The sequence below is a fragment of the Lutzomyia longipalpis genome, chromosome 2 (genome assembly GCF_024334085.1).
Source record: "Lutzomyia longipalpis isolate SR_M1_2022 chromosome 2, ASM2433408v1".
NCBI classification, from domain to species: domain Eukaryota; kingdom Metazoa; phylum Arthropoda; class Insecta; order Diptera; family Psychodidae; genus Lutzomyia; species Lutzomyia longipalpis.
The window spans coordinates 40,099,659-40,243,837 of NC_074708.1; the positions used below are offsets into that span (position 1 = coordinate 40,099,659).

A 144,179-nucleotide genomic window follows, 5' to 3' on the forward strand; every position below is an offset into this window, starting at 1 on the left:
CTTAAAAAGTTGTAAAAGTCTTCTTTTAACTGAATTTATTCAACATTTATGAAATTAAGAATTTTTTGTGCTTTATTTATGCTCTCAAAGTTAGAAAAGAAAATATACCCAATAGAGTTAAATCAAAAGGTTTTGCTTGAGAGATTTTATATTTACAAATTCTTATTCGCTTTCTTGGTTATTTGAATATTCTTATTTATTAGAAAGTTAAGTTAAAGAAATATTAAATCTTGCTTCAAATAAGCAAATCAATAATTTAGGGTAAATAGGGGTAATTTCTATGTGATACTGCATAATAAAATGTTGAAAAAAGCTCTTGTTTTTCTTATGAGTTTTCCTCCAAGAGAAAATAAAATTTTTAGATTTGCTTTCTATGTAGTTTTTCCTATCTTAATACATAAGCAAATTTGCCTTGCTGTAAGATTCCTTCTCTCTTCATTGATTCATCCATATTTTAAGGCTTTACTTCAGACCCAAAGTTATTACAACGAAGAGAAGTTATTATATTCGAAGGAAAATTAAGGGGTCACCCAAGAAAATCCCCAGAGATAAGGAAATGTGAAAAACAATAAAATAAATCAAGTTCTGTGTCTATATGCTTGTGCAGAAACAACCCTTAGTGTGGGAAAAAAAATAAAAAATTTTGCTATTAAAATCTGTTATTTATTGTTGGTTTCTTTAAGAAAAAAATAAACCATCAAATATTTCACTCTCACAGTCCATTTTTTATGCTAGACGCGCGGTATTTTCCTTTTTATTTTCACTTTTGGATTACTTGCATGGCATCCGAGATATGCGAAGAAAATGGAAAATAACACTTGTCACGTAAATAATCCTCAAGAGAAAATAGCAAAGTTTAAAGAATTTTTCAACCAGACACTGTGGTAGGGTATATTCATCAATATAATGCATATTTTCTGTCTCTCAATTTTCATATATTAAAATGTCAGAAAGAATGATAAAAGAATATGGGGCGGGAATGTTTTGTGGAATAAATTATACTTTTAAAGGGACTTGTGGTACGTGAATATCGTCAATATACATATGAAATAAAATTGGAAATTCACAGAGATATGCGGGAGAAAGGATTCTCGCTGTGTGCAAGGGATGATGGGGAGTTATAGTAGGGTATGAGGGGAGGGATATAAGCACCACCATAAAGATGGGATATTGAACATGAAATAAACATCTCGAATACTGTGAGTCAGGTGCAGAAGTTAATCATTCGCGATATTGGCTCGTGTGCGGGAATCCCGACAATCACAATAGCATCACATACATATAGTTAGTTGTGTGGTGCTGCTTCTTCAGGACAGAAATGGGCAAAAGTGTAAAAAGATCCAGGAGAATCAATAAGTTTGTGATGCTCGTGGGTGCTTATGGAACATCCTATGAATTTTTCAAAGGGTATTATAACTTAGTTTCTCTCACCTTCCATGCCATTCGGCAGTGCTTTCGGCCGCAGCGACCACCCATTTATGTGGGGGTATAGGAGGGGGGGTGGTTTGGAATATCTTACCTCGACCTCCTCCTTGAAAATCCAGCATGGAGAGACTAAGAATGAAAGCAAGTTAGAATGAATCCATGTACAACGAAGCTATCAAGTGGATTCGTAGAGTTATAATATATGTGATATGGTTTTGCTCTGCGCGAGATGGTCCTGTACCCTTTCTACGTGATTCCCATCACTAAAGACTTACCCATTGCTGGAGCAAGCCACCATCTATACCTTTTACACTCTCTCACCCCGAGACATGATGACTATGAGAGGATAAACTCGCACACGGGGCAAACTAAAGGTGGGATAGAGGAGAAAAAAAGTGGCTATACTGTAAGTATAAAATTGAAATACACTTCTCTGTCTCTTCTTGGGGTCTCCTTTTTCACCCCCTATACACACCCCCATCCCATCCCATCACCAAGAGGCCTTGTATATAGGCTCTCTCTGCTTACAGCGTGGAATTAGGGGATCAGTTGCGGGAAATTGGGGAATATTTAGTTGATTGAAATTGGGTTTTCCAATGGCTGTGTATTTGGCTCTTTAATGGAATTCTCAATATATTTTTTCGTTGAATTTTTAATGAACCTCACATTGAGTTTTGTATTTAAATTAAAATATTTTTCATTAATTCGTTTTTAAAATGTAATTTAATAAAATTAATTAAATTTCCACCTCGTTTATTGCGATTATGTAGGAAGTTAAATGCTCTGGGCAGATGGTAGAAGATTTTCTCCCTGATTTTCTCGTGATTTCTATTTTTTCGTAAGAATTTAAATAAGCTTTCTCTGATTAATTAGTTGACAGTGTGCAGGATCAGGGGAGTAGCTATAATTTTTTTAAGATGTTTTTTTTTTAATAAATATTTCATATTTTTTTTATTCAAAAAACATTAGAAAATATGTTAAAATGGATTAAAAATAACAACTTAGATGTTAATTAGTGTTAATGAAGATTGAGAAAAATTGATTGACATAAATGACCGTTGCATTTGAATTAACAACTTTTGACAATTAATTTGCGTGAAATTTTATACGTTTGACCGAAAATCCGATCTATCCGATCTATCCATTCATTGTCCACGGTCGTCCCTTTACTTGTTTACGTTTGACGTTGTTTTTCTAACGTGTGACATCGTATTTCTAACGTTTGACGTTTTTTTTTCTTAAATCGAGATTTTTAACATTTTCAATTCGTTTTTTTATAAAATTATTTAATATCATTTATAGCTTTTAACTACCTAAAACTTTAAGGGTGCTTAAACAACTAAATTCTCCTCTCTAGCCATGCCACTGTGCAGGAAAATTAAAGTCAAACAAATAAAATGAGAAATGGAAAATTTATTTGATTTTTTCTCTTTTCTTCATTTGTATAAAAATCGATTCCCGGGGCTTCCTTGAGCATCGTCAATCCGTCAAAGGCATAACCCTTGGGTTTTTTTTCTGTAGGGTTCTTTTCCGCCCGCATTGTTGCTGATTCTGAAATCTCAACTAATAGTAGAATATTTTTCTTTTCCTCGTACTTTAAGGGGCGCGCACACCATATAGCACATAGCAGGTGAAATGGGACAAGTGTTTTGGACGACTTCACAATTCTTTTTATGTCTGCACGTAATACGAGAGACGTTCATCTTTGCTTCTTTCATACCCACCCACATATTGACGAGATATATCATAAATACGAGAGTTGCCCATCTCTTCGCACCATCTATCCAGTGCGACAGGGGGGTGATCTTTCACGGCAAGGACGACAAGTGGATGGGAGATACTTCACGAGGACATTTATTTTATTGCATCATATGGCTGAGAAAGTTCCAAGAGGTGAACAATATCTGAAGATGAAAAAAGGGACATCATTTGAGGTAGTGAATACTAATTCCGAATGATGACCACACTAACGCCACTGGGGATGGACACATCTCTGAGATTGTCCTTCAGGAATCCTTAATTGCGTGAGTGTGTGTGGCAAATGGTCGGGATGTATAGAATGTATCCCTATTCCTTGGCAAGGAGAGATCGAAATTCATACAAGATGAAAATGCTTTCTGGCGTTTTAAGGAAATTTTCACACACTTTGGATTAGATTGATTTACAACCACAACTTACTTCAAAGCACCCATACCTTACAAAACCCCCTTTGGGTGCATCCTCGATGGAATTTCCAATTCATGGTAATGTTTCTCAATATTGGGATTGAATGTCTGCATTTGTATCTCACTCACTCTCCTCTCTATGGCTCACAGATGATTCTTGTTGATTTAGAAATGTCATTGACAAAAGCAAAATGCCCAACCCATGGGTTCCAGAGACTGTTGAGGTGAGGAATCTGCCCGCAATTATTGCAAGAACGCAACATCCTGTCCTGCAAAGCAAAAGGATGAGACGATGTGTTCTTGGAATACATTCAAAATAGGTATGTATACAATAGAATACCAAATTGCCTCTTTCAAGGTGGTAATTTAAATCACCATTGGGATGAGCACCTTCGTGTTTATATACACTTGCATGTCTTCATTAAAATGCATGAGCCAAAAGGAGGATTTTATATTCAGGAAAACACCTCTTCGTCTTGTCTGATGCCATAGCACAAAAAGGGGACACAACTCTTGAGAGATACAATTTTAATTATAAATTTATTTACCAAACAACTTAACCTTAACCCACATACTTTCATTTTACATGTTATTTAATACATTTTGGAAGTATCTACCCTTGAAGATTTTGATTACACTATGCTCGAAGAGAGAGCGAGGAGCGAACTCTTTATACAAAATTTTCATTAAGTTTTCTTGCAAATTTAGCTTTTTGTTGGGCAAAAATTTGAAGGAAGAAAATCAACCTTATTCATCGACATGAAATAATCCTTATTTGGCACATCTTGGTTAACTTTAAGTATTTGTTTTATTTTTCCTCCTCCCTCAAGAGTTTACGAGTTAATTTAAATTTGTTAACCACTCTTTCATTATAAGTTGATGCTATGAAAAAAAAAGAAATAGACAAAAATGCCACGGAAATTGAAAGCTCTGAGTTAAATAAACAAAAACGTGGTAAAATGTAATTAATCCTGCAACTTCCGGATCATTTCGTGAAGATTTTATCATAAGGAATTACCCATGAATTGTTGTAAAGTTCAAAGTGATTCAATATGAATCATAAAACCATCACAATTTAGTTTAGTGAAAGCTATAAAATAAATTTGCCACCACATTGAGGCATACATAGTTACAACTATGTATAGGGGAGCTTTGGAAATTCTACATATTTCATTATTCGTTCCGGGACAGCTTTCATGTACAATTCATAAATTGAATAGAAAATAAAAAAGTCACATTTATCATGATTCATAAAAATTGTTTTTACCACATATAAATCAATAATCCTCTTTGGAAACTTAATCGTAGGGATTTAGTGGTTGAATAACAATAATTCTCCATAATTTAAATTGAAACTTTTACGATTAATTTTTGTTGATGCTTTCATTATAGACACGTATTACATATCGAGCTTTTTTGGAAGTTTATTTGAAATAAGAGGATTTAGTAGATGAAGGAATTATGTTTGTCTATATATAGTTAAAGGATTTTCTCAGGGAAGTTGTTAGAAATTTAGTTAAGAAGATCTTTTAAGAAAATATTTTTTTCCTCAATTTTAAGGACAATATAAAAGAATAAAATTAAGAGGATCAAATTAGTAGTTAAAATTTATGATTATTCATACATACTATGTAGGGGAGGGCGGGGCTAATAAAGTCACTTAAGGGTTTGGAAAAAGCTTAAAATATCATATTTCCTAATTAGATAGAACAAAATGGTCTGAGAAAGAGTTGTAGGGCAGTAAATTTCCTAAAGAAATGAGCTTTACATATCGCTTTATCTATTTGGGAAATATGATATTTTGAGCTTTTTCTAAACCCTTAAGTGACTTTTTTAACCCCGCTCTCCCCTACATATATAGTTCACTAAATTTATTAATTAATGGGTGTTGCATTCGAAAAAGCTAGATTTGAAAATTTTTGAATATGTTGACGTTTTCCTTTTCAAACGTTTGACGTTTCTTTTTCTAACTTTTGATTTATTCTCTCTTTTGACATTTTCTATAATTTTGAAATCTTTTTTGAAATCTTTAATGAGCAACGGTCAGCCTAGAATTTTTTTTCTCTTCTAAAGAATAGCAAGAACTTTTTGAACTGCTAGGGATGTTTAAACGCTCAAACACCCTCCTTGGCTACACCACTGATCTCTGTACCTATATAAGATTATTAATTATGTAGGAAAAGCGATCAAAGAAGAATTAAGAATTATCAAGAAATCTGTCTGATTTCTTTTCATCCAATCAATATTAAATGAAAACTATATTATGTATGCTCAAAGCGTAATAGACGTTAAATCTCTTTGCAGGAAATAAATTAAAAATCCATACTTTGAATTAATTGAATGTAATTGATCTCTTTCTGTAGCTACTCAATGATAATTCTAAAATAGTCAAGGAGAATTTGCATTTTAGAACATTTAGGTGAGAGAGCGCACTATACAGATTATCCTTGTTAATTAAATTTATTTTCATTTGAAGTTTAGTGTTTTTTCTCTCTACTGAATGAAAGCTTAATGGAATGAAAGATTAATGAATAGTTGTCGCGCAGCAATCTTCCTTTAGCTCACCTACACGGTTTTTCTTTTAATTGAACCACATCACTCAAATAGTTTTTCTCCATTGAATTTTTCATCTGATTTCTCATGCAAAAGTTGAATGAGGGTTGTGCTTAAAAAATTAAATAAAAAAAGAAAGAAAAGAAGAGGAGAAGAGATGAAAAACGGAGCAGCATAAAAATGTGGACGTTCTTCTGAATGAAATGACATGAAAATTGTAGAAAGAACTTGGAAACAGGGATATGTAAGTTGAGAGAGCGAGAAGAGACTAATTTAATTTTCGTTTCATATATAAGGTTATGATGGTGCTTCTGTTTGTGAATCTGACTATGATGGGGAAATGATTTAGAAGAAAAAGACTTGGAGGAAAAATTTTCAGATTGCATAGTACAAAGGGAAAAGCTCACAAAAGCATTAAGAGTTCATCTTGTGTGATAATTGATTGTATGTGTGCAAGTATAGTTGGAAAATTTTGTGTGAACTTAATAGTGGAATAAATTGATTGCATTTGAATGAGATACGATGTGTAATTGAGTTGTAAACAAACTAAGAGGAGAGGCATTGAATTGAAAATTCAATGAGTATAAAATCCTTTATTTTAGACGTGCTATGCTATACAATAAATACACTGAATTTATTCCTCAGACAAATCCGCATGGAAATTGATTTTAAACGAAATTACTGGCTGCATCTCATGCTAAATCTACTTTAAGGCTAAAATATAGTGAGACAGCAATCGATGAACGGAGAAGCAAAAAAAAAAGAAATTGAACTCTGTACTGCAAAATATGGTTTGCGAAGGCAAAAAAAGGGGCAGAGTTTATAGCATTAAATTTTCTTGAGAAGCAATCTTGGCTATGGCATTGCATTTCTTACTCTGGAGTATGTCCAAATATTTATTGTGTCTATTCACCTTTTTCCGCTATAGCAAATGCCATTATTTTTCTCTCACCACAGAGGTAATGTCACTGACATAAACACAGTAAACTTTATGTTCACAAGTATCAACTTTGAACTCAATTTTTATCATTTTCCACTGCAAAAAGAAAACATCCTCACACACAAGACAAGGAGAGAATTCTTTCAGCAGGAGTAAATAAAATTTATTAACTGGACCTCCTCTTGAAGGGACTTTTTTTTCTTGGCGCTATTTCTTGCAAAAAATATGGGATAGTTACAAAGAGTTTTTTAATATAGCTGCACGGAAGACCAGCAAAAGGGAGTAATTGAAATGAGAATTTGCTTTTAATAAAAACTATCGCTCTTATTACTTTTTGATGCAATTTTTCATTCAAGTTTCAAGATGAATTTTCATTTTTTTTTTACAGATGGAAAAATTGATCGATTGAAAATGGATTCACAATATACAGCGACGTTGTGATTAATTTTTCTAAAGCTTAAAGCTAGAATTATTATTAATATTTAAAAAAAAATCACGTAGTAATTTCTTTTTATTTCCCCCCAATAAAATCACGTAGTAATATAATAAAATTCTGACAAAAAATCAAAACATTTTAATTCTTTAATTTTAAAAGCTTTAAAAATAGATTTATTTCCATTAATCCAAAAAAAATTGAAAAATTATTTATCAGATTGTAAGTTTTATGATGGATTTTTATTTCATATTATAGCTGTGTGAGAATGGGCGAGGAAGATAACATATGAATGAACTAGTAGGGGCGATTTTATGTACCTACTAAAAATCGGTCTATTGTACCCTGTCACGATAGCATGTATGTATAAAAATATATACATGAGGTAAAAAAATAATGTATACATACCTTTGCAATATATATATATATATATATATTTGTAGTGTGGTACAGGTAACTCGTTGTACATGTTTGTTCAGTTGCATTTGGGAAAATAAACCCACAACATATTGCACGCTATAGGAACATCGACCACTCTCTCGCTCTCTACACACAAAATAAATTAATGCTCAACAAGAGTTGGATTTAGAGAGAGCAATTATCCTTAAATTTTTCTTTCTATCGTGCAAGTTAAATATTTGAGTTTCTATTTGATTATTTTACATTCTTAGATAGCACCTTCCAGACCATTTATTATCCCACCCATGTGTGTGCAAACTTCAGTGCAATTTTCAGACATCCTTCTTCACCACTTCCCGCAACCATTTGGTGTGAGAAAAAAAATTGCACACGATAAGGAGCTGCTATGTGGGAGGGAAAAGAAAGAAAAGTCATTATTAATTTTTCTATCATTAGTCTTATTTTTATTCTCTTTCTTCATTTTTTTTTGTCTTTGACTTTCCTTACACAATATATCCAATTTTCTCAACTCTTTACAATTTTTTTTCCTACTGGGGTATCTTTTTTCCAATTTGATCTCAAAGGAAAAAAAAGAATGGAAGGATGTTTCCTTATTAACAATGTTCTACGCACGATAAAATTAAAGGGGGGATTTTATCGTCTAAATTTAGAGACAAAATTCATATAAGGAATATGCCCTTCCTACTATGTACATTATCTATGTATAGTTTTTCATTTTTTTCCTTCAATTTTATCCATTACTCGTAGGTACAAATTACTAAATACAATATTATTTTATCGCTAATAAAAGTTTTCTTTTTTTCTCTTGTTTTCACCTTCTCTTTGCCACTATTTTTTCATCAATTTGTATTAGTTTTGGTTGGTTCACAAATGCCCTTCATAATTCATTGTTTCTTCTATCAGTGTGTGTGTCTTTATTTTAAAAGAAAAAATATATTTTAAGAAAATTAATAGTTCTGTGGGTAGATTCTCAGGTGGAAAGCAATTTTTCCTAAACGATTTTCTTACAAGTTTTTTTTCTCAATTTTCTACAAAATGTAGAACAATCATTCAGGAAAAATGGTAATTTCACACCAGAATCCAGTAACAGATTTAATTTTATTCAACATAAATCTGTTATAAAAATGTCTCATTTTATGAAAAAAAAATTGTTATTTAAAGCTCTTCGCCGTATAAATAAATTTTCAAATTTTTATAGAAGAAAAAAAAAACGATGAAAAGTTCATCAATTCACCCCACTGCACGGTATTTTCAATATTGAGCATTTTTTTTATAAAGAAAATTTATACATTAAAAATCATTCCACATTTCAGTCTGTTTCGATGAAATATCACAAAAAATACAACATCAGCAATAAAAATAAATTTCTTACAGAGTATTAAAAATTTAAATGCATTTAGAAACCATTTGGAAGTGATATTTTACTTGTTACATAAATGAGCTTTTAGTTTGTTTTTTTTAATGAATTGCTATAGAGCTTTTCTTTTGAAAGAATTTTCTTAGAACTAAGACTCACCTCCTTTTTAGATCGCATTTTAACTTACATAGAATTTATAGAATATATTTAGTAAGGGAAATTAATTAATTTATAGAGAATTTTCATTAAATAAGTTTATCTAACTATCTTGAGCAAATATTTCTTAATATTTACATGCGATTATTCGCATTTTTATTGCCTTTTGAGAATTTAAATTAAAAAATTACCCTGTTGCTCAAATATTTATATAGCTAATTCCTTATAAGAATAATACCTATATTTTTGAATTTTTATTAAAAGTTTTTCACCAATTTTCCTTTAAATGATGTTTTAACGATAGATATAAAAACAATATATTTTTTCATGTTTTATTTTTGGGAAACTTTTGAAAGGATTTAATAAGAGTTTAATTGTCCATTTAAATAAAACATTCCTTTATTTGCATAACAGAGAATTAAAAACAAATTTTTTTTGTTTATTTTGTTTAAAAAATAAATAATTTTCTTTTCGTATTCAAATAGAAAAATTTCCATGGTAAATATTCCTTGGGGATGTGTATAAAAATTCTTTATTTGGTTATTTTTGCATGAGTTTTTTGTGTGTGTGTGAAAAATATACATACATAGCAAAAAGTACCCGGCGTCTCCATCTGGTGAAATAAATGAAGAGAGAGATTAGAGATAATATATGATGTCAAAGTTTCCATCGGTCGTTGTGAGTAAATTACACATATATAGCATGTTTTTATGCTTTAAAATTATTGAAAGTTTTCCACGCAGCACCATCCATTCTATTTATAGGAAATTAATGCTATTTAATGTTGCGGGGGAGTTAAGTAGTATAAAGTAGGTATACCCTTCCGTGGAGCGATCTAAAAAGGTGTGATGATGGAAACCTAAAATTTCTTGAGGTGAATCCCTCATATATAAATATTCTCAAGGGGGCGTGGGTGTTTGAGGGTTGTGTGTGTGTGTGTGCCTTCCGGTATTTGGGTGAGATTTGTGGGTGTTTGCGGTAGCTCTAGAGTGCAAGGGGTGTTTATCTGGCGAATCTTTGGATATTTTAGGCGAATCTTCGCGAATCTTGACGAATCTTAGCGAATCATCCGAATCATGGCGAATAATCCGAATCTTCACGAATATTGTCGAATATTGGAAAATATTTACAAATATTTGCGAATTTTGATCAACATTCTTCATAATTAGTTAATGTCGGAATAACTGACTACCTCAGACCGCGTCCAAACTTCGTATAAGTTATGTTTTAGGTGTTTTAGTCACTTCACATTACAAAAAATTTGGAGTGACATTTTTGTTCCAACCGGCTTACCGGTGGTGGCTTAAACTTTACCTTATAGCTCGAGAACGGTAACAGATAGACACTTCGAGTCTGAAGTTTTCTATAGAAATGTGGCTGAAAAATTTCATTTTTTCGCATTTTCAAAATCCAAAATGGCCGCCGTTCGCCATTTTGGAATACTGTCAACCACTTCCCTTATAGCTAGAGGTCTGAAATTTTAGTATGTTGTAGGGCTCAGTGGGACGTTTTCATCGATAATTTACACTTGACAATCGGTCAAGCCGTTTAGCAAATATGGCGGTCTAAAGCAAAAAGTGTTTTTTCGATATAACTCGAGAACGGCTTGACCGATTTTGACCAACTCAAGGCCAAATTAAAGGTTTCAAGAAGCCTTACAACTGTCTAGAACATTTGAAGTTCCAATAATGGCCGCAAGAGACGCAAAAATCAAAAACAAAAATTGCCTAAATTTAAGGGGCAATTTCTATAATCTATGTCGCCGTTTAGAAGATTTCGCCATTTAAAAAATTCTTGGTATGTATTCTAAAAGTTCTGAAGGCCATATCTCGAGTGCTCCTTGACCAATTTTGCTCAAATTGGACACTTTAAGGTTTTGAAATACTATGTGACTATGTAAAACATCAGAAACCTCAAGCTATAAAAAAGCTACAGCTACAATTTCAACAAAATCAAAATAAGACAAGTAAAACAAGAGATAAAATTTTGAAAAAAATCTAATAACAAAATTTTGAAAACGGCAGAATAGAGTTTTTTTTATCTAAATGGTTCAATAAACTAAAATTTTAAATCAACAGTTGTATGAGAAGGTTGATAGCAGTTAAGTAAAGTGTATTATGATCCTTTTGGTTTTTTAAAGTATTAAAAAACAATTTACACGTATTTTGCTATAGAAGATGAATAAACGATATATTTTTTTATATTATTCTAACATATAAATTGAAAACTTCAAATTGTATATCTCTGTCTTACTAATTATAAGACAAATATTGACTAACAAAAGGGCTAGACGGCCCACAGGCCATTATAGCTTTCCTTCACCGCAAATATGTGATGTATAAAACGTGCTTTTAAGTACAGTTTTGCCCCGAAGTTAGAGAATCGAATTTTCCGACGAATTGAGAACCTTTTACTACAAAAAAAAAGTTGTTCTAAATTTTAAACCAAGTTCAAAAGATTCAAACAAACACGTTTAGGCACGTCTATAATACGCGAAATACTTAAAAGCTATAGTTTTTTGCTTAAAAAGTGTTATTTGTGCACCAAAAATATAGGCGAATCTACCGAATCTTAGCGAATCAACCGAATATTGGCGAATCAAGCGAATCTTGGCTAATAATCCGAATCTTTGTGAATAATCCGAATCTTTCGCGAATCATCCGAATCTTTGGCGAATAATCCGAAGATCCGAAGATTTTCATTCAGATAAACACCCCTTGCTAGAGTGCCACAGCGTCATCCTCGGGGAGATCTCCCGTGGAGTTGCAGTATGAAAAAACATTGAATGACGTGGGAAATTTATTTGATGTGGAAGTTGTACCATTTCCTTGTGTTCGTCACATCCCTTCCTGACTCATGTCTTCGTAGCCTTCATCAGGGCTATCTGCTAGTGGGAAGTGTTTCAATTTCTCCTCACCGCCCTCATCCTGTGCCTCGGCACATTCAGCCGCCTCCTCGTCTGCCACCTCCTCGGCAATGGTTGCGGGTGCTGTGGACTCGGGTACATCGGCGGGTGGAATTGTTTGGGCCGAAGCGGAGCGCTTTTCCGTCATATCTTTCACCTTTATTTGGTAGGCCGGTAAGCACGGCGGCCATGGCTGTGGGGTGCTGTACCATGCGTTGTACGACACAATGGGGCTACATATGGTTGTGTCGTTCTTAAAGGGTTCAGGTGGGGAGGGAAAATGATGGGGGTCGTTTGGCTTGTATGTTACTAATTGCGCCCCACACGGGTACCCATCCACCGTGCACCTCAAGTTCGGTGGCGGCGTGTACATGTCGAAGGGTCGGTGGTCCGGCGGTTGTTTGAGGAATTCAGCCTCCTGGGAGTACCGTAGGGGCGTATAGGTGTGCATTTTGACACGCGACGGATGCGGCATCGTACCAAAGCGACTCAGCTCTGTAACTTGAATTATCTTCTCGGGGGCCACCATTGTGACTTTCGGGCACTCACCGTGGGCACTGAAGAGATTGATTGGATTGAGATGGACATCACTGTCGTAGTACATATCGCGACTGATGTTCCGTGGTATACAAGTGATGCGTGGCGCTGTGACTCGTGCATCATTGCACATTTGACCCTTACTCTCGGCATCATTAATTAAATCGGGATTCGGATCGGCACCACCACTGCAGACACGTCCTGTATTGCCACCACCCGCTTGGGGGGAATCCACCCTTCGCATGAAATTTTCATCGGTGATTAGGAGTGCTGTTGAGTTCTTGATGGTACCATTGGGTGGTACACCGCCATTAACTCCGTGCTTATTTATTGTGCTCGGGTCGGATGGCGATGAAATATCGTGGCTGGTGTGTGATGTCTTGAGCACATGATTAGCCGTGGGTGAGGTTTCCAAACTCACCTCATTAATACGACGATCATTAGGTACCTTGGAGCGTCTAACGTATCTACAGATAATGATACATCCGATGATGAATAAAATCCCCCCAACTCCCCCGCCCACGCTGTACATCATGTACAAGTGCTCATCCGTGAGTGTGACGGCATCTTCAACCACTTGCTTCTCCTTCACAATGACACGTATTGTGTAGTTGGCTTGCGAACGACCAGCCGCATTTTCAGCTAAACAAGCAAATGTACCATTATTCTCGGCATTTGCATTGTAGATGAATAAATCACTGCGCTTTTCCTCAATTCCCTCGTCGATATAGTAGTAGAGATGCAAATTGTTTGTAACCATTGATTCATTTTGGAGAATCTGCCCCTGAAACCACCATGACACTGTAGATTCCGGAATTGAAGTTATTTTGCAGTATAGCGACACATTTCGCCCCTCGGCTATCTCCAAGTACAGCGTTGTGGGTGTTATGTGGGGTAGGCATGCCAACTCATCCGTTGACACGCTCTTTATCGTAACACCCGTGAGACGAGCCGGGGATGCGCACACTGGATCCTCAATTTGGGGCACATTTGTGCTCATGAGCCACGAGTGGATGTCGATGAGATGGCAGTCGCACCGCCACTGATTGCCATGCAAATCAATACCATGGAGTGATGTGGGGAGGATGTTGTCACCCACAATTGTATGCATACGGTTCCCATCGAGACGCAACCACTCCAAGTTGTCCATCCCAATGAAGGCCTCATTCTCCACCGTCTCAATCTGGCAGTGGCTCAGCTCTAGCGTCGTTAGGTACGAAAGGTGCCTAAATGCAGCTGCTTTCAGCTCCCGGATTGGATTACGACTCAGCGAAAGGCGCATGAGTGATGAGTAATCCTGAAATGTATCCGTTGGTATGCTCGTGAGCATATTCTCACTCAAATCTAGCTCAACTAAATTTGTGAGACCCTTAAATGCGCGACTGTGCACCTTCATTATGTGATTCCGACTTAGGTAGATTTTTTGCAAATTTATCAACTCCAACCTGAGGAAACGCTCCGAGGGGAGATTTGTAAGGCTATTCCCCGAGAAGTTGAGCACCTGTGTCCCCGGATCCATGCGATCCGGTAAATTTAGGAGATTCCTTCCGCCACATTCCACCGTTTGCTTGCCACCCTTCCATTTGCATATGCACACCTCCGATGGGCACGATGACATTATTCGGCGGATGAAGTAGCATTGGAATAAGATAAACACCAAAATCCACTTCATTTCTTCCTGGGAATATTGGGTGTGTGTACCCCTTTGCGCACACCCCACCCGCTCTAAATTTCTTCCGTACCCTTCTCGGTGAGTGTTCAAGTGGAAAATTTTCGCCCCTCAATCAAATATGCAAATTTACAAATCTCCCGTCCATGTTCCAATTCACTCCATCCATTTTATCCCTCAATTATTGAAATGTTATGTGCAAATTCGCTCCTCTTCATTTTCATCCCACGCTCCTGCTACTCCTAATGCCAATACGCCACGACTCATGGAACCTACAGAGACACAGAGAGAGAAAAAAACAGACAAGAAAACCCAATGTTAGATACATTTATATATGAAACAATCGTGATGAATATAATTAAAAAAATATATTACTCTCAAAATCTTCGGTAACATAAAACATATTTATCAATGTCTCAGGCAACACAATAACCCTGCAATCACTGCAAGACTAATTCTATGTGATTACGTTTGGAAGGGAACCACTCTCTCTGCTGCTGCTGCTACTGCCGCACTTGCGCTACCCCCAAATGGAAAAGCCAAACACGAAGAAATAAATGTGACCTCTGAGGAGCTTTGTGTTTTGCAGGAAAATGAAAAATTACGGGATTTTCGTGGAAAATATAATACATGTTGGGTAATTATTATGAATTGTCTTCTAATATATTTGTGTCACATCCAACCTCTACTTACTTGCCCAAGTCATCATCGCATTTTAGCCACTCCCGCCCCAAAAGCTCCCCCAGCAGCCAGATACATACATATACACAACACAGACACTCCTCCTCATCCCGGGAGTAGTGTCATAAAATGGAATTTGTCGCTCCTTCGCTCTATATGAATCGATGAACTGTGTAAGAGAATTACCCTCTTGACACAGCAGATAAGACGATTTCAAGATACTTCGGGATAAAAAGCAGTTAGCGTGTTCTCAAAAAGAAATATACTTGAGAAATCTGCTGTGCAGCACTGCTATATAGCACGGATAATCGTGTCTAAAAATATCATAAAACCATCTCAAAGAGGGATGAAGGATCTTACTTTTTTTTTATGTGAAAATATTTGCAAATAGAAAAATATTGCAAAAAATGCTCAAAAACGGGGATGTCAAAGGAGCTTTAGCTGAATAGAAAATGTAAAGATGTAATATCTATATGTTTACATGGAAATCGTGTAGGTATACATAGTTAATTATTAATTCTATAATGTACTGAGAAATTTGTCTTTATATACCCACTATAAATTCAATTAAAACTAATTTCGTATTGCATTACTCATTTGAATTCTTAATCTGTCCCTCAGATACATATATAGTAGGTATATATAATTTTACAACTAGGATATTGGTTAATATTTGTTTCTAATTTAAATTAAAAGAGCTTTCATTTTTTATTTAAAATTATATAAATTAGTTAATTTCATTATGATGGAGACGCCTGGTAGTCGTGTTAAATAAATTCTCTTTCAATTTCATAGATAGCAGTGGAGGCGCCGGGTTAAATCAAGCTTTTCTTTAAATATAAGTAACAGTGGGGGTGCCAGGTTTAATATTATGGGTGAAATACATTAACCATGCTGACTTGGGATTCCTTAAGAAAAACTTAAGTTTTCTTAAGAAAGTTTTTTAAAGCGAAATTTAAGATTTCTTCAATCAAATTCTTAAGTTTTCCCTAAGAAAATTAAAAAATCTTGAATTTTTCTTAAAGAAATCTTAAAAAAAAACTTGAAGAGTCTTAAGAAAACTTTAGGAATTTTAGAAAAACTAAAGTTTTTATTAAGGAATCTTAAGTCTGTCTGACTAGTGAATTTCACCCTATGTCTCTATTTATTTTATGTAAAAATACCGATTTTATTTAAAAAAAAAAAGAAAGATCGTTTCAAACTATTAAAGGATATTAAAGACTCGAAGAAACTGTAAGTTTTTTCCCAGAAAATACCGGGAAATTTTCATTTTCCTACTTGAAATTAAAGTTTATGAATTTTAGAGGAAATTAATAGAGAAACTCCGGGAAAATTACTGAAAGAAATACGAAGACTATCTTTTAATGAATTTATCAGTGGAAAATAATCAATTTCAGGGACTGTTTCTTCTTCTATTGTGCGTAGCCTCTCTTAAAAAAATCCAGTAGGTATTCTTTAAAGAAGTTTTCCACAAGTTAGAGCATACAAGAAGCTTAGATTATTTCCACGCTCCTCTACATAGTTTAACGATGGATTTATGTGGAAAAACTAAAACCAATATTGCCCCATTAAGTGTTCATTTTAATACCTCTATCGAATGTTTTCTTTGGCACATAACCATTTTGAGAAATCAGATCAAATGGTTATAATTTATAAGTTTATTTGTCATTTGGCCATTGAAACACACAGCAAGGAAATAAACATAAATCATTGTGAATATATAAATCATGTGCATACCCAAAAGCTAAGCATAAAAGCTTCACAATCGATAAATATGAAATCTCTGGGAGTAAAATTTATTTCTATTTTCCAGTTTACGCTTGTTGATGGAAATGTCTTGGGTCCAAATTAAAATTGATAGGCCCCTCTTCAACAGAAATCCTGATGGGTATATAGGTAAGGTACCCAAATATAACCTGATTTCCCGTGAATTTTCTCTATTCTCGGAAAATGGGAGGGTTTTTTCTTCTCCCTGGGTTCTTTACATGTGGATTAGATGCGGAGGAAGAAATCAAATGCAAACTAGGGCTAAAAATTCACAGGAGGTGAGCGAATTTCATGTTGATTGTTTGAAGATGTCGGGATTGAGGAAATCTGGGGTTTCCGGAAATATTTTCCTATATAGCTTTTGGGCATGTGAAGCACCCCCAACTCCCGCAGTGATGGTTACATTTTTTATCCCATATTTTCTAAGCCTCCACCCCATCAGTATAGCTCTACATATATGGTCTACCACTCAATGTGTACATGGGGTTGACATGAGAGAGAGTGATATTGCAAATATTTACCCTTCCAAAGCCCCTCACATCGAGGGACAGCTAGATTGGGGAAAAATATATCACCACGCACATTGAGGGATCGGGTGGGGGCTGTTTTTTGTTCTTCACTTAACTTCCTCCCTCTGTATTGAACTATTTTAATCACTTTTTGCTCAACTTTGCCAAAATCGTTTGGGCTCCATAGAAGCAATTTGGGTAATTTGCTGAACTTTTTTTTTTTACAACAGGCAACATTTTTGCAAAATTGCAATAAAATTCAATTTGAATGGCGGGCTCAATCTACAAATTTATATTTAAATTGGTAGATAGATCGCGGTATAAAGTTCGGTGGGTACACTGCAACAGCTCGCGTTGAAAGCTAATTTTAAAATTTCATTACAAGCGAACATCAAAGTGGAATTCAGAAATACATCTAAATTGACTCGCAGGCACCACAACAAAAAATACTACCGCGCTAATAAAGCGTGTGGGAGTTTTTTTTATCATGTAAAAAATGTTTAATAAACCCTTTATCGGAACTTCATTCACTCGTTAATGCGATAATTGGCAATTTACCATTTTACCCAATAAATATTTTCGATAATTCAATATTTTGTGGCATATTGAAATTATAAATTAATGCATGATAATCACGGAAAATCATACAACAAATCCATTCTATATCTCTTTTTGACATAGATAAACAAGTTGTTTCTATATGTAATTTTATGCTGGTGCAATTAAAATACATCAGAACTGTTCCATAATACAGTCATACCCCGCATAATCAAGTCGAGGTTATACTCTTCTTACGCATTAAAATTAATGGGTGAGAAGAGTATAACCTCGACTTGATTATGCGGGGTATGACTGTAATATAGTTAATTTAATGTTACATTTATATTTCGTTATTAAAAAGTCCGCACATTGTAGTCTGTTTTTGCACGGCAACAGAGCTAAATATGTAGGTAGTTTATGCTCATCAAAAATTTAGAACAATTATATTATATGTAAATTGTAATTAAATTAACTTTTAGTTTGTATGTTTAAATTGGTGACTTTTGTTGGGAATTTTTAAATATTCCTTTTGAATAAAAAATTAAAATTAAAATTAAATAAATGTTTCTTTTTTATGTTATGCATGTATATAACTTCTGAAAAAATCGAAAAATCATCATTTCTGAAGAAGCTTTTTATAAAGTACATACAATTATGTGAATTTTTGCAACAAATATACTTAATTATTCACAGAAAAAATGTCAAATTTCCTCGAAATTGCAAGAAAAACTAACTTTTTCATGCTCAAATATTTTGTAAGTAAAAGGAAAATGGCTCAAATTTTAATTTCCACTGAGAATGTAACCCTTTGGGCATTTTCCTGCAAAAAATATTCCCATTTTTCCCAATAGCCAAAAAATGATTAAAAATTACTCAATATTTAGAGACTTGTGCCACGTATTTTCCTTTTCCGATTTCCTCTTCACGCGGAAAATGGCATTTTTCTGCACTAATTCCTTATTCAATCTGCACCAACATATCAAAGTCAAAAATGAACTTCTTAGAAAATAATTAAATAATCATGGAAAATGCATCAGAACATCAAACAAGGTTGAAAAGGAAAATGTTTCTTAAGCTTTTGTCGGAACTTGGATTTTCTTCGCATGGAAGAAGCATAAGATGTCTGCTTTGAAGAGGTTTTCTATGGGCTCTACACATCTGTGTGACGTGACTGAGCTATTTTCTCGTCTGCTCCCTCCCCTCTTTTTATTGCCTCCGCGCTATACAAAATACGGAAAACACACAGTAAATAAGTCTTCAAACTCTGGAAAATACATGAGTTGCAATATGTTTTAGACGACAGAATGTCTCGTACCTAAAGTAGCTACCTAGAGAGAGCTCTACCTTTCAGTCATAGAGCGAAGCTATGTTTGAATTATTTATTTGAATTAGATCCTGATAGGTGGATTTACTAATGAAACACCCTTAATATTTCTCTTCGATTATATATAGCACCCGTTGCGCTATTTTTGCTCACCCTCTGCACGTGGAAATCTGCCAATCCCCCTCCTGACAATTTGTCGGGAATTCTCAGTTGCTAAAATTCTCCGAGATAAATACTTAATTTATCCTCAAATTCCCAGTACCTTTGTGTCAAGTGTCTTGTTTCAATAATGCAAAATTATCAAAAGTTGATGGATTTGTGAGGAGTAGGTAGGTAGGTAACATGGGTAAAATGTGTGTGCAATGGACAAGCTGAAATTTATCACCCGCTGATCTCTATTGCATTTTGAATAACCTCTGGCCATACCGCCAGTATATTCATAGGGATTACGGGGCCGTGGCTTTAAAGCCCTAAACCACCGCAGTTTTCTGGATCAGGGGGGGCAGCTGAAGCTGGTGGTGGTGTGTCAATATTTATGAAAGTTCCCCGTGTATAAAAGTTTCTCGTGCAACTGATGGGGTTTTGCGGGGGTGGGTGGGTTTTTGCTACACGGCGGTGTGTGGAAAACCCATTGATTAATTTGTGAGTTTCAAAGTGTATACCAATGTGCTTCGCATGCCTAATAAGGTAGGTACCCATAGGGTAGTCTGTATCGGAAACTCTCAAAATAAACCATCCCCTGTTGCAACGATAAATTGTTTTCTAGTTTATACAACAATGTAATAATTTTCGACAGTTTTCAGGGTGAAACTTGATGCATTATCCTGCCGTGTGGTGCTGCGAAGGAGCTGCTAAAGGGGCGCGTGGGGGTGTAGGGTACCCCAAAATGGAGTGAGGGTGTGTGTATGACTGTGTCAAGGGGTCCTTGGAATGGATAGTTTGGTGAACGTGTATCCGCATTAATGTTAATTGAAGAAACCCAATTTTGTCAAATAATATCACTGGTTATAACAATATTAATTATGAAAACCTCAAGATTACATGTAAGTACATAACTACGGTGGCACTAATAAAAGCTCGGATCCTAATGGAACTTGAGAGTATGTTGTATTTCATATGCTCCGCTATATTTGCCAACACAGAGGATGACTCGTATTGAGAGCAATGGGGTGCTGGTGGAAAGGATGGGGTTTGTGTGGGTTCAGGAGGAGCCTCTGTGTGTGTATATATTACACTACCTATATATGTATATAAAATTGAGGAAATTCATGCATGCAGGACATCGTTAGAAATATTAGGGTGATTTCCGCTTTTATTTCATTTCAACACATTTCCCAAACCCTCTATAAAGTTTCCTCCTAAGGCAAATTGAAAAGCCCATTGTCAGCTAGTTTCAAATTAAATCACACATCCGCATACACTTTCCCACATCACATTCCTCCATCTATATGGCTCCTTCTGCAAATGATTTTTCCTACAATCACGCACAATGTATCCCCCAAAGGCAAAAAGTACTTCCTATATCAACAAACATTCAGTCAAAATTACAAATTTCCTGCCCCCAAAATCGCACACACAAAGGCGGAAAAACCTTTCTATATTTGCCCACCTCCTACAGCCACCCCCGCTTACTTAAAGATGCAAGGGTAAAGGTGGCAGGGGGCAAGGAAATTCAGCAAATTCACCTTCAATGAATATTTAATGCTGACTTTTTGAATGAAGAAGAAAAAATAAATATACAATTTACGTATTGTCGAAAATCTCATTGCCTGTATTAATTTTTGGTATTCCCTTCATAAGGAAATCTTCTCTCCGGAAAATGGCACGGGGTGAATAATCCAAAAAACAAATATATATTTGGTGAGAGGAACCAGTAAGGTGATGTTTAAATATGTAAAACATGTGAGAGGAAAAGCGTGAATGAGAACCAAAATAACGTTTTTATTGCAAAGGAAGGAAATGGGGGAAAATTGAAGGGAAGAAGATGCATAATTTGGATGTTTAATGAATTGCGCGGGATAGCAAACTCTGAATCACTATACGGAGCATAACACCCCCACACACAGCTTTTACATTCATGCCGATAAACCTCCGTGAACCCCCACACACTGAAGGATCCTCCGGGAAGGAATTTTATTAATCAAAATATTGTTTCGGTACGAAAATCATGGGAAAAGTTGAAAATTTCAAGTTGTGGTACCTTTTTTTTAATTATAGGTGAAAGTCAATCATAACGCGTCCAGTTATAAGAGTTGGTGTCCCACAACGTGTAGAAGTTTGTTTATGCGTTGAAATACTATTTGTGAGCAATATTAGTAGGCAAAGTTTATTTTTTTTGTGAAAATCAGCAATTTGATGCATAAAAATGGTCATATCTCTAGTTCTATAACACCTACAGAAATTTCGTGATTAGTTTTGGAAAGGTCTTGAAATAAGCTATAATTTGACATATATCTCAATGATTTTCAAGGTCACCTCTAGAACACAAAGTGGCGGATTTTTGTTTCACAAAAAGAGTTTTTCGCAATTTTCGTCATGAAGGAATGGTTCTAGAGGTTTCTGATGTTCTAGAAAGTTGCAGATAATTGCAAAACCTTTAATTTGATACCAAATTGAGCAAAATCGGACAGACCGTTCAAGAGATATGACTCTTAGAACTTTTCAAATTCAAGAATTTTTCAAATAGTCATATCTTCTAAACGGCGACATAGATTTTCTTCATTTTCGGACTGGTGACAGATATTGAGTCAGGCTACAACATATCAAAATTTAAAGGAAATCTATAACAGATGTTCAGAGATATAGCCCCTTAAAGTTAGGCAATTTTTGTTTTTGATTTTAGCGCTTCTTGCGGCAATTTTTGAAACTTGAAATGTTCTAGATAGTTGTAGGGCTTCTTGAAACCTTTCATTTGATACCAAGATCGTCAAAATCGGTCAAGCCGTTCTCAAGTTATATCGAAAAAACACTTTTTGCTTTAGGTCGCCATATTTGCTAAACGGCTTGACCGATTTCCAAGTATGAGTTATCGATGAAAACGTCTCACTGAGCACTACAACATACTAAAATTTCAGACCTCTAGCTATAAGGGAACTGATTGACGGTGTTTCAAAATGGCGAACGGCGGCCATTTTGAATTCTGAAAATGCAAAAAAATGAAATTTTACACCCACATTTCTATAGAAAACTTCAAACCGGAAGTCTCTATCTGTTACCGTTCTGGAGATATAAGGCAAAGTTTGGACCACCGGCCGGAAGGCCGGCCGGCAGGCCGGCCGGATCGAAAATTTTCCACCACCATTTTCGTAATGTGGGATGTCTAAAACGTGCTCATACCAAGTTTGAGCCCGATCTGAGGTGGTCGGTTTTTCCGACGATTACAATACTTGGTGTTGGCCACGAAGTGGAACACCAACTAAATGGGGCAAAAATAGCTAAACAAGAGATTGGGAAAAACTCAAAATTTCATATTTCCCAAGGAAAATAGCACTACAGGAAATTTTCCGCCAAATAATTCTTTCTTTTGATCCTCTATAAATTTTCTAACTCGGTAAGAAATGCTAATATTTTGAGCTTTTCCCAAACCCTCGAGCAACGTTTTAGCCCTATTCTCCCCTAATATCCAAAAATAGACTTTTTGATATAAAATAATAATTTTCCCTTTAATGTACTTTTCTTGTTATTAACTTGACAAAGAAGGGATTTAATAATTAGATAAGATTTCATGGAACAGAAATTTAATAATTTATTTGTGAAAATCTAATTGCTATGCCCAATTTTTCTCTTTTGCTCCTTTTCTCTCTCTCGTAAGAAAGTCTTCTTTATGTAATTATTTTCATTTCATCACCTCCTTTAAAATTGTTCCTCTTTATTGTTTGGTTTATATATTTTTGTCCTTCTTGTGCTGTTAAGAGTTTTGTTTGCTTTCCTAGCCCAAGTCTTCAGCAACTTAAACGAAGTTTTTTTTTCAACACAAGAAAGGATGCGAATGTTTGTGTTTACATTGCACATGCACATGTTTACAAAATATTTGCATAATTCGTAAAGAAATTCCTGCATGAAGTTGACGAAGGCATTTAAATTTTTCATGACGGAAGCATTGCATTGTACCGCGGAGTAAATGCAACAAGATGCAATTTAGTTGGAGAAATAACAAAAGATTCCATGAAATTTTCCTGAGAAAAAATTTCTTTGATTTCATAGAATTTTAATAATAAATTAGATATGGAAATTATTATTTCTCCGGGTGGTTGTGTCTCTTCTGAGAGGCTGTGATGAGAGCTTTGTAAGCTCTGAAGAACAGGAAGGAAACTTTCAAGAGAACTTCAAGAGGTATTTTTTTTTCTTTTCTCACAATACATTGATGGCATAAATTCTTCGCGTGAAAGCTCGAAAATCCACACGAATAATAATTTTTCCGCATCTGAATTGTACTGCGGACGTGTTGTGTAATTCCATAACAAATGTAATGTTCTCAGACCATCTAAAAAGTATCAATACACGAGAAAACATTAAGAATTCCTCGGTGAAATACGAGTTACGTTCCGGAAGGTGCTATTACATTTGTTGCTAACATATCTCCTTATACACAAGTTCCTCTTCATGTTGCCTCCCTCCCTTCCGCATCCACCAAGACATTACACATTGCACACAAGCAATAAGCAATAAGTGAAATTATATTGATTTCTGACTAAGGAGATTTTGATAAATAAGTTATCAAAGTTTAATTTGATTCTTTAAATGCATTATTATATAAGTTTAGTGAAGTAGTATACAATTTATTGAAGTTTCCAAGTAGTTTAATTTGAAATTTAAGGTATCCTCCTGGTTCTCCCACACTTGCTCTCTATTTCTTGGAACCCTGTTAATTTGAGGATTTACTTAAGAGTAAACTGTTGGCAAATGCTTTAGAGAGTAGGACAACTTCTGACAAAACACTCGAGGAATGCTTTCACGAAAAGCAGCTTTCAATGACTTTATTCAAATATCTCAAAGAAATACATGACGTATGTAACAGAGAATGCGAGAATGTTTATTCTGAGTTACCCAAAGCTACAATGAAGAATCATTCTTCACGTTAAACTAATTAGATGTTGGTTTAACTTTTTTTCTTTCAATTTTTTTTAAGTTAGGGATGTCTCAATTAGCTTTTTAAGCTGTTTTACTGAAAAAAAAATGCCAGGGAGTAGTTTGTTGTTTTCCTAACGTTTGATGCTCCTTTTCTAACGTTTAACGTTTATTTTATGACATTCTCTGAAACGTTTTAAGTTTGTTTTAACGTTGAACATTTCTCTTATAATGGGTGAAATTTACTAATCAGACAGATTTAAGTTTTCTTAATATTGTTTACTATCCGGCGCTACAGCTGGTCTCAAGCCATGGCCTGATCTAGGATCCTCCTCCATTTTAAGATTCTTCAGGTTTTCTTAATGTTTCAAGTTTTCATAAGATTTCTTAAATCTCCTTAAGAAAAAAAAACTTAAGATCATCTAAGAAAAATTTAAGATTTTTAGATTTTTTGTTCGCCTTCGGGTATCAAAATTCGTAAAAATCTTTAAAAATATGAATGTTTCTTGATTTACTTAAAAAGCCTGAGGTTTCCCTTATGAAAACTTAAGAATCTTAAATTTTTCTTGCGATACCTTAAGTTTTTTCTTTAGGAATCTTAAGAAATCTTATAGAAACTTGAGACATTCTCGAGAAAACTTAAAGAATCTTAAGTCTTTCTTAAGAAATCTTAAGTCTATCTGACTAGTGAATTTCGCCCAATGTTTGGAATCTCTTTTATAACGTTTGACGTTTATTTCTTCGGATATTGCAGAGCAAACTAGGAAAAATATATTATTAATAATATATTCGTAATAATTAAAGAAGATTCCGAATATTCGTTCATTCATATTTCACAGAGAGAATAATTTTGCAATATTGCGAATATGTAATACAAAAGCATAAATTCCTGCCTGACATTTTCCCCCTTCTATTACAAAAAAAAAACATTATATTAATATCTCTATCTATACAGGAGAACAATTTATTACGTCAATAGAAATAAAACTTCAATATTGAATTTAGCCGAAAAAAAAGTACAATATTTGAAAACATAAAATGGGATAAATGTGGATTTACAGGATAACATAAGAAGAGTAGGTACCTATACTGTGTCTCCTTATAACTCTAAATCCCCTTTTTTTGCAACGATATAGAACACAAAATACAACAATGGCATAGAATGAACATAAAAAATATGCCAAAATGATTGGAAATGGATTGCGGAAACAAATTATGATGCCGTAAGCAAGAAATTGGTACGTTTTCCATACAAATGACTTCCCCCTTCAATATTGGCGCCATGAAAGAGACACCACGGTGTGGGTGGGGTTAATAAATGTACACATACATATCTACGAGAGAAGGGGAAATTATGGAAAGTGAAAAAACATAAAATTCTTTAATTTTTTGGGTGGTGGAGAAGGAAGAAGACAAAAAAAAGTGCCGAATGTAATAAAAAGACATAAAAACACCCCGAGAAGGATCAATATTTGTTTAAAGCAAAATTTCTTTATACACAAAAAAAATTTTTTTTTTAACACATGCCACAGTCATCCTATAAAATGTTACTTCTGGCTGTTCCACACTCCACATTCACCCCCCGATTGGTATTGAGATTAATACCATTGGAATTAAGTCGTAAAATGTGTTTTACAGCATCAGGAAAAAAAATGCCATGCAAAAATTCAGCATCATCGAATTGGACATTTCCCTTCGTGTCCTCAGCCCCCTTACGCCCTCCCCCTCAGCTCGGCCCATCAACCTATATAGCCGATGGGGAAATTTAATTTAATTTTGCATCAGCAAGATTAAACAATATTCATTTTGGAATTGCTCTACGAGTACCAATACGATTGTAAATCATTTTGAAAATATCATGTTGGATAAATTTACCTTGTTTACACACACTGAAAGCACGTTTGCTATCTGGGTGCAAATGAGCTATTTCGCAATTTTATATACATTTACAAAAAACGTCATCATGTGTAAAATCGGAAAATCGGAAAATTCCTAGAGAAAAATCTCTAGTGTGTGCCACTATAAACTTTCATAGAGATATCATTTGATAAAAAAAAAACGAAAATTTAACGTTCCAAGGTTCACGTAACTGCCAATATAGGGGCCATTAGCACGACTTTCACTATGCACATCTTTGCCCTCTCCCCATTGAGAAGCTATATTTTGGGGTTTTTATCTTGAATCCCAAAGAAGACATGTAATATCCATTTAAACTCTTTAGATATTGATTTTCTTTACTACAGTGCTAAAGTCTTACAGGACATTTACCCAACATGCCCTGCCAATATCTCCTCGCACATATTTGTCGTGACAACATTCATATATATGTAGCTCCTTACCCATCTATGCCAAATGCCAATTCAAATAACAAATGTTTATATTTCCGCAACATAAATATACAGTGCGCGCATTTTCTATCAAGAAACTGATTGACTTTTCAATACTAAAACTTCCCCTTTCTCCATGTAGTTTAATATTGACATTATGTATGTATGTATGTTTAATGCTTCTAGCTGTATTTGAATGTGCATCATATTATTTAGCATACACACAGGATTTATCTCCTAAACCTGATCCGTATATACAGGATGATGGACTATATAGGCGAAAAAGCTTATTCGTTCATTGAAAACATTTACGAACATTGCATATCGATTCATATCTTTATTGCTTTCCTCACTAAACTTTGCTTTGAGAACATTTTGTCTGCTTATAGCATATTGCAGTTCATTTCATACACATCCTATAATTCCCAATTTCCGCAGCAATATCATTCCATTAGTACACATTATCATGAGCCAAATGGGTATATATTGGAGGCTGTGTTGGCTATTATCGCACACAAAGAACTCTAACCGAAAATCTTTGATAAATCATAAAACAAAATAAAATAACCCATAGATAGCTTTTAGCTTTAGAGAGCATAAACCTTCCGTATATACATAGTAACAATAGTGGCTCATGTAAGAGTTATGAACGCTAAAGCTCGCGATCGTGGGGTATTGATTGCAATCAGAGGGAAATATTTTCATTCACTGACCAAAGCACAAACCTTGACAAAAGCTCACCGTTGTGTTGGATAGTTGAACATATATAGCTATTTTATATAGCATGGAAAATGGTGGAAAAAAGAGGCAATTTAAGGATTACTCTGTGCTTTTGGAAACATTTTAAACGGTCACAACATCGGGACAATGGGATCAAAATACAAAAGTGTAGGTGTCAGACACGAGGGAGAAAAAAGCGCATTAAATAAACCACAAGTGGAGGCGCAATTGCCGTGTTTCGAATAGCTTGGTGAAAAAGCAGCGCGGGTGGCGAGGGGATGGGTGGTGTGGGTAAAAAATGCCCACCCATTTGAATAGCAAGTGGAAAATTGCGTCCGTCACCACTGCAATTACATGCCCCTTCATGTTGTGAGGTCTATTTGCATGAGCATTAAGCATATGGTATGAAGGGGGTGGAAAAAAAGGGTACCCACCGTGTACCCTTCGTCTCCTTCGTACTCCAAACACGGGTTGGGGAGATCTTTAGTTAAATCAACTGGAAATAATGGTGAATGTCGGGATTCTGCAATGTTTTTTTGCCCCAATAGCTGCTGCCACAATTAACATAATAATTGTGAAGGAACACAGCATTTATTATGGAAAGCACTTCATTTGACTTTACCGACTTTACACTCAATTTCCTACAGTGAAAAAGACTTTTTGGTGTGTATACAACGAACGGTTATTATAAATTTCTCCAACATTTAGCAATATATACAATTTTGCATGTGCATTAGTGGAGGAATTCAGTGCTCTGGCGAAAATTCCCATAAGAGAGAAAATTTTCATTTTACTTTAAAGCAATTAAGTGAGAGAAAAATTACTCTTCTAACAGACAAAAAAAACTAAACGAGAAACTTTAAATTACTCTGAACTAAATAAATTCTTACTTAGGATGATAAATCAAAGGAGAAAATGAAAGTTTCCCAAAGTAAGATATTCATCATGAAATTCTTGGAAGAAGATATTCTCGCGCAGCTCTATGAATGAAGGATATAGTGGAGATTTTTCTATATAATACACCATTAGTCTGGGAAAAAAAGATATTGCGCTTCAACAAAAAAAAAAAAAAAAACATTTGAACGTTTTAGTAGGTAACACAGGGAAGAACTTTAATCAAAATATTATTTTCTTTCTTTTTTTTTATTATATTTCTTGAAAGGAGAAGAATAAGTAAATGTTAGCGTGTCAAAATATGTTAAATAATACGTCCGGTTATAGGCATATTTACGATTATAGGTTACGGTTATGTTATCTATTATTGGATAATTATGATTTACGGTTGTTTCTTAATGGATGCATAATAAACGCTTGGTTTTAGGTGCAGCAACTATGTGTGGCTTATGGTCACGTACACATGGTCAATAGCATAAAGTTTGAGGGGCACGAAAATAAACGTTTTAATCAAATATTTAGTGAATCGAATTTCCTTTTTTATTCCTTTCAGTTAGTTGAAGGAACTGGATAAAGAATTATTAAATAATGTAATAGAAACTTTGATTTTAATTACTGATCTAAATGGGTTTTAAGTCGAGTAAGCCCTACACTGGTTATTCAATTTGAGTTGATTTTGTCAGTTTAGTCTTCGGTATCCCAATAAGAAAATCTTTTCGCATTTTTTTTAGAGAAGTTTAATTTCTTCAAATTCATTGAAAGAAAATTCGTGAAAACATTTTCTTTTTAAATGAAAATTAAGGTTGAAATATTCTCTAATATTCTGATGATTTGCCAAGGAAATTCGAATAAAAGTTTCAGCCTAAAAATGTTTTAAGCATAAAAATACTTAATTCAAAACGACAAATAATATCAATCCTAAAAAGTAGTAAATTGAACCCAAAAAGACTAAATTCAAAACAAAAAGTCCTAAAGACGTTTTTGGATTCTTTTTCGGTTTTGCGTTGTTTGGTTTTAAGCAAAAAATGTATTCAAATATTCAGATCATCAGAAATATTCTGATGATTCGCTTGAAAAACCAAATTATTGGCTAATAAACACCTTTTGACTCCAAAGGTTATATAAATATTTCCCTTACTAATTATCCCCATATTATATAGGTTTATCAAAAATAGAGATAAATGCCAATTAAATGGATAAAATGTTGAAATGTTAATGAATAATAACTTTCAACTTGAAAATAAATGTCAATTAAATAAATTTCGTGGAAAATGACTAAATTAGCCCCTGCTCTTGTATCCCCACATATATGCAAATATGAAACCCTATTAAGTATCAAATGATGACGGTGAATTTAGAGAACGACAAAATGACAAAATGAAAATTCCTTTTTGTATATACGCGACTGTGGAGTATACAAGCGAGCATACCTCCCCCTGGGGGAGTTCAATATTTGTGAACCACTCTGGAAGAATTCCTCGCTTTATTCCACTCAAATATTCATATTTTATTGCTTATCGTGTGATTTCCTTCAATTTGGCGGTTACGGAACCACCGTTGGAGTGTATGTGTGCAGTTGGTACAAATCTTTCCGGTATGACAATCCTCCTGCCACCAATTCAATCTCGGTGGAAAATAATCTGATATTTCTCGCATGAGGGGGATGAAATGTTTGAGGTATTATATAAAATTAAGGAGCAGGTGTCTATTTTAGAGGAATATGATTTTAGTTGTGTGTTCAATTTCAATTTGACGCAATGCTATCCCTCTTTTTTTCCTCCGCCATACCCTCAAACTCACACACGTGACACCACTTTGATGTGATGCCTCTTATCCTTGTGCCTTCCATCGAGGTATCTCTCTCCTGGGGAAAACCATTTTTTTTGCCAACTCGCAAAGGGGCTTTTGAGGTGGGGTGTAGCCCCCAAAAAAAAGGGATAAACGGTGCTGGGAGAAAACCCATGAAGAAGAAAGTGTGTGCTGTGTGTGTGTGCGGTGAGGAAAAATGGGAAAAATGCGTAACCGAAGAGGGAAAAATATATGAATCTATTTGACAAGAGTGTAAGATTTATCACGGTGAAAAAGTGTATTGACGCAAGTTTTATGCCATCATTCATAGACCAGCACGAAGAAATAATTTTCACTTGTGACAGAGAGTAAAGTGTGTGTGAGGCTGACAATGGACTCATTTATAAATTACCCTAAAAAAAATTTCCTTGTGGTACGCACACGCACAATTTTTGCTATGCGACATCCAATACGCTATATGGGTGATGTCTGTGCGGGGGTGTCAACAAAATTATTATTCTTTAGCCCCCAAATGGTACAATTTTCGACTTTTCCCATCATCTTCTATGTCCCCATATACACGTTTTCTGTTAACGAGTAGCGGGGAGAAGACAAGAAAATGTTCTTCGGCATTCTCGAGGGGTTGCGGGGGGCAGGGGTAGGGGTGGTGTACACCACACACACAAAAGTTGAAGCACATCCCACAAATTTCACCACAATAAATATACACTTTATTGTAATGTGTCTGATATTACTATTAAAGAGCGAGACTTTGCCTTCTCATATAAAAGAGTAAATGGCTCGGGGAAAAGTTTCTTTGCAATGCGTGGTACAATTTACGAATACGGAAGTTCGACTAGTAGACGCCATCACGAGACCATTTCTTATAATATAAATTATGTAGAAAATACTAGAGACTTCATAATACACTTTCATTAAAGTGCTCGAACAGGGGGGTGGCCAAAGGGCAACCCCACCAGGATTCCAATGGGGGGATGAGAAGAGAATTGAGATAAATTCCCATGCCGAGGGTGGAGTGTATTTCATGTTCTCCTGATTCTTCTTTTTTTACTATGCCGCACATTCTCTCCTACCCTATATATGTATGTACATATATACGTATTATATAAAGCTCCAGCATCTGGCTCCCATTGTATAGCACAGAGCTCTATCGATCCAAACACGATGCAGACTCTAAAATCATCAATTAGGTGAAAATAGCGGTGTGTATGTGAGGAAAACCTCACAAAATTTCATCAGGAAAAGTGTCCATTTTGGGGGTTTAACTCGTGTGCACTTAACACTACTCCAAAACCACCATTTCCCAAAACACTTGCACCCTTTAAAATCCATGTTTTTGCAAATTAATGGATGCAAACTACATATAATTAAGAGCATGTAAATAAACACGATGCAAAGTACTCCAACAGTTCATTTTTAATTTGAGAGTTTAGGGTGTTCTTTTGGATTTTATTAAAACCTCCATAATTATTTGAAGTGCGTTTTATGTTAATGACTCGATACCTTACTGAAGTAGTTGTATGTTTTTTTTTTTTAACAGAAATATATCCTCTTCAAATCTGGAGCTTTAGTCTTGAGTTTTGTTGAAAAATCGTTAAAAAAGATAAAAAGTTTAAAAAGGAAGCAGAAATCTATATATTCAAGGGAATGCTTTTAGAAAAGAAAATTGTTCATAATCTTCGGGCACGTCGAAATAGATTTTTGAAGTGAAAGTTTATGACGACTGAGACAACAAAACAGCGTTTTATAATTTGTGTAAATAATCACGTTTAACATTTCTTTTCTAGCGTTGCCCCGTTGTTTTTTTTAACGTATATTGAGTCATCATAAGGTAAAAGCTGAGTTAACATTAGTTAAAAATTGAGTCCTCATAGGCAAAGACTAAGTCTACATTTGACAAAAGCTGAGTCTTAATACGAAAAATGCGTCACAAATAGTCTTTTTTGGAGTCACAATAGGGTAAATTTGCGTCAACATTATTTTCAATCTTCTAACGTTTGATATTTCTTTTCTATAGAGAGATTTAACTGAATCATAGGCAGATCGAAGCAGTGATGAAAGATATCCAATTAAAACTTTTACTAATTGCTTTCTCTTTTGAATAATATTTTATCATATTAAAAGAAATTTTACTAATCTTAAGAATTTTAAAAGTTTTTCAGTTTTTTTTTCAAATCAAAAGCATTATAAAGCTTATGCAAATCAAAAAGTTTAATGTTGTCTAAATGAAAATTAGTTTTTGAATTTTCTTCATTTTCCTTTTACCAAATTCTATTTCAACTTTGATATGGGATAAGTTGTGTGTTGTTTTATTGTGTTTTTGTAAAATATTTTTCTCAAGTTCTTGGTGTGTTGGAACAAAGTGATTTCCATATGGAAAATTTGTCGAATATTTGAATATTCCATACATTAACAATAAGTTGTAGCATGAGAATTTATGCTTTAGTTTGAGAAAATTCTCTGGATTGAGTTTCAGTTAAACAAATATAACTCGAGGCAAACTTATATGTTTTAGCTTTTACGAAAACCAAGAGGATATCCTACAGCTATGTATGATGTAGGAGATGAAAATAGTTGTGTCGTTTCTTAATTTTTATGCATCTTTCTTGGGGTAGGAAAATTTTGTTGAAAATTCTTCGTGAAGAAAGTTTGATGGAAAATTGTTGCGGTCTTATTCAGCGTACGAGTGAATTTTAAATATCTTTTAGCAACTTTTCAAACATAGACGGAATACTTTTCCTGTATTTGCGCCGGGTAAATATCACATAGTTAAGCTGAACATTTTATTGCAAATTTTGTTGTTAAGGCGATTCTTTAAGCGCTTCTCCGCAGGTTTTCATGGGTAAAATGTATTACAGAGTCAACGACTTGAAAGTTTTGTGCATAGCAAGGAGTTTTCACGTTTATATGTATTTCTTCATGAGAATTTATACTATGTACGTGTCTTTCCATTTTCTCATCGTTGAGAGATATGTAGCTTATACGTACAAGTTTTCATCGACAGACTTTGGCACAGAAAATTATCATTTAAGTTTTCTTTAAAAAAAAAAAAAGCTTTCGTTTTATTTTAAGAAGAAACGAAAACGAAAAATATGGTAATTATGTGAAACCTCTAATCAGATTTCAAAAATTCCTTTTTGTACATATATCTTTTTTCTTTAAAGCATCACGCTTCAAAAAGAAAAACCTCTGGGAAAATTTATTTCCTCAATATTTCACGGTGTTTTCTCTTACTCTGTTTGATTGCTTTTGCCGCCTCTTTTATTTTCCTCCCTCTTTTTGATAAATTTATCGTCTTTGCTAGGAAGCATGTGAAAAGTACCATCTTGCCCCAATCTTGCCTTCAATGTCTACCACCGTGATACTGCAAATTTTAATAAAGAAAACATTTTTACACCTTTAATTTAGCATTTTACGATGTCTCCTCCTAGTTGGGAGTGGGCTCGGGTAATGACTTAAAGTTTAATTACATTCTGAATTACTTTAACTCACAAACACACTCAAATGGGCTCCAATAAAAATTTGAAGAGCTCACAGTGGGAATTTTTTTTTTCAGCGTGCGTCATTGGGACCGGAAGACGCCTCTAAATGGGATGTGGCCCAAAGCCTCATCACATAATCCTTCTTTCACATAAATTACCCCCAAAAATGCACAGACGGAGAAACCAGATAGGGGTTGTATGTTATTAAAACTGTTGGATTCCATCCCGACGTGCTGCTTTTTTTTTTCATCATATCCCCCAAATCGGATATTAGCGACGTGTTATTTGAAATATATATACCCCCGAAAAAGCTAGGCATGAGTTGAAAATGCAATTCAGTTGGAAATTTCATTTTTTTTTGCTCTAGCACCATCCTGACAGTTGCTCAGTATGAAAAAAAAATGTTCATACACCTGACTCCCGAAAAAATCTGCTTCATAGCATAACAGAAAAATTAACTAACGTGGCTTGCATTCACTTCTGTGCTATGTACATATGTATATACTATGTGCAAGGTACCAAAAGGAGAGGAAATGAAAAATTGGACAACGGTATTCTCACGGGGAGACAATTACGTAATAAACCACACCTTGGGACAATTCTCTTGTTCTTATTTTCACTGCTGGTGCTTTTTATTCTTTGTTTTTTTTTCTCCTTCCTTCGCCCCCTTGTGTGGTTGTAGGGGAATTATGAGGGAGTTATGTTGGTAAGCACTATCGTCATTTGCAAAATTTAAATTGCATTTTTATTATCAAAATATTATGCTTCTAGTTTTTCTTCCTTTGGGGGTGATTTCTCTCAAAAAGTTTCCCTGTGAGCTTAAAGCTCTATAGGTTATATGTATGTATGTATGGAGAATACAGGCTGGATTAACATGGCAGAGATTTATTTCTTTAGTAAATTGCTCTGTCTTGTGATTGCTATTGCGTAAGGAGACAGCATTAAGGAAAAATTGTTGGCTGTGTGCCAGTAAATAATATCACTATAAGATTAAATTAAATAACTTGAAAATTTATTATGATTTTTCTTTAAAAAATATACGAAAGAAAACTTCAAGAAATGTCTTCTTATTGTAAATTTTCAGACTACAGAATTTTTGGCAGGATTCAAAAATTACATTTTAGTCAACGAAAGAAAATTCTCTGAATTTGTTGATAAAGCAATAAAAGTTTGATTTATTTTTTTTTTGGGAAAAATTTTCAAGGAAAAATCTCTATTCTTCACTGAATTCGAGTGAATTGAAAGGATTCAAAGCCATATTTGCAACATGTCTAATGTGTGAAGGCACTTGCCAGAAAGAATAAAGTTCTTGTTCTAGAAAAGCCATTGAAAAAGCTGTCTTACTTTTCATGCAACCTTTTCTTGCGGATGGAGAAACTTATAAAAAATGTTAATGCGGTGCTGAGTTTTTTTTTCTCCACCCCAACTATACATAATTTCAAATCCCACCCAAACACTTAACCTAGAAAAAATCTCCCAAAAAAATCCAACTACTCCCAGGATTCTTAGTGGAGTGTATAAGTTGTCAAAAAGTGTACATATATAGGGAAAATACGGTAGGAGATAGCAGCAGCAGCAGCTATATGGAGCGAGTAGTGGGTGGAGGGTACTACAGAAAAAGGCGGAAGATGACGAGGAAGCTCTCAGAGAAAATCTTGTAAATGAAAATAGTGTGTGGAAATAAAATGGATAATTTATTCAATATACTACGAGAATTAGGTTGAGACGCTATCGCACCAAAAAGACAGTTTAGTTTGTGAAAAGTACATTTTCTTTTATGTGTTCTCCCCTTCCTGCTGGCATTTTCCCCATATGGTTTGTTATTACCTTTCCTGAGGAATTCCCGCATTTTCTCCCATAAATGGTAAGAAATGCAAAAAGCTCCATTTCTTTCACATTCACCACTCTCTCCTTAGCTGATAATGTTATTTTAACTTTTCAAATATTTCCGTTTTCAATGCCCCCCACATACATACAATCGTTCACTGTGTTTTCCACATTTTCCACGAACAAATTGAGAAAGCAAACAGTCAGCTCTTTTTTTTCTCTTTCTCCACCCCCAACTTCCCTGCTATGCACAAGTTTGGGCACAACGGGCACAACTCTTGGTGAGAAAATCCCATTAGGTGTATGTTTGGTGGAAATTCGCAATCATAGGGTTTAGTTTATGGAAACATATATAGTAGGTATGTAGTAGGTACTAAATTATGGGGCGATTTCTTTTCCTCTCTGCCAATATATGTATTTCACTTAGCGCACAGTAATCGACTTTATATGTAATTTTCGTTCTCATATGATGTGAGGAGTAACCCCCATTGAATGGCATGCAATTAAAAGTATAGCTCAACCACATTCTATTTACTCTCATACTTAAAACAATATGTGGTGGTGTACTTAACAATGTGCAAGCACCATTTTCCACATTTAAGCATGAAAGAGTGGCGAAATATGTGGGGAAAAAGGAATTGGTGAAAACAATGAATGAAAATGGCAAATTCAGCTCTAGCTTTAGCGGAAAATCTGTCCATTTTCCTTCCCAAAACACCACACGATACATCTTCAATTATTAAATGCTTGACTCTTGAGCTGTGAGATAGAGAGAGAAAGAGTGGGATAAGGGTGTGAAAATTTCATGAAAATACTGCAAAGTTTCCCTCCCTCACCCAGGGGGTGATGAGGGGATGGAGACAAATAAACCCCCACATATATACGTGAAAACATTCAATAATTTCCTGGTGTGGAGGTAAATGTGAACTCCACACGCTATTTAATAAATCATTTAGCAGTGAAACTTTTATGAGGTGAAAAGGACTCCTCAATTACGCTAATCGAAAAAGGAAACGGGAATTTCCTCGACACGATTTGTCACAAGATCTCTATTGAGTCTCGCGCAATCGATATTGGCAAAGAATTGCAAATGAGTTTTGGCTTTGGTATCTTCCCCTAACATTCCGCCCTCGTATCCATCGTTAAAGAATAAGCATTTTATCCCTGCTCCTGATGAACTAATCTCACATGCAAGCACAGGAAGACAAGCACAATTGAACAAGGGGTGTTTATCTGTCGAATATTTTGATTTTTTTTGAGGAATCGTTTCAATATTTGCAAATGGTCTGAATTTTTCCTTCAGATAGATTTGTTAACCGAATTAGGTTTAAATCTAATAACCTTTTAGATTTCAATTTAGAATATTTTAATCTTGAATTAAGCATTTTTTTTACAAAGCTTTTTCTCAACAAACTAAATCTCTCTTTAGGACTAAAATCAAAAACTTTGTTTCGGATTAAATAGACTATTTTCAGGCTTGAGTTTAGTACTTTTTATGCTTAAATTTAGTACATTTCTGACTAAAAATAAATATTTCTTCTTTTTGTTCCTTAATCTGTATCTTTTATGACTTAAAAAGGTAAAATAATGTATTTTAATTTTCTTTTTCGAATAATCCGAATATTTCCCAAGAATCGAATATTTTTCATTCAGCTAAACACCCCTTGAATTTGAACAATTTAATAAATCTAACTTAATTCAGTTGCAAACGAAACATATAACAAAGAAAATTGTATATAAACTTCAATTGCAAGCATCGAGACAAATTCATTAAGTGTGTATACACAAGTTATACATGCAACATTGTTATAGCTAATTTTCCATGTACTATCCATTTAATCTCTTTCATTCCTTCCATTGTAAAATGCTCGTGCAATACTTCTGCAGCCCCGGAAGCATATTAATTTGCGAGAAAATGCGCAAATTTTTTTTTTTTTTTTTTTTTTTTTTTTATCTCCACTGTTTGCACTTCTGTGTTAAACACATTTGAACTTTTTGTGTCTTTTCCTCTCAAACCACAAATTATAATGATAATTTGGAATTTAAGAGGGGCGCGCCATGTGGGATCCACTGAGCCCACAACACTTTGAGTCATCTATTGTTCACTATAAAGATCACATGGCCACTTCTTCTTAAGTCTTCTTTCACTTTTGTCTCTCTGCAAAATATCTCTCTTCACTGACTGATTTGGGTGCAAGTTTAGTCTTTCTTTGTACTTTTCACTATATGTTCTAATTGCTTCTTTCACTGAGGGCACTTCTAAATCACGTCTCAAAAGTTCGTTTGGAACGTAGTAGGGGGCATTCACAATTTGTCTCAGCGTTTTGCTTTGGAACCTCTCGAGGATATCAACACTAGAGGAGCACGCCGATCCCCAGAGCTGGCAGCCATAACTCCATATTGGCACTATCACAGTTTTGTAGAGCAAATTGTTTTAAAATTTAAAAGAAAAAATATTTATTTCATTTCTTTACATATTTTACAGATTTTTTTTTATAAAAAAAAAAGAAAAAGAAGATATCAAATACCGTTATATTATGTATAATAGGTAGATGGTATATATTTGATTGTAGGTTTTGGTTTCTGAATGAAATATGAACATTGAGAAGAAAACAACTAAACATTAATCTTTTCATAGAGTGAGAGTATATAATATTGAATCATTTGATGTCTTTGTTCCAAAGAAAGCATTGTTCTTTCACTGGTGGAGGATTCAAACATCAAAACACCCCTGAAGTATATCATTTTGCCTGTCAATCATCCCTTTGAATCAAAATCCCGGAAAATGTTGCTCTTAAGAGGAGTTCTTATAGCCAACATTTTCCAGGTACATCGCTCTGCCAAACATTAAACCGTCCCCCACCTTGTAGGTATTAAAGGGACCATTGAAAATTAAGTAGATTCAATTCAGGATCCCTCTACCACCGACATGATGATTATGCCAATTTAATTTGGTAGAAAACAAAAGTCGGAAAGTATATAAAATGGTTTGTTTGCCATGAGAAAAAGGAGAAAACTAAAAATGAGTTCACCTGGAAGAGTTTTAGGAATTAAATGAGAGAAGTTCCTCTCACTGTGAAATACGTGATCTTCTCCAACTATTGCGTAATTGTATCAGCTTTGTAAATTTGCAAACCTAGCGATAGAAAAGTTTCAACTCTAAATTGAGAGACTTCCTCCGTTCCGTTGAATGCTATGTACAGTGAGAGTTTTCCATGCTACATATAGTTTCAAATATTTGATGAATATCTCACATAAAGTCTTAATCACAGAAAATACGCTTGAATTGTACTTTTCGCATTAGTTTATTGATAATCCTCTTTAGTAGAAGCACTACTGTGTGTATAGAGCTCATTGGTGGTGGAGCAAATGCTGAAGAACTGTGGTGGAGTAATTAAATCAATACATCCACTGAGGTCATCAAACTTCGCCTCTAACGACTTGACATCTGACAATCAAGCTTGTGGTTACTTTAAAAACTTAGCTTGTGTGTAATTAATTTTGAGAAGTGAAAGAGGTGCTGAAGTACCCTTTGATATGGGTTTAGGCGAAGTCATCAACTATTGACGATAAGGTAGAAAATAGATTTATTTTTCAAAATAGAAAATGTTTAGAAAATTCTTTAGAAAAGAGACTGAGATCAATCAGGCAAAAGCTTACGGAAAAGCTCGTCGAAATGCTTTTGCTGCACTGAATATAATATAGTTGGTATACATAGTTTATTTGAGAGAAAGTTGTGAAGCAGAAAGTTAAGTAAAACACTGTCCTATTCAGGATTTCGCCTCATACCAGGTGTTGCAATAGAAATAATTTTACTCAAACTTGACCACCCATTTCCTCACATTTCAAACTAATAATACAAACTTTAATTTAACATTTAATTTTGAAATTAAATTAATTACTCCAACTATTGTTATATATCTATAATCTTTCACACGGCTTTGTATTTCATAATTAAATCCTGAAGTGTTTTATAAATTAATTAATTTGAGGAATATTGGAATGTCTAAATAATTATATTTTGCAAAACAATTGTTTAGGAATGATGTTGTTGTGAATTATGTCCAATGCATCCATTGCATTAAATACATAATGTAGTAGGATTATTGGTGAATAGATTAATAGGATCATTGTCGTGATAATTTTATCTATCGTGTTGTCAGATGGGCATTGAGGAGGAAAAGTCAAATTAAATGACAGTGTAATTAGTAGAAAGTAATTGACACAATTTACATACACAGAAAATAAAAGTTCGTAGCATTGTTCGTCAAATTTCGTGAAAGGTTCGTAACTCCAATGCTTTTACATAGGAAAATTCACCTCCAGGTTCGTATAATGGGGTCTCACTCCCAGGGAGGTTAACCCCATTTTACGAACCTGGAGGTTAATTTTCCCATGTAAAAGCATTGGAGTTACGAACTTTTCAAGAAATTTGACGAACAATGCTACGAACTTTTATTTTCTGTGTACCTATACCTTCCCATTAATTAAATAAATGAGTAAGATAATAATATTCTTTATTTGAATGATAAAAAAAGGAGTTTATTCCATGCCGTATGGAAAAATCTCTCATTCGGGAGAAGACGCGATTATTTTTGTAAACGATTAAATAAAGAATAAGAATTATTCAAAATAACTTTGCATTTTTTTTCCACTTGGAATAACTAGGAAAAACTAGAAAAAATTTTCTTAAAAATTAAGCACTATGACGTCGCTGTTTTATATTTTTAATTATAAACTTATGAAAAATCATGCAAATGTTTTGTCAGTTATTTTTGAAAAGCTATTTTTAAGCTGTGTATCAAATAAGAATAAAAATTATTCAATTAATTCAGTACAATCGAGATAACTCTATGTAGTATAAGATAGTATATAGATTAGAATAGGATATCTATCTATATCCTAATAGAAAGGATTCGAATAATGGCTAATTATATATTCAAGAATAGAAATTGTTCTAAATACAAAAGATGCCTCTCACAATAAGCTGGTAATCGAGTGGGTACCAGGGAAACTTTGACTTTGTACTGTGCCCCTCTATACCCTATTTGAATTAATAATTAATTAAATTCCGTTCACACCTTTGATTGGGATTTTTGTAATTAAATTTGTTGCTTTAATATAATTGAGTAAAATTTGGTTTTCCTTTAAAGAACAAAATGATCTAACATTCTAATTTTAAATATCATTAAGATTTCATTTAAATATTTTAATATATTTCAATTATTTTACAATGTCTGAAAAAATATTTTGCAATTATTTTGCAAATGTTTCTACTAAAACTCATCTCTAGAATTTTTTTGTAACATTACATACCAAATTTATTTGTGGGAAAAACCAAATTCCAGCACAAAAGAATTAAACAAAAAATATTTCTACAAATTCCACTATTAAATATTTATTTCTGATATTCAATAAATTCGATTGAAATGTGACCCAAACGGCTGCAACTAACAAAATATTTCCCACATAAACTATAGGGATAGTTATGTACAAATAGGACTGATTGCGAATTCGCAATCTATAACAAAACAAAATTTAAAAAAATATATATATAAGCTAATTGTTTATTTGAACGTTGAAATTCGTGTGAATAAAATGGGAATGGTGGTGCTTTATATATTTTTCAACACAATTTTAAATGTTGTGAAAGCTTTTACATGCTTTTGTGGTGTAAAATATTTATTTTCTCATGGAAAAGTGCTGTAAATCTGCAAAATAAGTTCTCTTAATGCCACCCCAAGATTGTCTCAGCGTCTTATAATTGCTATTTTTGCGCATTTTGCTGTCCTTGGGGGCTAGAGAAAACCCATAATATAAGCAAAAGTGCTTCAGCAGATTTCCTTATGAGACAATTTTTTTCCTCTCGTCGTCTTTAAAATCTCTCTCCCTCTCTCTCTCTTTGGCGGCGCTTTGGGATCGGATATTTGAATCTCAAATTTCTCCCTCCACCCCGAGAGAACCCCCTTTCGCTGAAGCACTAGAAAGTTTATGATTGTAGAAACTCCTTGAAAAACCTCTCGGGGTTTGGTAAGCAAGGAATTTCTGGCTTGTATTGATTTTATACTTTTATCATGTTACAACACTCATACCACTTAAACACCGCGTGGATCACATATTTATTTATGCTCCCTCCTTACCCATTGTATCAAGGTCTTTCGGGGAAGGGAGGCGACGGGATGGGGGAGGGTTGGGGGTAGCTTGATGGAAAGAAATCACTAAATTATTCAATTGATTGATGACGTTTCACTGGAAATTCCTTCAAAGCACCAACCAAGGAGGATCTCGTGCCAATAAAATTAAAGCTCACCAGAGATATATACGGTGAGCTGACGGATTTTCCATGGGATGAGGGAGCTTTTTTCCCGCCCCTTTCCGGGTGGCCTGCGTATATATTTTTTTCCATCCCTGAGAGAGTGGTTCTTGCAAAAAGGATGAACAGGAGTGGGACAACAATAAGAACAACAAAAAAGTTCCTGATACTTTTGTTTTGGTAAACACTACGAAATCATTTATATTGAAAACTTTTCTTTGATGACCAATAGAAATGCAATAATCTTGAATTCGGGATAAGTTTTTTTTTGTTCTTCTTTGGAAGTTTCGGGGACTAGGCGCCTCCACTGCTGGTCCAGTGTTTTTTTTTATTGCGGCACCGTATGATTACTATATACAGAGAAATGTTCCGAGAGGGTTTTCCGGGGGTATTGTTGTACGTACATATATATGAAATCCCATAGGTACCCAGGGCTTTCCGTAGCAGCTTTGGGGATGATGGGAAACAAAAGCAGAGAAAAAGTAAGGCACCCACACACACATTATTCCCGAAGGTGCAATACTTTTCGCAGAGCTTTAAAAGCCAAATTGAAAAGAACTTCCCTCATTGCGGGATGGGTGGAATGGGTAAATATTGCTGGGGATGCTTAATCGCTTTGTTTGGTGCCGCAGAGGAGGGAAAAAGGATTGAAAAATTACTTTCCCATCAACTTTCTCCACCTCTCAATTGTTTGGGATTTATGCCGTGGATTGCGGGGGTTTGACGGGGTTTTCTCATGGTATATACATCCGACAATGGAAGCTCCCCCCCCCCCCCTACGTAGACGAGAGTGCGGATGGGTGCGGGAAATGTGATGAGGATTGCAAATGAAAATCCGACAGCAAAAGAATGTGTTAATTGAAAATTCTTTAGCATTTATTCTTACATATTTTTTATCCAGGCGCGTCGGCTTTTTGGGTGGGTGCTAAGTACCACTCCTCGTTAAACTTGAGGTATCATTAATCCAAATTTGATTTGCATAATCGTTATTTGGAATTAAAGTATAAGCTTTTGTCACAGTTTCACTCAATTATCCTCCTATGTGCACCACTCTTCTTCCACGACTTATCACGGAGACTGTTTACCCCCACGGGGAGGCGCGCAAGTACAAGGGGTGGGATAACAATTTATATATTTTGCTGCTAACACTGAGACCCCTTAGCTTACACGGATACAGTGCTGAGGCGCCGCTTTATGGCACTCACATAATTTAATAAACGACCGAATATGAAAAACTCTATTAACTTTAGTACTTTTGCACTTTGTGGGTGGTTCTTTGCTGCTCTGGAGCAATCTCCAAATTACCTCCCCCGCAAATTGAGTCAATTCCGTGCAGTTGTGCACAATGTTGTATATTTATGTGGCAGTCCGCTTTTCTCTTTTTTATTTCAGCAGCAGCGGGTTAATCCTCCACTCAGAGTTATTTTTTTGGGCACAGAATCACAAATTGGCACAAATTGGAACGGAAAGTAAAACGGAAAACATCAAATAAGTGAAAAAAGAGTTCTTGTGGCGTTGTCTCGCGCTGCGAAAATTTCCACACATTGAGACGCAGAGAGATGCTTTGGAACTAGTCGGGTGAGCTGAGATTCGGTCCGAAGGGAGCTCTTGCGGTCTCTATAGTTGTTTTTTTTTTCTATGCGGGGGGGGGATGCTTTCGAGTGCGCCGGTCCGATAGAGACGCCAATTTTCTCATTGACGGGAAAATTCGCAAACACACATCCTTCCGACCCTTCTCCTTCTTCTCCGTGTATATACATATATAGAGTATGATACGTAGCACACAGCATCCCCTGCGGCGGTAGGGCGAGGGAGTTTTCCCCAAAAATTTTTGCCACTCACTGAGATGTAGGGGGAGGACAGCTCATGCGATATTACCATAATATTGGGGTTTCGTACCCAACAACACACTCCACAGTGCCAATTTTCCAACGGTGCCTTCGTTCTTTTACCATGGCACCATCCACTTCTTCTCCAAGGTGTCACCTCATGAATTCCCACATACACACACCACCATCCCTGCCTCAAACTCACCAGCCCACCCACCAACCCCATACTCCCCCATCCGAAATTCCAAACCAGGATCTCGTCTGAGTACCTCCTTGAAATATATCCACCCACAGTGTCACCGAGAGAACATCGCCCCGAAAATGCTGCCGATATGGGGAAGCATAGTGTCAGTGGCCATACATAACATGCGTTCATAAATAAAATTGATGTATTAATTCAAGGGGGACACAAGGACTTAATTACGCCTTTAATGAAGTCATTCGGATCATTTAAGAATTTTTCCCTCTAATTTATGAGCATTTTTCCCATATTTTCTATCTCTCCATCCGCTATGTTTCATGCTAGCACCCCCCAACATACCATTTCATACCCCCTTCATCCGTGGGAAAAACAAATTACCGTTTTCATCATTTCCTCTACGTGGAAAATTGTGTAAACTCTCGTGACTTTTTGATAACTTTGTCACGCCATTTGAGAGGACCAAGGTGTGTAAAATATACCATTATTTTCACAAACACTCTGCATTTTCTATGACTTTGCTTTATTTATTCTCACTTTTTTTTTCGTCCTCGCACAGAGGGAGGAATTTTTCATTTGTTGGACTAGGCGGATGTTTTTATAGGAACGACCAGATATTATTTGCAGATCTCATTTTGCCTCTTCTTACACTTGTTTTACCATTGAGGGTTTGTACGTAGGTTACGTTATATATAGCCATAGAAGACAATACACAATTGTTTTATATATATGGATAATGTTTATAAACATTATACAAGTAAATATATAACATTCAATGCGTACATACGCATACGTACGCACGTTATGTTGTTTGAATCATTCTATGGGACTCCGCATAGGTATTTACAACGATTCTTACTACGCATCGGAATTATATGGAGCGTGGGAAGTTTTTGGTAATCTACAGAATTGTGATACAGTAGGAAATTCCTTGGGATTCTTTCAAGGTTATCTGTATTTAAAGATATTTTTTTTATTAATTTAAAACATTCCTACACACGAGCCTAAAAACATAGAATAATAAGGAAGCTAGGATAGAAATTCCTTATGGAAGTATCAGCCAATGAATCAAAAATTGTTGGCTCTTTTGTACGTTTTAAAGAGAAAAGAGATTCCTTAATATCAGGCAGGGGCGTAGTCAGAAAAGAGTCTTATGCGAAATACATAGAGTAAGTCCCCAGAATGGGTCCGAAATTAGTTTTTAATGGTCACGTTATTTTGGAAACTCGGGTGAACAAAATCGATCAAAAACTGTTTTTTTTTGTGTTAAATCTTAATTCCGAGTATCAGCAATCGTGGCGCTAGTTGTCAAAAATGTGAACAAAGTGATGTGTCACGTGGTACGGTGACGTCACTGAGTACACAGCAAAATGGTATTTTAGCTCGATAGAGTTTCCAAAATAATATAGGAGATCGTCAAAGATTCAAAATAAGTGTGGTCATTTCCCGGAAAAGCACTGGGAAACATTCGAATTTTTCCAAAGAATGTGCAAGTGTATCATCCACTATGTTTATTAATTTCTCAGAGCAATTGTAAAATATTGTAAGAGGTCTCAGATGAAAGCTAGGTGGATGATACATCTACACCTTTTTGGGAAAATTCGTATGTTTCCCAGGGCTTTTCTGGGAAATGATAGTGCTTATTTTGAATTTTTGACCTTTTCAACATTAATTTAAAAACTAATGGTACCATTCTGGGGACTTACTCTATATATCTTGCATAAGATTCTTTGAGGTGTTTTCTATTGCAATAAAATTATCAGATTTTGCCAAATTATGAAATTCTAATGATTTCTACATAACGTTTTTTAACGTCTGACTTCATTTTTTTTAACGTTTAACAATTTTTTCTGTCTTTTGACGTTTCTTTTCTATATTTGTCCTTTTTTCAAACGTTGAATTTTTTTATTATCTGAATGTGAATTTGAATATGAAAATATTTTATTAACTTAAAAAAGAAAAGCTTTAATTTCTTTTAGGGGATTTTTAGACACTTAAACGTCCACCTGATTACTCTCCTAATATCTGTAGAACATTTTGATTTTTTGCGTGAATTTTCCTAATATTTTCATTTAAACACCCCTTGCTTTCCATTTACTTTACATATTTTATTGTATCATTTTATGCATCTAACGTTTTATAAACTAAAAGTCATATCGTACGTTTTTATTGTATCTGAAGTGACTTCTTAATCTCATAAAGGGGATATTTCGTACATTTTATGGCATTACTTGAAATTGCTATAATTTCACACCATTTTTATTACATAATATATAAAAATGGAATTTTGTAATAAAATTTAATTTTGAAATCTTTAAAGCTTTTCTATTCTTCTTCCAACAAATCAATATTTTGCAGCAATTAATAAAGCTCATAAGTATGCGGAGTGTGAGTGGGGGTGAATGTAATAAAATAAACAATTAATTAATCAAAAGTCCTTCACAATTCTTTCACTATACTGTATAATTTTCACATTTTCATGAAAATTAATCGCTTTTGGCGCATTAATTTCGATATCGTCATTGAAATTGAATTGATTTGCATAAGTTGTTTGATTTTAAAAGCTCCCTCACAAAAGCTTCTCTGTGTATGACATTAAAATTACCCCTTAACAAGGTAATTAATCACACACTGACCCAAAAATGTGATGAAAAAGCATTTTCTAAAATGAATTGCGAGTGCTTTTGCGCGCAAGGGAGGAAAAGCTTCGAGGCACGGGTGGGGGTCTGACATGCTCTGGATTTGATATACTGTCCCATCCTCAATCTCGCAGGATCTCTCACATGATATACATGAATATACATACCTACATTATATGTATGTAATGTACTACATGTCTGTGAGACATCAAAAGATTTTTTTAATAGATTCCCCTTGAGGAGGATTCTTTTCTGTGAGTATTTCGGCATATGAAATACCACAACTATTCACAGAAATATAACATGAAAGCTAACTTGGTGGCATACACACACATATGTACAGTACAGCCCAGGTTGCACCATGAAAATATGTAAATAAACTTCCATATGTGGGTATTTTATTGATGTGGTCAAATTGGCTTTCACCGCAGATAAAATATGATTTTCAAAAGCGCCCAACTATCTCTCTTTCTCCCTCATAATTACATACCTACATGACTTTTAGTGGAAAGCAATTAACTTGGATGAAAGACTCGCAAATATTTTCCAGCATAGTTCGTGTGTTATCCCTATGTATACAATTCATGTTTGTTTTACTGTGGAAGTATATATTCTGCATGTGATGGCAAATCAACTTTACACATTATATGTATTTTTATACACAAGAGATTGTTCTAAAATTCTTATATGAGCTTTTAGTATTTTCTATATCTATGAGCTTGAGAAAATCTATATATAGTTATAGCGATTGTGAATCTATAATTTTCATTAAGCAATTAATTAAAACTAAAGTTTCCTCTTCTGCATTCAAATAATTCATTAAAATCAATATGAAGTGACTTTTAATTAAGTTTTCTTCCAAACATTCGTTGTTTATTCAGTAGAGAGAGAGATAGTATTCCCAATTAAATTTTAAGACATTTTGGAGAAATTTAATTGCGTTTATTACGAGTGTATGACTGGTGTATTTTTAAAGGAGGTAACGTCGTATTTTTTCCTTCTCAGTTCAAATAGGATTTTCCAAAGTTTTCCGTTCTCTTCACAGGATTCACCAATAAAAAAATAGTAGAGAAACATTGAAAATTGTGATTTGAACAACTTTTATCGTTAGCTGTATAGAATTCTAATGATATTAGAAGAAACTTTGGGGAAATTTCGTTATTAAGAGGTTTGAAGAAGCTTAAAAATTATGTTTTTTTTTCTTCAAAATTGAGCTTTAGGATATTTTTAATGCAAACATCTCGATATATAAAATAATTCAATAAATATGAAAATTGAGGAGATAAAAAAATTATAAAGAAATCATTAATTTTATTGATGATAAAAATTAATATATAAAAAATTAAGGTCTTAATAAATTCAAGACAAGTTTTATTATTTAAATTTCACAATTTACTCTAAAATGTCCCATAGAAGTCCCATAGAACAAATTGTTAAAATATCCCGGAGGATGTTTCCTACAGAATATGATCTATTTTAAGCCACGAATATGTAAGAGTTTGAAAAGTGAGTTCATTATCCTAAAATAGAATAGCAGAAATTTGAAAAGGGTAACCCACACCAAACTTAATTAAAACAAAATTTATCTAATCAGATAGATATTTAATTTTATAATGAAATAATAAGGGATGGGATGATTTTTATAATACTTTAAATGTATTTGCTTATTCCTTTGTTAAAAAAAAATGAGGAATGTTTTTTGAATGAATTAAATGATTGGAATGATAGGAATTCAAAAAAATCTAATTTTGAAATAGTTTTCGAAATAAACGGGACGCAAAAAAATCTTTGTAAAGAATTAATTAATTAGCTTTCAGAGCCATATTTTACTCAGTTCTTGACTAGATTGACTTTACCTGAAAAACATGAAAATTGCCATAAAGAAAACATTGATACCAAGAAACATAATTAATTAATGAAAATTCTAAAGTATCGATTCGAAATATTCTAAAATGACGTATAAATCCTAGAACAGCTCTTGAGCTTCAAACTTCATTAACAAACCTTTAAATCTTGCGATTTCTCTTTAAATTATGTACACAATAAGTTAGTGTTCATTTGAAATATATTTGGTTTAAGTTTCCCACAATTTTGGGGCGGTAAATGCGACAACCATTTTGAAATTCTCACATAGAGCTCAATATAATATCTTCATTTATTATTTAGGAGGAGTTATCTAACAATGCCTACCACTGATATTATATATGGAAAATATATCTGATGCACGGGATGTATATAAATTTCTGACGATGCAATTTCCACACGAATTTCCCTCAAATTTTCCAAATCAGCGGAATTCTTGTTCAGTGAACGATAAAATTTATATTGCAAGTTTATATATCCTCCGATGTTCTTGTTTTTTTTTGTTCAATGAAATTGGTCAAAATCTAAATAGATCTCTTGGGAAATTTATCTTACAAAGTTAAAAAGAAAATATAAACAAGATACATTGGTAGACTAAGGAATATCTATGGGTTATTTATCACTTTGCTCTAGGAATGAGATGAAGCAGATAATTTATGTAATTGCACAACCTTTAAAATTCAAGTAAAATAAATCCCATGAAATCACCCCATATTTCTCCAACTAGAGGTTTACAGGGTTTTGCCGATATTATAAGTTTTTAGCTTGTTGTAAATTAATGAAAATTTTCCCAATAAAAGTTTATTTAGAGGCAAAACCCAAAAACTTATACGCACCAAAATGAGACCCCGATCGATTTTCCATCCTCTAATCAAATAAATTTTAATCAATTAAAATTTATTTTGCCGCCTCATGTTGATGAAAATTGTAAGCTCACAGTTGGGCTTTTTGTACATACGAAACTTTACGGTCGCCTCCACACCGCTCTGATTGATTCTCCTACACCACTCCGCAGAGCTTTGCCCCCACAGCAGCCGAAAGGCTTCGTCCTTTTTTTTGTGCGCACATGCTGAAGGAATAATTAATACTATATTATCCTAGGAGGGGGTGTATTTTAAGGATATTTGTAATGTAAAAGAGTTTTTTTTGTTACGCTGCATCAAATTCATTCTCGTGCGAGTAAATCCTTGTTGTTGATGCGACCGATAAAGTGTAATGAGATAATTTTTAATGCAATCACCGAGGGGTTAAATACAGCGTGAAAATGCTGGTAGAATAGCGGCGTGGAGCAAAAAAAAAAATAAGGAGATTACTCACCATACAGAGCCCCTCCATACAAAAGCTGCAATGTCCCATGTAATATTAATAATTCATATTTTTCATGTTGATACTGTATATACTTTTCGCAATACATAACGAAGAAGCACTTTTGCTTTGATTTGCTGTATATGTTTATCACACATTCGTGTATCCTCATTGGGTAAATATTTACCCACGAAATATTCCCTCTCTTCTGCGAGGGTGGAGGTTGAACAAAAAAAATTGATTTCCTCCTAAGATCGATATGATCTACGCCACTTCTTCGTACATATAGGGGTTGGAGCTTTGCTGTTGTATATATATGGGAAAGTTTTCATGAGCATGATGCGACTTTAGGGGTGGAGAGAGAGCATTGAATAAACATCCATCAAGAGGTATTTGAGAGCACTATCGTGGAGTTTCATCTCACTCTCGCCAGAATCCACCTAAGAATTTTTGTCATTTACATCTCCCTCGAGCACAAGTGCCACACACTGTGGTGGGTGGGAGTGAAGTGTCCTCGATGTCACTGTGTGAACGACTCGATGTGGGGGTGGGAAATGAGTGACAGAAATTTCCCAGAAAGCGCAAGCGCCATATCAGCGCCGCGGTGGCCTTCTGTGCCAAATCCCAGCATTTGCACAGAGGGCCCCAGGTATCAATAATTACTTTTAACGCCTCCTCGTGTAAAGCTCGTGTGGCAGGAAAAAGGATTTATGTACTGCTGAAATGCGAAAAGTGCAATAAATTTGGCTGCCATTCAGGATAATGGGTAATTGATAAATGGACATTGTATCTGTATGTATGCCCTATAAACACATGATTATGGTGGATGGGTAATAAATGACTCTTTCACGCCCTCCGTGCTCTTCGTTATTTTTTTGTACACTGTACTTACCCCCTTGTTTGCCATTGTTTCGCAAAGGGGGTGCACAGATGGGTGCCGAGAGGGAGGTGAGGTTGGTAAAAAGGGGTGATTGGTATTTCAACCGCTACCCCATCCTTTTGCCTTCATACCCTCATCTGTACACATCCACCCAACCACCACCCCCTCTAAAAAACCATGGGGTGGATGGTTCTCTCTCGGATTTTTTTTCTCCTGCCATTCAACATAGCCCTCCTGAGTGTTCGTTTAATATGATAATTTCCCCTGATTTCTTTTAGCAAAGCGAAATGGGGCGGAGGGTGTGCCTTTTGTGTGCAAACATCACCAACCCCTCGCAATTGGTTTTAAACAAACACGTAATATTATTAAATGTGTCAGATGGGGGATATCTCATGGGACCACAATGGCGCCTCTGATGAAATCTCAACAGCATCTATAATAAATTTATTTCGTGATGAGTTAAATTTTGTAAAATGGGGATTTCATTTCGCGCGCGCAATGTCATTTTACATCATCAACCAAACTCAGTGGGGTTAATGCTGAAATGCAAAGCATCAACCTCTGTGAGGGAACTTTCGGTACCGCACGTTATAGTTGATGTATTTAAATGAAGGTTCATACAACACTTGACTACTAATGAATTGACCTACTTGGTACATCTCCACAGATTTCGGCACTTTATGGTCACTTCTCGTAACTTGGAGTGTGTGGAGTGGTAGGTACTACACTATATATCCCCCGGCATATGTATATAAATTTTCCCTCACTCGACCCCTTAACCAATCATCCTCCTTTTGTGGGTTCAATTGGTGATCAAAAAGCCCCGCATCGCACACATGGGCATGCCAAGTGGAATTTGGGGCTCATTGTAAATTAAAACCACCTTTCTACGGCAACACCAACACCCAAAGATTCATTCCATTGTGAGATAATTAATCCTCCAAGATTAGAATAGATATTAATTGCCACCTAAATAGGGTCACTGTGTATAATAATGGTCTCAATTGACCAAACATCTCCAGGCATCTTTTGCCGCTTTGTGTACACACATTTTAGCATTCAATCCATTTAGCTGGGCCTTCACATTCAATGACTCCATAAGCTCAAGCTCAAAACCCTACTAAAGGATGTAGTACATTGTGGTTGGAAGCTCTGATACACGGATGAGGTATTTTCTCGTAGAAAGGACTCCCTCAATCGTTTATTTATTGGCTGCTTTATCGACAAAAGAGCTTGGATTTCGTCCTTAAATATATTCCGAATGCGTACTCCTTAATTCGTCGGGAAGCTTTTAAAAGCACACTGTTATAAAAGCACGAGATGCCATAAATATATATTCCGTTAGAAGAATTTAAAAAAAAAAGAATAATTGAATTTATTCGAGTTGAGACTGAAAAAATTTAACTGAAAGTTTAAAAATTATTAGGATTATTTTTACATGATAAACATTAATTATTTTCTTTCATCTTGCCCACAGTTTTGGGGTTTTCTCGAATAATATTTCGGATTGCTTTGAATTTCTGCGCGAGTAAATTATTAAACCGATTAACCCTTTCGCGTCCACGTGAAACATTGAAACACGCGCTCTTTTTATCGCGATATTTGTTCTCTGGATGCTTTCAGAGGATTTTTCTCAGTCAGAACGTCTTCTTTTGCCCCTTTTGTATGAATTTTATGTAAATGCGAAAAGGTTAAATCGGCAAAACAGTGAGAAAAAAATTTGCCGGTAATTCGGGTAATTCGGTTAATTCATTCATTGTCTCTGTAACTAATTATTGAATCGAACAATTAATCGATCAAGAGCAAGTTTTGTTGACCAAGATCGATCAATCATTCAAAAAAGTATAACCGTTTAACAGATTAAGCAATTCTGTTTGACTAAAATCAATAAATTCATCGAATGGTTAAACGTTTTGGTTTATCAAAAAATTCTGTTTCACTAAAACCGATTAATTAATTAAATTATTAACCGATTAAGCAATACTGTTTTACAAAAATCTAGTAATTAATTGATTAATCGTTTAACCGATCAAACAATTTTGGAAAAGATCCACAAATTATTCGAAGTAATTAATCAAATTGCTGAGTAATTGACAAAAGACGATTCTCAACCATTAATCGAATTAACCATTAACCAGTCAATACAAGCCAGGGGGATGCCCAACCCCGAGAAATCAGTACTTTTAGTGAGGCAGCAGGTTCTTCCGATCAAAATAAGGGATCAGTTTGCACAATTCCACTTGCAATCGAAAGTACATTTAATTAGCTTTCGATTGATCCCTATCTCACTATCGAAATAACATTATTAATATAAAAAAAGTTAAAGTGTTTCTCGGGAATCGGTCGAGATTGAGCGAGATTCGAGAATTCCTCATACATTTTGTTCAACAAAAAGTGACTTTTCTTCACTGAAAATGAGGTTAAACCATCCCCTTGATACAAGCCCTAAATATTTTAGTAAAAAAAAAGAAAACTAAATAACCACAGATTAGGCAAAGAGGTGCTAATTTTTTAAAACCTTTTTTTCTGAAAATTATCGTATGAGAAAGCAATGACAAAAATACAAAACATCGGAAAGAGTTCGAAATATTCTAATCGTTTTAATGATTTTCTATTTTTTTTTTATTTCAGTTACTTTTTTTTAAACCCCCTTTGTGATTTTAAAAATAAAACTAATAAAATATTTAAAATTTTGAAATAAATTGCTAAATTAAAAAATAGAAACAATTATTTGGTGTTTGCATTGAATGATAAATAGCCACATTTTGCTGGTAGATAAATATATTAGAATTGATTGGAATAAATATCTCTAATATTTCCATGAAATATGTACCTACATTATTTTAAAATGAATGCAAGATTAATGAGAATGAATCAGTCATTCGTATAGTATTGGGGTGAATTTACAATTTATTTTGGCATTAGATTGGTATTGAGGGGGGGGGGGGATTGCATCAAAAGATTAATTAATATATTGTCACATACTGCCTAATTCAGCTTAATACCCCACCATAATAAAATCAACCCATAACCTTGCATAATGAATACACTAATTAAATTTAAAGCAGGTGTAATTACCATCATTTGGTAATGTGTGTGTACAACCATTCCACCGTATACCCAATTTAAATGCATCATTGCACTTTTCGGAATTCGGCGGGGAATGCATTTAAATAATTTTGAACATTCTCTAAAATAATAATTAACTAACCATCTAATTGTCCCGATTTACCAACATTTTCTGTTCTAACTGTTACTATTTTATTTGACAGTTTGAATTTGTTTCATTTTCCCCCTTTGGAAATATTTTATTTCTATTATTGCATCGCTAATTGGTGAAATTATTATTCCAAAGCAATAATTCTGTTTGCAGGTGTCATAAATGCCTTAACGCTTTATTGAACATAAAATATATCGTCTAATTAATTTTGTAAATATGCTACATGCTATATCAAAGTAATTATCACCTGATTACAACAAACAGCCGTTATAGAGAATTACATTTAATATGGGAAAAGTGCTGATGGCTGGACCCAACATTTCCGCAATCAACATTTTACTTTTAGCCCCATGTTCATTAATCCAATAAAAATCCTATTGCGGCGAAATTAGTTGTGAAATATGAGAGAGAAAATGAGACATTATCCACAACATTATCCATTTTAATGGAATAATCTCCTTTCAATTTGAATTGTTGTTTATTAAATTCATGCAAAACTTCTCAATGAAAATAAAAATCAATTGAATGAGAATAAAAAATTCTTATTTATTAATTTTATGGGGATTTATAATATTTCTTTTTTGCTTTATTGTTTAAAGTTTCTTAATCTTATGAATTATTTTGTAAAAAATTAGAATAGATTAAAGAAAGGAATAAAATGTTATTTTGCTCTTTTTCAAAAATGAAAATTTTACAATTCCAAAATAAAAGCATATTTTAAACGGAATCTTTTAATAGAAATTCATTTTATTCAATAAAATCCCATCATGATACTATACGTCTTGTCTTGAAGATATTAAATAACTGCAATCGGTATGATTTATTTATTGTGCTAACTTATAAATAAAACACATTGTAGAATTTATTGCATATAGTGGCTGAAAAAGCAAAAATAGCAATAATGTTGTTCATGGTGAGTTCCTCCTATTTGCGGAATATATGGGTGAATTGATGAGAACAAGAAGAGGCAAGTAGCAGTGAAATATGTCACAGATACAACCCCCGAAGAAATATTATGTAGATTTCTGTGGGACTGCATAATTTTGTCTTTCTTTTTTTTTCTTTCTCTCTCTCTCTTTTAGGACATTGTATTTTCAGCAAAACAACTCGTTCACGATGATTTAGTTTATTGTGGGTATTTTAGCTCACAAAGGAAAAAAAGGGATATGTAGCACAAAATGTTCTCAATGTTTCCACCGATGTTATTCAAATCATGCTGAGGAAATTTAAGAACCCACCATTCACGTGAAACGGAAAAGATTTAAATTTTGTGACTTCATAAATGCACAATAAATTTATGTTATTTATTTACCCCACTGCTATAGCCTTATTATTTCAGCACACACGGGGGGATGGCAAATCATTTTGCTGTTTTGTTCTTTCGTCAGAAGCCACCATGCGAAATTTAGGAGAAAAAAACTCCCAAGACTTAATATGCATATTGTACCGTCAAATATGTTTCATGGAAAATTCCATAAATGAAGGTTATTTAATGCTTAGCAAATAAAATATATGATTTCTTGTTCTTTTGCTCGATATGTTGTAAATGATTGGTAGAGTATTGTACATAGTAATCTTCCACTATGTACAAAGACTACTATTTTACGAGATATAAAAAGATTTCCTTTGAATCCTTGACTGTCCTTGAATTCGAAATTTTCCTTAAAAATTTAATTTTTGAAAGGTTTTCTTTTCAATAAAAAATCATCGTTTTTAGTTTTGTAGTTTTAATGTTTTTTTTTTTTTTTTTTTGAAAACACAGGATGTGATTCGTAGACCTTAGGGAGGGGTGGGAGTAATAATAAAAAAAAAACAGGATGTGATGTAGGAGAATTTTTCACATGAAATTTCAAAAGCTTCCTTCACCCTTCATCAGGTACTTAAAGGAAGTTTAAAATAAAAATATTTTTCCTTATGAATTGAACGCAATGATTAAGAGCAAAAATAAATAATTTAAAATTTCTTTCACTGGTCTTTTTAACAATTTTGCAAAAGGTCTTTAACACCATTAAACAATTGAAGCAAATACCCAAATATAATTAACAATAAGCTCTAAGCATGTGGCAAATGCTTTCAACCTCTTAACATTTTATCTTTAACAAGCACACAAGTTTTCAGTGAAGTTAATTGAACATTAAATATTCATAAGTCTTGTATAGTAGGTATTTTGTTGTTTATATGATGGTTTTAGTCATGCAGTATATGAATCACTGACCACCATTCTCCCATCTAAAACTGTTTTAATTGAAATACTAAACTGAATTGCTGGTATTTGAATTTATTCCGCATACTCTGTGACAAGCTATTGCTGTATGTATTCGCTTTCTTTTGTCCAGAGCACACAAAATATATCAGGTTGGTCTCTACATATATTGTAAATACTCGGGGTGCACAATTTGAATTGATTTTCCACGCGGGGGTAGTCCTATTTATGGATACAAAATCATCATTTTCCATTTGAGGTTGGTGGACCATATAGAGAGAGCACTAAACTATTACACAATCTAATTATAGAATAATTGTATGACCTCTCATCATTGTATGAAAGTGGTTGATTTCGCTTTAGACCCAATGTTCAACATGCTATGCCCATCATCATGCTCCATCGTTAGTTAAATAGCAGTCAATGGGTGGTGGGAGGGCGTAATCGCGAAATTTTACTCTCCAACTAATATGTACCTCCCATTCATTTACAAGCTAATACACACATCGTGTGATTTGAATATGATTAATATGCTATTTGTTACATTTTGTCTAAACTACAGCATTACAGGATCATAGATAGCAATACATATTGCACGATGTAGGTACTTATATGTACGGTACTTAACTCTGTATATATTTAGAGCATCATTCTGGCAATTTTGCTCTATTAGAGAGCCTTCAAAAGTCAAATGGGACATACATAAATACGAACATAAAACTAATGTTTAACTTATTATCATTTAATATTGTATTATGTACATTCTTTGCACTCTATGTCAATCAAATGCCGCATATAAATAGAAAATACATATAATGATTATCCCCATATCAAATATTTCCGGGAAGCTTCCCTAATTTAAATGCAATATTATATGTACTCAATGTCATAATTTACTGTCATGGATTCACTTTAAAATTTCATACATTTCCCACCTAATCATTAAAAATGGTATAAGCGGAATTTTATAAATAATTTATTTGAATATTGCTGCCCTTGGAAAATATATTTGTAAATTCATGAAGCAGCTATTTTTGTGCCATTAAAACACATAATTATTTCTATGTCTAACAAGTGACCTCATTGTAATGTCCAATCAATTTAAATGTTACGGTTGCAAAATTTAAATATTCTCCAAAACGCCTTCAACGGCGTTTCCGCCGTTGATGAGCAGTGCCATGATCTCCCGGACTCCCCAGCCACAGTCTGGAGTTAGTCTCCCCCGTGATGTACAGTGTGTTGGTCGCGTGTGTTGTTGTGTGTCTTTATTTTCAGAAAAAATATAAAAGTGTCTAAGGAGCCTGAAGGACGAAGGATCCTCCCAAGGAACATCAGCAGGCAGCACAGCAGCATCATCGCAACAAAATTAAAGGCAAGTTGCCCCATAAAGTCCACTTTAACAAATTGGCGCCCAACTTTGGCTCTACGCCACGCGGATTTTTCTCATGTCTAAAAATTAAAATTTTCCTTTAAAAATTAAATCTATTAAAGTTAATTAGTGTTCAGTTTAAAGTTCAATATAAAATCCGCTAAATTTATTTTTCTCGAATTTTTTCTAATTAATAAAAGTGATTTTTTGCAATTTTTTTCAAGCCCACACGTGGTGTTTGAAAATTTCGGGAAAATTTCAGTGATTTTCTTTGATGCATTTTCTCTTAAAAATAAATTTATTCAATTTTTTTTTCACTTTAAATTAAATTCATTCGCGATTTTCTTTTCTTTTTATGAGATTTTCAAGATTTTTTTTTTTTTTTTCGTAATTTTTTTTTTATCTTTGAGTGGCGAGTGGGCGGTTTGCCTTTGGTTTTTGTGAGGAAAATATTTTTTTTGAGCGGCACTAGCGACCACTGTCTTATTTTTTCTATTTCCCCTTTCCTTGTAGTAAAATTTTTGTGAAAAATGGAGGGTTGGATGGTGCAAGTTTTGACACCAGATGAATTGGATTGGGAGTTCACTGCGAGGGGCTTCGACTGTGCAAATTGGACAGTTGATAAATGTCGCGAATTTTTAATTACATTATTGCAAGAAGGTAGATTGCCTGAACCTATTGAGGGTAATCTTGGTGAAGTTTGTGATCAAGCGACTAAATTGTGTAAAGAAATCAGTGATGATATAAAGAATAATGCTTTGACTCGGGGCTCATATAATAATTATTTGGCCAAATTAAAACATATTGAGAATAAAGTCACATTTACATCTGATGCAAGAGACCCGAAACGCATTAGTGCAAATAGAGTGTTAAAAGAGTTACTTGCTGCAAAAAACGCTTTAAAACAAAATTTCACACATGAAAAATCCCCAAATTTATTCGCTGCCCAATCCAATGGTGCTCAAATACCACCAAATGAAAGTGATGCGACTTTTTCTATGGCCACCAATTCGACGGTGGAGGTGCATGATAAGGGTACATCAAAACCCACATATACAAGCGCATCAACTGCTGCGAATGTTGAGCCAATTTTTTGTTTCTCAAATAATAATCTCAATGTTAATCCTCATTTGGAGGTACAGGGTAACCATTCCCCAAGCAATCAAATGAATTATGCCGATGCATTAAAGAGATACGATGGAATTATTCAAGATTTGGCAAACATGATGAATTTGTTAAGTACAAAATTAGATAATTTTCAACAACGCAGTGCTCAAAATTCGTTTGTGGAACACCCTGTAGCATCTTCGAAAGCAAATCCCGTTGGTCCCAGAAGAAATCTTTCTTTTGAACCCCCTTTGTTGAGACAGGACCCTATGCCCCCTTGTCAGTCCACTCCGAATTCTTCTATTGGAGGTCGTCGATTGAAACCTCTGCATGTTAAGGATTGGAATCTGAGCTTTTCAGGAGATAGAAGAGGAAAAAAGGCACGGATTTTCCTCAAGGAAGTTCAAAGGATGGCAATGATTCAAGGAATTTCGCTGGAAGAAGTACAATGGAGCATGAGATTTATGCTAAGTGGTGGAGCATTGACGTGGTACGATTCATATTCACATGTGTTGCTGAACTGCACTTGGGAACAATTCAGTGTACGGTTTTTAAATGCCTTCTATGATAGTGAATCAGACTTTTCTGTGCGCAAAAGAATTGAGGAGAGAAAACAGGGGCAGAATGAGAATGTGGAGGTGTTTGTGGCGGCAATGTTGAGTTTATTTGAGGAGTTAGAAGGTGATTTATCAGAAGTGGAAAAAGTGAGATTAATTCGCCGAAATTTGCACTCGAGCTTGAGAAATGCACTTTTACTTGTGGAAATTCACAGTGTGGAAGAGCTTTGTGAAAAACTAAAGCTGGTGGAACGCAACCGATCGTACGCGTATACAGAACGACGTGAAGTGAATGCGATTTCTGCTAGTGCTCGCAGTGGTAACGGTGGTGCAATACCAAAACGTTCCTCGAATAATCGTCGAAATTCAGCCGCAAGTAATTCAACGAATGCCAGTTCTTCACGTGATTCTGCCAATGTGAGTGATTCTAGTGATACAAATGTGCAAGGATCTTCGCGAGGTGATGAAGGTGAAAATACCAGTGGAGTGTGCATATTTTGTAAAAAGTCTGGGCATAAAATCCGTGCATGTATGTTTCGACCACGTGTATGTTGCTTTAAGTGCTGTAAACCGGGAGTGATAACCCGTACGTGCCCCAACTGTAGTGCTTCGGGAAACGAACAGTCGACTCATTGAATGCTACATCCGAAGTCGAAAACAATTTAATAGAACTAAATGAAGCTTTTGAAAGCTCCCCTCACGAAAATAATGTGAATGATAATGTGAGTGTGGTGAATGATTTAATTGATATTACGTTTGAAAGTGATGAAATTGAATGTGAAGAAGTTAGTGTCCCTAATGAAGTTATATCTGTGGATCAAATATTGTGTGGTGAAGAAAATGTGGATGAAATTATTGAAGTTCCGGTGTTTCAAAAGTTTGAAGGTGATCCTAGACCGCATTTAAAGGTGAAAATATTTAATATTGAGATCATTGGACTTATGGATAGCGGTGCTAGTTGCACAGTGTTGGGAGAAGGTTCCGAGAAACTACTGGCAGATTTAGGATTAATCCCTAGAACATCTACAGGAGTGATTACAGTCGCCGATGGAAATTGCCAAAGGAGTGTTGGGTCAGTAGATATTCCCATTACATACAACGAAATTACTCAATTAATCACCGTTCTTGTTGTTCCTGGAATTCGAAATTTATTAACACTAGGAATGAATTTTTGGGATAAATTTGGATTTACGCCAGCCTTGATAAATTCCTTACAGGTGGAAAGCTCTCTTACGTCATTTATACCATTGTGTGCGGAAGATAGGGCGAAATTAGATGAGGTCATCAATACATTTCTCGTCACTACGCCGGAGTTCTTCGGATGTACGCAGGTGTTACAACATAAGATTGACACAGGAGATTCTGCACCAGTGCGGCGTAATGCAAGACCGGTCCCGTACCATTTAATGCCACTGGTGGATAAGGAAATTGAGAGGCTGGTGAATAGAAAAGTTCTTCGGGAATGTCCAGAAAGTCCATGGCTTAATCCTGTACAAGTTGTGGTGAAAAAGTCCGGTGCAGTGCGTTTATGTTTGGATGGACGTTGGCTCAATAAAGTGACTGTTCGTGATTCATATCCTATACCACATATTGAAGGAATAATCAACCGTTTGGAAACATTTAAGTATTTGAGTTCGATTGATCTCAGTGACGCCTTTCTACAAATACCATTGGAGGAGAATTCGCAATTAAAAACAGCGTTTGCAATTCCGGGGAGGAAGATGTATTGTTATATGCGGATGCCCTTCGGATTAATGAATTCACCTATGACGATGGCGCGTCTTATGAATATAGTGATTGGTACGGATCTTGAACCCAAGGTATTTTGTTTCTTAGACGACATAATTGTGGCAACGATGGATTTTGAATCACATTTGGAAGTTTTGCAGGAAGTTTCGGAACGTCTTCGTAAGGCCAACTTAACTATCAACGTGGAGAAATCTCAATTTTGTGCGGATCGATTGGAATATCTTGGATACACCTTAAGTCCGGAAGGTATTGGCACCAATGATTTTAAGGTCTCGGCGATCATCAATCTTCCAGTTCCACGTACCGTCACCCAATTAAGACAAATTTTGGGAATGATTGGATGGTTCCGACGATTTTTGCCTTCATATGCGACGTTTTCTAAACCCTTAACGGATCTTTTAAAAGGAAAAGGAAAAACTGGAGGAATAATATGGACTCCAGAGGCGGATGAAGCATTTGGTAAGCTAAAGGAATTGCTAACTACAGCCCCAATTTTAAAACTCCCCGATTATTCGAAACCCTTTATTGTTAGGTCGGATGCGAGTGATGTAGGTGCTGGAGGTATGTTGATTCAAGAAGAGGATGGTCAAGAGAAGGTAATCTGTTATGTTTCTAAGAAATTTACTGACGCTGAACAGGGTTATCATACGACTGAGAAAGAAGCTTACGGTTGTCTTATTTGCTTACGCAGGTTCGCTCCCTTCCTTTTGTATAAGAAGTTTCGGTTGGAAACAGATCACTCGTCGTTGGTATATATTTTGAAACAAAAGGAGGCAAAGGGTCGTATTGGAAGATGGATCATGGAATTTCAACAGTATGATTTTGAGATTGCCCACCGACCTGGTCGAGAATTGGTAGTGCCGGATGCCCTGTCTAGAAATGTGGCTTCAATAGCGGCGATGGAAGACAAATGGTACGATGAGACGAAGCAAGGCGTTGAAAAGGAGCCTGATAAGTTTCCTGAATTCAAGATAGAAGACGGCAATTTATTCAAACACTGTAGAGTTGTTAGTCCATTAAAGACAACGAGCTTCAAGTGGAAATGTTGCGTTCGTCGTTCTGAGGTGAAGGATCTTATTCAGAAATATCACGATTCTCCAAATGCAGCTCATCTTGGATTTGCTAAAACTTACAGACGCATAAGCGGTAGGTTTTATTGGCCGTCCATGAGAACTGATGTGAGGAATTATCTTAAGAAATGTGAAGTGTGCAAAGCAGTAAAATCTCCAAATATCACGCTAACTCCGCCAATGGGATCTCATGTGAGTGCTTCACGACCATGGGAGCATATCGCTATGGATTTTGTGGGCCCATTAACCAAGAGTTCTCAGGGATATCGTCAACTGTTGGTCATCATAGACAGGTGCACTAAATTTGTTCTTCTGTATCCACTAAGAAATGCTACAACTACCACAGTAATTAAAGTTTTGTCCACGTACGTATTTCCGATTTTTGGCATCCCACGAGTGGTTTTTAGCGACAACGTAGAGCATACATCGAAAAGAAGCATTCAGATTGGCCCAAATATTTGTCGGAAATAGGTATGGCTATGAGGTCCTCTATCCATGAGTCTGCTCAGTATACCCCTTATTTCTTAAATTTTGGTCAAGAGATGATTGTTAATAGTGAGGAATATGCGATCGAAGATGCTAATAATCCACCCTCCATTGATGAAAGACTGAAGGCTTTGAAATTAGCAAGGGACGATGCTAAAAATAGATTAAGAATAAGTCATGATAATTCGCGAAAGAGATATAATTTGAGAGCACGTCCTAATAAATTTAATGTCGGGGATGTTGTCTATCGGAGATCATTTGCTCTGTCAGATGCTTCCAAAGGGATACAAGCTAAATTTTGTCCATGGATAAAGTGTAAAATTATTGCTTGCAAAGGTCAAACTTATGAATTAGAGGATGTTCAAACTAAAAGAAAAGGCACTTTCCATGGTAAAGATATTAAGCCTGGTTAATATATCAATTTCTTTTTCTCTATTTTTCTTGAGTACAGGCAAAATATTTTTTTTTAACTGTTTTTTTTTTCTTTTTGGGAATATGGGTGTATATAATCTCATTATTTCATAATCCTCTATAAAGTTGATAAATTTATATATTAAAAAAATATTTTTGCAATTAAAATCATTATGCTGAGATTCGCAACCTAATTTTTTGATATTTAAGAAGCCGAATTCTTTTGCTATAAAATTAAAAAGTTGAATGATCAAGTTTGTATAGTCTTTTACGATTTCTTAAGGGGTAACTTCAAAGGACAGAATCAATAGATTTTCTTTGTAAGTAAATAAAAAATCCTTTCAATGTTGGGAATACAACCGTATGTTGTTCCATTATTGAGGATCATACTCCACATACACTCGAGATGAGACTTTCTAGTCGAGTGATTAACTTTAACTGTCCATGAGATCTTTTTGTAGAAGACTAGTAAGAAATTTCTGAATCTCGTCCTCTCAATTGGCCAACCTTTGTGCAATTTGCAAGTTGGTCAGTCTTACTTGGAGAGAGAATGAATTTCAATATGTGTCGTCTATCTTTTTCTATGGCAGTTGAACATAAAGAAATCGTAGATCATGAGACAATTTGCAATTTTTGAAAAATTATTATATGTTCTGATGAATCGAGCTTGAAGCTTTGGACTTTGTGATCACAATAACTCGTCAGATTTTAAAGGGCTTGCTTTATCGACTGCGACACCGATGAGTCGCCATTGTTGCGTTATTGGGAAGCGTCGTAAATCGTCGATGGGGTTTCTCTTTGCCCTTCTGGCTTTCTCTTTACCCATAAGAATTGTAAAACTATTGTAAATGGCGTTTCCATTGCGTACCAATTCCGCGGTGTAAATTTTTGGGTTGACGATGTACAACAGGTTTGGCGAGGGTTTTTGAGAGCAAGGAAGAAAGTCGGACTGTAAGATTCTGCTGAACATGATTAATTTATATTTTAGTCTCATTAATTTGATTTACTAGTAAAAATTTAACTTTATGTTCCGTATAAATAATTAAAATAATAATATTAAATAGACACATATCCAAGTAAGATTTTCTTTCATAGTTTTGGTTTTGGTTTTTCTTAAGTTAGTAGTATAGAGGACGGGTAAGAGATTTTTCTTTTTCTTTTTATTGTTTTTTCTTTTTCTTTGTCGGCTTGGTGGAGTATGTTACGGTTGCAAAATTTAAATATTCTCCAAAACGCCTTCAACGGCGTTTCCGCCGTTGATGAGCAGTGCCATGATCTCCCGGACTCCCCAGCCACAGTCTGGAGTTAGTCTCCCCCGTGATGTACAGTGTGTTGGTCGCGTGTGTTGTTGTGTGTCTTTATTTTCAGAAAAAATATAAAAGTGTCTAAGGAGCCTGAAGGACGAAGGATCCTCCCAAGGAACATCAGCAGGCAGCACAGCAGCATCATCGCAACAAAATTAAAGGCAAGTTGCCCCATAAAGTCCACTTTAACATAAATGCCCGCTAAATAATTCATAAAAATTCAGCTAAAATAAGAGGCAGGAAGAGAAAAAATTGTCCATTTTATGCGTTTATTTTTTATTTTAACCATGGATTAGTTTGTGAGTGAATTTAATTTGCTTTTAGAGGTTGTTTGTTAATTCTTCTACTTATATTCTCGTTTTTATTAAATGGTTCTAAAGAATATATTTGACAATTGATTTACCTTGTATTCTAGCCCTAACAATGCCTTGGAGATTGTAAAATTAATTTTTAAATAAAGAATATTCGAAATTGTTGCTCTTGCAGATAAAGAAATTTAAATAAATAACAAACGTTAAATATCGTAGCCTATATTCCTTTAAAATCACAACGTATTCCAAGAAAACATTCATTAACAACAACCCCTTATTTGTCCCCTCTCTTAACACCCTTTAACAAGTTCCATGCTCAAGGAAATATCATTACAATGAAATATCCTTCAAGAAATTATAGCTATATACCTATATAGCATACATAGCACACGACAAATTTAATTGATTTATCCTGATGATGATTTTGCTTGATTGCGAGGACGTGTATATGAGAGAGGAAAAAAAATTATAAAAAGAAAGATTCTTTCAAAATTCAATAAAATTCACATTTACAATTCAAAGTATAAAAGCTCACAGTTCAGCGATGCTTTCATCGCGAGCATTGCGGGGGTGGAGCATTGGTGTATGGTGGGATTGCAGGAGCACAAAAAAAATAGCAAATATTTTCAGCATTGGCAGAGCAAATAATATGATTGTTGGTAAATTTTTATTCGTATTTGCAGAGCTCTCACCCTCAACGTGCGTATATCTTTTAATGTAATTTGCATAAAATCCATTTCCCCGCGGGAGCTGCGCGCGGAGTCAACCTCAGGACTTATCATGAGGCATCATTATGCATAATCCAAGTATCAAAATCTTTAGCATTGCTTGATATTGAATGAGTAACACAATAGGAGGATTCACAGTGTGTGGGATGAATATACTCTTGGAGATTTAAGGGGTGGAGCGGAGTGGGTGGGTATGCGAGCATTTTTCCTCGTAGCATTACAAATTCAGCATTTCTTATGCATTTTTAACTCTCAATGATAAAAGCCTCTTTTATGTACACATACACACAAATAACTTTGGGGAGTATAAATCTCATGAAACGGAAAACCATTTTCCTCAAAATGGTTTTCACTTATTCGGCTCTCCTCTTGTGTACGCGGCTGTGCCCATTCTTTGAATTATGTGGGGCGCTGGGGCGGGGTATACAGACAGAGAGAAGCTCAAGTGGATGGTGTATCCTAGGACCGGTGTCCTTCAGGGTTCATTAAACATAGAGCAGCAAGCCAAGTTGAACTCATTCACCATCATCCGTTAAATCTAAAGTGAAAAGCACAGAATGGGCAAGATACAATATAGTATGTATATAACTTTGCCCAGGAATATCTCGCTCGCCTTTTCGGAGAAGGAAGAGAGAGCGACGATATAGAGAGAATAAAGGGATCAACATACAAAAAAAAACTACCCTCATCCCCTGTACGCTGTGTATATCCTTCTGAGAACATCGGGAAGCTATGTAGGGAGAAGTGCAAGTGAAAGATTTCATCATGCAAAAAAATTGCACGAGATGAAAACTTTCAGCACCAGTTTGTTACTCCATCTTCACCACCACCCCAGTGGCATTTGCACCCTCTTTGGTAGCATGAATTAAGTAAGAAATCATCGACAAAATTTATTCGACATTTCTCAAATAATGGTTCACTCTGGTTCGCTTTTGCTATGCACTTCTCTCCCCAAAAGTTGTGCATCTTCGCCGAGTTGGTGCACTTATTTCACTCCTTTGGGCATTTTTCGGGTTCCATAGGGGTGAATGTCTATCATAAATTTTTGGGGGGTGAAAAGTTGCTGAAAGTAGAGCATCGTGCAATTAGGGGGTTGTTCCCAAAGTTACTTCCCCGTGAGAGAGAGAGAGAGAGAGTTACTTCTGAAGGACAAAGATTTTTTTCCTTCTTCGTAATTATGGCAATTTCCGTAAACTTTTCAATGCCATTTAATTACAAATTAGCGCAATGATTTAAAGAAAATTCATTGAAGAATAATTTTGATATTTTGTTCTAAAAATTAAAGGAATTATCTATTTTCAGACAAAGTAAAATATTGGTCTAATTATTCGCTAAGAAAGAGTCAAATGCGCAATATATGGGATATAGAACAAAGTCGTAAGTAAAATTCGTTTTTAGATTTTTGTAGAGTATTAGGGCGATTACATTGATGAAATTTAAGTCATTGATGAACAGATAGGACAAATTAATTAGCGCAAAAGCAATTCGTCAATTTCTCCAGAGCTTTCAATGCTTCTGGACGTCTTCTTCAATGAATGGAATTTTTATTAAAACTTTTTTATTATTTTTTTTTCATTTTCTTATGAAAATTAATATAATAAAACTTAAGACATAAATTTGGTAGGGGACATAATCCGTGTATTATGCATAAAAAGCTTCATTTTTCTTTCCATTTTTTTAGCCTTGTAATTAGTTGATTCTTTGGACAGATCATATCGAATTCTCCTCAATGATAAACTATTAAATTTCATTATACGAATTCGTCTTCTAAAAACTCTTTAAAAAAATTTGCAGCAATGCCTCAACGGCATGGAATGCATTGAAGTGTTGCAGTGTTGGTGGGATAAAATAATCATCTTAAGTTTGTGCAAAGTCTTTGTGGTTTTAATACATTTTAAATTAAAGAAGAAACTTTTCATCAACACTCCATCATCTTACACACATCACTTTGACGTATGAAGAGGAAAAACTTGTGAGGGAGAGAGCTTTGAGAGCATCAGCCAACAATTAATCCAATATCAAAAAGTTGCATCTTTCATAATACCTTTATATGTCAAAATGAGAGCATTTATAAAACATGAGCTCATTTCTTCCGTCTTTCATTAATTGAAGTTTAATAATTCATATCATCAAGGATGAATCTTCTATCGCTCTTAAGTAGGTACATTTGGGGAGCTTATAGGCGTTGTACACCCACCCCCTTTGGCATCATCACCTCCGGGAAAATTTTCTTGTTGAAAAAAAGAAGAAGAAATACTCCTCACCTTGACTAAACATTACGCAGGTGAATTGAAAAAGAAAGGGAGAGAGCAAAAAATTTCAAGGAATCTCTGTGAGTCCGAAAAGCTATTTCAACGAGACAGACGAATGGTGTTGGTTGATGGAGAAAAAAAAAGTTGTCCAATTTCCAGGTGTTCCAGTGAAAATTTCACCAGCAGCCACACAGTGTGGGTAAAAACAGATGCTCATTAATTGGAAAAGTTGAGACTTCCCGGGTGAAAACCACTCGAAAGTCTGGGAGGACGATGGTGGAAAAAAAGTGGTGTGAAAGAGGCTGTTTTTCCGGCCATGAAAGCTCACCCCTTTTTTCCAACTATTAATTCACACGGTCGAGCTGGGAGTGGGGGGGGGGATATAAAGCATAATTAATCATCGCACATACATTAATTTATTTTATCAATATGGCCACAACGAGTCAGCGAAGATTTAAGGAAGTAATTATGAGTCAAGTATTTGATGAAATAAATGGTGTAAGTTTTAAAGTTTAATTGGGATCTACTTAAACTTAGATTTAATTTTATACCCATAGCCAAAATCCCCAAACCCCAAAATCATTTGACTTTGTATGCCCTTCGTTGACTCCTCAATCCTTTGTCTTCCTTTTGGTCTCTCTTTTACACTCTCTGGGTGCTATAATACGAATAATTAATGGAAAGGTTATGGGGTCAGATATAGGAGGAGTGTGTATTGTAAAATGGGCGGGGTGTGTGAGTGTGGAAAAGGTTTTTGGGGGAATTGATGAGGGATGTGTACTGTAATTGGGTTACACCACTGTAATCATTCTTATTGAGGTCGATGTGGCAATGATACTTGTGAGGTGGTCATAATTTGAATTGATATTGTTGCAAAATTCTGAGACACAATGCTCCATCGTTCTCGTTATGTTTTCGGGGATATGTATGGTCGTATTTCAATAAATAACTCCACCACTACCCCTCAATTCAGGCTGTGGGGGGAGGAAGGAAGGTTTAGTTGCATGAATTTTCACCGGTAAACCATACCTCTTAATCACATGATAAAACAAAGAGATCATTTTATCGTGATTGGATTGTGCTTTAGATGTCTTCTCTGGGTAAATAATATCCTACTACTGGACGGACAGAATCATTGGCTGCTCACAAGCAACATCAAACAATAAGCTCAAATGTATGGATAAATGAAAATTCACATTGCCTAAGGCTTTAAGGTTTGAAAATAAAAATTCTTTGATGAATTAATGCAACTCTGGCTATAAAAATTACAAGAATATTAAAAATTCTTTATATTAAAGGAATTTTACTATAAAAAAGAAAAATTAAATTTTCATTTCTATTTTTTCAATCTTGTAGATATTCTTGTAAAAAAGACACAAAATAATACAATTTCCACTAGGTTATACTGGGGTAAAATTAGAAACGCATGTAAAAATGGGAAAATGTATTGAGGAGTAAAGTTCTTGGAATTGAACTCTTACTCTGAGGAAACGTGTCTCAAAAATTATTTGATTAAAGTTGACACCACCCAAAAATATGCAATAAACAGAAAAGCAATAACTTTCATGAAAATGTGGGAATAAATCAAGGAGAAAGTTGTATAGAAAATTTAATTTTCAAAGGAACTGCTGAGAATAGAAAATTGCGATGACTATTTTCGGTTTTCCTGGAAAATTCTATTCAATTATTGGTGGAATACGCAGAATATTTCAATTCAGTATATTTTTTCTTATTGTCTAGCTAAAAATAGAAAATTTTCTGTTGAACATAAAATCAACAGCCTGATTCCATTTCGATTAACCCAAAAACAACAAAATTCACCCCCAATGACGGTAGGGAAAATTAAGTTTTTTAACCCCTTATTGCAAATAACTATTTTTTATATACCTACATAGGTAGGTAAACCGTTTTAGCTTACCACCCGTTGTTGAAAAGACTTTATGACCCCTTAAATGCTTTTTTTTCTTTAAAAACTCCTTACCTTAAGTGTTGTGCAAGGTATATAGTACCTATAGTTTGAGTCTTTCCATTAATATATTATGCGAGACTCGTTCGATGAGAGCTGGTATAATGAGGTATTTTGATTTACGTGAGTGTGAATACATCCGTAGAAGAGGTGTGAGAAGGGACATGGGTGGTGTTATTAAAATAATAATTATAATATGAAGCTGTGCAAGTCAAATTCGTCGCGTACTCTTTAGTGCTTCAAGAGAGAATTTCGCTAGCACTACAAGTGACAAAATGACGATGGGTAAAAGCACGAAATTCTAATTACTATCGACGGGCACTTGAGGCATAAAATTCGAAAAGCATTGCATTCACAATTCTCTAATGTCTACAGGGAGTGGGTGGGTGGGTGGAAAAACTCACCCTGAATTTATCAATTATATCATTGGGTTGGACAGGTCTAAAGAGTGGATAAGTGGCTTTTCTGCAAAATTCAACCCATTAAAAGCTTTTCACGAGCAACGTACTTGCTGAGCTTGCTATTCATTCAGTCACAAGTGTACAAGTAAATGGTGAGCTTTTGGGGATGGTGAGGCGTTCAGGGCATCGAGCGGGGGATGTGATTTGAGTTGGAAGAATGTTCTGAATTTAGGGATTATATGTACCAACAGGTTGTGTGTGGTGGTGAAAGAGGGGATAAGGAGTGACCCAAATTTTTCCACGTGTATACATAATATAATAAATCGCTTTCTAATCTCGTCCACTCATCAAATAGCAATCAAGGTGGTTTTGTAGCCCGCGCGTTGCTGAGAATTGAAATTTTGCAAATGACAACTACAACTATATCCATCCACACATGAGCTTTTGATACAAACCCTCTAACCCCCGTGCTTTGGTGAATATGCTTGGCTGTGAAAGGCTAAGCTGGAAGCTCTGAAATCTGAATATTTAGAGATTTGTCTGAAATTTCCCCAAAATCACGTGTCAAATTTGAGATGTGCTGAGAAATTCATTAGCGATGGTTGTGAGGTGAAATTCATGTTGTTTGCAGCATCATTTTCATGGAATGCTCTCTCCACTTCCTTGGAGGAGGATGTGCAGTGCACACACATATAGGAAAATCATCTGTGCAAGATGATAAACTAAGCACTAAGCCATGATAAACTATTTATGAGTTTCCCTTCTGCACTCCAGGTCAACATGGTTCATGAGTAAATAATAATTTAAATTTATGTTATTTATGTAAGCTTTCGCATATATGTTATATCCATTACATTTATGCATTTCTTAATTTGTATGTAATAAACTTTTGCACTTTATAAAGATTTTAATGTCAAGGCAAAGTATTCGTAACATCTCTTTTGCATAATGAAATGGACATCTAACTTTATTTTTTATGCAAAGATTTATTAGAAAATATATTGATAAAGAAGTATATTTGATAAAAAAAAAGATTTTCCTAATTTTTCATCAAGAAAAAATGATTTTCAAACACCCCAAATTGGAAAATTCTTCAGTAAATGTTGTGGTGTGAAATTCCAGAATGGAAAATGCGGTGGATTCAAGTGAAAATGATACATCGTCCCCCCCAAATTAGAGGTGAATGTCGGATTATCACCTCAAAGACAATACAAAGCCACACTCAGTGGTGAAATATAATCTTCCGTCTGACCACTTTTCCACCTCTAAACATCAACAATGATCCAATGACTCGGTAAATGGGAAATTCACACCACTCATGAACTCTATTACGTTGAATTAGGAGCACCAATTAGTCGCATCTCCGCACCGTCTCTCTATAAAGTACCTTCCCATGTACCCCAAGAGTCTTCGTGAAATATATCTTCCGTCGCATGCGAAAGTAATCAATTAATGGAGACTCTCTCTCACTCTCTCTGGGTCAATTTCACAGATTTTCAACGAAAGAACATTGGAAGAGATTCAATTTATTTCTTATTCCCATTTTTATACACCTTTTGTACACCGAAGACGCCGCGAGAAACACAAGAAAGTGAATCATTTTACACGCATCGCTAATCACCTTCGCGACTATACATCAATTTTCTTCATCAACTAAAAGATTACCCCACCGTGGCGAATTCTTTTCGGGTCCCATCTTCACCAGGCAATTCTTCATTACTCATGGCACTCCCTGCGACAAGCCCAAAGTACCTCGAAAAAAAAAAGTCTTTCCAGAAAAAGAAAACAAAGTCAAAATCACCGGATACAGAGCTCAGTTTTTGGGTCAATTGCAGATAACGCACCTCCCGGTAATTCACCCAAAAAAAAAAACAAGAAGATAGTTCACCAGAAAGGAAATTTTTCCAATTAAATCGCAAAATAATACACAAAAGTGAATGCCAAGCCCCTCAGAAGAGAGCGAAAAAAAAACATCGCAGACAATGAGCATTGAACTAAATCGCCATTTGAATCAATTTTCAGCGTAATTTGCTTGATGAATTGCACGCCATGGAACTTTAATTGATCAGAAAAAATCACAAGCAATAGACAATGCAGCTTAGAAAGCGAGGTAAATCTTGAGACGTTTGTAGGCGTGTAGCGAATCTTCCTTTGACAATTTTCTTTGTACAATACGCCCCGCAATGAGAGAATTGTCTCTTTAAACTTTTGTATGATGCAAAAGTCATGCAGCAGTAAGCACAAGAGGGGCATTTAACTACCATTTAACTATGGGCCGTAATTGGAGGTAAAGTTCGTTAGAATTCTATGAAAAATAATAATTCTAAATAAGTTTAAGGTCTGAATGAAAGGATTAATATTTTATTATTCCAAAATTGCCTATTACTAAATTATATTTAAGTAGTACGCTCGCAAAAGTTTCTTAGTATGTATGTCATTGAGCGCATAAAAATTGGATAAATGGTCTTTATTTCTAGAAAAATCTAATAGATTCGATTAAACGAGGTGTTTCAGACTTTTGTTTAATAAATGAATTGTTTGGAAATTTTTTAAAATCAGAATTCGCAATTTTTTTTTTAAATATAAGTTTAGGGAATATCTGAAATATATTGGGACTTAAAAAACTTTCAACAATTTTATTGAGCTTATAGTTTCGGAGATCTTTTTCTTTTTCTTCAGGTACAAAATTTCGAAGATTTTTAGTCTTTTTTTGTGTTTTTTCTACATCGTACAAGAAATTAAAAAAAAATAAAAAGATCAGAATTACTCCATTAATTTGTACCTAAAGAAGGACTCAAAAATCTCCGAAGCTTTAGTTATTAAACTCGGATTTTCAGGAAAATATTTCTAATATATTTTATTATTTAATTTTATGAGAATTCAAATAAAGGAAGAGTTGAATGAAGTATAAAGGAAAGGGAAACTTTATCCGAATTCTAGAGTGAAATTTTTTTTTCAAAATTTAACATTTAAAGAAGAAAAGGTAAGAAGATTGAAAATTGTTTTTTAAGGACTTTGAATTGAGATTTAATGAGAAATCAAAAAATTCCTTAGAATTTCAGGAATAAGGAAGATCAGAAAAAGTAATACCCTTTATTTAATTTATCCTGAAAATCCTTATTAATTTTGTCTTTTAGACTGAAATCTAATTGTTTGTTCTAATTATTTCCTTAGAATGATTTCTTACTAATTCCAAGGATTCTTTTTCCTTTTCAAACCTACCCCATTTTACAGTTTTAATTGCAAAATATTCAGAAGAATTCTTTAATTAAAATAGAAATAACCGTATAAATTTTGCAAGTTACTTAGACGCCCCTCATTTGTAACAGTCTGATTCCTTTAAAATAAACGTTTAAATGTAGAGGAGGCTTTCTTATACAAAGTAGGTATCTTTATAAGATAAAAAAAATGAATTTTATGGAAGTCTTTTTTTTTGTCTTATTTTTTTCTCTCTTGAAATGGCACGCAAAGTTGAGGAGCAGTGCTAACAGTCTTGTACGTTGAATGATGATTACCTACAACACACACATAGCCATTTGTCCCATTACTGGGGTTGGCTTCTCACACACAAATTTTGGCTTTTGATTTTAATGACCGGCTGCCGACCTGACGTCAACCTCAGAGAGGCACTTTTGTTGCATTGTGACTTTGTGTTAGGAATATTCCTCATTCATAAGTTTTTATCACAAGCAACGGTGCAGAGCAGTCAATATCAGTTCAAGAGTTGCCTCTCGTTGTAATATTGCACTGGTGGGAACGAGTGGGGGCATTCCTGACCGAATGAGATCTTTTTTCATATCTGCATTACAGCCAATCGAACACCACCGAGCCTCGAACCCGCCGACCCTCCCAGGGACAGAGCAAACGGACACTGGGACCGTCTGCTTTGCCACTGCTCTACTGGGCCGACCTGAATGATGATTACCTACATTATATTATTTAAAAATTGCTACATATCTTAAATTCCAACAAACAATAGTTAATTTGTTTATATACATACATATATAGCATACCTATATATAATAGATATCAATTATATGTGATATATATATTTTGAAATAAAGTATCTTTTGAAATAGTACAGGTAATCTCTCAATGAATGCTTTGCAAGAGTGAAACAATGACAGAATTTGGTTGAATTTCCACGCAGAAAAAATATATGTATCTCATCAATTGAATAGTTTCGCGCTTTTTGTCACCGAATGTAAAAATTTAATGGTATTTCCGCTGAAACTATATATTTTGTAAGTCGTTGTGCAAGTGATTCTATTTTTTTTTTGGCATGTCACCAAGAGTAGTTGAGAGAAAGCTTGTCTACTATTTTGGGGGCAGGAGACAATTTTATCGTTGGGTGAAGAGGAAGAAAATGTCGTGAGATATGCAAGAATGGAAAAATATTTTAATCGTACCGCTGAAGTGAGCACATTTTTTTCACGGGTGAGGATGGAGAAACAATAGGGGTATTGAGAGACAGCGAATTTGGTGGTATTTGGTAGCCCCTTTGAGTGCAATGGGAAGTGCGCATGACTGCAGTCCCTACCACAGTTGCGGGTATCATTGAGTATTGCGGAGGGGTTGATCACAGGGTGCTCCAGAAGGGAGAAAGGGGAAGTTTTGTACATTTTGGAGGATTTTTCTGCAATTTAGGCTCTTTGGGTGTTTCAGGTTTAACAATTCTAAAGTAAAAAAAATTCCTTTGGGACTTGTGCTCTGCTGAGTTCAAGTTGTGTGAAACCTCTTATGCTTATGGGGCACAACCGAGCATAATGTTCCTCATGCATGAGCACCGCATCTTACCACCCACATACCCATACACAACATAAACTCACACATGTACCTTATTGTATTCCACTGTGATTTTTCTATGCTGATACGCAAGACGAGCTTCGAGTTCAGTTCCGCTTTAGTCACCAACCATATCGGATGTGCGAAACGGAGGCCGGGTATGTTCTTCTTTCATGCCAACATTGAAAAGTTATGTGTGGTGGCTCTTTTGAAAGAAAACAACTACATCCCAGTGTCGATGATATTTCGCTTGAATATCGCTGGCATTCTGAGCACGTTACCCCCCAAAAAGTGACTTGGGACAGAGAAATTTAATACCATTCTCCATCATCCTTTTTCTGCAAAAATAAAAAAAAACGTTCGATAGAAAAAATAAGGAATAACACAAACGTTTCGGGACTAAGGCATATTACTAAAGTATCACGAGGATTTACGTGGAGAAATGTGATTGTGAATAGTTTTTTTTTATTTGTGAAAGCCGTGGGCAGAAAGGGCAGAAAAAAGAATCACAGGACTCCCTATTAATCATAAGAGGATTATGCTGTGTGTGGAAGAAAAGTAACGAAAAAAAATTTCTGTGAGATCTTTTGGTTTGTTGTGGTTTAAATAAAAAAAAGAAGGGCATTTGAATTTCCTTCTTGCTTTATTTTTTTTCTGTACAACGTGCCACTGTGAATTACCCTCACGTAAGGGTGGTAGAAAAAAAAAAGGTGGGGAAGTTCTAATTTTGGATTACCACACACATTTGTTGTGGGGCAAAAAAGGATAATGGATAAATGCTGAATAAGACGAGGAGGTACACACCATTGGAGTTTACAAAAGAGGAAAAGTTAGACATTGCTCCACGTTTTTTTTTCACGAGGGGGTTGCAAGAAGAACTTTCCTCAGCTATGATAGCAATCTGAGCTGAGGTGTGGGGGATGAATGTGCGTGTCTTTTAATCATTATCTCCAAATTTGTGGAGGGAGCAAGAGAAGAGCATAACTCGGGGGGAACTATGTTGGGGGTGATCAGTAGTGTGAGTGTGCGGTGTATTGGTCGGTGGACACTGATGGAGTGTTGATAGAGTGGTCAGCAATGGGTGGACTGTGTGGCTACCATTGAAAAAATTGTTGCACCGCTGAAGCGACAAATTGATACTGTACCATTGAACTGATGAGATGCAATCTCCACCACGTTTCCGCTGTCCCACCAATTTACCTTAGAGAGACAGGAGGATGTGCGCGTTGTATGTGGCTAAACTTACTCCATAGCAGTGCGTGATTGTTACATTGAGAAATACAAACCCCTCGAATAGCACACACACACACAGTTTGGATTAATGTGGAATGCAGACTTCCAGGTGGTGCACCTAAATAACACCTGAATCGTGGACTGTTACTACCCCCGTGTGCATACATAACTAAAACATCCCCCAAAAACCAGGGGGTGTGAGTGTTGCAACAGTGGTTGTTCCAAATTTTCGGGACGTTATACAACACAGCAGTTGTAGCATAGTTACCCACTTATGCGTGGGAATGATGATAAAATTGGTGATAATGTGAATAAGATGAGGTTGGTATAGTTTGGGGCAAAACGTATAGGAGGGAATATTTGAATGTGGCTTTGGATTATTTGATCAGTTTGTGTGGAAAGAGTGTTCTGCAGCACAATGTTATTATTGCGGATTAACAAGGGCCATTTGGATGCTTCGCCTGCAGTGTGCATTTTATCGTCCATCCTCTTGGTACCATTTATTTGGATGTCGACGCTCATGGGTGGTGCATCGGGACGCGGTGAGGGCCTATGCCCAGCAGTGTGTGCATGTAAGTGGAAAGGTGGAAAACAAACTGTCGAATGTATCGATCGTGCCCTGATTACCATACCTGAGCATGTGGATGGGTCCACGCAAGTGCTGGATATGTCTGGGAATAATCTGCAAATACTGCCTCAAGATACCTTCGTTAGGACGGGTCTGCTAAATTTGCAGAGAATCTATTTGCGTAGCTGTCGCATAGGGCAGATACATGATTTTGCATTCCGTGGTTTAACCAATCTCGTTGAATTGGATTTATCACACAATCTCCTCACGGCTGTACCATCGGTGACCCTTAGTCAGATACCCTTATTGCGTGATTTGACTCTGGCAAAGAATCCCATACAGAAAATTGAGGGGCATGCCTTTACGACTGTACCGCATCTCGTGAAGCTGGATCTAAGTCACTGTGACCTGCAAACGGTGGCACCTCAGGCATTCGAGGGCCTCCGCCTATTGCACGCACTTAAACTCAACGGGAACAAACTCATCGAACTGCGACCACACACCGTTGAGACGCTAAGTCGACTCCACGGTGTGGAGCTCCATGATAATCCATGGGTGTGTGATTGTCGTCTTCGTGCAGCCAAGATATGGCTCACGGATAACAATATTCCCTACCCCGTTGCACCTGTATGCACAGGAGGACCCGAACGTGTTCTCGATCGCACCTTTGCCGAACTCACGGTGGATGACTTTGCCTGCCGGCCCGAAATGCTTCCCGTGAGTCGGTACATTGAGGCAACAACAGGTGAGAATGCCACCATACACTGCCGTGCTGATGCTGTACCCGCAGCCACGATTAATTGGTACTGGAATGGGAGACTTCTCGTGAATAATTCAGCATTCAGCTCCTACCAGAAGGTACACGTCTTCGAGATGGGGCAATTTGAGAAAACATCCCGCCTGGTGCTGACTAATGCCCAGGAAACGGATTCCTCGGATTTCTACTGTGTAGCCGAAAATAGAGCTGGCACGGCTGAGGCTAATTTCACCCTTCACGTATCAATGCGTCAAGCTGGCATGGCGACGCTAGGAAGTGGTCAGATTGCTGGCCTTAGTGCTGCCCTTGTTATCCTAATTCTCTTCATACTCCTCATCATTCTCTTCCTCTTGGTGCGCCTACGACGAGCCCCATTTATCGACACTAAAACCCCCAATCGTCTCGATACCGTCATCACGAGTGTCGGTGGGAACAATCAAAGCAATAGCAACCTCAAGGCGTGCACGCAGAATAGTGTAAATGACGCCGCGGCGGGAAATGAGAGGACCCTCACGCAGGACATTAAGCACACGAATCCTGTACAGAAACCCCCGAGGTTGTCGGACATTTCATACTCAACAACCCACTATGATCCCAATGGAAGCCTTATAGGTGGTCCTGGATCGTGCTTTCTCTCCCCAACTGCATCCGCGGATAACAATCCCGATCTCATTAATGACACAAAACAACTCGAAAGTGGAGATTTCCAGCTTGGGGAGCAGCAGCTGGGTACGACATCCCAAGCTGTGTTGCAGCAGCAGCAGCAGCAGACTGAGGTGGTAGCGGGTGATGCCAAGGGGGAGCTTTTTGAGCGTCCTGGCAGTGGGGAGTACAGCAGAATGGGGTGTGATAGCCTCTACCCAAGTGGATTGTGGGAAACATCCTCCGGTCTACCCCCAACGGAGGAACATTTCCTCAGGAGGACCGCAGCTGCAACAGGAGGGCACCCCTATGTGTATAGCGACAAAACCCCAATTATGGGCGGTAGCAGTCATTCGATAAATTTCGATGACGCCGAGAGGGTTGGATTTCAGGGTGGTGGCGGCATCTCAAATGCCACAGTGAGAATGGTGAGTGATCCAACTGGTGTCAACACATCGCACAACGAGTGCACAAATGCACTTGGCTACCCAGCGGACTATGGACTACCAATTGGTGGTGGCACCATTGAGCGGAATCATCCAAAACCACCGCATGGTATGCCAACTAATGCAAAAACAATTAGAGTGTGGCAGCGTGGGGGTGTCCCCGTTCTGCCACCCGTCACAGCTGCACTCAAGAGAGCACTCACGAGCAACAGAAATTCCCCGGATGAGGGCTACCAAGAAGGATGTGGGACGGATGTGTAGTGGACACGAGCCACCAACACCACCCGCGGGCGGCATCAGCGGGGGAGGTTCACCATTCTTTTGTACGCTGCACCAACCACCAAAATGACCTCCACTGCTGTGTGACCCATGTGGCAAAAAGTGCTATGATAATTTGCGATAGGAGACCTAACAATGTGAGTAAAATGTAGATTGAGGGGGATACATATGACAACAATATTTATACAACAACACACATGAATATTTAATGAGAAACGAAGTTCTTTTTATTCGACATTTAGACTCTGAAGGGGTGAGAATGAAAATCCAACTATATTTAGATGCTTAAGGATTGCGATAGTTTACAAAAAGAAAAAATTAAGAAGAAATCAATAAAATAAGAGAGAAAGAAAAAAATGAAACGTATGAGGAGGTTTGAGGTGATTTTTAATATTAATGGATACGAAAATGAGAGAGAGAAAAAAAAGTATGTAACATAGTACATGGATAAGAATAGTCGTTAGTGAAATAAATTCTATATTTGGTATATAATGAAGAGAATGATAGAGCTAAAACGTGCTGGAGAGAAAAGTGGAGCACTAATGGAGGAAGGAGCAGTGTTTCAAGTTAGAATTTGTGGAGTACATATGAATTTGATTTTTCATCAAATTTCCTTGAAATTCTCCTTATAGAACAAATTAAATAATTCTAATAAAATGCGTGAGGATCAAAAAGTTAAATTGGATTTAAATTAATTCTAATTCAATTTGTACAAGCAATTAAATTAAATTAAATTAATTATTTTGATTAAAAAGCTTTTTCCTTAAAAAAAAAAGATTTTAAAATTGACTATTTCACAGAATTTATTATTTGAGAAGTGAAAAAGAACATTTATTTTAAGTAAAGTAAAACGGTAGAGTCATTTTAGGACATATGAGACATAGATAAATGATTCAGAATAATGGTCTTCTATATGAATCGTCAAGTTAGAAAAGAAAATCTTTCTTTGGAAAATTTTGCATTAGTGACGTAAAAGTTTTTCCTTCTTCCTTCACGTCTTTTGAAATTCAAACTAATACTTTAGTTTATTTTTTTGTAATGTTAAAAGTTACCGAAAAATAACAAAACTAAAGAATTATGTTTGAAGCGAATGAATAAAAAAATTAAGAAAAATCGGTTAAATTGTGAGATTTATTGGGTTAGTTTTTCTCATAAAAAAAACCGAATCTCCTCTATTGAAATTTAAAGACAAATAAATTTTATTATGTTTGTTGTAACTATATATAAAATCGTACATATCAATTCCTAATTACAGATCTTTGAAGATAATATAAATCAAACTTAATCTTATTTGGTTTATATCCTGACTTTCTCAGACATAATAATAATGAATATCAGAGTAATAAAATATGCTACAAGCATATTGCATATCATGTTTTGACATAATTTTCTTCTAGCTTCAGACAACAAGTTTTAGTAATTTATTATGCTCAGTTTCGTTGTATTTTATTAAATTTTTTTTTCTAAAGATTATGCTGAAGAGTTAAAAATCAATAAGGGCTCTAATTGAGCCAAAAAAGGATCAATCGGAATGACCAATGATTGATCAATAATTGATAAATCAATTGATCCAGTCAATTATTGATCAATCTCTCGACAATTCTGATTGCTCAATAATTGATCATCTATGCGGACTTATTGACCATCGATTGATCAATTATTGTTCTTCAATTATTTTACCAATCATTTGGTCAATTTATGTTCAATCATTGATCAATCGATATTGATAGTATCAACATTGAGTCAATTTCAACTCAATCAATATTGATCATGGATTGATCAATTGTTGATCAACTATTCTTAAAAATTTTTATCAATTTATGCTCAATCATCACTCAATCACGCAATTTCCGGGCAATCATCAGTCAATCAAACTAAATACCTCTAATCTTATGATTTTCCCAATTTGCATAGAAATTGCAAAGAAAATGAGAAAAAATGAATTTTCTGTTATCAAGAAAAACCCATAATGATTTTCCGAAACTTTTATCGAAACATTTTCTTATAAAATAAATTAAAGAAAATCTTTTAATTCTCTTCTATTTTTTTTTATTAAATAAAATTAAATGAATGAAAAGTTCAAGCGTTCACTCCTAAAACGAAATAAATTCAATATCATTGCATTATAATTATGTTCATTATGTGCTCCACTTTTTCTACCACTCAATTGAGAGAATCATGAGAGAATTTACTTAGGTAATTAAAAAGAAAATTCCCAAAGAGAGGTGAACTTATAGAGAGGAATCTACTTGAAAATATCAAAATTAAAAAAAAAATGAAGAAAAAAAATTCTTAAAGCAATTTTGTTTGAGAATAAACTGGGCATTAATATTGTTATCAAATTGCTGGGACTGATTTCCGAGAGAGAACACAAACAAGTGAGTTATTTACCAAATATCCTAAACATTAATTGCATATCAAGAATGTCGTTAAAGATGTATTTTTGCTGATGTTTTATTTGCCAAAAAAAATAAATGAAAGATGATGATAAAAAAATGCGAGGATCTCCTAAAAGAAATATCTGAATGAGAGAAATGTAACAAAGAAAAAAAATGAAGAAGAAAAGACTAACGAGACTGAACATTTTAGATATGACATCAGCTCAAAGAAGAGAATAAGTAGAGGTGAACAAATGATTCTGAAAGGTATTTTAGACAGGTGAATTAATTTCTCCGGTGAATACGTAAATTGATTGAATGAACAGTGGGTGGGTTAGTTGCCTTTTTGGTTCTTCTTTTTTCTTATCCTAATATATCTTTCCTTTCGTATAAAATTTCATCAAGAGCAGCGTTAATAATTGCAAATTAATTATTCAGTGCGAGGACTTAAGTCTCTCTCTCTCTCCGTCTATTTTTCAATTATTAATTCCACATAATCCCTGCGGAAAGATTGCTTGAAAGAATGCCAATCTTCATGGTCAGATTCTTCGAAAAATGTAGATCGTTTCCATCTCCGTCTTGTAACTTTTTCGCACACCCAGAGCACAACATGAATTATTTAAAAGGTGAATTTGCGTGATATTTTTTTTGTACAATATTCCATCACAGAGAAATTTCTCGCGGGTGTAAGACGGGAGAAATTTTTTTTTTAGAAATTTTCCATTGTTAATTATTTCAAAATGTGAAGCAGGAGAACCCAGAAATGTACACCACTAGACGAGTTGTATGTATGTTTGGTGTTGTATGCTAATTGAAAGGCGTCCAATTCGTTTATTTTTTTATTTCGGATTTTTCATGCTATTCGTGGTGGAAAGTAGTATATTCCGTCTGCAATTAATTCTCGTGGGCAATTCTACAAATTCGACCAACCGGAAGGGATTTTGCAACAACAGAGAGATTTTGTTTGCTAAAGCCAAAATCAACATGTTCTCTTCTCTTCGCGTGGTGCGTGGTATAAGGCTAGAATGTATGGAGGAAGGTATATTATGGAGTGGTCACAGTGTGAAGTAGAGATATGTGCCAAAGACACGCGATACATTCTCGCTGTTTTATTTGCTTTATTTTCCGTTTGGCATTTTGCATTGGAAACCTGACACTTTGAGACAGGAACAAGGAGACGCCCAAAGTACCCTACCAAGCCATATATATGTACATATGTATACCATGTGGCACGCGGGGGGAGATGGCGAAAGACAGGAGGAGAGCTCCTGCAAAAGAAGGGGGGATTATGTGACGAGGAAGGGAGTCTTCTTTCTCACCCAAAATAGCATAAGCCGAGTAACATGTGGTTGACATAGGCAGGAAAATCCTCTTTTCCATTCTCTGTCTCTCTTTTTTTCCCTTCTCCCATACATACATATAGCGCCCAAAAGGCACGAAGGTATCAAGCGCAATTATTGGATTTTTTTTACTCTCGCAAGCATTGACTTGTGGGATTATATTGATTGAAAAATAGCATTATGAATTTTTTAAATACGCTTTAGCCCAGCTCTTTAGAGGGGATTGTGAGATGAGGGGAATGATGAATGGCAAACAATATACCCCGAAATACAATACTCAGCTCATATTTCACAAAAATTCTCACCACATGGATTTTTTTCTTTGCCATACAAGCGCTTTTTCCCCGGGATTCATTTCATTGAAAATTAATACTCTGCTAAATTCAATTTGTCAGTCAATGTTTTTATTTTCATTGAAAATTGCTACGGATGTGATTTTATGTTGCAAAAAAAATTAAGAGAGAAGAAAATGATTTCCTTTCTTTAAATTCTGTGGAAGAAATTTGATTCACTTCAAGAAATTCTTCTTTTGATATTTTTTTTTATATAAAATCTATTTCATGAGGATTAAGGATAATTTCTCTTTTGAATTTTCTTTATAAAGAGAAAATTAGTGATGATTTTTTGCCTTTTTTAACTTCAACATTTTCACACATTTCTAACGCAAAAATGAACAATAATTTTCTTGTACTCAATCATGTGATAAATTCGGAACATAAAAGTGGGTGGTTCAAACCGAAATAGTACCAAAGTTCGCACATCGTTGAAAGTTTGTATTTCAGCATCACTGATCAGGTGAAATTTGAAAACATTTTTATGGCTTTCTGAATCGCCATAAAATCTCTTTGCAAATTCATTGTTATTCATTTTCAATTAGCAGTAAATATTCAGGGAAAACGTGGAAAAGCTGAAAGTCTTGCTAATCAAAAGGCATGAAGATGTTTCCCTTTTGTTTCAGACTCTTTTTTGAATTTAAAAAAAATTCAATCAAAATCCTAGAAAATAATTTCTTCTTATAAAGTCTTTCGAAAAGACAAGATTTAAGCTCGATAAATAGACACTGGTATAGTAATTATTTCGTATTGTTAATTAATAGCCAAGATTGCATCTGATTGAATAAATAATGATCAATGATTAAAGGGTCAATTAACCCTTTAATTTTAATTGCGAAACGTAATACTTTGCTCAATAAAGCTCAAATTTTGCCGGAAACTCATCAAAAATTTAACTCAACGTTGAATTCAATTTTTGAACAATATTTAACGATGTTTTGCGAGAAAATTATTTGAAAAAATTCTATTCAGATTAACGGAAAATTTAGAGTTATTTTGAGACTCTAATAAAGCATAAGTGGGGTGTGGAGACAATGAGAAAAATCCCCAAAGATTTATCCAAAAATTCCTTCTCCTATAAGCATTACAATGTATTTGGTACTACCCTCGCAATTTCCATTTATTTACTCAAACTCCCCCTTTGGCCATATCGATTAGATTTATTATGTATAGAACTTCCCCCTAACTAATTAATAGCCGCTGCACCAAAATCATTAAATGGCTCCTTGTACGCCTCCCCCATCCTCCCTTAAATCAACTGGTGTCATCTCCGCAAACATTCTCGCAACATTGCCCTCCGAGCCAAGTTAACTTGCAGATGGTGCCTACTGCAATTCTTGGGTAATGAAGGCTCGCATGATGTGCAGGTCAAAAGCAGAAAGCTCTCTCTTTCTGGCCTGAGGCTCGTAAATAAGCGTTAGGGATGTCTTGCAATTCCCACGCTAAGTTTTCTTTTCCTTATACAATTGTTTTTCAAAGGCTATCATGGTCCGTTGTTTTTATGCACTACAACTTAAGGCATTTATGTTCTCTCATATAAAATATCTCATAGTACATCTTTGCTATGTATACTTTCATGTTGAGACATTTTCTTTTCTTTTTCATTTGCCATCTTGTATATTTTTGCAATGTTCTCGCACGGGAGAGTATAAATGGGAGAAAGCTGGCAAAAGGTACATCAAAATAATTATTTCCACGCTGTAAAATCCATTTAGTTTCACGAAGGATGCTAATCTATGGCAACGTACATATGTACATTCTGTTAACTCTCTGTTTTCAATTCTTTCGAAACCTTCGATCCGAAACATTTCTGCACGTTAAATCGGATGTTATTGCTTTGATGTTTTCACATAGATAATTAATTTTCTCTGGAATTTGTTTAACATGCTTTGATGTTTAGAGCACCTCCTTGCACATCGTGTGTACTTGTGCTGAAATTGGTAAACGCATAAACGCGCAATTGAGCACTGAGGTTTGCTTAAAACATTGAATTAAATTGGGGGATTTAATGGGATATCTATTTCAAATTCATATCAAATTGATTGGATGTTTTTTTTTGCTATGTATGTAGGTAGTAATTTTATCTATCTACATAACAATTAAATCGAAAAACATGTTATCAAACGGATTATGCGAATTAACCTCGTGGCTGTATATTTTGTGAGTTTTATGCTGAATAGAGTAATTCAAATATCCGGTGTAGACACGTCCTGTTAAAATATTTATATATGTTGTTTTGCTACTTTTTACTCCTTGCCCGCAGATATAAACATATTATGTTGTGCTTGTGGAGAATGAAATGCTTTATTAGTTTATGAATAGTAAATATTGAACTAAGACTTTAATACCCACAAGAACCACACCGAGAAGTGTGACTAATTTCTCAAGCTGTTATGCTAAATCCAATCTACTAATTACCTTCATGATTACATTTTCAAAGAAATATATGGGGCATTTGCATAAAAAATGTAGTTCGTATTGAAAAAACGCGCATGAAAGTTTTTTTTCTCTAACCTTTTACACCAAATTCGTATTTTATTAACCCTTTGAGGGCCACACTCAGTCTCTGAATGCTTTAAGAGGACACTTCTCAACCAAAATGTGGTCGATTCTGATAAAAATCTTTTCTTTTCTAAAAGTTCTTGTAAGATTTTTACAGATGATATTTTTAAATCGTTCTATTGTCGTTCTATGTAGGAAAAAGAGAGAATTTGTTGTTCTAGAAAACAGTCAGAAAGATTTTCAAACAACCATGAAAAAGTAGTATTCCCATAAGATTTTTTTCAGAATAGTAAATACTTTATAATTAACAATTTGTAAGAAAAGAAAAAATCTATATCAGAATCTACCCCAAAAATTAAAATTTGTAAACCTATTTCAAGTTTGGATTTGCATGTAACCTAATGTTTTACTAGTCAAATAAGAACACATCTATCAATCATCTTTCTGACCTTTCCTAAGCACAGCGCCCCTTTAAAATAAGCCAGGATGAACCCTTATTCATTAAATTAATATTTCACAACATTTTCTCCACAAAATCTCTCGGATTTCTTGATATTTTTCTTTACTCTTTATTCCATCTTCTCCTTCTTCCTTATACCTTTTTATCTTCTGGGTATTTGTGAAATTCTTCATCAAACTCTCTTTCACGATTATAAAATCATTGAAGAATAATATTAAAATGTTACACGAATTCAATGTATTTCACCCATAACTCTTAAACATTTCCAACTGTTGTTAGGTAGGTACTGTGGAAAGCAATTTCCTCGGGAGGTTACGCGAAAAAATATTGCATGCGGAGCCTTTTTGTATATAAAGGCAGCAGCAACATTTTGTTTACCTCCCCGTGCAGAACCCACCACAGACCCACTCAAAATAGCCTGAAAATGTTTCTGACATTAGTACGGTGAAAAGCATGGAAGTGACGAAGAGAGCGTCTAAATGGGGAGGAAAATGTGTGGTGAAGAGGATAAAAGGTATACATAGCACATCATTGTATATAATATCACCTCAAATTGACCTTTAATTTTGAGTGACATTCTTCCAAATTGCAAAAGGCATTCTATTAGAAAGAATTCATACATCATTTTCCCCCGCGCAGTTGAATAATTTTCTCCCCTATTGTCTCGGATATAAATTTCATTATAAATAGGAATTAGTTTCCTGGTGAGAATGGAATTCGCATGGTGGTGGTGACGAATATTCAAAAGAGGATTATTTCATGGTGAAAAAAAAGGAGAGAAAGAGAGAGTGAGAGAGTACCTTTTGCGGGAGAATGGAAAGGTGATTAATATCGTGAAATTTGTATTGTGATTCCGAGGTGTTATTTTTTCTCGTGTGTCACTATACCACAATATTTATTAGCATTTATTCGTATACCCTCCGCGTGCCATCGAGATAATGTTAAAGAATTCTTTCCACCCTCACCACGACTCAGTGTCTTGAGGAGAGAGAGAGAGAGTCCTTTTGCACAAAAAGGGGATACAAATGGTTTCAACTAATTATCACATTTGTCTAGGAATACCAATGAGGGCGTCTCTACTTCCCACACTAAATCACATGGAATTGTTGCGATAAGAATGACGAAAACTATATTAGAATACATGCACTGGAAGACGGAATTTCTGCTTCATAAATTTTGCCTCTTTCTCCCCCCAACATTACACTACATATACTTTCGCCCCCGAAACAATTTGGTGTGCTGTGGCGCGAGAAAAACCACCCCCACTTACCTACTATACCCTTCTATTCTCACAACAAAACATTTTAATTGTATTGTTGTATTTACTCCTTGAGATTCCCCAGCATTTCAAGTGCGTCGTCGTGTTAGCATTTAACAAAGTCTATTCAATTAGAGGGAGAGGTGCAAAATAGATTTAGTTATATATGTATGTACAACATGTAGTTATATATATAGGAGGGTGAAGTCTTTTCATTGTGAAATCAAGGTAAGGATGTGGCGACTACTCGCTGCAAACAACAAATCTCCCCTGTCTGCTCTTTAATATTGCTGTTCAAATTAACTTTACACTGAGGCTCCAGGCTAGAGTTAGCAGTAGCCAATAAGAAATCTTTGCTTTGTGATTTTATCAGTTATTTCTAGAACTCCTAGAACTTTTCTCACAGTGTCAATTTCTCTTTTTATTCATTTTCAATTCGTTTACAAATTAGGTATGTTGTAGATGTGGTCAGTGCACGGTTAATTCGAATTCAGATAGAATTTTATGTTGATTTTTGTTGTTAAATCTTAAGTATTTTTTTGTTAATTTCCGAAAATCCAAATGGGAAAGTCTAAAGATTCTTTGACAATTTTTTTTAAATCATTTTCTAAGTTTATGTATAAAATTCTAAATATTGCAGATTCTAAATTTATTAGAATATATTAAAATTTTTTTTAAGTCTGCTTTAGACAGTAAATTTCAGCTTTTTTCTCTGAAAATTTTCAATAAAAATCTGTCCAAGAACACAAGAAAGTATTTTCTCAAAATCCTTTCCAAAAGTCGTTTTCTTGATAAATCTTTTCAGAAATGTCTGAAGATCTAAAACTTAATTTTTATAAAATAAATTTAAAAAATTATAATTTTGGTAAAAAAAATGGTACCTACTATTTCTTTTTTAGAAGAAAATTCAATTTTTATCATCACATTATTTAATTGGTTACTTGGGTTGCTAAGTAAGTTTATTTAGTTTAATCTTGGTTATCTTAGTCTCAATCTTTGTACGAATTCACCAGCATTATTTGAAGCAGACATTACTCTTGAGCAGTTTAACATTTTGATGATTCGTGATAGGTAATAATTCAATGAATAATGTGAAGAAAGAAAAAATTCTCTAAAAAATTATTTTAATTCTTGCTATCGAATTTAGAACTGCTCAAAACAGATAAAAATTTCCATTTTACAAAATCCTAAGGAAAAAAACATTCTGAAAAATCCTTCTTGGCTTATAATCCTACTAAAATCCTACACGAACTAATTTCTAATTTAAATTTTCTGATCTTTCTTTCGTGATAGATATCTGATTTATCTAAGCTTTTTACTAAAATTTCTTTATTGAAATATTCACCTTCTTTTTCTTAAATTTTCTTATCGAACAGACTGTATACTTTCATCATCTTTTCACTGCAAATCTCTACAAAGAATCACTTTTAGCTAAATACACGACGAATGCTATCCAGCAGTTTGTACTTATAAAACCAACCGTAATGTTTCACATAACGTCTGCTTCTGTTTACGTACCCACCTAAACTTTCCAAGAAATATTTAAAAAAAAAAAGTAGATAATCTAATTATGTATTTTTTTAAGGAAACATAGGTGGGTGTACGTGATGTGACGGGCATTTCTTTCTATGCTGCTTGCTGAATTGTTTGTGTACACAATGTAAACAAGAGCAATTTGACTGCGAGAGAACTTAAATGCGACGTTATCTGAAATATTACTGTGTTCGCACCATCCTCTTGGGGGGACACCCACCCACTACATCGACTCCACACAATTTATATTTGTCTACTCACTTTCCTTCCTGCGCGCATTCTTGCTTTCTTTTTCAATTTTAATTTTCATACTAAATGACTCATCTCGCAGAATCTGACCGAACATTTTGTTGGAAATGGCAAAATAATTCGAATGAATGAAGATGGGGACATGGAGCGCGCGTTGTAGCTCTGTGGTGGGGCAAAAAATGTGAGAGAGACAAATTGGAGGGATTTTTGTGATAAAAATTATTATAGAGCAAACACACGAGGAGTGAATAAACAGGGATAACGCAGGAAATTACACAAGAGTAGGTCTGGTGTAGCATGCATGAAATATAATGGAAGAGTAATTAAATGTATACAAAAAGCCCTGACACATACATTAGGCTCTATTTTGTGTTATATCACATATATATCCTTGTGCATAATGTCAAAATGAATTTGATGTCAACCAAAATGTTATGTTTGAGGAAAAAAAAGTGAGAGACATACAAAACATACCACTAGAGGCTATATCAGTCGATCTATGTTGACATGAAAAAACCTCCAAAAAAAACCATGAAAAATTGCATGGTTATTATAGATATAACAATTTTATTAAAAAAAAAAAGAAAACTTTTCTTTCGGAGAGACGTACTCGCACGTTGAGAATAGTGGTGGGAATTAATAAATTTTAATTATATCGTTAATTAGGTAACGAAAAGGTTAATCCTAAGTATAGACTGAAAATGTAAATTGATGAGGAAGTTTTAGCAGAATTTTTTATTTAGAATATAATTTATTTTTGCACACTATATGCCTAAGATTGCCCAAAAAAATGAAATAATTCTAATTTTGTTAAAAAGGTAATAAAGAAAAATTTAATTCAATAAAAACAACTTAGAAGAAAAAATAAATTAATGCCAAACCTCGTTGAATATGATAAAGAAAAAGACAAGAACAAAATAAACGAGAAAGAAATCAATGTAAGATTGTATATAAAATTAAACCCTAATGGAGGTATAAGAGTATGTGGCTGAGACGACATGTATAATGTAAAAGATGCATGATTTTTTTTTATCATAAATTGATCAAAAAATCGATTTGCGGTTATGTACATGTATATAAGATGAAGAATGATTAAAAGTTAATGATTTATTATTAAAAAGCCGTATAAACTTTTTCTTACAACCAATTCTTTTGCTCCCCCCTTTTCACATTTTCATCCCTTATTGAGGAAAACCTCCCGCCCCCACGTAAACCCCTTCATGTGGTTTGTGTTTGTTCTTCGGAAAAACCCTTGGTGAAGTGTTTGATTTCCCTTCTATAGTATATAGATTTGTATATGTGAAAATTTTCTTATATTTGTCCCGCCTTGTAATCATGTATAGATGATTTTGTAAATACTTCCGAATTCGAGGTTTATTTGCTAGACCTTCCCAATCAAATATTGAAACAAATATATGTATATGTACATTTACGATGTATGTACGTAGCATACCCTTACCCATTCAGATAGGGAAGTTCATGTAACTTTGGTAGAGTTAGAAAGAATATAGATTGAAGTTTTAATTGAATTTTGTACGAAGATTTCATTTAAAAGTTAATTCAAAAATATAAATCAGGAAAAAAAGGAAAAAGATTTTTCCTTAATTATTAAAATTTTCCATTAAAATCTCGAATTTATTATCTAAAAAAGTCTCATCTATAGAAATTCCATTTAACTCTGAAATTATTCTGAAAAGTTCAACAATTCCCGCAGTATCAATTAATAATTCAAAATTAAATTCAACTTAGAGCTAATGATATGAAAATGCACGTAATGTGTCTACCAGAGTCAAGAACATAAAATATCATTAGTTTCAAGTCTTCTCATGCAGCGCGTCTTTTTCGGGGGAAGCCAGGAGGAGGGGCAGAGAGCGAAATCTTCTTACAATTAAGTCTCTTTTCCTTAATGTAAAAATAATATCCATAAATTCACATTCTGTGCGCGCGCTGAGACTTTCCATTTAATTGCAAAATGAATCGTAAGGATATTCAAAAGAATCCTCATGAGCTTTCCATGGTACCACGCTCGTGTTTTATAATTAAATTTTATGGGCGAAATCTTTGGGAAATATTTTGCAAGAAAGCTCAAAAGTTTCGTCAAACTCAAAGAAATTTCTTTGATGTCATCAATACAATATTAAGTCATCCTCTGTCCTTTTTACAGGACAATGATTTCATTTCAATGTATTTTCTCTTGTCCTCCTTCTTCCCTCCTTCTGCCCGTGATATAAATTTTCAAAAACTTTCCATCTTCCACCATGGAAAATTCTCGTTTTAAGTTGGAAAATCGGAAAGTTCCTCTATGGAACATTGTTCGTATTTATTCTCAACTGTTGTGTAGTCCATATATCCTTTCCTACATACAGTATATTTATCTATTAAAGTGTAAATTTGTACCCATAGGAATGTTATTGTATTTTCATTGTGATTTCGAGATGGAATTTTTCATTGTTTGGTTATGCAATTTTTCACCAAAAAAACAGCAGCGAGAAACATTTTATTTTTAATCAACGGAAAATAGAGGAATTTTGCAGGTAAGTGATGGAGAATTAATTTGGTGGTATAATTTTAATTAAAATTATGCTATGTAGTAAATTATGATATATAGGTACATACATATATAGGATAAATTTCTGATTCGCTATTTACCTATGTAAAAGGTTCGTTAACGTTTTTTTTCCTGATTAAGAATTTATCTGTGATTTTCCCTAATATATTGGATTAATAAATAATTCTACAAAAGAATGTTCAATAATATTCCATATTTTGTGGCTGAATTCTAATGCAAAACGGAAGCTCTGTATATGATTTTAATTTCCATTTTTGTTACAAGTTTTCCTACATATTTTTATTGTTTATAAATGAATTATTGCGCATTTTCAATCTGCGTATATTATAGAAAAAATTAAAAGAAAAATAATTTCAAAAAACACAAAAATACGCAGAAAGAATTAAAAATAAATTATTTAGAACCAAAATTAGACGACCTTTTCAAATTAAGCAAATAAAAAGAATTTTCCTTCGATGAAGGGAGAAAAATTCTTTTTTCTTTATGAAATTCCAAAACAGTTCGACTTTTTTATTCAATAAGATGTATTGGCGATAACATCTGAGGAATTTCACGGAAAAGTTGTGAGTGAAAGGTCATGGCATTAGGGAATTTTCATTTCCTCCGCACTGGTGGTGTGTATTCAAGCGAATGTGGTGGAGTGACTTGAGTTGGTGAAGAACTTACGAAAGGGACGATTGTGGAGCTTTTCTGTGTATGAATAGCCCACATTTTCATTGGATATTTTAAATATATACATATGTATGTAAATGGTATATGGCAGCCCTTTTTTTTGCCCTCCACCAACCACTATGAAAATCAATATTTCGTGAATTCAACAGACTTTCCCGATTTTTCACGCTCAATTACTTGCTTTTGCGACTTTCGTTGTGGGGTATAAAATGGAATTGAATGAAAGGCAATTTCTACTAGTCCGAGTATATATTGAGGCGGAGGGGGTGTTTGTGGATTTTCACTTCAAGCGTGCAATATTATGGATGTGGCCATAATGAAAGTCTATTGAAAATGTTGTATATTCACCCAACGGAGTCTCTTATCGCGTCTATTTTTATGGAAAATATTCCACACTTTGGAGATTTTCCACTAAAAAGCTCCCCCACGAAAGCTCCCGCGTGGTTGTGGTTTCTTTTGTTGAACCCACCACCTCAAACAATTACAATTTGCAGGAATAGTAAAAATGAAAATCGTTAATATTTCCTACTCTGAAATGTATTTTCCTACAAATAGTCTTTATACATAAGTTGTGTAGAGCTTTGATACATATATATTGTGATGGAAAGCATGGACTTCTTCAGTACACAACACCATTAAATCCATATCGTACCACGAAGCAAGATTTTTCATTTATTGCATATTTTCCCAACTGAATCCTTGCTGCATTCTTCTCCGTGAAAATAACTTCCCCATATATGGTAAAAGTATTTCAATGGGCGTTCTCTTCCTATGCTATATACACGAAACTCCGCACAGGAAATCGCATTCATTCTTCAGCTCATGCATCATAGAATTCACGTATATGTATGAGTTTAAATTTCAAAAATATGGGGTTTTATTTAGGAATATAAAAAAGTGAGTAATTTATGACTCAATGAAATTTTTTTCTGCATAAAAAAAATACTCCAAAATTAGCTTTTTAGATTATCTCTTAATGCTAATTTACGTAGTTAGTTTTTTCTCGTTTTATTAAAATTTTCTAAATATTTTTCTCTCTGGAAAACTTTAGAAGGAAATTTCATTAATTTGTTGCTTTGTGAGCTGTTATTTGAATTTTTTAAATAAAAATAAATCAAATTGATTATGTTGTATACCAGTCAATAAAATCGTTGTGGAAAAGAGATATTTAAACACTAAAAGTTGCCTCTTTCACTTCATTAACTTCATTATCCCTTTGAGATTTTATAAACCTTTTTTCCTACACAGGTCATTGATTTTTTCATTCAAGTTGTTTAATGATAAGAGAAACGAGATAGTTCATCAACTCCTTAAAGAATTTTATCTTCTATGGAGAAATTTAAGGATATTTTGTAGTGAATCTAATGTTCAGTAAAGGAGTTTATTCGTTTCTATATGGAAAAACGAACTACAGGTAATCTTGTAAATAAGGAGTCAAATATACATATGTATATTGAGAAATGATCAAAAGTCTTACAATCTTTCTCACAGATTCTCTAAAAGCCTATGAAAATTTGCCAAAAAATGTAAAACTTAACGTCATTGGGATTTTTCTCTTTTTTTTTCAATGCATAAATTCTCATAATTTTTTTAAGATAATTTTTTAATTTTATTCACAGACAACAACATTTTAGTGGCTCATGGTACATGATGTAATAATATCCTTTGCATTTCATCCTCTGCTTTTTTTCTCGGAAAAAATCATCAAATATTTTTCCAAGCGTAAACCACAAATTAATCAATTAAATGAAATTGGAGAGGGTTCGAAATTGGATGCTCCAAACCAAAGAATTGAATAATCAGTTCGCATTGATTGAAAGCACCCAAATGCGTTCCGATGGAAAAAGTGTGTTAACACAATTTCAATCAAATTGATTGAATCATCGAATAAAGGTACTAAAAAGTACAAGTGTTGCCGTGGAATGAGTTGAATTCGAAATCCACCACGTGATAATTTATTGGGGATCCTTTTTCAGCATGATAAATTAATTTAGTTTCACAGAGGAATGACAAGATCATATTAACATTGGGATTTTTTTTTAAATTAAATTAATTTTTTTTTATTCTGAATTTTATGCTGCAAATTCATAATTTTTAGGGATTCATGTTCTGCTTGAAATTAAAATTGAATTAAATTAGAAAATTAACTTCTAAGCTTTCAATTTTGAAGCTTTTTCAACTTTAGTGGAAGCTTTTTAACCCCCAGTTTGCCAAATGAAGCTTCTGTACTTCTATGTACACTTTATAATAAAAATATTCAACAATAAATTTATAATGTAAATGGGTTTGTCGAAAGTTTTTGTACGAAAATTATGCATTTGGTGTTTTTGGGTGAAAATTTCCCCGAGAAAACTATAACTACCAACATTTATTATATTGAAAATTATATATAAAATGTCAACTGAAAATTGAATTTAGGTTTACACTTTACTAGTTTTCAGTTTTCCACATATGTATACGTATGTTCCCACCCATACATATGCTGGTGTTATATATGTTGTATTGTAAAAAGCAATGAGAGGAGTGAGTATAAAAGCAATGCAGTAGCAAAGCTTTCACCAGCTGTCACAGAAATTAATTTTATATGGAGTTTGGAAATTTTGTCCAACAGCTAGGGCAAAAACGTGTCTGCTTTTAGTGCATAAAATCATTGGGAATTTGTTGGAAAAATTTGATAAAAATATATATTCTACATAAAACCCGAGAAAATATTCAATTCTTATGGATGAACAGTTTGTTGTGACGCTGAAGAGTGTGTGTGTGGGGGTGGAAAAGCTCGCATGCTGTGGCATTTTTTAAAAGGACTAAGGGGATAGTCTATTTTACATTTCCATGACAAATGTTTTCATCATAAATATGTCTCTATTTGCATACAAACATTTCTCCCTCGAGCGAATGGGAATAATTGCATATTTTCTCCCATCCATGTCCTTACAAATGGGGTTGTGGAAATCCCGCCCATAAACGAGAGTACTCCATTCGAAGGGTTTTCTGAGTGAAAAATCACCACAAAATCCACTTTTGATGAGCCCAACATTGGATTCCCTTTGCCCCGAATAGAAAGCTCCCAGGGAGTTGGGGTGAAAGATATTTTAGAAACACCATCATGGAAAATTCATAGAAAAAAAAGAGAGACAAACCCCGTCGAAACTCAATGTGTACAATTATCGTAATTTGACGTCTATTTCTGTGAGACACCCTTCGCTCAATATACTTCTCTCTTGCTCTATTTTCAAGACAAACTGTCCACCTTAACCACTAACATGGCCTTAGCATATCCAATGTCGTTTAAATAAATTATAACCTACTTTCCCGTACAAAAACGTTACTAATATTACTCCCAATCGATTTTCCCGGTTATAGTTATATTTATACATTCTACTGAGATTTTCATTAAAATCTTTTAGGGCTGTGTATATTGGTACTATGTACATATGTAGAAGAAAAAAAAGTTAAAAATTTCACTTAAAGGATTGTGAAAAGTTCAAAATATCATATTTTACAATGAGATAGAGCCAATTTATCCTAGAAATAATTATATGAAATGAGCTTTAGGAGCTTTTCACTGATATTTTGAGCTTTTCCTAAATCTTTTAGAGATTTTTCTTGCCCTACTCTCTCCTTATTTAACAAAAAAGTATTCAATCCCCCGCATGAATTCTTAAAATTTTCCTTTCATTTTATTTATATTAAGAGAGTAAGTTCTTATCAAAAAGAAATGAAAGCTAAATTATTGACCAGAAATTAATTTTAGAAGTCAAATTCCTCAATATTCCACCTACATAAAATCTATTCATACAATTAAGTCCCATAATAAAAATAGAACATTTCTTTGGTACACACCTAAAATAAATAGATAACAAATTATTCTGAATTTATTTCTATTCATATTGCATCCTTTTGAGCACCCTGTGGGTTGTGAGGTATGAGCGTAGCTATGGTGAAATGTACATGCATATAACAATGTTCAAATATGATTAATTTTATTGCTTAGTTGTTATGTTGAAAGGTTGTCAGGAGTACATGTTTTTGATTAATCCCTAAGGAGTGTTCAGCTAAAGTGTCAAAAATATGCTATGACTATCAAACACGACATGTCACCATTTAATTTCCTTCTTAAGTGAACTTTGTCACATAAAACTTAAATATAGTGGAGTACAAATTAATAAACACAATGAGATTCTAAACTTTCTATATAATCGAATCTTGTTCTCAGTAAATTTAATTTAAATTTAGTTTATAAATAGGATTTTGTGCAAAGTTTAATTTGTTACCTTGTGGAAAAGGTTCTAATTATTTATAAGCTTTGCAAGAGGCTTTAAATTGCTTTTACAGTGAATAAAAAAAATAATTTGCTGATCGATTTTGTGTTCTTAGCTCAAGAATTAATCTAACCATCTAAAACTTATCAAAATTCATATTTATGAACAAAATGTTAATATTTATTAATAGTTTTTCTTTAAAAAAAAATTAGAAGCATAAAAAATGCATGACTTAAAAAATATATTCAGAAGGAGTTATAGTCCTTCTCAAGCTTCCCAAATCACTTAATCTTGATCAGAGAAAATCACATATTATTCTGTTTTGTGAACTACATAACGTACACCCACTCTCAATTTCCCCGAAAGAGTTCAATCCATCCTTCACAGAACCCTCTCTCTGGGTTGATTCGATGAAAAATGTTATGTCTACGTCTCGGGGTTCACTGTTTCGGCAATCTGTTTCTCATTTTCGTTTTTGGTACGAAAATGAAAAATCGAACGAAATACATCCTGTGGGTAGTTTATCACATCACTCGGACGTGTATGCGAATCTCTTGAGGCAGCACCCGTTTGCTGGATTTAAGATGAAACTTGCACTTTTTCGCTCTGCCCTCCCCGCCCCTCACCTAGCCTGTATTAAACTTTATGGACCTGACATCATTGAGACGGGGCTACCATTAATTTGGCTGGCATTTTGAATTAACTTTGATGTCATTCTGTGGTTTTCTAATTTTCCACCCAAAGATTGCACAGAACTGATAAAGTACACACATTTCGGGGATAGGGAGGAGGATGTATTTTCATTATATGGAAATTATCTTAATTTATTGAGATGTCTTTAAGCTCCTCAACATCTTTTCCATTTCACATTTCATTATTATGGAACATTTTTCCTCCTACTCCCTGTTGCTTCAAAATGATTATAATACATTTTTTATTAATTTATTATTCATGTGAAAATGCACATGATGTTTAATAATTAATTTGAATATTTAATTCCTTTTTAACTGATTTATTAATTTCAAATTTTGCGCTCAATCAAGCATTATTTTACACTTTTTTCATTCAATCACATAATCGCTTTTATTGCTGTGCCCACAAAATAGATTTCAGCTCTATATTAGTTCATTGGGAATTTCCATAATCCATTTCAGATCCCAAATAATATAAAATTTTCACGTTTCCGAATATTTCCGGAAGTTCGTGGAAAAAAATAATTACACCCAGAAGTTTCTTTGTTTTTTTTTAATGATTGATAATTTAATTTGAATGGAGAATTAACGAATAAGAAGGTTTTCTAATGAAAAATCATTTCTGTAATCATCGACGAAGAATTGGAATTAATTGATTCTACGATAAGAGAGACAAAAATTACGACAGTAACGTCATTTTTTGAATCTTTGGGCATGTGATATTTTGAGCTATGGAGAAAGCTTTTAGAGCTTTTCCCTGATGATTTAACAGTGGAAAATTATGGGTTTGCTTTACGCTATTTAAGTTATTTTTGATAAATTACAAGATTATGTGTATCCTGATTATATCCCTGAATTAGGGGCTAAATTATTAATTTTAATTATTTTCTTTTTAAAAAAAAATTTTTTTCCGTTTTTCATACAATTTTTCCTTTGAGTTCTTCGGGAATTTCTTAGAAGCTCTATTAATTTTTTCATTAAATTTTTCAGTGTCAAAAACCTTTAAGGCTATCACAATATTTTTCATTTTATTATGGGCTCTTTTAACACGAAGAAAAAACTTTAAAAAGGAAAATTTGTAACATTTTCCATTTAAGTAATTTCTTCTCATTCATTTTTAATTCAAATAAAAACAACATTCAAGAATTATTTATTAACTTAAACTTAATCACTTTAAAAAGCTATTTTCTTATAAATTATTTTTGAAGTGTAGGTAAATTGGAATAATACGAATGAAATAATATTGTGGGTGTAATAAATAGAACAAGTTGAATACGAAATCCATATGCAACCTACATCCAAAACTTTACCTGCTCTGCTGGGGAGTATAAAGAAAGGAACGCTGAGAGGGAAATTCAATGCTTGTGAATTGGAAATTTTCTGACGGGAATTGTCTAAAAGGTTTGACTTGTGTGTTTGTGCATTTAATATTGCTTCCTAAAAAGCTCCACACCATACCTCAGCGCGTTGTATGTACTGCGCGGGGGTCTTGTATCGCAAAAGCTGGTATACGCGCGAGATGGGGTGTAAAGTGTTTGGTGGGGAATCACGCGAGAGTTTATATTTTCACATAACACATAGTTTTGTATATTATTTGATATGTGGAACACAATGGATGGCGAGGATGTGTTTGATTTTCTCTCTCTTCCAGCCAGAAAAACAAACTCATGGTGCATTGTGTAAGGCAGCACAAGGAAAAGTTTTTTTTTTGGAGGGAAAGCTTGACACCTTAGCTATACGTGCCACATTGCCCAAACCCCACGGCAAACCACACCGACCAAACCTCCAGGAAAAAAGAACAGGCACATCGCACACGATTGTTTCAGACTCTGTGTGCCTGTTTTCACGGCAAATCCTTGGGATCAGTGTAAAATCCCACTGTGCAAAAATGGTTATATCCATGGATGGGCCTTCCATCTTTTCACATATGCACACATTATATGGAATTTTAAGTGAACCACATACCAAAGGAATATTTTTGCAAAATCTCTCTCGTTAAAAATATATGTAGGATGTTTTCCCTATATTATATTTATTTTAACTTACTGTCGGATGGAGTTACTTTTAAAAATAAAATCCCATTTTGGGTTACTTTGGACAATGTTTTCCAGGAAGTTGTAAATTAAATATGTTCAATTAAATTAACCCCAAAGTTGAAGGGTAAATGAGATCAGGATTAAAATTATGACAGTCAGAGTTAGAATTTAATAAGGATAAAGTTATTAAATTCTTTGTTTTTAATCCCTAAAATTTTTTCTAAAATTACCTATCCATCCTTTATTTTCTCTCTTATTGTTTGCAGCTGTCTAAACATAAAACTTTATTCATAAACATTAAGTTTTTTTTAGCTTATCTGAATCACCCCACTTTACGGTAGGGGAGAGCGGGGTTAAAAAAGTCACTAAAGAGTTTAGAAAAAGCTCAAAATATAATATTTCCCAAACAGATAAAGCGAAATGAATACCTCAATTCTTTAGGATATTTACTGCCCTACAACTCTTTCTCAGGTCATTTTGTTCTATCTGGCTAGGAAATATGATATTTTCGGCTTTTTCCAAACCCTAAAGTGACTTTATTAGCCCCGCCCTCCCCTAAGCTTACAAACTATAATTTAAGCTGCTTTAAAAAATTGATCCATTCCCAGAAAAGAACATTGAAAAAGCTCCTCAAAAAGAAGGTTAAAGAATGCAGAAAAATATAGTAAATGAAAATACTTACTATAACTAACTAGTCTCATGCAGTCTGACTATATTAAAGGGTATGGTTAGTCCTTCTCACAGAGTGGTGTCTATTGAAACCCCAATATGTGGTTTTTTCTTCCCAAAATGTCCATGAATTCTGCAGTTAAAACCAAAATACAGGGAGAGAAGTTCCATTGCTCAGGGATACCCAAGGAGAGAAATCGCTTGAAAATAGGGAAAATTTTCGAAAATCCGTCGGCAGGGATAGGGCGAGAATTGGTCAAAATTTCGACGCCTTGACGAAAATGGGGAATAAAAATCCCAATTTTTCTGTCGAAAGTTCGTCGAAAGCATCTTCCCTATTTCTGCCCAATTGAGAAGCTGATGTCGAAACGTGGCCGACCATATTTCGACGGACCGTCGAAATAGGGCAGAAATAGGGAAAATTTTCGAAAGCATGTCGACATGTACTGCCTTGATTTCCTCATTATTCTTCTCTTTCTCTCCAATGATATTCAATTCAAACAACATATTTTTTCTGCTCTTTTCACACATCAGATGATTATATTGGGGCCTCCATGGCGTTATTTTACATGACAACAATAAAATGCCAAGACAAAATGGAACACGATATTAATAAATATTAATATTTTTATATTGCGACTTATCCTGACGCTTGGTCTTTGGAAAACCATGCCACACCCTTTTCCCGACGGGAATATTTGCCATAGGCGATAAAATGCCATTGCATTTCACAAAAATTTAATTTTTTGATAATATTTTCATTTCACTTAAAAAATGAAATTTCCCAAAACCTTGTTGAAAGTATTTTTAAAATTTCTTTACACATCCTGAAACATGTTGGTCAACATATTTTGGATGCAAAAGTATCAGATAATTAATAAATCGAATTTAATTTTAGCAAGTAAATTTTTGATTTGCCGCGCACGATAAAGTACGCCATTGAGCTCATTAACCTCTAAACCTTAAAGTCCATCTGTTGACAAAATATGAAATCAAAAATTTGGAGAAGGGCAGAAATTGGGAAGAAATAGGGCAAAAATTGGGAAGATTGTCGAAAGCATGTCGAATATTAGTCGACAAGCGGCCTAATTTTTTTCCCAATATTAAAGGAAATGGAGGAAGGAAAAATTTCGACAGACTGTCGACACCCAATTCCCTATTGGGAAGAGGGTCGAAACTTTTTCGAAATATTTTCCACTTGGGCTGCCCAATTTTTTTACTTAAAAATAGGGCAGAAATTGGGCTGATTGATAGGGAAATATCCCGAATATATTTCGAAAGATGATTTCCTTCCAAAATAGGGCAGCTACTTTCGACATATTTTGGAAATTATTTCGAAATAGGGCAGCATTTGGGAAAATAGTTCTCGTTGGGTACTTTGGTAAACCTTGTTGAGCTAGTGGAGTTTTTTCCGAATGTGTATTTCCTGTTACATACACTGTTTCAACTACATGAGTATGTTTAGTTCATTGCAATGCAAACACAGCTATTGATTGTTAGAAGAAAATTTTTAAGTCTCTGTTTACTGGATTTTGGGGCTTTAAATTAGTATTTAAAGCTTAAGCTTTTAGGCAGAACCTATTTTCTTTCTTATAGGATTCTTACGAAATTACGATAAATGCTAAAATTTTTCTAAGTTTTCTTCTTATCATTCTTGCATGGGTATGATTTTAGTTGACCTTAAAGAAAAGCCAAACTCATTAAGGAATCCTGCCTCATTCACTAAAGCTCTTCATCCTTGACCCTAAATCTATATAGTTTTATTATTCGATTAATCCAAAAATGATGAAATATTTAAGAATTTAAAGCAGTTTCGTTTTCCTTAAATATTCCACAAAATTAAGCCGTGAAACCCTAAAATGAATCACACCTCTGTAAACGCTTTAGCCTAACAATCTACGTTTTTTTTCATTTGGCGCAAAAAACTCTCTCTGCAGGGGTTTTTCGTGAAAACTCAAATTGAAGCAACTGCATCCCGCAGATATGTGGCGGGAAACTCAAAGTGAATCCATCAAAATTCATTTACACACTACAACCAACGCGGTGTGCGGGCGGGGTGGAAGTTTGGGAAAACTGTAGAAAACTACCACCTCTGTGCTGTTGTGATTAATTGTTTTTGTAGCCCAAGCCAGCCTAGCACATGCCTACACGAAACCAACGATTATTACGAGAAATTTGTTTGCACATGGGAAACAATTCAACATTTCCTTGCTTCTGGGTTTAGTTTTCTGTATGCGAAATAAATGGATGTTGCGATGAATTAGATGCTACATGTATGTGCGTCCAAAGTATTGCCGCCCCCTCACCCCTTCTTTTTTTTTTTGGCTGCACACATAGGGAATTTTCGTTAATTCATCACGTTTTTGGAGTAGCTGCGGCACAAGCTCTTTGACGCCCATTTTCAACTGTGTTATATATTGTAGGTTTTCATGGTCCAGACATGAATACGTGAACACTGCCTGGGTTACCTTTTTCCACGGGTTTGTTTCATCAAAACTCTCCCATATCACACATCACAGCGTTGTATATGTACAATACATAATCTAGCACTATGTATGTGTATGTGCCATCAGTATGAGAGCGACAATGATTGTTATGGCGTGGCCGATACAAACTTTCATGAATTTAATGAGCGGTGGTTTTCCACCCCTCAAGCTGATACTCTTTTTTCCTCCTCCACCCACACACAACTCTCCTGCCCTGCATGTGTTTTTGCCGCACCATTCACAGCCAAAGGGCCTTGGCAAAGGCAAAAAGAAGCACCCAGGGGGTGCCTCTATATATAAGGGGGTGGGAGATGAAAGAACTCCCTGCGGTATCACTTGAGCCATCTCGCCGTAAACGTTCCTAGCTCCCTATAGTGTGGCTCTGTGCCCCCTTGTACGCATAAGACAACGATAATGGAGTTGGAAAGTTTGCACAAGTCCCTTGTGTGATTGTGAGTGACTGCAATTCACTTTGCTTGTGCCCAGAGAACCTTCCTTGTGTGTGCCTTTTAATAACTGACACCCCAATGTGAATAGACAATTTCCCACACTTTCCACCCATGTGCTATATACACCACCACCCCTCTGGTTTCGTTCCTGAAACGACACAAACCCCTTTTTTTTGAGACTCATCACAAAACGCAACGGCGCACCAGCACTATGCATGTCGTGTGCCAAGAAGTATGCTATGTGGGTGAGATCTCACTTTATGGTTCCACTTGTGAATTTTATTTATATGCCCAACATTTCACCGAGACTTTCCCTTCAATCACCTAAATGGATTTAGTCCACGATGAAGAAGAAGAAAAAAAATGGGGGAGTTGCATCAAAATAAACTGGGGTGGATTTTGGTATACAAACATGCTTTCTCATTGGCTAAAAGGCCACCATCATCAAAAGGAGTTTGCCTCAGGAGGGCTTAAGGGTTTTAAAGACGTAACGCTACAAACCATGTGATTTACACAGAAGAGGATTTAGGGGTTGCGTAAGTAGCTGTTGAAACATAAAAAATATTAAATTGAGGAAATTTTTCTCGAAACAAGAAAACAAGTGGAAGGGATTGCTGAAAAAGATGGTTAACTTTTGAATTAGGAGAAAAAGCGTCTTGTAATCTTATTTTTATGATTTCTTACTTTTAAGGATGATGGTTTTCTTCAAATGATTTAGATGATTAATAAAAATTAACTTATGAATTGTTGAGATAGTGGAAAAACTATAAAATGTTAAAGGTTTGACTTACTTGAAAATCCGATGGAGGCGCCGGGTTTTATAGAGCTTTGGAATTTTATTTTAAACTTTTAGGACTACCTTCGTGTTTAAATGAAACAACGCTGGAAACGCCTGGTAAATACCTGGAAAAATAAATTAAAGCATAAAGAACATTTAGTTTAATTTATATCGAAAAAAATGATAATAATTAAAAACATTTAGTTAATCTGCTGATTATCATTATTTAATCTCAGAAAGTTTCTTAATTAAACTGCAAAGCGTCTTGATTATATTTTAGTACATTATGTGTAACAATTGACCTACTTCAAACCTAAGACCTATTTGCAATTAATCTAAGCTACTTTATATATTTTTTTCAATTTCTTTTTAACTTTATTTTGTCGTTAATTGATGTTTGATGAAATTACCTTTATGTTTCCACAGACATATGTTTCCGAATAGAAAGAATGAGAAGAGATTAGTATGTACTTCTTGGACTTCCTCACGCACTCACGCACCTTTGGTATTCACACATGAAAAGATAAGAAAGAATTAGAACCAGGTATCCTCCGGTTCGAAAGAAATTTTAATGATTAAATAATAGATTTTTTAGAGAAAATAATAACTCGGCGTCATCGCCATACAAAGTTTCAGAAAAGGTGAAAAGAAGAAGAAGATTACAGTTGACATTTCAAATTTTCCCTACACTGTAAAATATTGTGAGAAAATTTCCCACAATTGAACAGAAAAATGTTATTTATTAGAATTCATGCATATCTTTCTTCTAAAAGCCTAAAATGTTTTTTTTTTATTATTACCATTACCCAGGCCATTACCATAAGATATCAGTAAAAAAAAACTGTAAGAATAATCAATTTATGAGCAAATGATAAAATTATTTAAAAGAAAGGAAATTCACCTAGCATAATTTCTATGAAACTTGTATGTATTTCATTGCACAACGATAATGTGGTTCATTTAAACTTCTCCTTCTTCTATCCACCACTAAATTAGTTTTTTTCACTATAATACAGTTAAAACTTTCAATTAGCTAAATAAATTCACAAATAACCTAAAATTTATTTGCCATGAAACACTATTTTGTATTTAAGTGGAATTTAACTTTTCTTGTATGTACATAGGTGCTCTCAAACTATCGAAAACTGTTGATTAATCACGAGAAATGGTGAGGGGTATAGCTTACATGAGGGAGAACAAGGGTCTTCGGGTGAAGTCGAAAGAGGTGATGTTGGCTTCCTCATAAACCAAGCTCATCTGTGGAACAAAGGATAGAGCCACAATTGAATTGATCTGTTTTGGAGGGCAAAGCTCGGAGGGAGGAGATTTGGTAAAAGCTCGAATTGGAGGAAAACAAAGTTTAATCCGTTGGACTTAAAATGTCCATATGGTGGCAAAAGGGAGTTGGTTGTTCAGGAAATGGAGAAACAAAACACCTTTTGACTCTATCACCTTGAGCGGATTTTGTGGATTTTGTCCAAATGCTAACCTGCAAATTGGTTTAGAGACGAAAAATTCACCAGAGAGTTGCGTTCAGTGTAGTGGATAAAATTAGAAGTGATTGTTTGTTGCGATGTGAAATCCCAAAGTCTAATTGCGTTTTTAGGTTTATACCTATCTGCTATGTATGTAGGTAGTATAGGGGTGGAATTGAGTGAAGAAGAAGGTAAGGGGGAAGGGTAAAAAAGCGAAGTTATTTAATGTTTTTGAATCTTATCTACTATTTGTGTAGAACTGTTGTGTATTATTAAGTTCCTTAATCTCTCAAACTTAATGTACATTGTACGTTGGTATGGCGTTCAGCTATGTTGCGATGGGAGTAGGGGTGGGGAAGTGCTGTGTGTGTGTGTTGTAAATACACTCAGACTCCGGATACGTGTTAAAATGTAACTTGGCGGAATGATAATTTATTCAAACTGCATGCTGTTGCCGTGGGGTGAGAGGAAATGGTGGATGGGGGTGCGGGTGCGAGTAATGGGAATAAGGATGAGATATGTGGCCACCCCCAATGGGCTTGAGGGTGTCAGTTTCTTTTCTCTTGTGGGCCACCCCACCCCAACTCCGCACCAAGAACGGGGGTGTGTAGCGATGTGTATATCCTGGCACAAGAGCTAGGCTGCCACAAACTCTTCGCTTTGAATGAAGTTACTTTTGAGTGAGTTCGCGAGTGGGGCGAAGCATTTATCTGATTGACATTTGTTTTGAACAAGGCAGGCAGAGGCCATTTATCACAGTGATTAAGTGAATATGCTCTGGATCTGAGTCCCAAAATTGGGATCGTTCAGCTTCTCGTTTTTGGGGGGCCAAGCACACAGCATATACTTTGGCATGGTGCGCAGCAGAAGGGACAGAGTTACACGCACTCCAATGGGGATAAGCAGGGTACACTACACTTCAACCTCCTACCCTTAACCCCCCTTTTGCCAACCACCCTGTGCGCTTAATATATACATACATACATATAGAGACGCCCCATCGCAATACATGTTCACTTTACTTCACAAGTTTCCATGAAAATTTAATGATCCCCGTCGAACGAATTCTCCCCTATTTTCGCTGTGTGCGCCTTGAAAATCACAGGGCACCTCATTTCCCGCCTTTTTGTACACTCAGCACATGGGAAGTGGTAATTGAGAAATCTTTCAAAGTCGTGCTCATTTGGTGGGACTTTGTTCAGAATACTAAGTTACCCTCGTTAGCTGGTGTGTGTATGCTCTGTACCAACCTCCCCCCCTGACTTTTGATTCCAATTTCGAATATTTGATTTTACAAGAGAGGTAATCCAGCTACTAAGACACCTGTAGGACGGAACAATTTCATGGAAAATGTTTATTTATCTCCCAAAAACACCAAAATATTTCATTTAAGATTTATTTTATTTATTAGCATTTTTAAATTATTAATTTTTGACTCTTTACTCGGGAGAAATGTTAAGTGAATTTGGAACACCCTTTAATAATATTCCACCCTTATTCTATCAAAGCATAAAATCTCCACGTGTCTGGGTATTTTCGAAAAGTTTATCAAAAAGTTACATTCGGTCGTTTGTCCGTCGATCCGTCTGTCTGTCTATTAGATTGATAATGTGTTTGTATGACTGCGTGTATTTTGGTATAGAGTTTAAACGATTGTATGATTAAAAGAAAATAGTAATAATAGTAAAAATTGTAGATATAAATTAAGATTCGAGGTTTTACGAATGATAAATCATAATTAACAACTAATTTGCATTCAAATTAAAACATTTGATATATTTTGTCTAATCTTTTTGACATTGTTTTATGCGTTCATTTTCTTACGTTTGACGTTTATTTTTGACGAATTTTCTATTTTATTTTATTTGAAATAAATTGATTCAAATTTTTTTAAAATCGATTTTAAAGTAAAGACGTAATTAATTCCCGTAAAAAAATTCTTTCACCGACATTTATATTCCAATTTAATTCAAAGCAACTTAAACTAGTTTAACATGAACTTTAATCAACGAATTTTAAGAATATTTAATGCTGAAGTAATTTGTAGTGTTCCAACTAAATAAAAATATAATAATAATATAAAGAAGCTTCATAATTAGTTTTTCGCTACTTAGTTTTACCAAAAGAAACTCAATGCCTTGTCGTAAAAGTAAATAAGTAAATTACACGTCAAGTCTTATGACTTTTCAATATAAAATTATGTAATAATAAATCCTCCAACATTGAAGGGAAAATTTGTTTTAATATACATAAAGGAACTTTAAATTACACAGCAGTGACACAAAGTCATCCCGATGGCACTCCTTCCCTGCTTTATATGTAAAAAAAAAAAGACGACGATCCTGTACACGATGATGAATGAACTTTTCACCATGACAATCGACATCGTGAATATTAAATTGATGATGGCAAGAAGAAAATCAATAGGTTATTTTTTCTTACGATGCACATAATGAAATAAAATTTCATATTATAGCGAAAAAGGAGCACGGCGAAAGAAAAAAATCGAATTTCCTCGGTGTTTTCCCATATTACACTCAACGGTACGCTACACATAGCCCCCCAATGAAATATTAAACTTTCCTCGACGGTGAACTCCGCTTTTTTTTCAGCTTCACTCCACCCCCACACTCTACCCTTATTTATGCAGCGAATCATAAAGAATTTATCAACATTTCACTTTTACACTATCAAATACTCCCTTGAGTTTGGGGGATGGGGTGAGGACTGAGGGAGGGACGGCAAAAGGATATGGATAATATTAAAATGCGTTCCACATTGTAATTCCTTTACAACACCCTCCCCTCTACTTGCTTTAACTACATTTTCAGCTTAAATAAAATTTTAATTTAACACCCCTCCACCCGCCCTTTATAGTTTTAAATTCGAATTTACAATCTCGTAAAAATTGCAACGCGCACTTCAGCTAAGGTTGGAGGTGAAATTGATCCCAAAGTTCATGGGGGAAAATCTCTCACCTTGGGAAGAATATTCATTTCTTCCTGCAAAATGTCATCGTGTTTATAGCATTTACAGACGATTTATTTCACTTTGGAGTCACATTCTTCTTTACAGCATCCTCTTTACTTGATTTCTTTCTCAAATGCGCGGGGAAATCCGTCTGCACACATCCCCCTCCTACAACCCCCATATAAGCTGTGTCAGCAAAGAAAATAAAATTAAGTAAGGAAAAAAAAGGATTACTCTTTAGAAATATGAAATTTTCTTAAATTAAAGTGAAACCTGTCTCACTTTCTAGACATAAAGACTTAAATTTCTTATTGTAGAAAATCTTTGCAAACTCCATCACATTCACCATATTAACGTCCCCAAAAATCTTCCCCTCAAACTTCACCTAAACTAATTTATATTAAAATTACATTTTGATTTTTTTCACCACTCCCTGCGAAAATCATCTGCAGGTTGTGGAAAACTTTGTTGCGTTCGCATGATCTTCCCCCACCCACACATCCTTTAAATTTTGCTAACGTATTATCTCATCCGAAGCGTAAGTCTTGAAGATGCATCATGTTTAATTCAATAATCAGAGAGAAGTGAGATAAGACAGTGTTGTTGGAATTTTGTTGGAATGCTCTCGAGGCTTGGGGCGAAATTAATTCATTAATTATGAACCATCAACAATGCTTAAAATTTTGACACTATAGTTAAGGCACTTGAGGACAAAGTTTCTCCATCTTGACAAATTTAACAAAGCCCTCCCGCAACAAACTCCATTGAACATTGTGCCATAAACTGATGTTGCCCCCACAACAACAAAGAAATCCTTTGGTGCGTTGAGTACCAAAAGGAAAAGAGTTATACATTTAACCCGCAAACAATACACCTTTTGCCAATGGGGATGGTGGTGGTTGATGGAGTTTTGTGGTTTGAGAGTGGGTTGAAAGGGAGCTATATATTGCTGATGTTGTCAAAGTTTTAAAGGAAACTTTATACACTCCTTTTCGTGAAAGTGATGTGCATGAATTGTATGGATTTCGGGGGTGGATCTTTCAGTGTTTCAACCCCGTCGCCCTCATGTTTCCAAATCTCACTGCAATGAATATTTTGTACAGCATTGTGTTGATATAAAATGTCAGCAAGGAGTTATAGGGCCATCAATGGAAAATACAAGAGCAACCAGAAAGATACAATTTCTCTTTTAAATTTTATAAACCATTTTTAGGAAGCAAAATGCCAAAATGCTTACCTCAGGCGCCTTTCTGTATTATAAAACCCACCTATATATTTTACATGTGGTGAATTCCCATAAAGAGTTACAATTCACCCGCAAAAGATAATATAATTTGCGGAAGACCGCAGAAATATTTAAGAGCTTTAATGGTGCAGCAATTGAAAGCAGAGCAGATTTAGGCAGAAAGTTCCCTGCAGCAATAATGGTTGAGGCGAGGAAGATTATTATGTCTCTCGTTGTTAAATGGATGAAATGTGTACCTACATATCACGGAGCTGCTGTCTCAGACAATTCCACATAACATGGGCGAGCTTTTATGTAGGTACATACACGATATGAATTTTCATGGCCAAGAGATTTATGTTTGGATATTAATTTTGGGCGGGCCATTTTGGTGTATAAAATTCACTCCAATGTGGCATATGCTAAAAAGTAATCGATTGAGTGTTTGCCATGAAGATGGTTGAAGGGACCCTCGAAAATCTTATCTCACCATCCTCCTCCCTCGCCCCCCTTTGTTAGATATCGAATATTCAAAAGGACATGGTTATATCCCCCTTTGCACACAATATCTCGGAGCAAATAGTGTTAAATCATCGTAATCAATCTTAAATTCTCATTATGTACGATATGGCAGTGCGTAATTTTCCAAGCTCACTGCGGGGGCGGGAATACACTGAAATCCACATACGCACGTCTACACGTGTTATACATATAAAAACAACGACCCCATCGTAATTATCATCAAGATCGAAAGCATTTTGTGGAGGGTTGGAAGTGCTTAATGATATTCTCCAGATCATACTGTGAGTTTTGTACATTACATACACTACCCTCAAAAAGTTTCTGAGTGAGCGATAATTTTGTATTTTTAAAGGTAAATTTTAAGTGAATATATAGTGCTGTGGGTGTCTTATTTAAAAAGAAATGGTTTAACTGCTGAAAACTACATTTAATCTCCTCTCCAATATAGTACAGTAGAAGTAAAAGGAAATCTAACGTCCACCTCTAAATAATTAAATAAGACATGTGTAGTCCCAAATTTTTCCGGATCAACTTAGAATTTGATCCTAATTAATTTCACGTTGAAAATGGAGTCATGCTGTTTGAGGTCTCTGAGCATTTTTCATTTTCGCCATACAATTTCCCAAGAATTGGAATAAAATTGAACAAGTGGCACCATGGGTGGCTGCAAAAAGAATTTCAGGTTGACAAATTTATAATTTACCCCTTGCTAAAAAAAAATGTATAACTATATATAAATAGGTTAACCCCAGCCTGAGATATAGCCACTTGAAATTTACCTTGAAAAATACACAATTTCTGCTCGTCCGGAAACTTTTTGAGGGTAGTGTATGTATGTACATAAGCCCAGGCTACCCAGACCACATGCACAGGTTCAATTGGGAGAAAGTGAGTTGTTCTATGAGGTGAATATATACCAAGTATGTAACATTTCTTTACCCCGTGCCATTCAAATCCCTTTTAAATACACACACGCACCCTCTTTGTGAACATTTCTCCGGAGCATAATCATATCCAAAAATACTGTGCAGCGGGTGCTGTGTACGATAAAAAGGGCTGTGTGAATTGTGCAGCAGTGTAAGATTGCGATGAAAAGGGGATTTTTGCTACACACCAAACATTTACTCAACACATATGATTTCAAATCACTAATGAATTCCTTACAAAACACCCCTCTCGTTTTAGTTTGTTTCATCCCTTAACGTTCATTTGCACAAGAAATTTTGTGCGAGAGAAGCCCTTGCGGCACATTTGATGGGATTCACACGATATTTGTGCGAACACTTGGCTAAACATCCCAGAGTGATCAAAAAAGCAAATAAAACACCAAAAACCATTGAAGCGCTCCCAGAGAGGGTGGCTCTCTGAAACCACCCTCTGAGGTTGCTTCGCCGCTTGCTCGCTATGTGGTGGCCCCATCGACAAAAAAGGGAAGGAATTTCTTTCATTTGCTTTACAATGAACCCAATGAACACTTGTGCTTTTTGCTGTCGGAAGACTAACATGATTTACCATGGAACACCATTAGCGGCATTCCTCAAAATGCTTCCAAAGTTCTGTACTAGAAAAGTTAATGCTGAGAAGTACTTTATGTGTCATGGTAGGGCGATTAAATTTATCCCGTCAATCTTTTTTTGCAAAACTTTAATTTCAACTTAAAGCGCAAATTTGGAATTAAAATTTTACCAATGTGTGTTCGTGTGTGATTATTTGCTTTGTTTCTACTTCTTCTTAACAATTATTTCCTTCAAGAAGTGAAGAAATAAATACTTTTGAAACATTCCTGCCTGAAAAGCGGGAATAGGGGTGGTTTTATATTGGATTATTATGAAAATTAAGAAAGTTTTAGGGCTGAATTTTAACCACAAATCTTGAGAAAACGATTAAGATCTTCATGAAGATTATAGGCAATAAAGATTCAGAATAAGATTAAGAAAAATGCTGATTTTTTTTTTGATTTCATACAAATTTTAATTTAGCAAAAAGGTGAGCTTTGTTAAAATTTTAAAATAACGTCAAAATTTATTTCAAAAATACCTACAAAAATTAAGCTTGATTTCATTTAAAATCTCAAGAATTTGTCAACGTATAAACAAACTGGGAGAAGAAAATAAATAAATAAACTTTAAGTGTCACACATTCTATATTATTATGAAGCACATTTTGGGGAAGTTACCATAAAAGAAAGTTATGTACACCACACTAAGAGAACACATTGGTCGAAATGTTGTGCTTAAAATTTTCCACATATAGTTTCATGATTATATTTCTCTGATAAATAACTGTTAGGTATCCACATAATTGTTATTTCTCACATTTCTCGAAATGGCTGTTGGAAAATCAAGAACATCTCTCGCCCCACCAGAAAACTCATCCTGTTGCTGTGTGTGGGAGTCAAGACCTCAACTTCCTCCAATTAGAACACCCCTGTCGTGACTTTCGCCACCACAATATTCTCCACCTTGTGGTCTTCCCTTACTTGTGCCATCTCCAACCCACTTTGGATTCCACAGGAGAGACATTATCACCATTCTCCCAACTATGAATAATACAACGGACATTATCTTCATCGTTTTCCTCCTGGAAGGTGCTCAGGGAGCTTTCGGAGCTTTACTTTATTTTTTTTTCTTTAGAAATATTTATTAGTTATACCTCCCATGCTTGTTATTCTCATGAGAATCCTATACTAATAACATTGCTTATAGCAAATTAATTAAAAAGCTTAATTGAGATATGCTGAATTTTGTTATATAAAATATTCCTTAATAATTTGAGATGTTTTTCTTCTTGGAATATTATCAATTTAATTCATCTTTGTTTCAAATTCTTCTATTTAAACTAAATTAATTTTAAATTTAAGAAATTTTCCTTGGTGTACCAACGTCTAAAAGATTTTTTAATAAATCTGTTTAATGAAAAAATAAATTCTTTTTGGATCAAAAAAATAAAGGATGAAATTTCTTTTATTTACTCTGAGCATTTAAAGTCTGATTTATAGGCTTTAATAAATTATTAGACATTTTGCCGAGAGTCTATTAGATAAGAAAAGCTGTCTATATGTACTCTTTAAAGCTTATAAATATAACATAATTTGATTATTTTTATAATTTTCCTAAATTTTGAAAATAATTTTTTTGAGAAATTTTCCTTGATAGAAAAATCTCTAAAATCATCTAGAGTCGATTCTATTAAAAAGCTTTTCTTCTTTGAAGAGAAAATTGGTTAAAAATGAAAAAAATTAGACTTGATTGATTGTTGCAAAAATGTTTCAAAAACTCCTTCAAGATTTCTGGAGAATTAATTTTTCTTATAAAACTTTTATAGATATAATAAATAGAAATTTTCAACGTTTTACAATTATTTCTAATGAATACCAAAAATCAACATATTCAGGAGAGGAAAAGAGAAGACCATAGAAAAGACTATAAGCAGAATAAGCTCCTTATCCACAAGATTCAATTAAAAATAGAAAAGAATAGATCGGAATCGATTCTTTTGAAGGAATCTGCATTCCAACGCATTTAGCTGGCTTTATTCAGAACCCATCCAGACAATTCAAAAGCTTTTGCATTTTTTTCTTTTTTGAAATACTTTCACATTATTGCGAGACGAGAAGATATGTCATTGAATTCACATTTTGAGGGCGATTGCCATCGAGTGATTTCATATATCATTTCGATAGCTTTTGCAGCTTTTATTCGTGGCGTCGCGTATTGGGACGAATGTGTGGTGAATTAATACGTGTAAAATGGCAAGTTTCCACCACTAATATTGCCACTTGGAATTTTTATCACGTTGAACAAACAGTGTGTGGTGAGCAAATGCGAAATAATAAAACTTCATGGGTATTGTCCAAAGGAACCATTATCAAGTGCTGGGAAATATCTGTCGATAGCGATGGGAATTTGTGCGATGTGTGGGGATTATGGGGATGGTCAGGGGCGGGGGTGGAGGAAAACTTTAATGAAACGCACCACACAGCCAAAGGGGTGGTTTGAGCTGAGAGACGGAACTTTAATGGAAAATTGAGACAAGTTTCTATCCATACTGTTTACCAAAGGCAACCAAGGGTGATGGTGAGGAAATGAATAAAGCACGACTCAGCAAAAATGTTGGTTTGGTCAAGCCAATATTGCGAAAGGAATCGCTTTGCTGACATCGAGGAGGTGCACAAACAATTGGCTTTATGTTGTGTTTCGGAGAGGCCACACCAAGGAGCTCCTATATGTAGGTTGGGGAATAGATATTGTGTTTGCTATATATGTATACAATGAACATTGTGTGTTAGTATATACAGCTGGTGAGAGAATAGAGTTGAATGTTACAAAATTATAGTGGCCAGAATGAGATCATCTTGGCAGTTTTATATGAGCATCCAACATATATTTTGGGCGTTACACGCTATATATGGAACCACTTTCGGCCACTATATCATCCCCCTCACCGTATTGCTATATGTGGTGTCATAAGGAAAGAGTGTGATGATGTATATGGAACAAAAGAACATTTAATAAGAGGGAAGCTATTGGCCTTCAATCGAGGATAAACGAGACGCAACCAATAGAATAGCTCAGGGTATATATAGCCAAAGCTTCCAAGCAAACAATGAGAAATTTTCTCATAGAAGACAATCCATTGCGCTCTAATTTCTTGCGTCTTCAAAAGAAACTTCCTCCCGGAGAATGATCTATTGAGATTGCTATTTCCACTAAACACACGATTTATAGTTATTTTTCATTATAGCAATAAATGTCCAAGGGACAAATTATTGCTGTAACCCCATCTCTGGGAGCGTAGTAATGGGCTGCTCCTGCAGGGTAAGTCAATAGAGGATTGATTGCTTTTATGGAAGAGTTTAATTCAGCAATTAAAGCTTTAATTTATCATCTGTACTACCTCATACTCATTTAGTATCCCTTCATTGTGGTTATATAAATACTTTGTGGGGGAAGGGAGTCTTTTCTCGTTTTAGATGGATTTTCTCAATTTCCTCCTACCTGACCTTCACATACCTTCACATCCCAACATTTTAGGACTACCTCACAAAATACATTGCGTACCTATACTACTGTGTTCTTTTAGCTGTATCCCCTTCTTATTTAATGTTAAAGCTGAGATTTAGGAAAAGCTCTAAAAAGGAAGAAAAAGCTCTGTTCTGATTAAATTGATCTAAATTTTCAAACCAAAAGGAGTATAAAAATATCCCTGATTTTGCTTACTCTGACTTTCTGCATTTCATCGTAAGTTTTTATATGCACTTTTCCTCGCTATATATATAAATTTTATAATTTTCTCAAACATTAAAATCCATGTATATAGCTAAATTGTTAGCATTATAATCTCAAGTATTTCCAATTCCATTCAAATTGTTCAATGTTTTTTCTCTCCTTGTCTATAAATACCAATAATAACTTCTCTATCCCAATGACAGTGTTGTCGGTAGTTATACACGAAAGAACTTCTCATTGTGTAGCCACAGAATTGATATCGTTGTGTGCTATATATGTACATTTGTTGCTCCGGAAATGAACATAACAATAACACTAAACATTAAGATCGTGGAAGTGAACATGCATTTCGGGATTGTATTCTAGGAGGTTGGGGGGTCTATGTTTGTGTTTTTTCCTCTTTCTCTCTCTCCCTTTCAATGTCCTACGGTTGCGAAGGGGCAGAAGGAGGGCGGTAGATGGGGGTGAAAATAAGGGAGCATCCTCATTGTGCGACACAAAATGCTCCCCAGAGGATTGGAGCAGATGCGCAAATTCAATAATGTGCTTATTAGTTCGGAATGTGTTGGAGGATGGTAAAATCCGTCGCACATTTTGGTATGACATCCTCATGGATTGTCCATGGACTTGGCTTGCAGAGACGATGGCACCTTGTCACTCATCCCACTTGGCATTAATCATCCCAAAATCAGTGTCATGCCACTCTGTTTCTTCCATTTCTTCTTCCTTTTTTTTCAGGGATACGTGAACAGGAAAATAATAAAATTATTGATTTATCCATATGGTTCGTTTAACAATATTATACAATCGTTTCATGCTTTTTTTCTCCCTCTCTCACTGCAAAACATATAGCTAAAGAAAATGGGGATATATATGTTTTAGTTCTCTTTTTCCGATATCTCCGGCACACCCTATGTCCTCCTTACTTGTTCAATTTTCTCAAGAAGCTTGAAAAGAAGAGAGAAAATACAACGACATAAAAGCCATGTGACGCAGAAAAATCGAGGAAAATTTTTGACGAATTTTGGTACGTGAAAAAATTAAATTAGTCTTGCGAAGAAAGAATAAAGACAAGCTATTGATTTTATCATGAAAGAAGGAGGAAGGAAGGAGGTGCTCTTCAACAAAAATAATTCAAGCAGATTGGTGAAATTCAAAAGCTATTGTATGTAGCTGTGTGGAATATATATTAAAATTCTATTTATTTCAAAATGCATACTGAATTTTGCTAGCGCTACATATGCAAATATCTGGGTAATCATGATAAATCCACATGAGAAATACGCATGGAGCATAATTTGGGTAGAAATTGAGCCGGTAATTTCGATGGCATCGAATTCATTTTTAATGAGTTTGATGTGTGCACTGCAGTGGTGCTTCCAGTTGATATGATTTAATGAACTATTACTACATTTATAAACTTAGTTCTGATTAGAATAGGATTGACTTATGAACTTCTACGAATATTGTTTTAATACATAAATAATATCCAAAGCTCTGTTTTTTTTATTTTAAAGTTCTTTTTTAATATTGTTAAAGTTTCTTTATTCTTTTCGAATCAATTAAAATTCTTATCAAGGCTGATCTTTCCTATATTCTTTACAACATATTTCCACATATATAGGCTAATATATAGATAAACTGTTATGTTGTTCCCATACAACCAATAAGGGAACAAAGTGAAAGCTTTCAAGTTCTTCAAGATTTTCCTCAAGTTTTTCTTCAGGTTGATAGTTTTCTCGAACTAATCGACAAGTCGAATGTACAATTTAAATATTCACCATCTCTGCTCTAAATTTTTTTTGAGCAATTCTAAAAACTTTTCCGTATTTCCTGCAGTATTGAATTTACTATAACTCGGGAAGAGAGAGAGAAACTCAATGGGGTTTTTCCCGCATTTTTTACTATGTGGACAACTTTTTCCCAACAAAATAGCAGAGAAAATAGAAATGAGATGGAAAAAGCTCATGGAGTGTGATATTGAAATGCATTGTGGGAATATATATGTATGCTTTGGTGCACAGATAGTTTTATATATATTGAAATATGTACAATACGGGTGCTTTTTCAACATCTCTATCAGATCCGAAATGGAGTAGAGAGAAAAAAAAATCCACAGAACAATTTATTGCTCTTTCAATAAATTTTAATATCATAATTAAAATCGGCACAAAAATTGAATATACACACTACGCCATAGAGAAGTTTATTAGAGAGTGAGACGTGAAAAAAAGCCCGGAAATTCACTCCAAATGGTAGGAATTGTGAGAGAAAAACTCATTGCAATAAATAAGTTCGTTTAAAAGTTTCTCTATGAAGTAAAAATTTACTATATAGCAAAAGGAAAAAGGATGGTTGAGGTATGAGAGTGGAAATATTGTGTTGGATATTAAAAAATATATGTTATATTGTATACTTTTATCACTGCTTTTATTTATTTTCATTTACTATTCAGTGATATTTTCTTCTTTTTTTTAATCTACAACATTTTATTTTAAAAAATATTTTTCCCTCATCTCCTTAATTAACGTTGAATTAAAAAAAACATAAATTAGAATTTTTAATCTTAAAGTTTCGTTGCAAGAATTTGCAGATAGGTCGTTATATAAAAAAAAAACATAAAATGCTAAAATCTCTAAAAATATGCGAGTAGTCTACGAAAACTTCATCGAAAACTATTTGAGAAACTTTTTCAGAGTGCCTAAATAACGTGATATGTATTTTGCGTTGTACATACATAGGGTGCATAAGCTATTGTTATAACCGGATGCATTCTGCAAGGGAAGAGGGGGATCTTTTGGTTGTAGTCTGAAGAAAAATGTACATGTGTATATGATATGCAAAATATGTTGTATATGTTTCACAGACGATGAACTTTTTCCTCTCTGAATTTGATAAGAAATTCGTTAAAAGTTTTCTTGGGAAAATTTGTGGTGGAGAAAACTCAGTGTTGGGTTTCTCCTTCTTCAGAAGATACTTCCACTCATTGGTGCTTTCCGCTCTTCTCGTATCTTTTACATATTCCTCCTTTTTTCTGCACCTAAGTTGTATGTCACTTGGTTTGGGAACATGAAGTAATTTTCCATTCTTTCACACTCTGGTGGGAAAACATATTTTTGGGATATTTTATGAATGGTGGGTTTGGGTAGGTATGGGGAAAAAGTTGAAAGTTTAAGTGGGAAAACACATTGAAAGGATTTTTTTTGTAAGGTAGGTTTTATTAATGAAATATTCCTTTATTGTGTTTTCCAATTTTCGCGAAAATAGAAAATATTTTATTAGAATATACTTCGTAGCACATCTAAATTCGTTTATGCTGACAGTTTTAGATTTAAATTTAATTTATTTTAAGGAGTATTTTATGCTTAATTTTACAAATTCTTTGGGCTAAAAGATTTCAAAGAAGTTTACTCCCGAAAGAAGTTCTAATAAGGTCGAAACGAAGCCATTCTCCCCTATCCATTTATTGCCAAATTTTGAGACAAATTCAGTGAACGTGCCTGAAGATGCGCAGATATAGGTGAAAATCTACACAACGTATAGGTAGTTACTCTAGTGTGAAAAGGAGTCAAGCCAATTTTCTCATGATAGTGCTTGAATATTTTAAATTATCCTGTGCTGCAGGAATTTCATTGTGCTTCCGGTATTCTTTTGTATCATTTTTCCTTGTTTAGAGCACACCAGTTACATATAAACTACATATACAATTATATCTGTATATAACGACACTTAGGGCAGAAACTAATTATCCGCTATAATGTTGACAATTTTCCCCGGAGGAATTTTTTCATTTCAAACTCAACGCATTTTTTCATTCTCCTGCATGACTGACCGGAACATTAGGAAAATGTATTGTTGTTCCCCCCCCCCCCCCCCCAAAGATTTTGCTTTTGTTTGCAACTTTTGTATAAAATTTATTTGAAGAAATCAATTATTTTTTGTCAAACACACTCCACGTCTCATTTAACTATTCTATTCGACACATTGAATAATTTGTATTTAATACGCTGTCGTAATGTGAAATAATTCAAAGGAAGTATGTTTAATTAATTTGTCTTTCTCTCCTCACATTGTACGTCAATGTGAATGACTATTTCATTATATTATAAATCTCTCATTGTATAGTATTAAAGTTCTTTGAGGAGTATTATTATTGATTTTATTTTAAATATTAATAAAGAGATGAAATTAATTCATCGAATGCAATGGAGGCGCCTGGTACAAGCTTCATGACGTTATCACAATTGTGAGGGCTTCACAAAACTTTAAATTAAACTCTAACTCTTTTTTTGTAATTTAGTAAAATTTAGTTTGGGGATATTTTATGGAAAAAGTTAGTGGTTAAAATCTCTCTTCAACCCCTCATAAGGACTCAATTCGCATTGTATATCAATCATTCGTCTTAATATGCTGTCGATGGGAAGATTGTCTTTTTACACCTTGAAAGAGACACCCCTGGTTGGAAGAAGTGATTGCTCCTTCCAGGATTATTCATCCTTCCTGACAAATTGTTCATGTCTTCCTTGGTGTGCCAATCTCAAACATAAACGATTCGATCAACTTGTCTGTTGACATGGAAAGTGTCACAGTGTTGAAGCTAAAGAAATATGATTGAGCATTGTTTTCTCATAATATTTCATCACCAATGATCGGGATAATCGATGGCCATATGCATAATTGGTTCACGGAAGTGGGGGGGGGGGGGGGAGAGAGTTAATATTATTAAAATATCAATATACTCGAGAAGTGATTTGATTGATACCAACCACATATCTCCCTCCAGGCTATATACAATGTAACCAATATTCTCAAATCAATAAAAGGAATAAAAGTATTATATATATTACACACCCGGAAACATTGCGTTGACCCCGTGTTAACATAAAATATCCCCCAAAAAAATAATGTAAAAAATACACCACGCCTTGTACAAACGTGATTTTCAGGCAGCCAGAGGCACACAGTGCGGGAGGAAGAGCATCACTCAATTAAATTACTATATGTGTGTGATATTCGTAGGAAAAAAAATCAGTAAAACATACGGAAAATGCTCTCTGCAATTTAAATTCGTTACGCTGGTCGAACAATTGAATTACTTCATTTTAGATTGCAAATTAAAATTTCACGATCAAAAACCATGAAATTTCTGTCAAATCATAAATAAATAAATTTAAATAGGTATGCCTATGTTATGACGAGAGCTTATTGTAATAATTTAAAATTTTTAAAGCTCATTTTGGAAGCTTTTTCTACATTTTTTCATGCTAAATTATGTATGTTTGAAAATAAATTTACAACAAAAAAAGAATAATTTCAGCTGAACAGACGGTAATTTTGTACATATATTGAGTTTTCATTTGCAGATATTTATACTTTTATCAACAAATAATTAGAAATCAAAAATCAAATCAAATCCTTCTGATTGTTTGATCTTCGATTTGATCAATGTCCTTAAAGAGAATTTATCTGAATTATCTGCGTTTCCTACTTTAATCTTCAACATCAGACATAATCCTTTAGGCTGGGGATTTATCAGAAAATATACATAATGTAAATGGACATAAATGTAGGTTTGATACGACTATTTGAGATTTATTCTAATAATTCATTCATTTCTATTTTAATCCGGGTGTTGCAGACGTTTATTGATTTTATGGGTAAATTGAATAAAATATTTAGAACAGGATTGAAAGGATCTTCAGTGAAAATGTTTATGAAAACTATTATTTGAATGGTTTAGTAAAAAAAAGAACATGGTAAAATCTCTTAAAACTGTTGCATAATTTATGTAAAATCTACAATGAAATTTTTAAATATTCTGCTTCTTTTTTTTGGTCTAACATCATTGTTGAAAATTCTTAGTTATTTGTCAGCATAAAAATTAAAAATCATACAAAAATATTTACTATGATTCGTTATTTTAATTAAAATAAAAATCAAGCCATGTGAATTGAATAGAATAATCAAAATACTTTTTGGGAAACTTCCATTTGACAGCATGTGCAAATGAAGAAGAATCCCTCTGCGTCGTGCATTCACATGGAATTGACTCCTGATATAATCAGATATCACAGGGAGATGGCAACATTGAATAATAAATCAATCTCTTAGCTGAAATCCATCCTCATTATTTATGTAGAAACATCCCGAGGAAATTCGATTTTTCACCCCTTGGAGGGCAACAACAGCAACACCCCCCCCCCCCCCCAAAATCTAAGGACTGAGAAAAGTTTTCAGTAAGGAAAAGTATCAGATATGTTGAAAAAAAATTCTAGGGCGCCAGAGTATTGAAAATCCAGCCTTTCAATTTGATACTGATTTTCATCAAGGGAAACACGGTCCTCTCTATGCCAGAAAACTTGCCACACAGTGTCATGCTTGTGGAGCGCAATAAAATAGGACTTTCTACAGAATTTTTCTGACACAATGGAAATTTATCCATCAAATTTTCTTTAGTATACCAGCACACACACAGAGCGCGCACACGGGGGGATGATGGAGAATGGAGGCATCTTGTATGGGCTGTACCCATGGGTTCCTGGGGAATCGCATAAAAAAGGAATTTTCCTATAATCTCTGCTGTGAAAGAATGTTTTTCGTCGCTGAAGCGAAAAGAAGAAAACTTTTATGCCCTCTTCTCACAAGAATGTGTGTTGGAAGGTGGTGGTGGAGATGTGGGGGGGGGGGGAATGTTGTGTAAGTAACCCAAACCGCATGGCAAAAAAAAATCTTGGTGATATAATGGGAAATTTTCAAATTTTCACCACATATGTGGTCACGGGGTGTCATAAGTGAAATATAATGACATCGTAAATGTTGCAAAATAGGACAAGTCGTGCGATATATGATGGGGACTTTTTCCTCCCCTACACGAGCACCCTTGGCGCGGGAAACTAAAGTTGATGTGTTTAAGAGCCAATAAATGATGAAGTGGAGTTTACATGTTGTTCCCGAGTCGTGCGACACGGTGCTCATGCATTAATTTGTAGCGTGGTTAACAGGTAATATTGCCAAGCAATTAGGGGGGAGTATGACATTCTGATAATACGCACAATTGCCACTCACGTAGTCATACCCGCCTCCACACCATCCACTATTCAATACCTAAATTGTTGCCTTATCTCTTGGCGAACATACGGCTTCTAATGCCTTTTGTTATGGGGTGTTGAGGATCCCCATTGATAGGATGAGAACTTAAGACGGAACTCACAGGGTACCTATACGTACATATATTGGAATATGATGTTGCAGGTGCTGGAGCATCGTATTTGAGAGGATGTGGAGTGGCATACAAAGGTACTTTTGCGGTGAGGGTGGGCCCTTGTGCCAATGCAAATGCAGAATATACAATTTCACAAGAACTGCAAACGATATTCCTGCTCATATTGATTCACTCTGTGAGATACAATATCCTGTGAATCTCCTCAATCGTGACTTACATTTATGTAATATTGTCAGGGGGTTATATCATATATAATGCAACAAGGAAGTTATCTATATATCATAATTTTCATATGTAATTGATAGACCTTTGTCTTGCTTCAGCATCCTTTCAAAATATTATCAAATTCATATGCTTCTACAAATTCACATGCAGTTTGAGTATTTAGAGGAAACCCGGGTAATTCTGTACAATTTTACAAAATTGATTAATGATTTTTAATTTTTACTTAATCAATATTGAAGACAGATTTGCGAATCTCAATTAGGCTTTTCTTACTTGATAAGAAATGGAACATTATCAGTATTCTGAGGGAAAATCTTTTGCTTTAAAAAAAAAATTATTAATCTCCAACCCTCACCCAAAGGTCTTTAGGTCATTAGACCTATGTAGGACCGCGAAAATCTCTTGCAAAAAAAAATAAAGAACTAATATTGCATAAAAGTCGGTTAATGCAAGGTCACATTTTCATTAGTCTATCGTGTGAAAAATAAAACTTTTTTATGACTCATGAAAAATCCATTATAAAAATCCTTCGTTTAAGATTTACAAGTTGCGATAGCTTGGAAATTTTTTTTAGTATATTCTCATCAGGGTTATGCTGTTGCATAATTTCCATTCTAAAAAAATATTAATTTTTTTTTCCAAAATTTTGATAATTCTCGCCTAAAGATCTTCATATGAAAATTTTTTCATAAAAATTCCTTCTAAAAGAAAATTCGTTCAAGTTAAAAATATAATTTTTTATCCTTCTTTTACATGATTAAAGGTATGCAACCCTTTTGATTGAAAACAAGAAAAAAAAAAAACTATAAAGCATGCGATACGCGTCGGAACATCAATCCGTAGACTAGGTAGGTATAGTGTGGTGTATTTAATTTAAATTAAATTGTACAGGAATGCCATGTTGTGTAGGTGCAAATGTTATTTAAATACCCTATGAAATAGCACCGAAGAACGTGATATACTTCCGGAAATGCCAGCTCACATAACACACGCATAGTGGATGGCATGGGGTTGAGAGTGTAAGTTTCCGAGTGAGGTGCCCTGATTCTGTGGGGTTTAAGCATCATCTGGGACTTTGAAATCGATGACAGTTATCTGTGGGAGTTTTGGAATAAGTTGAAATGGGTTCCTTGTCCAGATACATTAGGGGTGTGTGGAGACATCCGGCGACAGAAAATCGATCACGAATTATTGATGTTGGGTGAGGAAATGTGGAGACTAGGGGTGAGCATGTGAAGGATGAAGTGAGAGAACAGAAAGGAATACATATACTGTATTTGAGGGATACTCTTGAGGAGTTTTGGGAGGAATCATGCGAGGAGATCCTAAAAAAAATACATTTGCAACTGCTGACCCCGACAGTATTACAAATTCGAGTCATGTAAGTTTGACACTCTGTCAAATATCCCACCTTATCGAGAATGGCGCGGCATGGAGAGGACTCACAGAATCTCTTCGGCTTCTTTTCTTAACTCACCCACATTTGGAAGGGAAGAGAGATGAAGGAAAAAAAACGAAGAAAAATCCGTCAATGTTATATTCGGTTACATTCTCTGAAGTAGCATCGTGTGTGGAGATATACGAGGGAGTCATGGGGTTCCTCTTCCTCTCCCTCCCCCGGCAACATATCCGCCCCATCCATAGCCACACACACAGTTATATTGATGGAAGCCACAACATCAGCCATCATACGTTTTTATGGCTGTTTTGTTATTTAAACGATAAAATTTTGCGTATCGCTCCGAATGATGCACAACCCAGGGAAAACCATGGAGAGGAGAGTCAAGTTGTGTATGGTGTGGAAAAAAAGGGGTGTGGATGTGTCTCAGAATGAACATAAAATTGTACCCAATATGTGCACACCATAAAACTGTGATCATTCTCAAACACAGAAAGGAAAATCTTCCCTTGCTGCCATGTGAGTTGAGAGATGGAATCTAGTCTGGTCACATTCCCCCAAATTCCCACACATTTCCGCTGTCAAGCTCCCATTTTCGTGCCACACTGAACTGAGGGAGGAGGGGAACCCGAGAGAGACTCCATTGAGATTCCAATTGGGACATAATCAAAATTGCATATGGATAAATGAGATATGGTGCGGGGGTTCAAGCAAGAGATCCAACTTATCTCACTCTGCAATTCATGGTCCATTTCCATGGTGTATCAGTGCTTCCCAAAAATAAATTTTACACTCTTTTTTTTTTCACTTTTTCCCATGTTACATCTACCCAGATCAGCTTCTGCGCTCTTCGTTGTGATGTATAGATTTTAAATTTTAATGCTAATAAATAAGAGATTGTTTTTACTCTCATTTGGCGTTAAGGATTTTCCTTCCGGTATAGATTTTCCTTAAAACTGTAAAACGTACATAAGTTGGGATGATGAAAGACATAAATGTTGCAGTCACGATATGATCATCTATTAAGGATCGGCAATAAGGCACGATGACATAGATAGTTTCATCTATTAACCCTTTAAAGACAACTGGGTTGCACGATGTTAGTTTGGAAAATTTTCTTTAATCTCTTTGAGCGTTTAAAATGACATAAAAAGTTTTATTTTTATAAAAATCAAATGAATTTGGACAAAGGAAGAGTTTAAGAGCTTCTTGAACGAAATTTCAAGAATTTTGATTCAGAATTTGAAGAATATTTCTTAAAAGATTCAAAAATTTTCTGGGCATTTATTTATTTCTTCAACGTTTCTCTGTGCTGAATAAAGTCAAAGAAAACGTTTTAATAAGGAAAGACCATCTAAATGTATCAAAAGAATGTCTATCGTGATAAAAAGAATAATTTTCCTTAATTTTTATGTTTTATTATGAACGTAAAAGAACTGATTTGATAATTAAATTCATAAAGAATCGAATGGATAAGAATAAATTGAATTCTTTTATCGAAAACAGGAGGAAAAAGCTTTAAATATTTTCTTATTTTTTGTATTATTATTATTTGTACGATTAATGTTAGGAAACAGCAAAAAAATAATAATAAGGCCAACAAGTAAGAACCTTTCTTCTCGGTAAATTCTTCGAAGGAAGCATCGGTGTTAAAAAAGATAAACTTATTATGATTATTCGTGAGATTCGAACCCAAGACTTTAGAGTTACCTAATGTGATTGAAGGGCACTTAGCCAAAAATTCTCTCAAAGATCTCACGAGGTCTTCATTGATAAAGTTTATAAAGATGAATGAAGATCTTCCATGTCTTAAGAAAATTCTCATACCTAAGCTTCTAAAAGACCTTCCCTTTAACATTTTTATGCTAAATGATCCCAAGCAACACGCCACGACTACTGACTGCTTTGACAACTTTATGTAGTACCTTTGCTATCTAAGACATAGTATTACAAAGAAGGGCGAAAGTGCCCAAATCGTTTCGGCCCTTCCTCATTTGAGGGGAAGGTAGATGGCGCATGAGGTCTTTTTAAGGAAATTTGGGGGTAAGTGAAATGCAAGGAGGACTTTCCTCCCATTCACAAGATCATTTGCTCTCGAGCGCTCATGGTGATCACTTGAAGGGTCGCATGAGCTGAGCGTTTTTTCTATATGGACTTTTTTCTATATGGACTTTTTTCTGTATGAACTTTTTTTGTACCTACGATGAGTGGGTTGCAGAAGAGGTGCACAAAAAAGGGCTGAAGGAAGAAAAATGTACACGGAGTTGAGTTCAGATCTTGCAACATTTTTGGTTGTACATGAGTGGGAATGAACAGAAATACATTTTCTTTCCCTTTTGCACAATGAGATCTTCCAAAGTCTCGAAGAACACAAATTTTGTCTTTTCGAGCAAAATTCTGACTCAAACACGCTAGCTCACTCGATACGAGCTGATATTGTTACTAATGAATTTAAAATTTGCAATAGAAAACTTTTATTTACTTTTTCTTTTAGTTTTTTCAGCGATGTTTCGGCATATTTTTTGTCGCATCTTTAGGATTTATAAGTGTGAAATCGTATGGATCTTGGGACAGAAAACTTTATATAATAAAATTAGAAAAAATGGGGCTCACGATCTGACGTCTGGGGCTGGGGCAAATTAAGTCAATTTGCATATATGTTTCTCTGCAGAATTACCGAAAGGCAAGATATTTTCCTCGATAGGTCAATCTTGTACGATATTTTCTGTCCTACAATTTCTTAGGCCATTTGAGGGAATATGAGTTTTTGAGCTTTTCCTATCTTTCCACTTTTGCTTTTCGTGAAAGTCAACGGATAAATATAGTCACCGGTGGGGTAAATTAAGTTGATGGTATTTTCCAGCCTTGGAAATGATTTTTTACCTTAGATATTGGGCCTTATTCAGCGACCAAGAAACCCTTGAAATTCGATTGAAATCTTGAAATTTCAGTACAAAATTTAAAGATTTCAAGAATTTCTTGGTCGCTGAATTAGGCCCATTAATTGCAGTCTCTAATCAAACCTCTCATCTGTTAATCCGTTACATATCCGTGGTGTTCTAACCACTAAAACAGGGAATTATACAAATTTATCAACCATGACATTTTTCGAATGGAAGGCTAGAAAATACCTATCTATATCTATATATAATAAAGAAAGGTCTGTTTGTTGGTGAACGTCGTTCCGACTTTTCTATACAAATCCACACCGTTTGTCCGATCGCGATGAAATTTGGTACAGAGGCTCCTTATAACAGGCGGTTTCAGATGGCCGTATTCATTTTCCCCCCAAAGCCCCCCTTCAGGTACCCCCCCATAGAGATTTCATGCAGTTTTTGCAAATTTTTGAATTTGGCGCCTAAAGTGTTATATGAAATTGATTTCTTCTCTTTCCGAAATTTTTCTCCGGGATTTATATGTGGCCTCAATCAAACCATCACAATTTTTTCCCCTAAAATTTGCGCGAAGCGCAACAAATCCCCGCGAAGCGGGGCGAGGTAAATTGGAGCGAAGCGACAATTTACCTCGTTTATATAATAAAGAAAGGTCTGTTTGTTGGTAATCGTCCTGTCTGTACAGCTATACAAATCTACACCGTTTGTCCGATCATGATGAAATTTGGAACAGAGGCTCCCTATATCAGGCGGTTTCGAGTGGCCGTATTCATTTCCCTCCAAACTCCCTTCAAGTAGCCCAATTTTTAGCTAATTTTTACCAATATTTTAGGAATTCTTTTGAATCTCTATTCATTAATATTATTTTTTTTATTAACAATTAATTTTTATCAAAAACTTACGCGATGTGAGGCGAGCTAAATTGGAACGAAGCGACTCCATACTGCTTACATTACTGACTGAATTCGCCACAAGTGACATGTCCAGGTTAAAATAATTATACAAAGAAATCCCTTTAAGTTAGTTAAAAACACTCATACATTTCGTATTCTGCACTACCCAGCTAGTGAAGAAATATTGAAAAGGCGTTTATTTATTAAAAAGATATTTAAGAATACCTAATTCTTTCTTAACACTCTAAAAGTACTTTTTTTTTATTCTTAAAAATGATCTGACAATCTTTTCAACATAATGATGCAGTCGATGTTCTACTTCAAATATCTCAATTATGAATCCTAAATTCCGAGCAACAAAAAATCACAGCTAATATACCGAAACATCGCTGAAAATTATAAAAAGTTTTGTTCATAGAATAGAAAATAGAATTTCTTTTATTCTATTATTTTTTAATAGAAAAAAAATTTGTTATTCTGGTGTAGCCAAATATTGATTAATTATCTTATTTTAATCAATTCAATTTCATTTTTTGAATAATTATTAAAAAAATTTTTTTTTCAAAACTTACATATATTTTCACAGAGTTCCAAAATTATTAATTTACTACCTAACCTTTACAAGATTTTTGATTTAAAGTTGACTCAAAAAGTGATTGAAAAAGCCCTTTATTTTTTTTTTAAATAAATAAGTTTTCTATTGCAAATTTTGAATTCATTAGTAACAATATCAGCTCGTCCCGAATGAGCTAGCGTGTTTGAGGCAGAATTTTGCTCGAAAAGACAAAATTTGTGTTCTTCGAGACTTTGGAAGATCTCATTGTGCAAAAGGGAAAGAAAATATATTTCTGTTCATTCCCACTCATGTACAACCAAAAATGTTGCAAGTTTTGAACTCAACTCCGTGTACATTTTTCTTCCTTCAGCCCTTTTTTGTGCACCTCTTCTGCAACCCACTCATCGTAGGTACAAAAAAAGTTCATACAGAAAAAAGTCCATATAGAAAAAAGTCCATATAGAAAAAACGCTCAGCTCATGCGACCCTTCAAGTGATCACCATGAGCGCTCGAGAGCAAATGATCTTGTGAATGGGAGGAAGGTCCTCCTTGCATTTCGCTTACCCCCGAATTTGCACCAGTCCGCGCGCCATCTACGTTCCCCTCAAAAGAGGAAGGTACGGAACTCTTGGATTTTTTCATCCCTTCCGAGATTGTATTACTATATAAAATCCTTCTACAATGGTAGTACTTTAAGACGTCGTATTTTTGGGTTTTCACGACTAGTCAAAACTCTTTTCTCAATATTTTAATTATTATTCCATCCCTGTTTATAATTGAGTAATATAAGTGGTCGTCGCCTTTTACTCTACGATTTAACATAAAAATAATATACAAAAACTGAATGCTTAGCAGTTTTTAAGAAAAGTAGTCGTAATGTTGTCGTAGTTCTGACAACATTTTGTAATGAGGATCTGTAAAGTTGTCGTGAGTAGTCGTGAACATAAAATCCAATTTTTGCTTAATCTTTTAATATAAATCACATTTTGAAATGCTTTCATCGTTGTAATTTACTTATAAACAATTCCTAGATACATTTTAGTGCAATATGTTGATTAAAATTACAATAAAACGCAATTAATGAAAAACATGAGAATGACCACGAAAAGGAAGTCTTAAAGAAGTCATAATGCGTTAGACAAAATATTGAATATTCCTGTGGTTATTATTTAGTTACAGAAACTAATTTTACATGATAATACTATTTACTGCATTTATCATTGAAATAAACAATTTTGAATTTTCTTCTTTAATAAAAAATAACTGAAAATTAAAAAATATTTTTTTTGTAACCGACTCATTTCTACGACAACCAAAAATAAGTCTTTAAGAAGTCGTAAAATACGGTATCACGCAGCTGAAAATTTTTGTAATTTGAAGAAATTGCTGATTATTTATAAGGTTAAAATATCTTCAAAAGGTTTGTTTTAATGGAGCACACATCTTTAGCTGTAATTTTAGTTTCTGTATTATTTAGAAACATGTTAAAATTACATTTTAATGAACGACTACTAAAAAGAAGTCTTTAAGAAGTCGTAAATATTGCAATGAATTTTGCCAAATTTTATTGTTTTTTGAACCTTTTTAAATTATTTAATAATTTTATCATCTTTGTGAATTATCAGCGAAGTTTATTATTGAATATCGCAAAGAATTTTACGATATTTTAAGATTTTTACAATATTGTGTTGCATAACCTCATTTCGGATGAACATTCCGGCAAATTGTTCACAACTCCCAAACATTGTAAGCTTCTCCCTTACCTCATCTTTATGATTCAAATGTATGCAATTGAAGATAAAAATATATTTATACTTTTTAACACAATATGTATCTAACTAATATTTTATTTTAACGAATATTCACATTTCTTAAAAACTATATGCATTCAAGTGAATAATATTTAAATATCTTCAGTTCTTGGAATTCAATTATGGGTACCTGAAAAATATACCCTTTATGACCCTCAGACTTAAAAAGTGTTAAGGGCAATAAAATTTGCAGTGCGCAGGTAAACTTTTCTCAGTAACTATTTCTGTTTTCCATGAAGTTTACAGGATAATCTTTAAGCTTATCCCATTTCTAAGTAAAAGAACAGATAAGATGTCATAAAAAAATCTAAAATATTATTTTATAAATTTCTTTTTGTTTTTAAAAACTCTTATAAAATCTTATAAGATCACACGTTTTTTATACTAATAATTATAGAAAGCTTTTAGAGAATTCCTTGTTAGCAATATTTGTTTATTGACAATATTTGTGAATTCTTGCAAAATAAGGTATGCAATTCACAAAAATGGTGGAAAAATCGTCGATTTTATCACCACTCTTTACATCTGTTGTAAAAATCCCATGGAACGTACAAATTATGCTGATGTAACTGACTAAATTCGTGAATGCGGCTGCTTTTGATCGCCCAAATTAATTTCACTATTTTTATAAAATATTTGAGTAAATTTATATAAATAAAATTCACATTATGCGCTAGTACAAGCATTCGCAAAGCAAATACTTAACATATGAATTAATTTTAGATATAAAAATATTTATTTTTAGTTAAAAATTTTAATAAATAGTCAAAATTTTTATTTGTTCTCAACATATTTGCCATATTATGACATATTTCCTGTCGAGGATATAGTCTCGCATAAAATTATTAGCATATATACGCATGAAATTTTTTATTTCTATATGTGGCAAAAAATTAGAGAATATTTCTAAGAGAAGGGACGACATGAAAACGGAGAACATTTTTGTGCACCCAAAATGTGCTTCACCAGGTAATTTGGAGAGAGAGTGAGTGCAATAAATATGAACGAGAAGGGCAAAAAAGCATACAAAATGTACAAAAATGTTTCACAAATGCAAAATGTTGCAAAAAATTTTTTGCCTAAATCCAGGAATTTTCACGTCGTAAAGTATTACGTAAAGTTGTCAGCTTCGACCAAAAAATGTACTACTTGATGATTCCCAAAGTAATGTTATACGACTACTTTACGTATAAGTTTATGTATTACATTATGTACTACTTTATTTTCGAATGTAGTACATTACGACTACTTTGAGTTGCTTGGGTCATATGACTTGGCAAAAAATGGAAAAGAAGAAAATTATTTCATTGAACTTTTTATCCAACAACACTGTTAACAACCCTGAAGAACTTCATTGTATAAAAAAAATCTCACAATGATTCTACATTACCTATGTTGTATACATACATATAAGAGTGAATTGCAGCGAAATGTATATTTCCTCCACGGAAAATCTCAATTATTTACGCAAAAATGGAGAACATGCAACATTTTCTCTGGAACACTTCCTCACAACAATGTAGCTGAACTAATCTCTACAATTTCCCTTTTTGGAGCGAATAGCTGAAGAAAATCCATAAATGGGAGTTTTATAGTTGCGCATCCAGGGTAAAATCATGCAGGTGAAACCCATCGGGTAGCTGTTTTTTTTTTTGAGAACCAATGGTGTAGATTCGAGTCGTTGAGTATCGATGGCGTGAATAAACGAATATCGAATGAGAGGAGTTTGCTGTCTACATGTGTTCAGTGGTGCCTTTCTCTATAAAAGAGATTTTATTCTTCCATCCCTCCCCCAGCCCTGGTTCCGATGGTGGCGAAGCTGAAAAAAAAAAAACAAGGACGTCTCTCCTAGGTGGTGCGGTACATGCGGGGGTGGAAAAACACGAGAAAATCTGAAATGTTACCATTTTACCTCGCATTTTATAACAATCTATCTTAATCGTGAAATGTTTGCTTTTCGCCAATTCGTCTTCGCTTGGATGAATGTGTGTGTATACTTTTCACTATACCGTCTGTTTATCTACTTTGGAGTCAGCTCCTGCACCCTTTTTGCTATATATGTACGTAGGTATATATAGTTCCGTGGTGCTGAAATGGTGGAGTGGGAAATATAAGGGAAAATTTGCTTTAGAGAGGGAATTCTATGCGCTATATATGAGTTTTCTATTCGGGAGAACATAGCATTATATATACAATTGTTGTGTTGTATCTATCGCAATAGATGTGAAACATTTTGTAGTATAAAATTGAGAAATAGAAGAGGTGGTTGAATACATAAATCTAGATTTGAGTGTTGAAGTTCTCAAGACAATCTGTTACATTGATGTGGTATGCTTCTCCCCTTAGCAATTCGGGATGGCACACATTCTTCACGACTCGAGAGATGTGTCTGCCATGGCTTATGTCGGCACCACACACACCCAAAATACGAAGAATAAGATAGATGCATTAAGCTTTTCGAGTACATTCAAAATGTAAAGAATGGGTGACATAAGAGACAACCCTCCTGGCATAAAACAATGTACTTAATGCATTTGCATCCTATCCTTATTCAACAATCACCACACTCCGGTATCCACATCAAAAAATGCATGTGGGACCAAAATTAAAAATTCAAATTGCGCATCACTTCCATACATTCCGATGCTCTCTCTATCTCCTTGATATTTTATCAACTTTCTTCATTTTTGCATATTTTTTGTTGCCCGTTCGAACGTGTAGTGTACACACAATCTGCAGAATTGTAGAAATTTTCGTGATGTTTCTAACTATGTACATACATAATAAGGTTGATTTTTTATGTTGATGCTAGGAGCGTAGCTAGAAATTTATTTAATGGTGTGCTTAGGAAACAAAATAGGTGCAATTCTAACGTTTTTCAACTCCTTTACTAACGTTTGATGTTTCTCAGAAGTTATTTCACGCATTCTTTATGTATTACGTTTCTATTCTAGGCAATAGCCTCTTTTTCCTGATATTCGATGTTTTTCTAAACACCTAAAGTTCATTTTTTCTAACAGAAAAGTTTGATGGATTTTTTCTAACGTTTTTAGATATTCTTCTTTTTTATTTTAAAGTTTCCCTAGAGTTTGACTTATTTTATTTTAAAATTCTTTTCGGACGTTTGACAGTTAAAAAAAAGTTTAATTTTTTTTGTAAATTTCACAATAGAAGTAATACTTTTGACCTTTAAAAAAATCCAGAACAATGCTTTCATCACATTGTCTCCCCGTCATGCGTTAAAACTCCCATTAAAAACTAAATTAATTATCTTGTTCTTCTTCTTAATTTCCTCCACTTTTGATCTCTTTTAAATCCTTTCCCAAAATGGTTATCACGATAAAAATTACTTCAACGTTTGGTGAGAATTTCTTTAAAAATTGGTGAGAATTCCTTTAAAAAAGGACGCCCCAAAAGAATTCTTCCCACACAAAGGCATACTAACCGAATTTCCCCAGACTTTGCCCTAGTATGGATTGTCTTGAATCCCATCCATAACTTTCCACCGAATTTCCACCGTAAAAGTTTACAAAATTTTAATTGAAAATACTCTCGAGAGATGTGCAAATACAATAAAGATCAATTAGAGAATGTAAAGAAATCCCCTTGTGCGTTGGTGTTGAGTACCTTAGACTTGACTTTTTTTTTCCCGAGAGTGGGTGTGCGGGAAATCTTCTTCGGGTGGAAAACGTGTGTTTCTCGGTGTCCGGTAAATGGTGGGAAAGCACCCTGTAGAGAGCGGAGAGATTCTTAAATAAATTTGCAAATAAGTTGAAGTACCTTCTCTCTCTCGAAAAGACCTTTTTACGCATCTTTAAGCACATTTCAATCCTTTTAGCACCCCCGTACGGGTCTCTCTGGTGTAGAGTGTTGTAGACCAACCCCTAAATTGATCTAATACCATCACTTTGCTGAAGAAATATTGATACATACCACATAAATATTCCTAGGATGTCGTGTTTGAGTATTTGCTTGGGTGTTTGTGTGTGTGTCACGTAATTAAATCAATTAAATTGTGATATATTCAATAAGCTCGGGGGATGAATAGTTAGTTGTGGGACAATGAGGGGGTGGTTCAGCTGTCGCGATGAAGGAGGTTGCTACCATTACTATATACATATATATATGGATAGGTGGCTGATGAGGTGGATCGCGTACCAGCAGCAATTTCCACTAATTTGTGTATGTACTGTGAGTAAATTGTTTCGTGGACAACAATAGCTCAATCTGTTTATAATTAAATTCATAATACCTTGTGTATACACTGTTTGTAATTACATACAAATTAAATACTTTATGCGCTGTACTTACATCTTCTGTCCACCTGACTAAATTACACGTCTCTGTTGGAAATTCATTTCTTGTTCTCACCCCCAAAATGCCACTCTATCTACTCATTTAATTGGTTTGAATTGAATTTCAAGAATTATGTAATACTACATTTTAGAGAGGTACGACGGAGGGGAGGAGGTTCATTTTGATTAATGAAAAGCCAAGCAGAAATAGTTTTCTCTCCGTATCCACAAAAACCAAAAATGGGCATTGATTGGAATTGAAAAGCGCGCGCTGTGCACTGTGTGTGTACGCTATATGTAGCACCTCATTGTCAAACAAGAACACCCACCCACACCTCATGAGTAGCATAAAACTGCACAAAGTTTCCTGCTAAATTGGCCAAAAAGTCCAATGGTGAAGTGTTGAAAATATTTTCCCTCAGCAAATTTATCTTTCTTGTCTTCTCTTGTTTTCATTTCATCTCCTGAAAATGTTAATTCGCATTCTCGAACCCCCCCCACTGTCCCTTCAGTAAAAGTGTAGTGTGCTGTTTGGCGGTCACACATCAACTGACTTTATTGACATTTCATTTCTACCTTCACATCCTCCTCGTTTTAATAAAGAAAAGTAATTTAACAAAATTAAAGAAATTTAAAGATTTAGCCGTTGTGGCGGAACCACTAGTCTGCCCGACCTTGTCCTCACTGATGGGCTTGGTGCGAGCACATTCTCCTCAACTGGAACTACTGGCATCGGATCTTCCCTATTCTCCTCCCCCTGTTCGCCTAAATCGTCATTTTCAGCCGGAGTTTGGACATCTGGCACATCCACATCTACAGAACTTCCGTGAGAAAAATTTCCTTGCACTTTTGTCGGGGCAATGAACCTTCGATTTCTACGAACTGCCCGACCATCCTCCAGCTTCACAACATATGATCGATCTGTTGCTTTATCAGCAATCTCTCCTGCTAACCATCTGCCATCTTGATCCTTCAACCTCACCCTAGTTCCGATGGGCATTTGCGAGTACTCTTTTGCGCCTCTATCGGCGTACTGTTTCTGTTTATCGCGGAGAATCTGCAGTTGACTTGAGTTGTCATTGACAAGAATCGGTTTCAACGAGTTGCTGCTCACAATCAGTGGATTCCTTGTTTTCCTACCCAGAAGGCGCTCTGCAGGACTTCTCAACGTCTCTTTCGGTGAATTTCTGTCCAGTAGCAAGGCTAGGCGAATATCTTGCTTGTCCATTCGGCACTTTTTCAGCAAATTCTTTGCCGACTGCACATACCGTTCGGCGAGCCCATTAGAACGGGGAAAATATGGGCTGGAAATCTTGTGATCGAAACCCCACTGTTTTGCAAATTCTCTGAATTCCTTGGAACTATATTGAGGCCCTCCATCAGTGTGCAACTCTCTTGGGACCCCGTGTTCCGCAAACTTGTCCTTCAGGTAGACAATCACTGACTCCGACGTCGTATTTCTCAACTTTGCAAAGTCATAGTAGCCACTGTACGAGTCTGCTAGTAGGATGAAATCATCGCCTTGAAAGGAGAACAAATCCGAGGACACAATCTCAAACGGTAACTCTGGAACCTCCTTCATCAGTAGTGTTTCCTTTGTGTGCATTCGCTGATTAGCCTGGCATACTCGACATGTCTCCACCAAGTCACTCATTTCTTTAGTAACTCCTGGCCAATAAAAATATTCTTTAATTCTTCTCAAACAGGTATTAAGGCCAGCATGCCCATAGTGGATTTGCTGGAGTACGCTTTTTCTCTCCTTCTCCGGAACCACACAACGATCTCCCTTAAAGATCAGCCCTGCTACATGGTCTAGCTCTTCTCGGAAAGCGAAATAATGCCGGATCTCTCCCGGAACTTGCTTGGATTCATCTGGCCATCCTTTATCAATAAAATTCTTCAAAAGCAGAAGAGTATGATCTTCCGCTGTCGCATTCACGAACCTCTTCTGCGCATCCTCCGTCAGGGCAAGTACAATATTGACTTCCAATCTATCATCAATGACTTCCTCTCCTGTTTTTGCCTTACAATCGCGACTAAGGGTATCAGCGACGGGAATTTCCGTACCTTTTCGGTAGACAATTTGGGGAGCGTAAGATTTAACCTCATACAAAATTCTCTTAAGTCTGGGGGGAGCCAAAGCAAGGGGTTTCTTAAAAATAGTCTCCAAGGGCTTGTGGTCTGTTTCAACTATGATCTTTTTGCCCCACACGTAATCATGGAACTTTTTCAATGCGAAACGAATTGCCGCCGCCTCTTTCTCAATCTGTGGCCAATGCTTTTCTGCTTCCGTCAGTGCTTTGGCTGCATATGCCACTGGCTGGCCCTTTTGCATAAGAACTGCACCTAGCCCGTAAGAAGACGCGTCTACCGAAAGAAGAACATCGTCCGCGACATCATATAACTTCAAGACCGGACTCTCTTTAAGACGTTTCTTGATATTCTCAAAAGCAACACGTTGTTCCGGACCCCAGACAAAGGCAACTTCACTTTTCAGTAAGATCCTCAGTGGTTCCGTGAGATTCGAGAGATTGTCAATGAATTTACTAAGATAGTTCAACATACCTAGCAATCGCTGCAAAGCCTTAACATCCTCAGGTTCCTTCAGCTGATTGATTGCCTCAACTTTTGCCGGATCCACCTTAAGTCCCTCTTTGCACACTATATGACCCAAGAACTTCACTTCGGGCTGGTCAAAAACACACTTTTCACGATTCAATTTCAGCCCACTCTCCAGAATAATTTTCATCACCTGCTCTGTCTTTTCCGCCAGCGCTGATTCATCCTTTGCGTGAATAAGTATGTCATCCATACTTACTTCCACGCCATCTACTCCTCGAAAGAGTTGGCACATCATCAACTGAAACACTTCCGGTGCCGAAGCCAAACCGAAGGGGAGTCGCTTACAAGAAAATCTGCCCCATGGAGTTGCAAAAGTCAGCAAATCCTGTGATTTCTCCGCGATCTGCACTTGCCAAAACCCTCTAGTGCAGTCAAGAATCGTGAAACGTGTACTTCTTGAGAGCCTTGTTGAAATCTCCTCGATTGTACTCAATGGGAAATGCCTCCTCTTGATGTTTTTGTTCAAATCCGTGAAATCCACACAAAGTCGAATTTTCCCATTGCGCCTGACAACCACTAGCGGGGAAACACTATCTGTCGCTTTCACACACTTTTTGATAACACCCAATTGCTCCATCTTATCCAACTCTTTCTTCACTGCGTCTCTCACCGGATAAGGAATCACTCGAGCTGGGTGCACTGTGAATTTTGGGTTATCAATGAGATCAATTTCGTACGTAAAATTCTTAACACAGCCCAAACCCTCGAAAACTTCCTCTGGAAACTTCACTTCAAGTAGTCTCTTGATTAGTCCAGCTTTAATGGCAGCTTCGCCATCAATGACAGGCATACACTGAGTCTTTATCACCTGAAAGGTAAGAGGCACCTCTTCGCTTCCAAAATAGCACGGAAGTACAATCTGTCCCAGCACTGGAATCTCACTTCCATTGTAAGTTATCAACTTCTTCACTTTAGAGGCTTCAATTGTATCCACCTTCAGCGTGCCCAGTACTTTTGCATTAATAACACAACAGTCAGCTCCTGTGTCTATCTTCACTGCAAAAGATTCTCCTCTGCATTTCAACGTATGGATCCAGGCACTCTTCCTGTCTCGGGAACTAACCTCACAAATCTTGAATGTTTCCAACTCATCATCGTGATCCTCTACTTTCACTTCTTGCACTTTCACAGCTTCCTTCTTGCAACAATTGGCAAAGTGCCCCTTTTCTCCACACTTCCTGCATTCCTTGCCGAATGCTGGGCACCTCCTGAATGCATGTTTTCTTCCACACCTTTGGCAGTCATATTCCTTGCCTGATTTCTCTTTTGGGGCCTCCTTTTGTATGGCATCGACTTTCACTTCAGACTTGTCTACCTTTTCAGACTTAATTATCGCTTCCTTTTGGGCTAGAGCAAGCTCATAGGCGAGACAGAAATCAATTGCCTGATTTAAGGTTATGTCTGGGGTGCTCAACAATTTCTCCTTCATTTTCTCCCAGCGAACCCCAATCACGAGCTGCTCTAGAATCATCCTATCCGTCAATGCCTGATAATTGGCCTTCTTCGCCTGAACCGTCAATCTAGTCACGAATTCATGAAACTTCTCATCTTCCCCTTGCATAATTTGCCTCAGTGCAAATCCTTCATAGATATCATTTGCTCTCGGGATGAAATACTGCTGGAATCTCGCCTTGATGATATTCACATCCTCCTTTTCCTCCTCTGTTAGACCAAATCCTTCAAAAATCTCTAGGACATTTTTCCCAATCGTTGACATAAAAATGGCCGCCTGAATGTCGGCGTCTTGCCTGTTGACACGGTTTGCCTTTGCGTACCATTCATAGGAGCTAATCCAACTCTTCCACGCTGCTTTCATATTTCTCTCCAGCTCCAAAGGCTTCGGTGGAGCTACCAGCACACGGGCTGGTACATCTGGAGCTGCTTGAGCTGCTTGAACTTGATTCTGCTCTTGGTTTTCCATTTTTCAGAATTCACTTCTGACACCAAGTAAAAGTGTAGTGTGCTGTTTGGCGGTCACACATCAACTGACTTTATTGACATTTCATTTCTACCTTCACACCTTCTTATCCAGAAAGCACCATCAAACCGTGTAAAAGTTGCTACAACAAACCCACCCCCTGCACTTGTTTACTTGCCTCCTTACAAGCAATGTTTATACCAAAACCTGGGCAATACAACACCTAAAGTGAATTTAATTGTTTGGCATATAATACCACACCCCCAACCCCAATAAGAATTTAATTAAAGACCACAAAAAATCTCATTTTACTTTGTTAAATTGAAACAGACACTTTTTTCACACATACCGCATATTTTCACCCCCCATTCTCCTATATATTTTTTTGCAATTATTATTATTTTGTTACAGGAAATTCAATTAAAATTAAAATGTAAAAATTGATTATATTGATAATTTTTTTCCACCCGCATACACGGGAGTTGTAATTAAAAATTTTGTTTAATCAGTACAAATAAATTGTTAATTAGGTGATTTTTATTAAATGGAAAATGTACTACAATTGTTGGTTTTATTTTTACATACATATAATGTAATAAAAAAAGGTCTGAACATATGAATTTGTGTGTTAACTGGAAAAGAACGAATAAAACAAACAAAACAAGCCCATAATTTAAAATACGTGTAAAACATTTAATCAGAGTGAGTTCATAATAAGATTGATCTTTTGAAAATTTATGTGCAAAAGGGACAAATTGTAGGTAATAAAGTTCTCTGATAGTAAATGTTGGCGAGATAAATTAATTTTTTACTGCAAACATTATGATTTTATAGATTTATTTAATTGCTATATAATGTAGTAAATTAAATATATGCTGTAATAGTTAAATATATGTATATAGAATTTTCTAGTATCGAAATTGCAGCAAAATATGTGATTTTTTTCCTAAAAAATTATATAAAAATTATCATAAAATTTATTCAATTTTGATGCAATCATTTCAATAAAATAAAGAAAGGTCTCTCTATAATTTCGTTCCTGTACAGCTATGCATTTCTACACCGTTGGTCCGATCGTGATGAAATTTGGTACAGAGACTATTGATACCAGGCGGTTTTTACCAACGATATTCATTTTCCCCCAAGAGTCCCCCTTCTCAAAGCCCTCATATAAAATTCATGGTTTTTTTGAGTACTTTTTGAATTTGGCGCTAGAAATGTTGTGCGAAATTCACTTTTTCCCTCTACAATTTTTTTGATATTGATAAGTGCATGTTTTATCACAATTTTTCTCTTTCTAAAATTTGCGCGAAGCGCAACAAATCCCCGCGAAGCGGGGCGAGGTAAATTGGAGCGAAGCGACAATTTACCTCGTCTATTGATAATAAAATAATGACTACACCTGGCAATCATCTAACGATACACAATGCATTATGCACATTATGCAATATATTATAGTCAATGAATCGAATGATTAAATTAGTAGAATTTTTAAAAATTATATTCTACAAAATGTTGAATGTGTAAATTATGTATGACTATGTACGCTTAATTTGATTTATTTTTCATGCACATATGTAGAAATTTAGGCATAATCATGACAATTTATGTTCCAGTTTGTTGAATTTTTAATGCAATTGCTTTAATTTTTCAAATGGGTAGATTTTGGGGGAGATTTCTGTAAATTTCAGATAAATCAACATAAATTATTTATGTAGAAAAATTTATTTGGAATTTGAAAAATTTATACAAATTAAGGATTATTATGTTGAATTTCATGAAATGCTACATAACGTCCTTCTTGTCCATCTCTTCATACTTCCAATAAATCAATTTTGATATAATTTTTGCTTTATAAATTTTTAAAACTCAATGTGGGGCTTTTTTATTAAATATTTCTTCCTCCTTTTTTTACCATTTTTTCCCACACTAAACATGACCTGTATTAAATTTCTCTTTTTTTTTTTAAATCACCCAAAAAGGATGTGCCTTATTTGCCTCAATTCAAGGACTTTTGTTGAATTTCTTCCACCATAAACTCCCCCGAAATCTTGATCTATCCTAACGTGAGTTAGAGGGATTTCGGCCTTTTTTTGGCCTGGAAAAGAGCAAGACGAAAAAAAATTCTTATGAGCGGCTTATCGAGTAAATCAGCAGAAAAACATTAGCATATGGAAGAAGAATTTTTTTCTGTATGTTTCTCCTTGGGACCGGATGATGTTTCCGGCAGTAGCAGAGTTAGAACCCAGGATGGCCGAGTGTGGATGTGTATGAGGGGTAGCGAGTGAAATGTGGACGGACAGTGTTGGAAAATTCTTGCTTTAGTTAAATTATGTCCCATGTTGGGAGTGAAAATTCAGAGTGAGATGTGAGTGGTAGCCAGAGATAAAGTACATAAAGTGGCCAAAATCACACATATCATCATCAAGGAGGGGCAAGGATTCAAGGTTTTAAACCAATGTAATATGCACAGACATCAAATTCATACCCTGAGGAGCTTCTCTCACTTTTCCCCAGCACTTATGTACCACGTATATGTATAGTTGTCTGCATGAAAATTTTAAAGTTTGTGAGCGTCGTAAAAAGAGCTGGGAAAATGGGATGGATGACGGAAAGAGGGCAAGAGAGAGAGCGAGTGAATGAAATTGTGCTATACTTCACATTAATGTGCAATAATTATGCTAAATATTGGGACACATTCCAAAAAGCTCCCATGAAGCTTCGCAACTCCGTGTAAGAAGTTGAGTGCTTTCAGACAAATATTCAATATATAGTTACACCCATGCCGGCAGCGCGGGTATATGATGAGCACTGAGGGTGTGCAGTTAAAGATATGGGTAAAGTACTTAAAGTCCCCTATATTGCGCTATATTTTCCACAAGAAGATACGCCACGATACACACAGGGTGTCCTACTTTTAACATTCTTCCTTTTTTCTCCACTCTTTTTGCACCCTGACTGCCTTCGTTCTCATGGGCTAAGGCGGACAAGCAAAAAGAAGGCATTATACTTTGAACTAACACACATAGGGGAGCATCCTTTTGATGCTATTGGTGTGCATTTTCACATGAAAATTGCATTGTAATTACAGTTTCACGACTTGGGCAAATAGATACTTATTTACAAGGCGTTCCATGCCGTTTGTACCACCACCCCGAGACTCTGAAAAAAAATCCTCTCAAGAGCAATATCAAATTTTGCAACAAACTTACAAATAAACTCCACACACATCGTAAAGGGAGGGATTTTTTCCTCCAACATGCAACTCTTCTTTTCTCAAACACTAAATTTCCACACCACTTTTGTATATCCCCATTGCGGGGAAAAAATACAAATCCCTCTTTTGCACTGTGAGGGTTGTGCAGGAGAGAAAAAACGAGGAAAATCAGGGAGCTTCCACTTATCTCCACCCTGCGAAGGAATACAAAAAATCATAAATCACAAGTTATTGTCGGTGTGTTGAAATTTTTAATCAAATTTTCTGTAAATAAGTGTACAATAAATTTCATTCCATTACCAACATCAACATTTATGTACACCAATTGCTCCCGAGAGTCGCGTTTTGATTAAACAAAAAAATTAATACTCTGGGAATTTTCCTCATAGAAGAGAATTTTTTTTCGAGTAAAAAGCAACCATAATGGACATAAAGATGTTTATCAAAAATTATCAAAATACCCGTGTCCTTTGGAAAATTGTCTTGTGAATGTTTGAGAAGAAGGACTCCTTGAAGGACTCACACACAATATAATGGCTTTTAAAGTTGTGAGATAAGACAGCAAGGAATTAAAAGAGAAATCCTTATTATTTAAATGAGGATGTGGCATAAAAATATTATACAGAATACCATTTTAGCCCCGATGAGTCCTCAGAATATATTCTTTGATGAGTTTCGGTGCAAAAAAATGGCAAAAAAATGTTTTAATTTACACAAAAGTCGAATTTATTCGGTTTAAAGAAGTATTTGAGACCATTTTAGAACTTTTTGTGTAAGATTTCAAGAATTTTAGTTGAAAATTGATTTTTCCAGACAATTTAGAAGTCAAACATCGAGAAAATTACAGAAAAAACTCCTGGAGATTATCTGGGTTAAGGTTTGGATAAATGAACACAATAAGAACGGCCAATTCTCACTTAAAATAGCTTTTGAATTTTATTTATTAACTCAAAATCTTAATCATTTAATTCAGTTAGTTTTTTTAAAGAATATTTTTTAAATTCTCACACCGAGAAAATCTAACCAGTTCAAGGAGTTTTCTCTATGAATTTTCCTGAGAGCTTTTTCTCTCTAGGGGGTAATCAGTAGAAATAAAAAATAAACCGGAGATGATATTTCTGAATTTTATTTTCAATTTTTTGACGATTTTTGTTCTGAACTTTCAGTTGAATAAAAATTCTTTTAGCATTATGAATAATAAATTGAGAGTGTCTCAAAGTCCTCGCCTAAACTCTCCAATTTTTCTAGTTCCCTAAAAACTTATCGATTTACATCAATACTCTGCTCTATAAAAGCTCTTTCAATTTGCTAGAAAAATCAGCTGTATCACCCCCAGGAGGTTAATTTTTAAAAGTCCAATTGGGTCAACTTATTTCACTAAAAGCTCCTCCATCAAAGTCTTCCTATATATGTATGTAGGTATTAAATTTCATTGAGAACATCAGATTGACAAGTTCCAAAAATGATTTTCACATAGAATCATCTTTCTCTTGTTGCGATCGATTTGGGGTTATACGATGAGTCTGTTTGTGAAATGTTTATTCCAAAATTAGCTAAGTTTTCCTCCTTCCCCAAAATCCTTTTTGGCAAGGAGAGATGTTCTCTTGTGCAGAGAGAAAACAAAAGCCCTCAGATTTCTACACCATATGATGGTGAATTTCCAGTATTTGGCACGGAGTTTTATATACAGCCATCTTCGTAAATTTGTGGTCTCCTCTTCAGGCTTCCTTTCACCCCACATCCTCCTCATTCTCACAGAATGAATTTAGCTATATTCCCGCAACGAGGATTTTGGGGGGGGGGGGGAATGGGATGTATGTGCTATGTATGAAGGAACATTGGCATCAACCACACGTTCATTTCATGGAAGGATTGCGCTCGTATTGGATTCTGAAATTTTCTCCCATGATTCTCTGAGCTAGGGATATGTGCATATATATTCCATATATTTATCGTGAATGCTTTTTCCAGGGGTATAATTTTGTAGAAATAAATAGTGTGTCAAAAGCAGCCCTCTACCCTCTGCAAATACATACACACATTATGCTCCCTCGCCCCCACACCCCCTCTTACATCCACCTCATACCTCCACCCACCCACCCACTCTCTCTCACAACATTTTACTGACTCTTGCCATGATGAAAGCACAATCTCGTGGGAGTTTACAATACACTGCGTTCATAATACGCGGAAAAAGGGCGAGGAGGCAGGGTTGTGTTGAAGAAAATAAGGGAGGTAGTGCATGTGGGGGTGGTGCTGTGGTGGGTTGAAAAAAGCCGAGCCACGATAGGAAAGTCAAAAGCAGAGCGGTAATTTAATTTATTAATGCATACGTCTAACAATTTTAAAATAAATGTCCTCACTCTACTTCAAATCCACACACATAGAGTGGAGCACACCCTGCTCCCGCCAAATGTTCTCAATGTGCGAATCCATTATCATCTTCTTTATCTGCATAAGCAATAATATTTTTTCGAGGGCATACTTACGTGGGTGTGGTGTTGAAAGGAAGAAAAAAAAAGCGTAGCATGGGGTAAATGAATCATTGGATCTGACACGTAAATTTTTTTCTTTCCACCCCATTCCCCGCAGTTGCCGTCGCACCATCTTAAGAATGCGGTGTGGGACCACTACTGTGAGAAAGAATTCTCGGACCTTTTTG

The 144,179-nt window shown here is 34.9% G+C and overlaps 3 protein-coding genes across 4 annotated transcripts; 1 reads left to right on the top strand and 2 right to left on the bottom strand.

The window, feature by feature from the left end:
- Positions 1-12,175: 12,175 nt before the first annotated feature.
- LOC129791420 (amphoterin-induced protein 1) lies at positions 12,176-103,132 on the bottom strand. Of its 2 annotated transcripts, none has more exons than XM_055829593.1 (2): positions 103,058-103,132; positions 12,176-14,832 (listed from the first exon to the last, which is right to left on the bottom strand). In XM_055829593.1, the coding sequence occupies exon 2, from the start codon at positions 14,561-14,563 to the stop codon at positions 12,287-12,289; it is 2,277 nt and encodes a 758-aa protein (XP_055685568.1). In that variant the 5' UTR covers positions 14,564-14,832; positions 103,058-103,132; the 3' UTR covers positions 12,176-12,286. The 2 variants fall into 2 exon arrangements, with proteins under 2 accessions (XP_055685568.1, XP_055685567.1); XM_055829592.1 differs by lacking the exon at positions 103,058-103,132 and adding an exon at positions 42,707-43,367.
- LOC129791422 (leucine-rich repeat-containing protein 24) lies at positions 74,497-89,551 on the top strand. Its single transcript, XM_055829594.1, has one exon. It carries the CDS (start codon positions 76,106-76,108, stop codon positions 78,359-78,361), a length of 2,256 nt encoding a protein of 751 aa, XP_055685569.1. The 5' UTR covers positions 74,497-76,105; the 3' UTR covers positions 78,362-89,551.
- A 31,156-nt stretch (positions 103,133-134,288) lies between the features above and the next one.
- Positions 134,289-138,406, bottom strand: LOC129791416 (uncharacterized protein K02A2.6-like). The gene is made up of 2 exons (XM_055829585.1): positions 136,326-138,406; positions 134,289-135,428 (listed from the first exon to the last, which is right to left on the bottom strand). The coding sequence occupies exons 1-2, from the start codon at positions 138,301-138,303 to the stop codon at positions 134,392-134,394; spliced, it is 3,015 nt and encodes a 1,004-aa protein (XP_055685560.1). The 5' UTR covers positions 138,304-138,406; the 3' UTR covers positions 134,289-134,391.
- Positions 138,407-144,179: the final 5,773 nt, after the last annotated feature.

Coding starts and splice junctions, on each gene's coding strand:
- LOC129791420 (XM_055829593.1), bottom strand. CDS start 14,563: ATGAAGTGGATTTTGGTGTTTATCTTATTCCAATGCTACTTCATCCGC.
- LOC129791422 (XM_055829594.1), top strand. CDS start 76,106: ATGTTATTATTGCGGATTAACAAGGGCCATTTGGATGCTTCGCCTGCA.
- LOC129791416 (XM_055829585.1), bottom strand. CDS start 138,303: ATGGAAAACCAAGAGCAGAATCAAGTTCAAGCAGCTCAAGCAGCTCCA. Junction 135,429..136,325: donor GGCTTTGCAGCGATTGCTAG/GTATGTTGAACT, acceptor TTTATTGGCCAG/GAGTTACTAAAGAAATGAGT.